We start from the raw sequence: 144,179 nt of genomic DNA, 5'->3' as shown, positions 1-144,179 counted from the left end.
CTCCTGGCTGTTCCAGGGACTGATTCTGATCTCCGTCAGTCTGGAATAACTCCACTGGCTTCAATCACTGACATCGGCATGACTGAGATTAGAATCTGACCGTTGGGGTTAAAGAAGCAACAACTTGCTCAACATCCAAAGCAACTTGTGATAACAGGTTTAAAACGGCACAGTCAGGGCTGTTGCCCTAAGCAAACTGATCACAGTCATTATGTCTACGGGACAGCTGGCCCAGGGCACCCTTATTTCGAGCTGATGACAGAGCTTGTTAGGAGTCATGAGAGGCTAATATCAGAGACAGGCTCACAATGCACCATTCAGATCCCCAAATCTGAAAGGTCCGGAGTTCACTGGGTTCCAACCCAAGGCTTTGGTTCAAGACTTCCGTTAATTTATTCAGGCCAAGATAGGCCCAGTCTGTCAGGCGCTGGGAACACAGCATTCTTGGCCCTGGGCCCTGCACATAGGATCCTTCATCAGAAAAGAGCCTGAGCCGCCTGGGGCCTAACACTGTTCAGGTGAAGGCTAGATGCTTTCACTGGGTGAAATTCTATGGCGTGTGTGATGCAGGATGTTACAATGGTCCCTCCTGGCTTTAAAATCCATGAAAGGCCTAAAATACCATCTCAGGAAAGCCTTCCCCCAGAGCCAGCAAGGCGCTAAATATTCCACACTCACAATTCTGTGCTCCTCAGCCCCAGAGGGACAGGGAATGATCTTTTTGTTCTGGGCTTTTGTGCACCATTGTTTTGGCCAGCACCTAGATACCACAGTGATAGGCAGACAGACTGACCAGATTAGACTAGACTAGACAGAACCACTGACACCTCGGAACAGGGGAACTGAAAAAAATGTGAGAACCGAGGGGTGTCTACACCAAACAACCTGAACCATTCACAACCTAACTGCACTGATGCGTTCACATTAGCCAGGCTGAGAGCTGGATTAAGGAAACCTGGCGCCTCAGGCACACCAAAACACAGGATGCCCCAGGGCTCCACCCACACAATCCCATGTCCATGCCATTACCTACAGTGGCAGTGGGTGGACCCCTCATCTGCCAGGAGCAGCAGAATTGGCAGCGAAGGTGGGCACCGGTATTTACCTCAGGAGCCATTGCTTGGGTGGGTACACCAAGGTTACTGCCCATCTGCTCTTTCAGCCACACGGAGTCCTCTGCTGGGGTGATGTTCTCAGCTCCCTCCCCACCCGCCCCGAGAGATGTGAGTCTTGGAGATAATCCCCCATTGAAGTAGCTCACACTTCTCAGAGCTATTGTTTCAGGCTATCTGCACCCAAGCAGACGTCCCTGCATTGGTTACACTGGAGTCACATTTGTTCACGTCTACAAGAGCTACAAACTTAATTTTGTTCGCATGAACGCCGAGATTCTGAGGTAATCACATGGCTCAAGAGCCAGGGCCCTAGGCATAGACCTTATGCCTTAATCCAGCCTAGCCAGGTTCTTTCACTTTAAGAAGGTTTGCACTTCTGCTTCACATCCTCACCTGCACTGAGCTACAGTGAATCAGTTGCACTGCCCTTCAGGTAGCCCCCCAAAGCTCCCAGAGCCGCTCTCAGCACCAGTGGCTACTGGGTGATTTTGCAGGGCTTCTGAGATAACTCCAGAGCATCCAGGGGAACTGAGCAGGGAGAGGTCAGTCTCCTATAATCCCATTGGTAACATCAACAATGGCACTTGAACCATTTAAAGCTACTTGGTTAATGGTCATAAGGCCATTTGGTCCACTCTAACTAGTAACCAGAGCTGATAGAAGTATAGACTGTTAGGGGTGGACACAAAGTGTTTGACCAGCATTCAGAAGGCTTAGGCTGATTCTGTGAAAACAAGACTTTCTGTGTTTATCACTGTAGTACCTGAGAGCCTTTCAGTAGTATGTCAAGTCACATGACTAACATCTATCATGTGTTTGTTCTATCATCCTCTCCCCAGGGGAGAAGTGTGTGCAGGGGAGTGTCTTGTTTTGTTTTATATATATATATATATATATACACACACACACACACAGGCACATGATGCTATATGTTAATATTAGAGCAGGCAGATCAGGAAATGCACCTTGCACTTTGAGCGGAAGGCAGAGAGGTTTGGGATGGTCCTTAGCTCCTGGGGGAGTTCATGCCACAGTCTCAGACCGGCTCCCCAGCAAAGTTCAGTCTTGGCACAGATGAGCTTTACTCTTACTGTAAAGAGTTCCATTGTGCCGGAGGAGCCTAGTTGTCTACCACAGCCTGAATCCTGGAGCTTTAGGGGATCTTTTAGATACCCTGAGCCTAGGTCATTGTGAAAGTAAGGATGGAGACCTTGAACTTGATTCAATAGTCTATGGGAAGCCAGAGTGTGGAGGAGAGGTCTGATGTGCTCGCAATAGCCCATGTTGCTGAGGAGATGCACTGCAGCGTTCTGAACTAGTTGGAGTTTTCTAAGTGCTGAAGGTTTCATGGCCAGGTATATCTCATTGCTGCAGTCCAGCCGAGAGGTCGTGTAGGTGTCAGTAATTGAGGTCATCACCTGCTAGGATGGGACAGAGTCTCCTAGCCAACTAGAGAGCATTACTCACAGCTGCTGTTACATGAGTTTTGTGTCAGGAAGGAATCGTGGCGCACTCCTAACTACAGACTGAATTGGCCAGTCATGGGTGTGAACCTTCAACCAAAGGAAACTGCAACATGGCTGCAAGCTCTTCAAAGTGCTTTCCTCTGCCCACCAGCATCACCTCGGTCTTTCTCAGGTTCAGCTTCATCTCATCCAAGCACTGGGCCATCTTGGTGTTAGTAACGTGGTCATATGTGATGAAGGATAGTTAGAGCTGTGTATCCTCTGCATATTGCTGGCACTTAAGAGTCCATGTCATCTGACCAGTTCACCTAGTAGCTGCATGTAGCTGTTGAAAAGGACGGGAGAGAGACTTGATCTTTGTGGGACTCAAGTGAGGAGTCTAAGTGATGAAAGTGCTGTTTCCCATCACCACTCACTGGGTGCATCCTTCCCGGAAGGACTCAAACCATTTTAGATCATTACCCTGCACCCTTGCCACCTTTTTTAAGCAAAAAAGCACTGCTGCTTTCTGCAGCTTGGTCAGGAGGATGAGCACGGATGTCTGCCCTCTGTCCATTGACAGGAGGAGATCCTCCATCGGTACCTGTAAAGTGGTTGCAGTTCCATATCGTGGCTTGAATCCAGATTGTGCTGGTTCTAGAGTCTTGGCTTCAATTAGATGAGCTTGTAGTCACCCTTTTGCTAGCTTCTCTATGAGCGTGCTCGGGAACGGGAGGTTTGACACTGGGCGGTAGCTGGCTAGAACCGATGAATGTAAGATCATTTTCTTCAGTGTCGATTGGCCAATTGTGTGTTTGAAGGAGGAATGAAAGATTCTTTCCCTGAATGATACGCTGGCTATTTTGGTCAGGAGTTTTCACCAGTTACTCATGATTCTCTTTCACAAGCCAGGAAGGAGCCAAGCTGGGTTCATAAATGTTGGACGGAGACTCATTTAGGGTGTTCAGACCTTCTTGATAAGTGAATGTACTGAATTCTGGGAACACAGGCAGACTATGGGGTGGTGGGAGTAGGCAGGGTGGATCCAGGTTGTTCGGGAAGCCTTGCTGAATATCTGTGAACTTTTTAGGCTTTGTCCACACTTAAAATGCTGTGGTGACACAGCTGCAGCTACACCACTGTAGCACTTCAGCATAGACACTCACTACGGCGACTGGGATGGGTTCTCCCATTGCTGTAGTTAATCCACCTCCCCAAGAGGCAGCACATAGATTGACAGAAGAATTCTTCCGATAGCCTAGTACTGTCTACACTGCGGTTAGGTCAGCATAGCTACACCTCTCAGGGATGTGGATTTTTCACACACCCCTGGACAGATGTCACTGTGCCAATGTAACGGTTCAGTTCACTAGGTGCTGGGTTCTGTTGCAGGCTGTAGGCACTTGGCATTGATGGAACAGTTCACCATCCTGATTAGCTCCTTTGGGCAGCATTTGGCAGCTTCAGTGGAGGCTGAGGGGAAGGTTCTCTGGGCCTGTAATATTGCCTCAGCATGGGCTGTGAGGAATTCGTTATGTTTCATCCTCTCTCTATCAGCCTTCCACCAGTGTATCTACCCACTAAGGTCCAGATCCTCAAAGGTATTTAGGCTCCTAATTTTCATTGAAATCAATGGGAGTCAGGTGCCTAAATACCATTGAATCTGGGCCTAAGTGACCAAAGGGAAGGAGGGAGAAATGAACTCATTCCTTTAAGGATTCCAAGTGGCATCAGTTTTACAAAACTTTTGTAGGGCAGGTCACTGGAGCACTTGGGGTACGTCTATCGAGCTAGCGGCTCAACAGACTTGGGGGAGTGAGGCTCACGCTAGCACTTAAAAATAGATGTGTAGACAGTGCTTTGAAGTTGCAGCTTGGGCTGGAGCTTGGGCTCTGAAGCCTGGGTGAGCTTCAGAAACCCTACCTGAGCTGCACCTTCAAAGCTCTGTCTACACAGCTAGGTTTAGAGCACTAGGATGAGCCCCACTACCCCAAGTCTATCCCCCGGGGCTGGGAGGCTCACTGCTGCAGGCTGTGTAGACATACATACCCTTGGAGACCAGGAACCTAGTGAATCTCAGTCAATGCTTTGTCCAGAACAAGTCTTATTTTTAAGCCTGTAAATTCCTCGGGGCAGGGCCTGTCTCTGTTTTCCATTGTCAGAATTGCAGGGCAAACAGCTGAGGCAGGAGCAGATGGAGGCTGGAACAGGGGCTGGCTAGTGTGGAAACGGCCATGGGCTAAAGCAGGAGCAGGCTTTTGAAAGTACTGGCAAGGAGAGTGTTCCTGGCCAGATAGTGATGTTGAACATACTGGAGAGACTCCTTCCCTGAGCAGCCTCTATATGTGCCGTGGGATCACCTGGGTGGATCTTCGCCTGTGGATTTACTGAATCCTGGTTGAATGGCCTATCGCAAGACTTGCAGGTAATTGTCTTTAATGACTCATCACACTCTCTGGCTCAGGGATGACTCATTGGGATGACTCACCATCAACCTCAGCCTAGACCAGTCCACACAAGTGGTCCATTTCCTGGACACTACTGTGCTAATAAGCGATGGTCACATAAACACCATGCTATACCAGAAACCTACTGACCGCTATACTTACCTACATGGCTCCAGCTTCCATCCAGGACACACCACACGATCCATTGTCTACAGCCAAGCTCTAAGATACAACTGCATTTGTTCCAATCCCTCAGATAGAGACAAACACCTACAAGATCTCTATCAAGCATTCTTAAAACTACAATACCCACCTGCTGAAGTGAAGAAACAGATTGACAGAGCCAGAAGGGTACGCAGAAGTCACCTACTACAGGACAGGCCTAACAAGGAAAATAATAGAACGCCACTAGCCATCACCTTCAGCCCCAACTAAAACCTCTCCAGCGCATCAAAGATCTACAGCCTAACCTGAAGAATGATCCCTCACTCTCACAGATCTTGGGAGACAGACCAGTCCTCACTTACAGACAGCCCCCCAAACTGAAGTAAATACTCTCCAGCAATCACACACCACACAACAAAAACACTAACCCAGGAAACTATCCTTGCAACAAAGCCCGATGCCAACTCTGTCCACATATTTATGCAAGTGACACCATCATAGGACCTAGTCACATTAGCCACCCCATCAGGGGCTCGTTCACCAGCACATCTACCAATGTGATACATGCCATCATGTGCCAGCAATGCCCCTCTGCCATGTACATTGGCCAAACTGGACAGTCTCTACGCAAAAGAATAAATGGACACAAATCTGACATCAGGAATCATAACATTCAAAAAACGGTAGGAGAACACTTCAACCTCTCTGGCCACTCAGTAACAGACTTAAAGGTGGCAATTTTGCAACAGAAAAGCTTCCAAAACAGACTCCAACAAGAAACTGCTGAGGTTGAATTAAAATGCAAACTAGATACCATTAAAGTGGGTTTGAATAGAGACTGGGAGTGGCTGGGTTATTACACATATTGAATCTATTTCCCCATGTTAAGTATCCTCACACCTTCTTGTCAACTGTCTAAATGGGCCATCTTGATTATCACTACAAAAGTTTTTTTCTCCTACTGATAATAGCTCATTTTAATTATTAGCCTCTTACAGTTGGTATGGCTACTTCCACCTTTTCGTGTTCTCTGTACGTATATATATATCTTCTTACTATATGTTCCATTCTATGCATCCGATGAAGTGGGCTGTAGCCCATGAAAGCTTATGCTCAAATAAATTTGTTAGTCTCTGTTAGGATATAGATATTCAGGCCTGTCTGAAAAGGCCTATACTCTAAGAATTTAAGTGTATTCTTATTACTTGGCTAGTTATAGAGGTATAAAAGAAACAATCAAAATCACTGTCTGCCGGTGTAAGAGCCTTCTCTTACTGTGACAGTCTGAGGCCCTATTGTTAGGCTAAGGCCTTTGGCTAAGCAACAGAGGCAGCCATAAGCTGGGAAGCGACCGGTCACATCCTCACATTCCAAACTAGTCACATTGAAATAAGGTACTATTGGGCTGTTAGGAATACAATCCTGTCCTGATAGTGCCTATCGCCTCCAGAGAAAGGGAAGTGCCTAGAAAATGTAAAAGGAAACTTAGTTTGATAGCATCCTGTCTGGCAAGAACTCACTTATCAATAGCTGGGATGTGAAATCCTCACTTCTGTATTGTTTTGTCATTATAGTTCCCACTTTGCTATTGTTTGTCTGTATAATCTCTGTCTGGTTCTGTGATTGTTTCTGTCTGCTGTATAATTAATTTTGCTGGGTGTAAACTAATTAAGGTGGTGGGATATAATTGGTTACATAATCATGTTACAATATGTTAGGATTGGTTAGTTAAATTTCAGTAAAATGATAGGTTAAGGTATAGCTAAACAGAACTCAAGTTTTACTATATAGTCTGCAGTCAATCAGGAAGTGTGTGGGTGGGGGGAATGGGGGTTGGGGTGGGGAATTGGAATCCTGTTTTGCTAAGAGGGGGGATGGGAACAGGGACACAGGTAAGGCTCTGTGGTGTCAGAGCTGGGAAGGGGGACACTAAGGAAGGAAACTGGAATCATGCTTGCTGGAAGTTCACCCCAATAAACATCGAATTGTTTGCACCTTTGGACTTTGGGTATTGTTGCTCTCTGTTCATGCGAGAAGGACCAGGGAAGTAAGCGGGTGAAGGAATAAGCCCCCTAACAGTCTCTAAGGTGCCACAAGTACTCCTGTTCTTTTTGCAGATACAGACTAAACATGGCTGCTACTCTGAAACCTGTCATTGGGTTTAAACAAGCTTGAGCTCAGAGGTAACCTGACTCAGGTTTAGGCAGGCTCTGAGGTAACTCATCATACCAATACACCACTGAGCTGTCTGTCAGCACATTAAGAGCTAAACAAATAAACAAGCAGCTAGCACAGAAGCAGAATAACACGCATGCATGTCCCGGACGTGAACAAATGCACAGCTTCCAGGGCTTATGTAAGCCACAACAGCTTCAATGGTAGAGTTCCATCCTGTACCATCCTTTAAGAAAGGAATGGCTCCTGGGAGCTGTAATCCCTTGCTATAGGCAACGGGGACATCTTCCTCATCAGCAACATCTGATTTCCTTTCTATATAGGACAGGCTTTGTGCATGCCACATATCGAGGCTAAGCAGCCTGGCCCATGCTATAGGGCACAAAGTCAGGCTCCAGGGCTAATGCTCTGTACCACATTTAATTATTGAGTAAGTCAAGCCCTTTCTTTTTTTTTTTAACAGTCAAACGGTGTCATGTTACCACTGTGCCATGAATATCCCACCTCTGGTATTCAGGGATCATTTGTCAGATGAACCCTGTAATCCTAAGCATAGCAGGAGTTGTGCAAAGCCCCAGCCTGCCCGTTGCAGCAGGTTGTGATCAGAGCGGAAGTTGACACATTATGGATGTGATATAACAAGGGTCTCTCTGCGGTCAATGGGATGTTGCAGAGATTTGAACAATTAGCTCTGCAGCCCTTTTTAATGAATGTTGTCCCATACCAAGTACTGAGGGCCAGTTTCGAGGGGATGGGTTGGATTTCTGGCTTGTGTGTATCATCTTTCACCAGTGTATCACCAGTCAATCTGGTTTTATCCTGGCAGATCATCTTTTTTAGTGTATACAACGAGAAAACGGTGCACCCAGGATTGTGTTGCATCAGATAGCATGTGGAAATGTATGTCCTTACCAAGGGCAGCCTCTAGGTCGAGTAGCTTGTCTTCCAGCAGCTCTGTTAGTCTTTGTGAAAGGAACATATGATCTACACCCATGATTAGGGGTGTGGTGAATGCACTCACCATATTAGCCGCCACCTATGTAGGCTACCCCGTCGCAGCAGGTGAGAGGAAAAGCGGGCTAGCACTGATGCAGATTGTCCAGGATGACACCAGGCCTGCTGCCCCTTTACAGTACTGCATGTTAATGTGATGCTTAATGGACAGCAGGAGCTCTGCCTCAAGCAATAAACAGGGGCAGCGGGAGAGAATTCTGTTGACTTGCAGGTACCTTCCTTGACTGCCTGATGGTTGCCTTGGTTTCCAGTGAGGTCTCTCAGGACCTGTGCTAACTATTTTGGTGCCCTTGGCTGCTGCTACCCGGGGCAGTAAGGATGCCCTTACAGGGACACTCTCCTTCCCAGAACTTGCTTGGCTGGTGGGAAGGGAGTAGCCAGTCTGGGCAGGAGTCATGCTAATGTGTCAGCTCCTGGCCTGGTCTCTGTAACAACTATCAGCAGTGGGAGGGGAGAGGTGCCCTTAAAGGGACAGACTGGCTTAAACTGTCCTGGCTGACCTGGGGCATGGCCCAACTGGAGAATCACTTGGCCCCGCCACTGCTGCTGTCCCAGCCGTGCATAGGGGATGCTCTTAAAGCTGCTGCCTGTGTAACGTGGCCCTACGTGGACTAGGAAAAGTTTGTTTTAGAGACGCCCAAGTCTCCTCTTCAGCTCATCCGTAGTAGTGACTGACAAAGTGGAGTGGATATGGGACAATAACGATAGCCAGGGGTTAAGAAAGCCCAATAAATGCAGCTCTTCTTCGCGTCCAGGCTTCAGACGATCTTTCCCACTATCCACCACATTGCCTTGGGCATAACAGCTCCACCAGTCAGGCTGAGAACAGGTGGCTTGGTCAACTACCGGGGAAAATAGTTTTCTGCAATTTGGCAAGAAGACTGCCACAATCTGAAGGGAAAGAACAGATGGAGAAAACCAGATCTGCATTCCACAGCATGGCAGTCTGTCAGATGGCAGGACATAACCTTGGATGACCTCACACAACAGAAATGTAGAATGTTTACTGACTTTCCAAGCGGTCAGATACTTATGGAGACAGAGGGCCCCAGCATTGTCATGTCAACACATCACACAGACTCATATATGGCACTGTGGAATTGGTGTCCTACAACCCGACACAGACTCTGCAGGGCCTTCTTTCTCCAGCCCCTGTTATCACGTGCCCTGTCTTGCTCAGGGGGCATGACTTGCATTCACTGTAGATCCACAGTTGCATGCATGCACATTCAGACAGACTTTCCACACGCACTAGCAGACATGTGCAAGCAGATCCCTGCTCTGTGTACATGCATGGGTAGCCGCGCAACTGTCTAGCTAATGCACGCACACAAATCCAAGATTTGCGCATGTAGGGCCACATGAAAAGTAGGCCTGTTTGAACACATGGAAATGGTCTTCTGGAAACTTACTGCGCTCACCCTGAACATCTTCCCACTCTACCTCTCTCTTCACTATAACAATCATTTCCCTTGACATTACAAGGGGCTGGCATGATCAAGGGATCATTGTAAGCCAATGCATATTGATGCCCCCTGACCTAAGCAGCTGGCCAATATTTAGGGTCTTGCTAGGATGTTTTCATTAGGAGGAGAAATTGGTGATGGAGTCAGATATTTCTTTGGTGCAATGCTGTTTATTTACAGAGAATGTACACAAAGTCCTGCTTCCCAGAACACAGCAGGAAGTTGCTCACAATTTTCAAACCTGCCTTTCCAGCCATTTCTGTGCTCCGAGGTGCTCTGTCTGAGCTCGCACTCTGGGCCATGTGCACAACTGCTTCTCTGGCTTTCTGCTGATTTTCTCTTCCCTTTCCGGTTGCTTTCTGCCTTTGACACCGTCACAGACAAAACACAGCTGCAACCAATCAGTTCCTCAGCTCCTGCATTTCCAGTCCTCAGGGAATCCTCTCTTACTTTCCCTGAGTTAGTTCTTACTCAGGATTTCTTACATGGTGCAGCGTCTTGGGAGGTGGCTTCTATTGTTTCAGCTATCTTATTCCAGGAAGGAGCTTAATTGCTTCTTCCATGTAGCTTGAATGAAGGGTGACTAGCATGCTGCCCATCAGCTTTAACCAGGTCTGTGATTTCTTAGATGAAAGACATGCTTGCTGGAAGCTACTAAAACCTTCCAGCATAACCGTATTGTAAACACTGGTCCCTTTTGTGAGAAGCGTAGGAGTTAGAAGAGAGCAGAGAATATGGTGCCTTTAAGATCCTTTCAGTCAGCCTGGAACTGTATGTATCATAGGGTTTGTCTACACTTCACTTTCACAGCATAGCTATGGCGGGAGAGCCCTCTAGTGCAGTGGTTCTCAAAGCTGGTCCGTCACTTTTTCAGGGAAAGCCCCTGGCAGGCTGGATGGGTTTGTTTACCTGCCGCGTCCACAGGTTCGGCCAATCGCGGCTCCCAGTGGCTGCAGTTTGCCGCTCCAGGCCAATGGGGGCTGTGGGAAGCAGCGCGGGCCAAGGGACGTGCTGGCCGCCCTTCCTGCAGCCCCCATTGACCTGGAGCAGCAAACCGCGGCCAGTGGGAGCCGCGATCGGCCGAACCTGTGGACGCGGCAGATTAAACAAACCGGTCCGGCCCACCAGGGGCTTTTCCTGAACATGTGGCAGACCAGCTTTGAGAACCACTGCTCTAGTGGAGACTCAGCATAAGCTGACAAAAGGAATTCCTTCGATAGCATCGCTACACCACCTCCCTGAACTACTTTAGCTAACCATCAGAGGAGTGAAGTTCTGGAACAGCCTTCCAAGGGAAGCAGTGGGGGCAAAAGACCTATCTGGCTTTAAGATTAAACTTGATAAGTTTATGGAGGAGATGGTAAGATGGGATAATATGATTTTGGCAATTTTTTGATCTTTAACTATTCATGGTTAATAGGCCCAATGGCCTGTGATGGGATGTTAGATGGGGTGGGACTTGAGTTCCTACAGAGAATTCTTTCCTGGGTATCTGGCTGGTTAATCTTGCCCACCTGCTCAGGGTTCAGCTGATCGCCATATTTGGGGTCAGGAAGGAATTTTCCTCCAGGGCAGATTGGAAGAGGCCCTGGGGGGTTTTCGCCTTCCTCTGCAGCATGGCGCATGGGTCACTTGCTGGAGGATTCTCTGCACCTTGAAGTCTTCAAACCATGATTTGAGGACTTCAATAGCTCAGACATAGGTGAGAGGTTTATTGCAGGAGTGGGTGGGTGAGATTCTGTGGCCTGCATTGTGCAGGAGGTCATAATGGTCCCTTCTGACCTTAATATCTATGAGTCTATGAGAAGCACTCTTCTGTGTCAGCATAGTTGCACCTACGATGGAGGCTTTGCTGCCCGGGCTACACCTGCTAGCAGGTGTGGGGTTTTTTGCTTGCCTTGCCAACATAGCTATGCCGACAAATCTTAAGTCTCAGAGTCAGCATGTTTGCAATCATCAGAGCCCCTGGAAATTTCAGAGGGCACAACATGGTCAGTGTATTTTTGACAGGTGCCTTAACCATACTTAAGGAGGAGTGAGACCAAAAAATCCCCCTATGACTCAGGAGCTGCAAAGGACTGTGGGATTTGGGTAACAGCAGAATTTTTTGAGCCATTTTGGGGTGAGCTGGTGATACCGCTGGTTGAGGAGCATGTGGTGTGGGAGCTTATGCTGTTGGATGAGGGTGCTTATATGGTGGAGGGCTGGTGTTGCTGTGGGTGGGCTTTGGGGGTGAAGGATTGGTTCTTCTGGGTGGGGTGCTGGTGTTGCCAGGTAGGGCAGTTGTGGGGTGGGGGAGACTGGTGTTGTCAGCTGGTGCTTGTGGGTGTTGGTGGGGGAGACTAGTGATGCCAGATGGGGTACTTGTGGGGTGGGTGACTGGTGTTGCTGGGGATGGACTTGTGGAGGGAGGGTAAGCTATGCAGCTGCAGGTGGGCTTGTGTGATGAGGGTGAGCTGGTGCTGCTAGGTGGGTGCTCATGGGGTGGGGGTGGGGCTGGTGTCACTGGGTAGGAGGGGCCTATATAATTGCTTGTGCAGTGTTGGTGTGAACAGCTGCTGCGTTCCTCACCAGAAGTGGCTGTACATGGTGGGTGAAGACAGTCCTGCAGTTCCCTTCAAATCCTTTTAAAAATCAGAAAATTAAAATGTATTTTTGTAAAGTCAAACATATGGGGAAAACCCCATTGGTTTCCTGATCAAAACAGCAAAACCTGCAGTTTAATACAGTAATGAGTATGACATTTTACCTAGATGTGGACTATAGGAGGCTCTCACCTCTAATCTTTATATTAGAAAGACATACCTGACCAAAAAAATGTACCACGGTGAGTGTGTCTACATGGTAAAAACCCCTGCTGCAGTGAGTCTCGGAGCCCGGGTCGTCAGACTCAGGCTTGTGCTGCAACTCTAAAAATAGCTGTGTAGACATTTGGGCTCCGGCAGGACCTCGGGCTCTGAAACCCACCCCCTCTTCCAGTCTTCAGAGCCCAAGCTCCAGCTGACCCAGAACATCTGCAGGGCTATTTGTAGGGCTGTAATGTGAGCCTGTGAGCCCACGTCTGTAGACATACCCTGTTGCACTCCCGTTCTGGGAACCACCTGAACATATGTTTTATCGCCACTTCCACATCTCCTTTTAACCAGGATGGCTTCTTACCCAGTGTAACTTTCTTCATGTCTGTGGAATTGTAGCTTTTGGGGCATCCAGGAGGATGTCCTTGAACAATTTTCAGGTGCCATTAGCGCTTCCCACTTTAAATTTATATTCCCAGATCGTTATGCCAACAATTACTTTAAGCTTGGGGGGCGGGGGGGAGGGGAGAATGGCCTTTTTAAAGTTCCAAAAATGCTTTTTACTGGTTGGTTCCATATTTGGTTTGCATAAGGCAAACGTAACCAGATCATGAGCACTGATACTCGCTAATTTTTAGATCAGCAAGTACCTCTTCTTTGTCTCTCAGGATGATGTCCAGTACTGAGCTGCCCCAGGTTGGGTGCATGACTCTGTCTTAAGAAATCATCATCTATTGTTTTTGGAAACTCTAAGGAAATTTTGTCACTGGCCACATGACATGTCCAGCAAATGTCCGGAGTTTAAAGTCACTCATCAAAACACAGGTTTTCCTCCTATACATTATGGACAGATGTTTAAGGAGCAGGTTTTCCTGTTCTCTAGTGAGATTTGGTAGTCTGTAACAGACGTCACCAGTGTCCCACTTCTTTAATTTCACCAGTTTGAACTATAATCTATAAGCATTCAATGCCCTGTGATTCTGAATCATCTATAACTCTGTAACAGCTAGCAATATCTTTGGGGTAAAGTGCTCCTCCCCCTGCCCCCAGCCCACTTTTCCCACTTTATCCTTTTGGAACAAGTTGTAAGTGTCAATTTGAATATTCCAATCACAAGACCCTCTCCTACCAAGTTTCAGTAATACCAACCATATCATACTTTCTCCTCATACATAAGCATCTCCAATTCCTCTTGTTTAATGCTAGGCTTCTAGTATTAGTATATAATTGAAAAATGTGTTCCTTACATGCCCCAAAGTGCTTGGATTTATTGCTGTGAGGCTGGTTTATATATTTGAGTGTTTGTACCATGATCGCTCAGTTATCACCTTCCCCTTTCATGGGTAGTTTAAAGTCCTCCTGACTACCCTAGCTAATCTATCACCCAGGAGATTGGTCCCTCAAGACCATACAACCCCCTATTTCCAACGTTCCACAAAACCAAAATATTTCTTCACACCACCTACTTAAGCAATTGTTCACTTTCTGTATCTTCCACCTTCTTTCTTCTCTCACTTGAAAGGACAGGAAAGATTTCTGAGAAGATAGTCTGGATATTCCTCTCCTTCAGTAAATTCCCTTCCGAGATCTCTGAAGTCTTCCAGGATCTGTGGGATGGTGCCTGATCTGCTGCCATTGCCTCCAATGTGGCTCACTGCCAAGGGTGTCTCTCCTGCCAACTTCAGAATATTGTTTATTCTACAGGTGATGTCCTTTGACTTTGCTCCTGGAAGGAAGCAAACTATCTTGCTCTCCTTCTGCCCCTTATGTTAGCTGTTCAGGATACAGAGAAGGGCGATTGCTCAGATGAAGGGCCATAGGACTGTGTTGTACCCCAGCCTGGGGGCGTTGTCTGTGGCTCTCAGTTTGCTTATGTTAACTTGTTTTGATTTCTGATTATGAACCGATTCTTATTAGACTACAAGCTCCTTGGAGCAGGGACCATTTTTATTCCAGTGTTTGGAAGGGGCCTAGCACATAGTGGGTGCTACTGTACATAAAAAGTAATAATAAAAATATAAACATCCCTTGTGGAAAGCCCTTGCCGACTGCATCTATAGTCCATTTCTGCTAATTCAGCCCACCAACTCACACTGCTGTAATTTGCCTGTACGGGCACATATTGGGTCAAATACTCATTTGGCATAGATCAGTGTAGCTCCATGGAAATCAGTGGAGTTACACTGAGTTATGCCTGCTGAGAATCTGAACCACATTACGTTTTTTAAACCATGGCATTATGGAAGAGAGAGCAAGAGATGAAGTGGTGTTGTAGCTGTGTTGGTCCCACAATATTAGAGACAACATGGCTGAGGTAATATCTTTTATTGGACCAACTTTTGTTGGTGAGAGAGATGAGCTTTCGAGCTTACCCAGAGCTCTTTTTCTGGCCAGATTTTTAAAGGTACTTAGATAACTAAAGATGCAGATAAGTATTTAGTGGAATTTACAATGGTGCCCAGGTGCCTAACTCTCTTTAAAAATCTGATCGTGAGACCCTGGGATAGGTGTTTTTTTCAGTTATTATTTAAATCAAAATAAACAAACAGTGGGCCAGTTAATTATAAGGTCACTTTGATCAAATGTTGATCAACTTAACTTTTTAAAGATACCACTCTCCCACTTGGATGACTTTAAAAAAAATCTAGTTCCTTTTGGCATATGCTAAATATTTTGTATTCGATGCTACAGAAAAGAGCATACACTTTATCTTAAAAGGCACAAGAACCGTTATGTAATATTAACGGTCATAAAAGTAAAACAGAATATTTTTTTCCATTCTCAGGAAAGGACTTTTAGTTAATATATGGGAGAACCTAGAAAATATTATCAAGTGCAATCAAATAACTTCATGATTTTAAAATTAAAATCCATCAGTACAGATGCTCTCCAGTGCTCTTGCAAAACTTCTTCACTGCTTCATCTTCATTTGTACTTCCCATAGTATACAAGATTTATCTATTTGCAGATCAGAAATGATCTCTCATTGATAATAATTGTATCTAAAAAGCAGCTCCCTTATATAGCTGTGAGTGAATTAAATGCAGGATATGCATGCACTCTTTCATCATTTAGATCCAAAGTATTTTCTTCGAGATTTGGCCTGTGTATAGTTAAGCAAAAATAAATATTTCTTTGATGTAATGGTGCCCTTCAGTGGCTCGTTTGGTTAATTACAAGTATAAATGCTGTTATACAGTTCCAGATGATTAATGCAGATATTGGGTGGAATACACAAAGGTCCACATCATGCCCTGGGGCTACGCAAGCAGCTATGAGATTGAGGACAGAATAGGAGAGTGCACAAAGAAGTTAATGAGCTGGAATAGAAGTACTGGTAAATTAAACAGCAATTCTGCAGTTTTAAAATGTTCTCCTCCTATACAGCAGAAAGCGATTTGGCTACGGGTGGGTGTGTAGCTTCCCCACATAACTCCAACAAGCTCCACTGCTCATATTGTAATTAATCAGAAAATGAATCTGTTACCTCCAACTCCAGTAACAGGGTTTGAGTGTTTTTTTCTGCTAGTTTCATAAACTCAATATCACCCCTGATTGGTTCTGACTCATCCTTTAAGCTGTTTAAAGCAGTTCACAGAAGTATTGTGTTGGTAAGAATACATATTGTTACACAGCTCCTATTATCGGGGATGGTGAATTCTCACATCCCAACACCTCAGTGTGTATTATTCATTATCACAGGACTGAAACAAGAGCTTCTCTTGCAGCCTTTGCCCTAGGCCTGCCCTCGCCACTCCACCAGCAATTCCAGCCTAGAAGCCATTCGTCTCTCTCTGTCACGCTCACCATGCCCCTCCTGCATGGAACTCCCTCTCCATTCCAGTTCAGCAAGGGCCTGATCCTGCTGACATCAATGACAAAGCTCTCATTGAGTTCAGTGGAGCAGGCTCAGGCCCCAAGCCACCACCTTCTCATTCAAATGCCGCCTAAAATCTGACCTCTTTTGCCCTTTCCACAACAAGTGATTTAATAATGATTTTTTAAAAATCCAAGCTTGGTCTTTCTGCTGGATTTCCCAATGCCAAGTTAGTTTTCTGTGTCTGCCTTTTAAGGCCCAGTCCTGCAACCACTTTACAAGGCACGTAAGCAGGTTGGGGTCAGAGGGATGATGCCGAGATGTAGCGTCGCTCATATGCCAAAGTGTTTGTGGGGTTGGGGATTTAAGCCCCAGTCTTGAAAAGACTTAGGCCACCTCTACACACCCACTTTTTTCAGTATAACATAATGTCACGCCAGAGAGGGAAACAAACCCATAAATTCTACCGACAGAAGCGCCGGAGTGCACTGTGTTATGTTGGCAGGACAGCTTCTCCCACTCTCCTAGCTCCCACCACTCACGGAGGTGGTTTCATTATGGCAACGGGAGAGCTCTTTCCCACTGGCACAGAGTGGCTACACGGGCACTCTTACGGCGGCACAGCTGCATTGGTACAGCTCTGCCACCGTAAGCTTGCTAGTGCAGACAGCCCCTTAAAGACATGCTTAACTTTCCAGGCTGTGAGTAGTCTCCAGTGAGTCCCATGCAATTGTTCCCGGTGCGTCAAGTTAAGTATGTGTGTAAATCTTTGAGTGAAGCGTGTGTGTAAATCTTTGCAGGACTAGGGGCTTGCACTGTAAGCTCGTTGGGGCTGAGACCATTGTCATTTTGTGTCTTGTACAGCCCCAAGCGCACTGTCAGAACTTATAATGAACCTTAATTTGGCTGAAAACCGTACCAAGGACAAATTGATTTATTCTGCATTAGCGTGTGTAACTGAAGTTGCATTCTCAATTCTCAATAATGAACTACATGATGCTAACTCACTAGTTTAAAAAAAATGGTGTTTCTTCTACTGAAGAATTAGCTGGATTTATCTCTGATGTGTCTTTGTCATCAAGAGTCATCCATCTAATGTACTTATATGGTTGCCATTACTGTAGCATGTGAGCACCTCACAATAGTTAATGTATTTAAATGGGGATGGGGAACTAAGGCGCAGAGAGAAGTAATGACTTGTGCAAGGTCACAAATGAAATGTCTTTAGAGCCCCAGACTACTATGCTAGCCATTGGACCCTCCTTCTCTAGAAGAAGATTCCCTTCCTAAAACCTAGAACCACTGAGAAAATTAAACTGCTTGAAATTGTAAGTGAGCATGACATGCCTCCTCGTATCATTCTCCTACACACTTGATTGGGAATAAAGGCGGGGGCAATTCTGTTCTCAGTTATAGTAGCATGATCCCACGGACTGCAGTAGGGAGCCATTCTGCACTGGCAAGGCAATGGAAATTGGTGATGAAAACATCTCGTCTATAAATTGCATGAAAACAGGCACAAACGGCTGGCCAAGGCTACACAAAGTTTTTCTCATCTGCATTATTGTTTCAGAAGTATGAGTACAAAGGGAATCTGTTCCTATCCACAGAGAAACATGAGCGCACGAGATAAGGGGAGAGAAAGGGATCACTTTTCTCCTCTCTAATGGATCCCTATCCCAGCTAAGGGCTTGTCTATACTTACCGGGGGATCGTCACGTGGTGATTGATGCATTGGTGGTCAATTTAGCGGGTCTAGTGAAGTCCCGCTAAATCGACCGCAGATCGCTCCCCCGTCGACTCCCGGACTCCACCTGAACAAGTGCAAGGGGAATCAACGGGAGAGCGTCTCCCGTCGACATAGCGTAGTGTGGACCCCACGGTAAGTAGAACTAAGTGCATCGACTTCAGCTACGTTATTCACGTAGCTGAAGTTGTGTAATTTAGATCGATCTCCCCCATAGTGTAGACAAGGCCTAACTTTCAGAGAGATGAAGGCCAGAAGGGACCGTCATGATCATCTAGGCCGACCTCCTGCCTAACACGTGCCATTGGGCTTCACCCATTGATTTCTGCGTCAAGCCCACAACTACCATTTGTTCTACCAACAACCAACAATGTTTTTAGAAAGACATGAAGTCTTGATTTAAGTTAACACATCGGCCTGACACGGGTTGTGCTGTGCCAGTGCATCAACACCACCAGCAGCAGCCTGTGAACAGCTGCGCGTAGCCAGCACACAGATGTGCTTTCTGGTAGCTTGCCCGCATCTGCTGCTACTGGTTCCATCAGGATGGCAGCGGGCACTGACCCCGTGCTGTTTTCAAGGTGTCTCTTTGATGGATGGAACCTCAGCGATGACACTGAAAAGTGCTCCAGCCTTTGAGGAGGTGGGTAAAATGGTCTGAATTTCAGATTTTCTCCAAGGACAGGGCTTCTCTCACATGTTTGGGTTTCTTGTAAATCTAGCTAAGTGTATGCTAGTTGTAAGTGATCAGGGCCCTAGCCTGGGACTTGGGGGGCCCTAGCCTGGGACTTGGGAGACCCAGGTTCAATGCCCTGCTTCACCACAGTGTGATCTTGGGCAAATCACGTTGTTATTTTGAGCCTCAGGCTAATAGCACTGCCCTACCTCACCGGGGTCTTGTGAGGAGAAATGACCTCGAGATTTTCAGGTGCTCAGATACTCCAGTAATGAGGGTTATAGAAGTACCCAAGACAGAGAACTTTAACTCTGAATTCCCTGGCTTTTTAATGGTGTGTGTTTGTTTTACTAGCTACAGTGTTCTTGTAAGGATTTTTATCTTCATGTCATGTCATGTCAATTTTAACTTCACCTAAATGAAGCTTTTTGTCTGTGGGAATACATAAAGGGAACCATATTCTATCCCAATTCTGCGAACAGAATGTTCTCTAACAGCAGTGGCAGTTTTATGCAGAGTCTGATAGTAAAGCATCACGTGAAGTTTATTCCTACCTACACTCACATGTTTTAATGAATCTCAATGATCACTAAGAAAGGATCAACTGGAAGCTCAGGGAAAATACTCTAAAATGCTCATTTGTTTCTGTCACAGATTTGAGTAGAGTGCCCCCTTGCGGTCTCTCACTAAACTGCTGTGAGGGGAATCCAAGCCCCTGGATGGTGACAGCCTCCTTTGGTCTAAGCAAGCTGTAGCAGTTCTCTCACTTGGTCTTTGGTACATTTCCTAGGCACCAACTCTCAGTCTACTCCTTCACAGAAATGGAGCCCTACAGCCCACATGCCTTAGGCCCCTAGGACCAGTGCTGACCCCCAAGATATCCCAGTTGCTTACACACCCCCTCTGCCAGAATCCCACCGAAAGGTGCAAGCCTTCTATGTTATGAGTTTAACTCTCAGGAGGCACTTAGTAGAGGTGAGGTATATAACACACATGTATCCACAGTGCAACCCCAGTGTAATCTCCTTTGATTGAAGCGTCACATCCACAACTGGTCAGTTCAGTCAGTAGTCTGACAGTGAGCTCTCACATCGTGATGGCCAGGAGTAATGCCTTCTACTATCTCTGGTTGGCTTGGGGACTCCATCCCATCCTGGCAGGCAGGGCCGGCTCTACAGTTTTTGCTGCCCCAAGCAGTGAAAAAACTGCCGCCGCGGACGGCAAAAGGGAGAAGCTGCCGCCGATTTGCCGCCGCAACCAGCAGAACAGAGAAGCTGCCGCCGAATTGCCACCGCGGAAACACTGCCGTCCCTCTAACTGCCACCCCAAGCACCTGCTTGGAACACTGGTGCCTGGAGCCGGCCCTGCTGGCAGGTGATGACTTGGCCACACCTTCATCACCTCTCAGCTGGACTACAGCAATGCAATACACCTGGGCATGAAGCCTTCAGCACCTAGGAAACTCCACTTAGTTCAAAACATTGCAGTGCACCTCCTCAGCAACACGGGCTACACATCAAACCTGTCCGCCATGCTCTGGCTTCCCACAGAATGTCAAATCAAGTTTCAGGTCTCGGCCCTTATCTTCAAAGCACTCAATGGCCTCTGCTCAGGGTATCTAGAAGATCATCTCAAGCTCTGGGACGAAGATTGTGGTCAACAACTTCACTCCTCTGGCACAATGGAACTCAATAACGAGAGTAAAGCTTGTATGTGTAGGCGACAGAACCTTCTTTGGGGGGCGATCTGCGACTGTGGAATGAACTTCGCTGGCAACTAAGAACCATCACAAACTTCACCATTTTCCGCCCCAAGTGCAAGGCTCATTTCTTTGACCGTGCCTTCTCTAAATGGTATATTTAACACACACAAAAAACACACCCCTCAAAACCCTACCAAAGTGGGACACGCCACTCCACACGCTTCTCCTTCTGGGCAGAGGTAGAAAGAACAAACAACATGTGACAGTTGTATAGCCACATTGCTTAATGCAGTACTGGAAGACGCTCAGATACTACGGTGATGAGCATGGTAAGAAAAGCCCACATAGAACAGAACAGATTCTTTGCAAGGAAGTCTAACACATTTTCTCCTTTGCTTAATCATATAAAGCACAAGAGAGTATAGATCATTTAACAAACAACAAGCTGCTCTGCCCCTCACTAGCTCACCCTCTCCTTGGGAATCCTTGGAGGGTCCATCTGTGTTCAGGAAAGCAGGCAGGTTCCTCTGCCTCATGAGGCTGCTACATGGTCGTAGGGTTGCTAAGTTTCTACTTGCACAAAACCAAATATTCCCACCCCCGCCCCACCCGCCGCCCTGGCCCTCCTCCAAGGCCCTGTCCATGCCCCACCCCTTCTCCAAGGCCCCACCCCCCCGCTCACTCCATCCCACCTCCCTCTGTCACTCACTCTCCCCACCCTCACTCACTCACTCATTTTCACCAGGCTGGCTCAGAGGGGGCTCGGGTGCGGGGGCTGGTGAGGGCTCCAGCTATGGGTGCGGGCTCCAGGGTGGGGCAAGAAATGAGGAGTTCAGAGTGGGGGATGGGGCTCCAGGCTGAGGCAGTGGGTTGGGATGCCAGGGGAGGTGAGGACTCCAGCTGGGGGTGTGGGCTCTGGGGTGGTGCCAGGGATGAGGGGTTTGGGGTGCAGGAGGGGGTTCCGGGCTGGGAGGTGGAGCTGAGGGGTTCGGCGTATGGGAGGGGGCTCTGGACTGGGGCAGGGGGTTGCGGTGGGGGGGTGTGAGGGCTCTGGCTGGGAGTACAGACTCTGGCGTGGAGCTGGGTATGAGGGGTTTGGGATGCAGGAGGGTGCTCTGGGCTGGGAACAAGGGGTTCAGAGGGTGGGAGGGGGAATCAGGGCTGGGGCAGGGGGTAGGGGCGCAGGGCTCAGGGGTGCAGGCTTCATCTGGTGCTTACCTCAAGCAGCTCCTGGAAGCAGTGTCATGTTTCCCCTCCAGCTCCAGGTTGAGATAACACATAGAACAGATTCATAACATGGCATGTCTCCTCACTCTCGTGTGACTCAAAGCCTCTCTCACACACACGCATGGTGCACTTGCCTGTTGATAGGCAGACAGCTGCTGTATTTTCAACAGTTTTGATCTGTTATCACTTAAATTGCGGAAGTGGGAACACTGCAGGATCTTTAGCTGGACACAGGAACTTTTAACATTAGATATCCCAGTGTATTGTGATAATAATGCAAATCTTTACACCCACATAAAAAAAAAAAACCTGGCAGATTAAATTATTTTTCTGGCAAATCCATAAAAAGCCCAGCCAGGCCGAGGAAATACCGGCCAGGTGGTAACCCTACTTGGGTGGCTAGCCTGGGCCAAAGTCCATGCTGCCGTAGCTTCAATGCTATTGGTACCCGAGCTAGCTAGATTAAAGCTAGCTTGAGTATATTTACATGAGCTGCAATCACACCTCCAATTGCAGTGTAGACATACCCTGAGACCCTCTCTACACATGGGCAGCAAAGCCTGCCCAAAAGTGGGGGCCATGTCCACCCCTGCCCCACCCCATCTCCAAGGCCCGCCCCTCACTCCATCCCCCCTCCCTCCCTCCGTCACTCGCTCTCCCCCACCCCACTGATTTTCACTGGGCTGGGGCACGGGGTTAGGGTGGGGGAGGGGGGTGATGGCTCTGGCAGGGGGTGAGGGTTCTGGGGTGGGGCCAAGGATGAGGGGTTTGGGGTGCGGGAGGGGGTACAGGCTGCTGGGTCCTGGCAGTGCTTACTGCGGCTCCCTGAAGCGGCCACCAGGTGCGTGCAGCCTCTAGCGCGTGGGCGGTCAGGGAGGCTCTGTGAGCTGCAGCAGGCACAGCCCCTGCAGCTCCCATTTGTGGCAGTTCACGGCCAGTGGGAGCTGCAGAGCCAGCACTTAGGGCGGGGGCAGCACGGAGAGCTACTCTGGCTGCCCATGTACTTAGGGGCCGCAAGGATCTGGCGGCTGCTTCCGGGAGCCGCGCAGAGCTAGGCCTGGCAGGGAGCCTGCCTTAGCCCCAGGCCCTATCCTCCTTACTCCGACAGTCCCAGGAACCATCCAGTGTCTCTAAGCTATGAGTATTCCTAATAAAGCACTAGTATGTATGTCTAGTTATGTGACATCCATGTGACAAGTACAACAGCTACCCTATCCCATTCCATATGCATTATTTTGGGTTTCACTAGATATAGATGTAAGCAGAGTCAGAATGAGCTCTACCCTGACATCTGGTGGTGAGCTGTGGAAAAGGACTTCAGGGGCTGATCTTGTTTGCATCGGCACTCTCATTTGCATGGGCACACCCACACTGCCTAGCATGGTGGACTGCTTGCCCAAATGGTCACTTTCGCTGCTGTGGGATCCCCAGTCTCTCTGTTATTGGGGCAGGAGTAATAAAGGTTTTTATCCTGGTTATGTGAATCAAGGACAGTAGAACTGTACTTGGCATTTTATGACAGAGAGACTTGCCCTCAACTAAGTAGCACTTGCTTGACAAGGAACATGGGTTCCAAAACCTAGAGAATTGAGAGAGGTTAGGTATGTGGGTCTCTTATGCTACTGTCTTGCTCTGTTGTAATAATAGAGCTAATTTTGGCTCTATTAGAAGCCTTGTTACATGCTGCAGAGCTGAAATCATTGATACCTAGGTCTAAACATTAGACCTACTTTGGGCTAGTGGTGCATCAGCACTGAGGCTCCTCCTACTATCAGCTAAAAATCATTGACTTGGTGAGTAGACAGCAGGATGGCTAGAGCAGTGTGGGTGGCTGGTGGAGAGTAGCATGGAGCGGATAGCCGGGCAGCTGATGGAGAGGTGAGGCTTCTGGTGAAGACTGCAGCAGAACCCCATGGAGAGGCATGGCACTTGGCCGTCGACCCGAGCAGTGGAGCATGTAAGATGCCCCCCATATCTCCCTCCACTTCCACCCAGGCTGGGAGGTAAACTGTGCAGATGAACTTCTGAACTCTGGGGGGCTGCACTGACCAAGGACAGAAATTGTGGGTGGGCTGTGTGTGTGACTATTGGGTTGTTGGACTTAAGACCCTGAGTGGAAAAGGACACTGCCAAACTTACTTTTGCTCATGCTTGGTGTTATGAATCCTGTTTGTGGTGTTTTCCCAACATAATGCCGCATTATTTCCCTCCTTTATTAAAAGGCTTGTGCTACACTCAGACTCTGTGCTTGCGAGAGGGGAAGTACTGCCTCTTGGAGGCGCCCAGGGGGGTGGTATCTAATTGTCCTAGATCACTGGGTGGGGGCTCGAGCCGGTTTTGCATTGTGTTATTGAAACAGAACCCCTAGATACTGAACCTGGCCCTTGTTGCTGCCAACTCTGACCGGAAGAAGGGTTACATTTGGACATAAGAGCATAAGACTATAAGAATGGCCATACTGGGTCAGACCAAAGGTCCATCTAGCCCAGTATCCTGTCTTCTGAAAGTGGACAATGTCAGGTGCCCCGGAGGGAATGAACAGAACAGGTAATCATCAAGTGATCCATCCCGTCACCCATTTCCAGCTTCTGGCAAACAGGGACACCATCCCTGCTCATCCTGGCTAATAGCCATTGATGGACCTATCCTCTATGAATTTATCTAGTTCTTTATTGAACACTGTTATAGTCTTGGCCTTCACAACATCCTCTGGCAAGGAGTTCCACAGGTTGACTGTGTGTTGTGTGAAAAAATACTTCCTTTTGTTTATTTTAAACCTTCTGACTATTAATTTCATTTGGTGGCCCCTAGTTCTTGTGTTATGAGAGGGAGTAAATAACAGTTCCTTATTTAGTTTCTCCACACCAGTCATGATTTTATAGACCTCTATCATATCCCCCCTTAGTCGTCTCTTTTCCAAGATGAAAAGGCCCAGTTTTATTAATCTCTCTTCATATGGCAGCTGTTCCATACCCCTAATAATTTTTGTTGCCCTTTTCTGAATCTTTTCCAATTCCAATATATCTTTTTTGAGATGGGACAACCACATCTGCACGCAGTATTCAAGATGTGGGCATACCATGGATTTAAATAGAGGCAATATGATATTTTCTGTCTTATTATCTATCCCTTTCTTAATGATTCCCAACATGCTGTTAGCTTTTTTGACTGTCGCTGTAGATTGAGTGGATGTTTTCAGAGAACTAGCCGCAATGACTCCAAGATCCCTTTCTTGAATGGTAACAGCTAGTTTTATTTGTATAGTTGGAATTATGTTCTCCAATGTGCATTACTTTGCATTTATCAACATTGAATATGGAATGCACAGTACTACAAGTTTTTAGTTCATTGTTGCCTTATTATTATTGCAGCCAACCCATTCTATTACCATAGAATGGGTTGTGACCATAAGAGAGAGAGAAATGTAATTAACAGGCATATCTTTTCATTCAAACAGTAGTTCATATTCATGTGCAAACTGATCCTTCCTTAATATCCACCATTATTCTCTATAATCTGAAAAACAGAGAAATGGATTCAGTACAGAATATATTCAGTTTTGATCTTACATTATTTTTAAATGACTGAATAGGCCAATCCTCAGCTGTGCCAGACCTCCATTCAGCACAGCTCCGGAGAGTAGGGAACAAATGAGGCTATATTCCATGCCTGGGCTCTCCCCATACAGAGCTGATGGGGCTGGTTCAACTCCTGGTGCAAATTAGAGCAGTTTTAGGGCTGTTCCACCTGCTGGGAATTGCCTCAGTACAGCAGCACTTCAGCCATGCTCTCTTCACCACAGTTATGTCTTTGGCACGTCCTCTGTGCCAGAGGGTTGAGGGAGGCCAGAAGATGGCTAGCTATGCTAGCTTTATACCAGCAAGGGGTTCTCCCATACTTGGGGAATTCCCAGCTGGCTGGATCCACCAGGCTTCCAACTGCAGCTGAAGTGGGGCTAAAAATCTGATAATAAGACAACAACTTTCCAAATATAGAGAGTTCAGGTTAGTCATGGGCACTTTCCAACTAAAGGGTAAGTTACTTCAGATGAATCCATTGGGTTTTGTCTTATTTCCTGTTGACTGTAATTGGTGTAGTGCACATAAAACTCCATTAAACCCTTTGAAAGTTGGCTCCCCAGGGCCTATTTTTACTAGGTGAGGGATGCATTGCAGAGATGACTATCTCATGGAAGAAATGGTTATCCTGTTTTTATTCATAATGGTTTAGAACATCTAGCTTGTTTCTATGGAAGTCTGGTACGCAGCACATCTTACAGACTTGATTGTACTACAGCATTTTCCTGTGACCCCCGAAGCAGATGCCTCGTTGTGGTGCACAATGTTGCTGGGAGCAAGGGCTCTTTGGACATTTCCATACCCCGGGCATTGACTGCATTGTGGGAATCAGCTGAACTGGGACAGCTACCGCACTTGTGCATTTGTAGATACAGTCTACAACTGTATTGCCCCAGATTGGATTCAGAGATGCAATAGTAGACTGCATGGATTCCTGAGGGACATGAGTTAAAGACATCGTCCCAGATATTATAACCAACTGGTACAACCATGTTTGTCATAATCACCTGGGACGGCTGCTGTATGTGTGCACAAAGCATGTACAGGTGTCAGTCTCAAAATATACCAGGTAATTCATAGATCTTAAGGCAAAAAAGGACCAGTATGATCAGCTAATCTAACCTCCTGTATGACACAGGCCATAGAATTACACCAATGGTTTGTTGCAGTGTCTTTTTGCCTTATGTGGGAAAAGTCGAACTGATCAGATTTCATACCTATGGCCAAGTCGGATTTGTCAGACTTACGCGTTGTACAGTAACTCCCCACTTAACATTGTAGTTATGTTCCTGAAAAATGCTACTTTAAGTGAAACTGTTAAGCGAATCCAATTTCCCCATAAGAATTAATGTAAATGGGAGGGTTAGGTTCCAGGGAAATTTTTTTCACCACACAAAAGACTATATTTTATATATATATACACACACACACACACACACACACAGTATGTGTTAAACAAACAAATTAATACTGTACACAGCAATGATGATTGTGAAGCTTGGTTGAGGTGGTGAAGTCAGAGGGTGGGATATTTCCCAGGGAAATGCCTTACTGCTAAATGATGAACTAGCACTCGACTGAGCCCCCAAGGGTTAACACATTGTTGTTAGTGTAGCCTCACACTCTACAAGGAAGCGGGAATGGAGGGAGCGGAGACACACACACTGTGTGTGAGACGCTCATAGGCCCTTTAAGTACGCTGACCCCACTCTAAGTACACTGCCTTTTTAAGTAGATCAGCAAGTTGAGACAGCAGCTGCTGCCAGCAAGCTCCCTCCGTCCTGAGCCATGTTGTGTCCCCCCCGCTCTGTGGAAATGGGGTACAGGAGCTGGAGGCAGGAGCGGGATGAGGGGGCACCCTGACACTAGCACCCCTCTTCCCCCCCTCCCTTGCACAGCAAGCAGGAGGCTCCCGGGAGCAGCTCCAAGGCAGAGGGCGGGAGCAGCACACGGCAGTGGGGGGAGGGACACCTAAATGCCAGGCAATTGATATCCTGCTGGTCGGCTGCCACATAGGGAACTTAGGGGAGCCGGGAACCGATAAGGGGGCTGCTGGTCCACCCTGGTTCCCAGCCCCCACCAGCTAGCTCCAACGAGCTGCTCTTCCTGCAAGCAGTGGACAAAGCAGGTGGCTGCCAAACAACGTTATAAGGGTGCATTGCATAACTTTAAACGAGCATGTTCTCTAATTGATCAGCAGCATAACAATGAAACAACATTAACTGGGACAACTTTAAGTGAGGAGTTACTGTACTTCAATCCTAGTATTTCCAGACAGTGACTGTATTCATTCTCCTTCATTAGATTTATTTGAATGTGCCAAAAATAAGGCCAAAGCATTTTGGATTTTAAACTCTCAACGTTTCTTAATTCTGTTCTTAATGTAATAAGTGTAATAATAAATGAATGTACTGGGTCAAACTTATCTCTGATATAACTCCATTAATTGTATGGGAGTACATCCAAGATGAATTTAAACCATTAACTTTGGAGGAACTTACATTGTAGATCCAGTTGATGTACGCAGATACCCGTGTGAAGACTGTAGGCTTCTGATAGGTGTTGCAGTAGGGGACAATCCCAAAACTAACAATCCCATGAATTTGCCAGAAACCATACCTGTTACACTGCAAAGGGCCCCCTGAATCGCCCTGCAATCAGAATGGGGAGAAGTGACACACAGTTACACCCAAATTTTCTTAGCAGTTTGGAAAAAGTGGTGACAGCTGATTAATTCATGAACATTCCAATCAATGGGCCCGATACTGTGACGTGCTGAGGACCTTTTGAGAGATGCTGAGTACTCCCAATGCCTACTGAAATCAATGGGAGCAAAGAGTGCTCAGCACCTCCCAGAAGGTACGTGATCTCTGAACTATTCCCAGGGGGATTCTGCACCAAAAAATTAAACATTTTCCACATAAAAAATTAAAACAGACTGAGAATGGGAATTAAAACAGACTGAGAATGGCTACATTTCTGCTTCAGAGAATGAAATCAATTAACCAGCAACAGCAACATTAACAAAATGTGTTTTGTTTTGTACAAAAGCTATTTTCTTTAACTGGAAAACAAAAAATTTTCAGTAACATGATACTAATATTTAATTGTGTTTTTTACAATTCTCAAGAAATTAGACATTTTACTAGGCAGGCAGGCTGCTACATTTCTGCCTCGGGGACAGAGCCTTCCTCCTGCATAACGAAAAGACCTACCCTCCTCAAGCCACAGTATCAAGCCAGAGTATCTCTTGCTTGTTGGCCAGCACCGCCCCCTGATGGTGATCAATGTCTCCCCCACAAGCATGTACACCCAGCCTCTCTCCCCCTGCAGTGATTTGCGTCTCTGAGGCTGCTCCAGGCATGCTGGAACAGATGCACTGCCTGGGCTGCTGGGGAAGAGACACGTCCCCCCAAAGATTTCTTTTGCATTTTTGGGGGGGGGGGCACAGAAATATGCAGGCCATATGAATTCTGTGCCCTCGCAGGGGTGCAGAATACTGTCAGGAGTACTGAACACACTTTCTTTCTGCCCCCTCCCATTCAATATAATTGATGTTTAAGGCACTTATCCACTGCCTATTGAAGTCCATCAAAAGACTCCTAGTGAGTTCAATTCAAAGATTAGGCTCTAAATAAATCAGAACACTCTTCAGGTATTTGGACCCTGCAGGAAGCTTCAGCTTCTAGCAGCTCCCATATTCAACCAGGAATGTTCTAATTCTTCCCAAGATGAGACAAATTCAAAGGATCACTGAAAGCTACAGCTTAAATTTAAAGAGATAGCAGCACAAGAGAGGCTCTAACTAAAACAACAGAAGTGAAAGATAAACAGACTATGGGCTCCTGCTGGGAGCCCTGGGTTTTTTCAGGTTCCTTTATAATGAATTAATACTGAAAATATAGTCAAAACCAAATGTATTGCCCCTTGTTTTTAGGGTTTTGCACCGTTTCCTTGACTTGACTGCATAGCTGCAATGGTGGCCTGGGGCCCTGGCCTAGCACTAATTCCCAGGATCTGATCAATGGGGCTGCTGGTGGGACAGCAAACCTTGCCCACCCTGATAACAGCTGGGGAGAAATATGTGCAATGAGAAGAGAAGGTTACTCACCATGTGCAGTAATTGAGGTTCTTCGATGTGTGTCCCTGTGGGTGCTCCACTTCAGGTGTGTGCGCAGTTGGTGCCTTGACTAGTGTGCACACAACCCAACCCCCTCAGTTCCTTCTCTACCATAGAGTCCTTACTGCAAACTCTGAAGTAGAGGGGAGGAGGGTGGGTAGCGGAGCACGTCCAGGGACACACATCTCGAAGAACCTCAGTTACTGCACAAGGTGAGTAACCTTCTCTTCTTTGAGTGCTATCTCTGTGAGTGCTCCACTTCAGATGATTGTAGAGCAGTGCCCTTGTGTGGATGGAAGGGGCTTTGGAGTTGCATTCGTAATGGAGGTTAGCACTGTTAGACCTAGCACTGTGTCTGAGCTCAAACCTTGAGTAATTGCGTAATGGTTCGTAAATGTGTGTTCAGAGGCCCTGGTGGCCGCTCTGCATATGTCTATTATTGGTACATTATTTAAGAAGGCTATTGAGGTAGATACTAATGTTGTTGAATGGGCCCTGATCCCTGATGGGGATGCTGTTTTGAGTTGTTCATAACACATCTGGATACAGTTGGAGATCCATTTCTACAGTTTCTGTGTGGATATTGCAGACCCCTTGGAAAGCTCTGTCATTGAAATAAAAAGCCTTGGGGATTTTCGGAAAGGTCTTGTTCTGTCCAGGTAGAATGCTAACACGCGTTGGACATCCAATGTATGTCGGGCAGTCTCTTGTGTATTCACATGAGGTTTGGGGTAGAATGTAGGCAGGTGAATCAATTGATTGAGGTGGAAAGAGGATGATATTTTTGGTATGAATTTTGGATGTAGTCTCAATGTGACTTTGTCCTTGAAGAATATGGTGTACGGGGGATGAGCCACAAGAGCACCTAGTTCGCTTACTCATCATGTGGATGTAATGGCGACCACGAACGCCACCTTCATTGATAAGTGAAGAAGGGAGCAGGTGTCTAGTGGCTTGAATGGGGCTCTGGTAAGGCTTTTGAGCAGTCGGCGATTACTGGCAGGAGGGGTGCGTATCTCAGGGTCAGATGCCTGGCAAAGAGATTTCTCCATGAGGAGAAGTTTTAGTTGGAGATCTCTTGCCTTTCTGGTGCGGGCTTTCAAGTTGTGACAGTGCGAGCACTTCTCAGGTATATGTGCCTCAGCAAGACAGAAGACGCACTGAGAATGCCTATCGGAAAGGGGTATCGACAGCTTGAAGATTGTGCAGCGTTTGAACCCTGGGGAGCCAGGCATGCCCCTTAGGGAGCATACACTCTCTGTAAGATGGAGAGAGGTACGGATACCATGCTGCTGCGATAGAACAGAATGGAAACTTACAGTTCTAGGAGGAGAATTAAAATAATTTTTTTAAAGGGATGGGGATAAGTAGGAAGGTTATGTATTTGAATCTGTTCTTACTAAAAACTATAGCCTAAGACGAATCGAAGAAAGGGTATTCCTAAGCTGCAAGGCACTGCTGAGTGCTCCAACTTGAGCCAACAGTGGTAGAGAAGGAACTGGGGGGGGGGGGGGGGGTTGGTCGCACAGCACCAGTTAAACACCTGAAACAGCACGAGATGGGGACCAGGTATGAGACCCCCAACCGGGCACTGATACCATAAATCTCCGGCTACGAGCGCAGGGGCGCATCGATACCTAAAGTGGAGAACCCACAGGGACAGCACTCAAAGAAGAACTGAGGGGTTCAGGTCGTGCACGCACTAGTCAAGGTGCCACCAGTGCCGTGAGACAACTACTGCGCACACGCATCCCTGATGGACACTGCTACTGAAAAGCTTTGATCAACGGCACAAGGATGCACTGACACCTGAAGTGGAGCACCCAAAGGAACAGCACTTGAAGAACTTTGGAGCTTTTCCTCTCCTTTACCCCCTTCCCATGGGTTCTCTTGTGGGAGGGGGCAAGCAGGAACAATAATAATTAAGAGGATGGTGCTCAAGAAGAAGTAGTTGACTTGTCAGGAAGGCCTGAACTCCTGAGATGTTGCAAGCATTGGGGGAGTGTGTTGTAAGTAATTCACAATTCCTGTAGGAACAGGGTTGTATAAGAAAGAAAGAGTTAAGGGGGAAAAGAGAAAATATGGCACTTACACTGCACCCGGCCCTCACGCCATCTCCACCAGCACACACCATGTTCTCCTTTGCTTGAGAGCCCCACCAGTGATTCTGAGAGCAGATGGCATGGTCAACCACTGGGAGTATCGCTTCTTGAAGTCTAGCAGGAATGCTGCCACCAGCTAAAGGAGAAAGGGCAATATTCTGCTCAAAGAGACACTAGAATTAAAAATAAAGGCCTACCTCTGCCACCCTTATTCACGTTGAATAGTACTGTACTATGCATGACTAGTTCCATCGGGATCAGCAGTACTACTCACTGAGCAAAGTACAGCCCAATGGAACCGTAGTGGGATTGGGCCCAGGATGAGGGTAATATGTCCCCTGCTCACTCGTGGGATCTCCTCCGTGTCTAGTCAGTCATATCTGCTGAGTTTAGTGGTTAAAATAAGTGTTTACCACTTAAATCATGATAGCTGGTCATGGTCAACCCTCGGGTGGATCCCAGGATGAACCACTATCACTGACATGTTAAACACGACAGTGCTTGTCCACACTAAGTGCTAAATGGTGCCAAACATCATGCTATTTAAGAAATGTTTACTCTGGGAAAATGCATCATGTGATTACAAGAGCTTATCCCGGCATTCACCCCCCTGCAGAGAGCCATTAGAAGACCCAGGCACCACTTACATCCTGCGTGAGCTGTCAAAGATGTTGCATAGCCACAGGTTTTATTTACAAAAAGAGTTGTGCTGGGTCTCTGATCTGGGTCAGTCTTTCTGGAATGAGGAGCAACTTTTTCCCACTTACCACTAGCCAGTCCCCATCCAGTAATATAACATGGATAATCATTAGGCAAAATGTCTCCTTCAGACGGAAGCATGGCTACCTCAACAAAGCCATTAGCATAGGCAGGTGTAGAGAGATACAGCAGGGCAATGTCATTTCTGAAACAGGACACAAAGATTAGCCCTTCGGATGCCACAAGGCAAAATTCTTGAGTTAGTCATGACCAAATCCCGAACACCCTTGCTCACTTTTTACTTACCTATCTAGGCACTTATATAGCCTCCACTGCCATAGTATCTGAGACCTCACAAAGATTAATAATGTACCCTTAAAATGCCCCTGTGAGGTAGGGAAGTGTTGTTAACTCCATTTTACAGATGGGGAACTGAAGGTGCAGAGGGATTAAGTGATTTGCTCTAGTCATACGGAAAGTCTACAGACTAGAAACTGAACCCAGATGTCCTGAGTCCCAGTCCAGTATTTTCTACAAGGCCATCCTTAACCTCAATGGGTGATGGGTAGAATATGTACATAAACATCTGCAGGACTGGCCCCTAAGTAAGGACATCAGGATTCATTCCCATGCCAAGGTCGTATTCAAAAACAAATTACCCATTTGCAATATCATAGGGGTTCCAGTCTTCATGAATAAATATTTTGTTCACACCAACAAAATATTCAGTGCCATCCAACTCAAAGAGATTGTGCTCGCCCAGAGCCACTCGGTAAGTTGCTCCTATTGGCCTGAAAATGAATTGAAAAATAATTACCATAAAGCATCCCCTTTGCTCCACATTGGTGCCTTTGTATGATAGCTTCTGCAGCAGTAGGATCTTTCTCCTGTTATAGTCATTTCTACAGTGCCTTTCATCTGAGGACCTTCAAAGTGCTTTAACAGACATACTGTGAGCTCGGGAAGTATTATCCGCATTTTACTATGTGGAAAACTGCACCTGTTGTATCTGACCTCCTTGTTCAGCTGCTCATAACCTTTTCAAACCAGAATCTGGAATTGTTCATGTTCCATCTATACTTAAAGTTTAATATATAAAATTATGGAATATATATGTGGAATGTTAAGGATGTGTTTATTGTGGATACTTTATTTAAGGATACGTTTGCTAAGGGCATCTGTAGCTAAAGATATGTTTCTTCTTAATATTATAATGTATTGTTTATATGGTGTCAAAAATGTGTGAGTATCAGAGGGGTAGCCATGTTAGTCTGGATCTGTAAAAGCGGCAAAAAGTCCTGTGGCACCTTATAGACTAACAGACGTATTGGAGCATAAGCTTTCGTGGGTGAATACCCACTTCAGATGCATGTCAAAAATGTGCGAGGAGCTTTGTGGATCATATAAGCAGATATGGCATGCAGAGGGGGTAGGCAGGGTTTCCTTCCTCACTCTGTCTTTGTGCAGGTTTATGCATATTTAAATTTATTTTAAATAGCTACATGTATGCACATTTATATGCATTTATGTAAATCTGCAATCCGCTGTTTTTTGCTTCCAGGAAGTTGGCAGAAATGGGTAAATATGGATCAGTCTTATAATATTTACCATAGGTCACAAACTAACTGTGGGTTAGTCACACTTGCTTGTCTCACAGAGAATGAATGTGTTGAGGGCTGTGAGTGTTTGAATGGCCCGGTAGCAGTCCAAAGTGAGAAGCAGATTGGGATTTGTAGCAAGAGTTAGAAGTCTCATATTATTTTACTTACATTTGAATGCAGTGGGCAGCAGTCATGACCCAGCTGGGATGAATAAGGGTGCCACCACAGATATGAGAAAAATATTCAGGATAATTTGCATCGGATATTTGGAGGGACACCTGTATCAAATGGCAAAATATTTAACCTCAGTGTTCCATTCCAGACTCTGCAGCAGTTCACAAGTGCTATTTCGATCAGTTACATACCCCGCAACCCACCCACCCCCTCACTGGAGCTTGCTTTCTGTGTCTGCTTAATTGTCTGCTGCCCTTAGTCCAGCGGTAGACAGTAAGTCTTCGCCAAGGCCTTGTCTACACTAGGAAGAATAGGAACTTCTTTGAATTGAGTCAGATCAATCAAGATGGCTTAACTCAATTGTTTACTTACCACCAATGTAGACCAAGTTTAACACCTTTAGGAGCTAACTTGATTGAAAGAAACACTTTACCTTGTGGAAGCAAGGCCTGATTGAGGGTTCAGATTACCAGAGCAATACACCACCACCATTAACTCTTTAGCGTCTGAACACTTGACAGTAGTATGCTACAGAAAGCCACTCTTTAGGATTAGTGTGCAGGTGAAATGTTGGGATGTGGAACATCTTTATCATTAATGTATTCAGGATCTATACGCTTGTGTATAATTAACAGGGGTGAATAAACTTTATGGGGTTGGAAAAACATTATTTGGCATGAAAGTTCAAAGAAAAATGACACATGGGAGGACAACAGTTTCCATGGGAGGATTGTAATGGGAATCCCTCACATGGGTCTGCAGAGAACCATCCATGACTTTAACCTCTTTGTCTCATTTTGTCCAGCAATAAAATAAGGATATCACCTAGATGTAGACACCCTTAATCTAAAGATGTGTCTAAATAGGCTTAGCTGTACTTAATTAACTCCTAGGTAGCAGTGTCTCCCTGAGCTCGCTCTGAAACCTGGCTGCAAGTTAACCCATGAAACCCCAGATTGTTGGCTAGCTCAGCCAGGTCTCCTACAGGGGATTCCACTGGACAGGGTAGAGTTTTCAGAGTCACTACAGAAGGCGTGCATCACAATAACCCCATCACAATAACCTTTAAACCAGAGATGGTCAACTGGGTTAGTCATTCACAAAGATGGATTACCAACAATTGTGGTTTTCCAGGGCAGGTTTAAAATACGTAATTTCAACAGTACCCCTTTAAATAATTTCAGTAGGATTAGGCTTTATATTAACTCATATCAAACTTGCAAACTGTTTTTGTTGTACTACAGGACAAATAACTAAGGTCCAGAGTACAAAAATATCAAAAGATATTATGTAGAACATGTACAAAATAGCCCAATAAAGTGAATCATCAATAACTTGAGAGTGCAGTTTCCATTTAAAATTCATCCGTTTATTTAATATTTATGTTAGAATAGTATCTTGAGTGAAATCATAAGCCATAACATCATTTAGTAAGTGCTTATATCTTGCTTCATATTTTCTTTGTATTTTTAAGGGAAGCTATTTGCCCGAATTTACTCTAATAATGGGGATAATTTTTCTGTAACTATATTTCTCAAATGTAGAATAATCCATGCTGTATCAATGCCTAATTCAGAACACACTTTAACCATTTAACATTCACAGATTGTATTTTTATTTAAAATGAGACTGAAAATTACTGCTTGCTGACACTTTTTGTTCCTAATTGTGTTATTTTTACTGTGGAAGTGTGGGATGGTGTTCCAAGAAGGAGGAATGCTAGGCAGAGACGGGCTCCACTTAACGAAGAGAGGGAAGAGCATCTTCACGAGCAGGCTGGCTAACCTAGTGAGGAGGGCTTTAAACTAGGTTCACCGGGGGAAGGAGACCAAAGCCCTGAGGTAAGTGGGGAAGCGGGATACTGGGAGGAAGCACGAGCAGGAGCATGTGAGAGGGGAGGGCTCCTGTCTCGTACTGAGAACAAGGGGCGATCAGCAGGTTATCTCAAGTGCCTATATACAATTGCACAAAGCCTGGGAAACAAGCAGGGAGAACTGGAGGTCCTGGCAAAGTCAGGGAATTATGATGTGATTGGAATAACGGAGACTTGGTGGGATAACTCGCATGACTGGAGTACTGTCATGGATGGGTATAAACTGTTCAGGAAGGACAGGGAGGCCAGAAAAGGTGGGGGAGTTGCACTGTATGTAAGGGAGCAGTATGACTGCTCAGAGCTTAAGGATGAAACTGCAGAAAAACCTGAGAGTCTCTGGATTAAGTTTAGAAGCCTGAGCAACAAGGGTGATGTCGTGGTGGGAGTCTGCTATAGACCACCGGACCAGGGGGATGAGGTGGATGAGGCTTTCTTCCGGCAAGTCGCAGAAGCTACTAGATCGCATGCCCTGGTTCTCATGGGCGACTTCAATCATCCTGATATCTGCTGGGAGAGCAATACAGCGGTGCACAGACAGACAATCCAGGAAGTTTTTGGAAACTGTAGGAGACAATTTCCTGGTGCAAGTGCTGGAGGAACCAACTAGGGGTAGAGCTCTTCTTGACCTGCTGCTCACAAATCGGGAAGAACTAGTAGGGGAAGCAAAAGTGGATGGGAACCTGGGAGGCAGTGACCATGAGATGGTCGAGTTCAGGATCCTGACACAAGGAAGAAAGGAAAGCAGCAGAATATGGACCCTGGACTTCAGAAAAGCAGACTTTGACTCCCTCAGGGAACTGACGGGCAAGATCCCCTGGGAGAATAACATGAGGGGGAAAGGAGTCCAGGAGAGCTGGCTGTATTTTAAAGAATCCTTATTGAGGTTACAGGGACAAACCATCCCGATGTGTAGAAAGAATAGTAAATATGGCAGGCGACCAGCTTGGCTTAACAGTGAAATCCTTGCTGATCTTAAACACAAAAAAGAGGCTTACAAGAAGTGGAAGATTGGACAAATGACCACGGATGAGTATATAAATATTGCTCGGGCATGTAGGAATGGAATCAGGAAGGCTAAATCACACCTGGAGTTGCAGCTAGCGAGGGATGTTAAGAGTAACAAGAAGGGTTTCTTCAGGTATGTTGGCAATAAGAAGAAAGCCAAGGAAAGCGTGGGCCCCTTACTAAATGAGGGAGGCAACCTAGTGACAGAGGATGTGGAAAAAGCTAATGTACTCAATGCTTTTTTTGCCTCTGTCTTCACGAACAAGGTCAGCTCCCAGACTACTGCACTGGGCAGCACAGCATGGGGACAAGGTGGCCAGCCCTCTGTGAATGTAGAAGTGGTTCGGGACTATTTAGAAAAACTGGATGTGCACAAGTCCATGGAGCCGGATGCATTGCATCCGAGAGTGCTAAAGGAATTGGCGGTTGTGATTGCAGAGCCATTGGCCATTATCTTTGAAAACTCATGGCGATCGGGGGAAGTCCCGGAAGATTGGAAAAGGTAGTGCCCATCTTTAAAAAAGGGAAGAAGGATGATCCTGGGAACTACAGGCCGGTCAGCCTCACCTCAGTCCCCGGAAAAATCATGGAGCATGTCCTCAAGGAATCAATTCTGAAGCACTAAGAGGAGAGGAAAGTGATCAGGAACAGTCAGCATGGATTCATCAAGGGAAAGTCATGCCTGACTAATCTAATTGCCTTCTATGATGAGATAACTGGTTCTGTGGATGAAGGGAAAGCAGTGGACGTGTTATTCCTTGACTTTAGCAAAGCTTTTGACACGGTCTCCCACAGTATTCTTGTCAGCAAGTTAAAGAAGTATGGGCTGGATGGATGCACTACAAGGTGGGTAGAAAGTTGGCTAGATTGTCGGGCTCAACGGGTAGTGATCAATGGCTCCATGTCTAGTTGGCAACCGGTATCTAGCGGAGTGCCCCAAGGGTCGTCCTGGGGCCGGTTTTGTTCAATATCTTCATTAATGATCTGGAGGATGGTGTGGATTGCACCCTCAGCAAGTTTGCGGATGACACTAAACTGGGAGGAGTGGTAGATATGCTGGAGGGTAGGGATAGGATACAGAGGGCCGTAGACAAATTGGAGGATTGGGCCAAAAGAAATCTGATGAGGTTCAACAAGGACAAGTGCAGAGTCCTGCACTTAGGACGGAAGAATCCAATGCACCGCTACAGACTAGGGACCGAACGGCTAGGCAGCAGTTCTGCAGAGGAGGACCTAGGGGTGACAGTGGACGAGAAGCTGGATCTGAGTCAACAGTGTGCCCTTGTTACCAAGAAGGCCAATGGCATTTTGGGGTGTATAAGTAGGGGCATTGCCAGCAGATCGAGGGACGTGATCATTCCCCTCTATTCGACATTGGTGAGGCCTCATCTGGAGTACTGTGTCCAGTTTTGGGCCCCGCACTACAAGAAGGATGTGGAGAAATTGGAAAGAGTCCAGCGGAGGGCAACAAAAATGATTAGGGGACTGGAACACATGACTTATGAGGAGAGGCTGAGGGAACTGGGATTGTTTAGTCTACGGAAGAGAAGAATGAGCGGGGATTTGATAGCTGCTTTTAACTACCTGAAAGGTGGATCCAAAGAGGATGGATCTAGACTATTCTCAGCGATAGCAGATGACAGGACAAGGAGTAATGGTCTCAAGTTGCAGTGGGGGAAGTTTAGGTTGGATATTAGGAAAAACTTTTTCACTAGGAGGGTGGTGAAACACTGGAATGCGTTACCTAGGGAGGTGGTGGAATCCCCTTCCTTAGAAGTTTTTAAGGTCAGGCTTGACAAAGCCCTGGCGGGGATGATTTAGTTGGGATTGGTCCTGCTCTGGGCAGGGGGTTGGACTAAATGGCCTCCAGAGGTCCCTTCCAACTCTGTTATTCTATGATTCTATGATAAAATGGGGATTTTTGGCTTCTACAGTGCATTACAAATTTCCCATTGTGGTTTTATCTTAGGACTAAATATTGTCAGTGACACCTGGGTATGAGATATCAGTGGTAGCAACCTAATCACTTCATATACTAGACACATTTGTACACAATGCCTATTATCTTTTGTGTGAATATGCAGTGCTACAGCCTCACAATACCAGAAGTTCTATTTCATCTGTATTTCTGTGATGATATTCTAAAATGGCTAGTTATGTTAGTTACTGGATTAAGATAATAGACATAAGGTAGTTTTAAATAGATTTCAGTATGTCCACACAGGGGTTTGTAGTAGTTTAACTAAATTGATTTAAAAACACATTGTAGTAATGCAGCTTATGCATGTAGACAAAGGTTGGGAGTCGCAGCCTTCTACTGAACACAAATGTTTGTTAAAGAGAAATTAAGTTTGTTAAAATGCAGCTATATTCTGAAAACGTGACTCTGTAAAAATGGCATCAAAAGATTCTTATTGTCTCTCGGTGGTTTTCATATTAAATAACTTAGTTGACAAAGAACAAGATTTTCTTCTATATGCTGGGCCTGTGAATTCAAGTGGGATCTTAAAGTCACGCTGGTTTTCATTGATTAATAGATTCCAAGGCCAGAAGGGATCATTGTGATTATCTAGTCTGACTTCCTGTGTAATACAGGCCAGAGAACTTCCCAAAAACAGTCCCTAGAGCAGACCTTTTAGGAAAACATCCAATCTTGATTTAAAAATGGTCAGTGATGGAGACTCCACCACAACCCTTGTGAATTGTTCCAATGGTTAATTGCCCTCCTTGTCAAAAATTTACACCTTATTTCCACTCTGAATTTATCCAGCTTCAACAGATGACTGGTGCCTCCCCATATGACCTCCCCACGTGACTCCTCACCGCACCGCCCAACCCTCATTCTCCCTGTCCCCTCCCCACCTCACGTTACCAGGCTCGACTTCTGGGGACCGGAACTGACTGTGAGCATGCTGGAGGGGTATGGGGGAGGGTGGGGGCACTCCAGCTCGCTCGGCCACTGTCCCCAGAAGCTGAGCCGGGGTGGGGGGGCAGCCTGCTGCTGCCGCAGCCAGGCACTCTCCCAGTCAGCCGCTGCACTGCACTGGACAGTGTCCCAGGCAGCGTGGCTGGAAGAGCTTCTGGCCCTGCCCCTTCCCTTCCTGCTCTGGCCCCGCCCCTTCTGTTCCCCACCTGGGCTGGCTGCTGGAGGGGATACTTATAGAATGTAATCGAGTCACCCCTTAACCTTCTCTTTGTTAAGATAAATATATAGCGCTCTTTGAGTCTATCACAGGAAAACATGTTTTCTAATCCTGTAATCATTCTTGGGGCTCCTCTCTGAACCCTCTCCAAATGTACTAACATCTTTCTTGAATTGCAGCCATGTCCACACTAGGAAAAGAAGGTGCCTTTTAACATGTGTTAGAACCCTAGTATAGACAAGACAGTAATAGTTTAATATGTGTTTGTTGATTGAGGTAAATTAGTGGAGCCTAGGGTTTAGGCTATTCTTGGATTTTAACGTGTTTATTAACATGAGTTAAAAATACATCTTTTCCCTAGTGGAGACAAAGCCTGCGAGTAATCAAAGATATTGGAACGTAGCTAACAATTACGATGGCACATAAATCCAGAATAGAATCCAGCTAACTCTTTCATATCTTTATTAATTCTCTGGTGCTAACTGGAATCAATTTTTTTATCAAAAAAGTATTTTTGACAATGAAGCAAGCAGAAATTATTTTGGAGATATACAAGACGCAGACACGTCAGTAGGGAGATGCCATTTTTAATCTACTCACTCTTCTAATCAGAATCATATATTTTTTAAAAAGAACAAGAAGAAAATATCCCCTCCAAGGAAATGCACCCTAGTCAAAGCAAAGCTCCATTATTTTAGTTTAATATTATGGGATCTTGGAGATACGGTTTTTCTAAATTCTTGGTACCAAACTACCTCAAGCAAAGAAGCTCCCTGATGGTGTGGTCAAGGGATAGTTTGTGAACCACAGCTTGTATTCCTTATTAATGTGCTGGACTGACAGATTTAAATAAAGTTGTATGTTTGCTTTGACTACCACTAGAGAAAATTCATCCATACCTGATATCCCATATTTCTGCTTTGCTGTCATGTTCTCAAACCTTCCTCTTTTCTCTTTTTTTTCCTAAGCAAAAGATTTCAAATACAAATTTTACCTGCCACTTCCAGCTGTTTCGTACAGCCTCCTGTCCTCCAATTACTCGCTCCATTAGCATATCATTGTGAACCGCATAGTTCAGAGGGCTTCCAGAAATTGCCCCTAAGCACAAAGAAATGAATGCAGTTCGTCATATGGATCCTTAACCAGGATCAGTCAGTTTGGCTTAATGTCAGCTACAAACCTGTGCTGTGCATTGCAGTCACGTTAGCAAGACTGACGCTCAGGTAACTTTTTCAGTTATGAAATGTGAACAGATATACTGAGATTTCTCACACACTGAAAGTGTCTTCGTGTGGTACATCCCACTTGAATTCAATTCTATCATATAAACATCCTGTACAAGAGACCTGGTTTGATTCCCAGTCTCTCCCTCCCACAGTCCTCTGCAGCATAATGCTACAGCAGCAACATGCTCATCCCTTGGGATGCAAGACTCCCTTTGCTTAAAGACAGATTTTCTGGTAGATAACCAGTCTGACAGATTCTGAGGAGATCCTTGTCTAGCCCAGGTCAGTTAAAATGTGACACTGATAGCTTTCATCCGGACCATACCACACGATCCATTGTCTACAGCCAAGCTCTGCGATACAACCGCATTTGCTCCAACCCCTCAGACAGAGACAAACACCTATAAGATCTCTATCAAGCGTTCTTACAATAGAATACCCACCTGCTGAAGTGAAGAAACAGACTGACAGAGCCAGAAGAGGACCCAGAAGTTACCTACTATGGGACAGGCCCAACAAAGAAAATAACTGAACGCCACTAGCCGTCACCTTCAGCCCCCAACTAAAACCTCTCCAACGCACCATCAAGGATCTACGACCTATTCTGAAGGACGACCCATCACTCTCACAGATCTTGGGAGACAGGCCAGCCCTTGCTTACAGACAGCCCCCCAACCTGAAGCAAATACTCACCAGCTACCACACACCACACAACAGAACCACTAACCCAGGAACCTATCCTTGCAACAAAGCCTGTTGCCAACTGTGTCCACATATCTATTCAGGGGACACCATCATAGGGCCTAATAACATCAGCCACACTATCAGAGGCTCGTTCACCTGCACATCTACCAATGTGATATATGCCATCATGTGCCAGCAATGCCCCTCTGCCGTGTACATTGGCCAAACTGGACAGTCTCTATGTAAAAGAATAAATGGACACAAATCAGACGTCAAAAATTATAACATTCAAAAACCAATCGGAGAACACTTCAATCTCTCTGGTCACTCGATTACAGACCTAAAAGTGGCAATTCTTCAACAAAAAAACTTCAGAAACAGACTCCAACAAGAGACTGCTAAATTGGAATTAATTTGCAAACTGGATACAATTAACTTAGGCTTGAATAAAGACTGGGACTGAATATGTCATTCCACAAAGTAAAACTATTTCCCCGTGTTTATCCCCCCCACTGTTACTCACACATTCTTCTCAACTGCTGGAAATGGCCCACCTTGATTATCACTACAAAAGGTTTCCCCCTCTTCCCCGCTGGTAATAGCTCACCTTACCTGATCGCTCTCATTACAGTGTGTACAGTAACACCCATTGTTTCATGTTCTCTGTGTATATAAAATCTCCCCACTGTATTTTCCACTACATGCACCCGATGAAGTGAGCTGTAGCTCACGAAAGCTTGTGCTCAAATAAATTTGTTAGTCTCTAAGGTGTCACAAGTACTCCTGTTCTTTTTGTGGATACACACTAACACAGCTGCTAGTCTGAAACCTGATAGGATAGTTGTAAATTATGAAGAAAAAACAAGATGCTCTAAGGCTCCAGCAGCTGTTCAGAAAATCCAGCCACCCTCCCTCTCCCAGCTCAAATCCTCTAATTATAACTTACCCAGGCAACTAAGAAGGATCAAATAGTGAATCATTTTTTAAAATGCAGTGACAACACTTTCCCAATGAGATACATTTTTATACTGAACCATTTGATAAGAAGCTCTGTTTGAACTAGTAATTAATATTATTTATCTGCACTGTCTCATGATAACCCACTAGGAATAAAAATGAAAATGGTCTTTGTACAGATGGAAAAAATGATAACCAGTTAATGACACAGCACAAGGTTACATAAACTCTTCCACACCTGCAAAATTCCCATGGATTCAAAAAAAAACAATGATATATTTAGTGGATACTCAAGTTATCAGCACAGGGGAAAACTATGTCAACTTGTGCTAAACATTCCAGCACTGCATAATATTAACTGTTAATACCTTACCTGTATATACTGCATTTAATCCCAAAATTCTTTGGAAATTAGCAGCCACATTCTTCTCCCAGTTACACCTGTGCAACATTAATTAAACCAGTGGGTTTGCATTCACGTAAATGAGAGAACTTGGCCCTTTCACTGATAATGGCATTTCACCCACTATTGAGATGCAGCCACCAACAGGGTGAATCATAACAATTGTCTAACAGCATGCATAAAAAAACCAGTTACTTACTTTCTTGTAACTGTTGTTCTTCGAGATGTGTTGTTCATGTCCATGCCACATTAGGTGTGCGCGCGCTGCGTGCACGAGTATCGGAAACTTTTTCCCTTAGCGGCTCCTGGCGGGGCCGGCAAGCCCCCTGAGTGGCGCCACTGCGCTGTGCATATATACCCCTGCCGGCCCGACCCCCGCGAGTTCCTTCTTGCAGGCGACACTGACAGAGGGGTAGGAGGGTGAGTGGTGGAATGGACGTGAACAACACATCTCGAAGAACAACAGTTATGAGAAAGTAAGTAATCGTTTTTTCTTCTTTGAGTGCTTGTTCCCGTCCATTCCACATCAGGTGAATCACAAGCTTACCTCTGAAGGAGGGTAGGAGTGAAGGAACAACTGCTCAGAGGACAGCTCTGCCAACTGCCGCATCCTCTCTGGCCTGCTGGTTGACCGCATAGTGGGTTGTGAAGGTGTGCACCAAGGACCAGGTGGCTGCTCTACAGATCTCCTGGATTGGGACCTGCGACAGGAACGCCGGGGAAGTTGCCTGCGTCCTGGTCGAGTGGGCCGTGACCGCTGGGACCGGAACACCTGCGAGCGCATAGCACGCCCGGATGCATCTTGTAATCCAAGACAAAATCCACTGCGCCGACACCGGGAGGCCTTTCATCCTCTCAGCTACAGCCACAAACAGCTGCACGGATTTGCGAAAGGGCTTGGTGCGCTCCAAATAGAATGCCAGTGCTCAACGCACATCCAGGGTGTGCAAGCTGTGGTGACTCGGGTCCGTATGGGGTTTCAGGAAGAACACCAGCAGACAAATGTCCTGGCCCAGATGGAATTGGGAGACCACCTTAGGGAGGAACTTGGGGTGGCTGGAGCTGCACCTTGTCCTTGTGAAATACTGTGTATGGTAGTTTAGAGGTGAGGGCCCTCACTTCTGACACCCTTCTGGCCGAGGTAACGGCAACCAGAAATGCCATCTTCCAGGAAAGGCGGAGGAGAGAACAGGTAGCGAGGGGCTCAAAAGGGGGTCCCATGAGCTTAGAAAGGACCAGGTTAAGGTTCCATGGAGGGACCGGGGGGTGGGAGTACGAGAACACCCTCTCCAATCCCTTAAGGAACAGTCCCACCATTGGGTGGGAAAACACCGAGCCCCCCAAGAACCCTGGATAGAAGGCGGATATGGCCGCCAGGTGCACTCTGAGCAATGACCGGGCTAGCCCTTGCTGCTTGAGGTGCAGGAGGTACTCCAGAATGGCCTGCACTGGGGCCTGGCCCGGCTGCACCTGTCGGGGTTCACACCAACACAAGAACCTTTTCCACTTGGCCATATAGGCCGCCCTGGTAGAGGGCTTTCTACTGCCAAGCAGAATCTGCTGCACAGGAAGGGAGCACTGGCTCTCCAGGGCATTTAGCCACAGAGCCTCCACACCATCAGGTGCAGCGACTGCAGGTCAGGGTGGAGAAGCCGCCTGCCGTCCTGTGTAATGAGGCCCTGGTGTAGGGGCAGGACTACTGGGGCCTCCACCGACAGCTCTAGGAGCGATGTGTACCAGTGTTGGCGGGCCCAGGCTAGGGCGATGAGGATCACCGCTGCCCTGTCCCTGCACACCTTGAGCAGGACCTTGTGCACCAAGGGGAGCGGGGAGAAGGCATACATCAAGCCCCCTCTCCACAGGATCGCAAACGCATCTGCCAGTGAGCCCAGGCTGTGGCCCTGGAATGAGCAGAACTGTGGGCACTGTGCGTTGTCCCTGGCGACAAACAGGTCTGCCCGGGGAAACCCCCATCTGTGGAAGAGTGAAAGCACAACATCCGCTCTGAGCATCCACTCGTGCATGCAATACGACCTGCTGAAGGAGTCCGCCAGCTTGTTCCGCACCTCTGGGAGATAGGACACCTCGAGGTGAATTGCATGGGCTATGCAAAGGTCCCAGAGGAGGAGAGTCTCGTGACAGAGTGGCGAGGAACGAGCCCCGCCCTAATTGTTTATATAAAACATGGCAGTAGTGTTGTCTGTCAGAACTGTCACGCTATGATCACTCAGAGTGGCGTGAAAGGTCTGGCAGGCGAGATGAACCACCCTGAGCTCCTTCACATTTATATGGAGTGACCGCTCTGCCTTGGACCACAACCCCTGCAACATGAGGTCCCCCAGGTGAGCCCACCATCCATGGTCTGACACATCTGTTACCAGCGTCAGGTCCGGAAGTGGGGCGGCAAAGGAGATGCCTTGGCAAACAACAGGCTGGCACTGCCACCACAGCAGGGAGTCTGGCATATCCCTTGGGGCTGTCACTACCAAGTCCAGGGGGTCGCTGCCTGGCCGGTACACCTGAGCGAGCCACGCCTGCAGAGTCCTGAGTCTCAGTCTGGCATGCCTGACCACGTGCGTGCATGCTGCCATGTGGCCCAGCACCTGCAGGCAGCACCTGGCCGTTGTCATTGGAAACTGGTGCAGGGAGGCCACTGCTTGTTGGATAGCCTGGAATCGGGATACTGGAAGGCTTGCCCTGGTTTGCACCGAGTCCAGGACCGCCCCTATGAATTCTACTCTCTGCTTGGGTACAAAAGTGTAGACTTGGGGACGTTGACCAGGAGCCCCAGTTTGTGGAACAATGTCAGGGCCACCTCCACATGGCCCAGCACCTCCGCCTCGGATGAGCCCACCAGGAGCCAGTCGTCAAGGTACGGGTACACCCGGATTCTCTGCCTCCGTAAGGAGGTCGCCACCACCGCCATGCACTTCATGAACACCCTTGGGGCTGTGGCTAGACTGAACGGGAGAACCACAAACTGGTAATGTTCTTGGCCCACGGTGAAGCATAGGAACCGTCTGTGTGCTGGGAAGATGGCGATATGAAAGTACACGTCCTTCATGTCGAGGACGGCGTACCAGTCCCCTGGATCCAAGGAAGGGATGATGGTGCCCAGAGAGACCATGAAGAACCGGACCTTGACCAGGAACTTGATGAGCCCGCGCAGGTCTAGGATGGGGCGAAGGCCCCCTTTGGCCTTGGGGATGAGGAAGTATCTTATCTTTGAAAACTCGTGGCGAACGGGGGAAGTCCCGGATGACTGGAAAAAGGCTAATGTAGTGCCAATCTTTAAAAAAAGGGAAGAAGGAGGATCCTGGGAACTACAGGCCAGTCAGCCTCACCTCAGTCCCCGGAAAAATCATGGAGCATGTCCTCAAAGAATCAATCCTGAAGCACTTACATGAGAGGAAAGTGATCAGGAACAGTCAGCATGGATTCACCAAGGGAAGGTCATGCCTGACTAATCTAATCGCCTTCTATGATGAGATTACTGGTTCTGTGGATGAAGGGAAAGCAGTGGATGTATTGTTTCTTGACTTTAGCAAAGCTTTTGACACTGTCTCCCACAGTATTCTTGTCAGCAAGTTAAAGAAGTATGGGCTGGATGAATGCACTATAAGGTGGGTAGAAAGTTGGCTAGATTGTCGGGCTCAACGGGTAGTGATCTATGGCTCCATGTCTAGTTGGCAGCCGGTGTCAAGTGGAGTGCCCCAGGGGTCGGTCCTGGGGCCGGTTTTTTTCAATATCTTCATAAATGATCTGGAGGATGGTGTGGATTGCACTCTCAACAAATTTGCGGATGATACTAAACTAGGAGGATTGGTAGATACGCTGGAGGGTAGGGATAGGATACAGAGGGCCGTAGACAAATTGGAGGATTGGGCCAAAAGAAATCTGATGAGGTTCAATAAGGATAAGTGCAGGGTCCTGCACTTAGGATGGAAGAACCCAATGCACCGCTACAGACTAGGGACCGAATGGCTAGGCAGCAGTTCTGCGGAAAAGGACCTGGGGGGACAGTGGACGAGAAGCTGGATATGAGTCAGCAGTGTGCCCTTGTTGCCAAGAAGGCCAATGGCATTTTGGGGTGTATAAGTAGGGGCATAGCGAGCAGATCGAGGGACGTGATCGTTCCCCTCTATTCGACATTGGAGAGGCCTCATCTGGAGTACTGTGTCCAGTTTTGGGCCCCACACTACAAGAAGGATGTGGAGAAATTGGAGAGAGTCCAGCAAAGGGCAACAAAAATGATTAGGGGTCTGGAACACATGACTTATGAGGAGAGGCTGAGGGAACTGGGATTGTTTAGTCTGCAGAAGAGAAGAATGAGGGGGGATTTGATAGCTACTTTCAACTACCTGAGAGGTGGTTCCAGAGAGGATGGTTCTAGACTATTCTCAGTGGTAGAAGAGGACAGGACAAGGAGTAATGGTCTCAGGTTGCAGTGGGGGAGGTTTAGGTTGGATATTAGGAAAAACTTTTTCACTAGGAGGGTGGTGAAACACTGGAATGTGTTACCTAGGGAGGTGGTGGAATCTCCTTCCTTAGAAGTTTTTAAGGTCAGGCTTGACAAAGCCCTGGCTGGGATGATTTAATTGGGGATTGGTCCTGCTTTGAGCGGGGGGTTGGACTAGATGACCTCCTGAGGTCCCTTCCAACCCTGATATTCTATGATTCTATTATTCTAAGTACCGGGAGTAGAACCGCTTTCCCCTTAGGCCATAAGGCACCGCCTCTACCGCCCCTGCCTCTAGCAGCGAGCGAACTTCCTGCTCTAGGAGATGCTCATGAGAGGGGTTCCTGAAGAGGGACAGAAAAGGGGGGTGGGAAGGGGGGAGGGAGGCGAACTGCAGCGAGTACCTGTTCCACACCGTGCTTAAGACCCAACGGTCTGATGTAATGGTAGACCACGCACGGGAGAAACGGGACAGGCAGTTCAGGAACAAAGGGACGGATCCAGTGACTGGTCTAGTACGCTGTTCAAAAGCCTGGCTTAGTGCCCAGCTGGGGTTTGTGCTGACCTTGGTTCTGGCCCGGTGCATTATTATTATCGCGCCATTGCCTGTTATCCCTGCCTCGCCTATGGTAAGGCTCATGCCCATGATGAGGCTGGTACTGGCCTTGCGGGGGAGGCTGCAGCTTAAAGGGCTTCCTCTGAGTCGCCGGGGTGTGCATACCCAGCAACTTGAGCGTAGCTCCCGAGTCCTTGAGACTATGCAGCCTTGCGTCTGTCTGGTCCAAGAAGAACCCGGACTCTTTGAAGGGGAGGTCCTGGAGTGTATTCTGGACCTCCGGGGGCAGACCTGACTCCTGGAGCCACGCCAGGTGCCTCATGACCACCCCTGATGTGATTGTTCTAGCCAACGCATCTGCCGAATCCAGGGAGGCCTTGAGAGAGGTCTTGGCCACTGCCTTGCCCTCATCCACCAGGGCCGTGAACTCCTGTTGGGAACCTTGCAGGAGGTTGTTCTTAAACTTCCGCACCACCGCACAGGAGCTAAAATTGTGCCTGTTGAGGATGGCCTGCTGGTTAGCAATCCTCAACTGAAGGCCCCCAGATGAGTACACCTTTCTACCAAAAAGGTCCAGGCGTTTCACCTCCTTGGTCTTAGGGGCCGGAGCCTGCTGATGATGGCGCTCCCTTTCATTCACCAATAGGGAGTATGGACTCGGGTGGCAGAACAGGAACTCATAGGCCTTAGATGGGGCAAAATATTTACGCTACACTCCTTTAGCCGTTGGAGCGCTGGAGGCCGGGGTCTGCCATATAGTCTTATAGTTAGACTGGATGGTCTTAATGAGCGGGAGCGCTATTCTGGATGGACCTTCGGGGCTCAAAATGTCCACGATGGGGTCCTCCTGCTCAACTGTCTCCTCGGCCTGCAACCCCAAATTTTGGGACTCTGCACAACAGTTCCTGGTGGGCTTCCGCCTCATCGGGGGAATACAAGGAGGTTAGCTGCTGCTCGACCCCCTCTGGTTGTTCCTCCTGCTCCCCATATCCCATGGTAGGGGCAGGAGTCCATTGGACAGCACCGGGCTCGGTGCTGGACTCTCTGGTCTATGCTGGGGGGATGCTGGAGGCCTGGATACTGTTGCCTCTGGCACCGTCTGGCATCAGTGCGGGGACTGGGACCGCTGCACCGAGTAACTTGCCCTGGGTGGGGCCCCTTGGCGCTTCTGATAGACCCGGGGGTCCAGAAGGGCCAATGGCCTGGCGGCCCCTATTGAGGTTGCCAGCTCCCTTGAGGGTCCCTGCTTTCTGGGCCCCAGTGTGGGTAGCTATAGCGGCCGGAGCCTGCGCCGGACTGCAGCAACGCCGATCGAGACCGGGAGCTGTACTGGTATCCCCGGGATCGGGACTGGTGCTGGCGTTCCCTGGACCAGGACTGTCTGCAGGAGACTGCTGGTGAGGTCCGTCTCGACTCCTCCCAGTGCTGGTCTCTGGGCAGTGCTGGAGAGCGGCATGCCCTTTCTGGTGCTTCTTTGCGTCGACCCGCTGCCGGTGCCACAACCTCCTTCTGGGCTGCTGGCAAGTGCGAGTCTGCAGAGTGGGAGCTCAACCGGGACCAACTCCGGGAGCGGTGCCAGGACAGCGTCCTCGAGCGGCACACCATTGCCGGCTTACCCCTCAACAGCACCCGAGGCATGGGCGCCGGAGGGTTCTCCCCATACTGGAGAGGGCTCACCGCTGACAGCTCAACGAGGTCCTTTGCAGCCTCAAAGGTGCCAGGCGTGGAGGGCTGATCCGTTATGCCCTCGAGCCCATCATCCGCACTGAGCTCACTTAGGTCTGGGCTCGGTGGGGCTTGTGCAGCCGGGACCGCCCGTGTCAGCGCCAGTACTGCGGCCTTCCCGCTCTTGTCGGCGCTCGGGGCCTTGGGAGGTGCCAACCTCCTTGGGGGAATGACCACACCTTCCTTTAGGCTGCGCCGAGGGCCGCACTGGGGAGGACGATCGGTGCCAGGGCCTAGCCTGGCGCTCCGGGGCCGACAGTTTATGGTGCTTAGCCGGTGCTGGGTCTCTCGATAGCTCCAGGGCACTACGCAGTGAGGAAGCCTGAGCCGGCGTCGGGTGCTCCGGGCCCGGCTGCTGCAATGCAGCCTCCATCAACTGTTGCTTTAGGTGAAAGTCTCTTTCTTTCCTTGTCCTTGGGCTTAAATGCCTTGCAAATCCTGTACCTTTCAGTTTGATGTCCATCCCCCAGGCAACGTAGACACGAGTCATGGGGGTCACTAACTGGCATAGGTTTGTGGCACGTGGCGTAAGCCTTGAAGCCATGGGCCTGCGGCATGCCCCGTGGCCTGGGGCAGGTGGTGGAGGCCTCCAAGCACCTAATGACTTAAGTGTCCACAATCTATATGTAAACTAACTGATAACAGCTACTCTAAGGCTAAGGGACTGCTGTTCTACTCGCACTGTTGAACAATAGAATACCAATTGAAACTCATTCAATATTTTGGATGTTTTTCTACGTTTTCATATATATTGTATTCTGTGTTGTAATTGAAATCCAAGGGTATATTATTTTTATTACAAATATTTGCAATGTAAAATGATAAACAAAAGAAATAGTATTTTGCAATTCACCTATACGAGTACCGTAGTGCAATACAAGTACCCTAGTGCAATCTCTTTGTCGTGAACGTGCAACTTACAAATGTAGATTTCTTTTTTGTTACATAACTGCACTCAAAAACAAAATAATGTGCATTATTTTATTGTTGAATGCAGGTTTTTTTGTACTTAATTCTACATTTGTAAATTCAACTTTCATGATAAAGAGATTGCATTACAGTACTTTATTAGGTGAATTGAAAAATACTATTTCTTTGGGGTTTTTTACGTTGCAAATATTTGTAATCAAAAATAAATATAAAGTGAGCACAGTGCACTTTGTATTCTGTGTTGTAATTGAAATTAATATATTTGAAAATGTAGAAAACATCCAAAATATTTAAATAAATGGTATTCTATTATTAACAGTGTGATTAATCACAATTAATTTTTTAAATCACGCGATTAATCACAATTTTTTTAATCGCTTGACAGCCCTAATAATTACATTATCATGAAGTACAGTATATTAAAATCATTGCAATCACCTACAAACTGTCTTCATTAGTGTCCCAGTTTAAAGACATTATGTTTCATCGTAGCTTTCTGGATGAAACTGTCAGCAATCTTATTTACATCTAGGTTCCCTGGTATTGTTTTGATGCACGTTAAGAACAGCTACATTATTCAGTATCTACATTATTCAGTTGCTTCTGTCCCATTGATTGGAGGTAATTTTTAAGCCTTCTGAAGCTGGAGAATGAGTTCAGGATAATACAGGGACAGTGAGAAGGATCCTTATGAATTTGCAGTACTCTGGAAACATAGTGCTTCCAGAGTACTACAAATGACTCCAAGATCTCTTTCTTGATGGGTAACAGCTAATTTAGACACCATCATTTTATATGTATAGTTGGGATTGTATTTTGCCAAGTGCGTTACTTTGCATTTAACATTGAATTTCATCTGCCATTTTGTTGCCAAGTCACCCAGATTTGTGAAATCCTTTGTAACTCTTTGCAGTCTGTTTTGGACTTAACTATCTAGAGTAATTTTGTATCATCTGCAACCTTTGCCACCTCCCTGTTCACCCCTTTTTGCAGATCATTTACGAATATGTTGAACAAGCACTGGTCCCAGACCAGTACAAGCCCCTCAGGGGACACCACTATTTACTTCTCTCCATTCTGAAAATGGACCATTTATTCCTATCTTTTAACTGGAGTGCCAGGGAATGCTTTCAGGATCATCTAATGATTCTTAGTTTAATTTAATGACAAGCTTTTTGTTATCACCCTGCCTCTGTTTATAAACAAACTCCCTGCCCCAAGGGCAGAAGTTGTTAGCAGCACAGAACTCATCACATTCCACATGCAAGCTCTGGCTCCTGGGTGTTGAGCACCCACTATTCATCCGTCCGTGTCCCCCCCACCCCACCCCGCCGCATGGGTGCTTGAGCCCAAGAGCACCACAGAGTCAGCGTCTATTTTTGTTAGGCCTGGCAAACTCACTTCGTTTCTGTTGCTAATTTGTTATTCAAAAGGGTAGTGCTTGTTCCCAGGGTTGAAAAATACTGTTGTTTGTATATTTTGCTTTTGAATATCATGTTGTTTAGCTTGTTTGTCCATAATCTGTACTTTACAGTAATACACAGAGTATCATATGCATTTTTCAGCTGAATTGCTTTGATGTAATGTCATGTTGTAATACCAAAGGAGAAATAAATTACACTGCTGATGAACTACAGCTGTTTGCAGCATTCCTCTGCTTTAGCTGTGTTAGGGTGGAGCTCTTGAAGGACTGTCTGATTTCTGTTCTGTGCTATACCTACTGGACTTGTGAAAAAAATGAATCTTGAGGAGGTATCTGAATGAAGAGAGGAAGTGGAACTAATGCACTAGGAAATTTGCTCCATGCACAGGTGGTTTGTGACACATGGCTAGAAAGGGTTAAACATCCTGCAAAATAAATAACCCTCAAAAGACCTGTGGGGAGATAATGTTTGTGTTTTTGTGTATTTACATATGTATGAGTAGGTGGACAAAATGTAATCAACAGTCCCTGTCTATGCTGTATTCTGATAATTCAGAGGTCAAAAGAACATCCTATCATGTAAATTAATTGTAAACATGGGATATCTCAGTATTCATCTCTCTTTGAAATGTACTGCGAATGGTGGAGGAACAAGCAAATGGCCTTACGTTAATTCGTATAGCTAAGTACCGGTGATGGACCTTCTTCAAAGTTATCCTAATTACCTTTTGTTCTCTGAGGAATTCCAACTTGTCAAAAGACATGAAATTGCATAAAAGATCCTTGGGTCCTGATTCTGTCATCTCATATCTGCTTAGACTTCATCAGGGGAAGTTTGAGTCACAAGACTGATGTCCCATTTATGCTGGTATGCCCTGAATATGAGATCTGGACATTGGACTATGACCTATGAACTGAATTCTAAAGGAACTCTTTGCAACTACAAAGCTCACCGTCTCTGCTGTGAATCTGAAGCTCAATGAATTGAACTAATTTCTGTATGTATATTGATCTTTTAACCATACTCTCTCTCTCTTGTTTTTAAATAAATTTTAGTTTAGTTCATAAGAATTGGCTGTAGCGTGTCTTTGGGTAAGATCTGAAACATTCATTAACCTGGGAGGTGATGTGTCTGATCCTTTGGGATTGGTAGAAGCTTTTCTTTTATATGATGAAATAAGATTTACAGAAATTTTCATTATATTTGACAAGGGTACCTGGATGGAGGCCTGAGGGTGGATCACTTTAAGGGAACTGTGGTGTTTGGACTTCTGAGTAACCAGTGAAGTAATAAAGAAGCTACTTTATGCTGGCTTGGTAAATCTAAGTATTGGAATATCCACCAGCCTTTTTGGAGTTTGGCTGCCCCATTCTTTGCAGTTCACCCTGAGTGACCATAGCTGACTCCCCACTAGGACCCCGGTCACAGGGTTGCATGGAAGAAGTTATAAAGTCAATAATGGGGGAAGCAAAAAAAGCCTGGAGACTGGTGTCACTGGCAGAATGAAGGCACTGAAGGGGAATGTGAAAAACTGTTTATTTGTATTGTAGTAAAGCCTATGGGCTCCAAACAGAGACCAGAGCCCCATGGGACTAACTGCTGTAAAAACAAGTAGTAAGAACCCAATCCTGGCCCCAAAAGAATTCACAATCTAGATGGAGCAAGTGGGTGAAACTCCAAACAGGATGAGTGTGGCTGGAAAAGAGAAGTAAAACAAGAACCTTTTGCATTGGAAGTGGTAGCCTTAGCTTGCCACTTGCCTCGCCGTTATGAGATACAAGATGTAGGCTCAGGAAGAGGATTTTTCACTGAATAATTAAGGGGAAGAACTAGCAGCTTTCCCAGACATCTACAGAGAGCTAAGCAATCTCACAGTGTTCTGTTCCATCACGCATCATCAACGATCTGCAACCTATCCTGGAGAACGACCCCTCACTCTCCCAGACCTTGGGAGACAGGCCAGTCCTCACTTAGACAGCCCCCCAACCTGAAGCAAATACTCACCAGCAACTACACACCACACCACAGAAACACTAACCCAGGAACCAATCCCTGTAGCAAACCTCGTTGCCTACTCTGTCCCCATATCTACTCTAGCGACACCATCAGAGGACCCAACCACTTCAGCCACACCATCAGAGGCTCATTCACCTGCACATCTATTAACGAGATATATGCCATCATGTGCCAGCAATGCCCCTCTGCCATGTACATTGGCCAAACCGGACAGTCCCTACATAAAAGAATAAATGGACGCAAATCGGACATCAGGAATGGTAACATACAAAAGCCAGTAGGAGAACACTTTAATCTTCCTGGGCATTCTGTAACAGATTTGAAAGTAGCTATACTTGAACAAAAAAAATTCAGAAACAGACTTCAAAGAGAAACAGCAGAACTAAAATTCATTTGTAAATTTAACACCATTAATCTGGGCTTGAATAGGGACTGGGAGTGGCTGGCTCATTACAAAAGCAGCTTTGCCTCTCCTGGAATTGACACCTCCTCATCTATTATTGGGAGTGGACTACATCCACCCTGATCGAATTGGTCCTGTCAACACTGGTTCTCCACTTTTGAGGTAACTCCCTTCTCTTCATGTGTCAGTATATTTATGTCTGCATCTGTAATTTTCACACCATGCATATGAAGAAGTGGAGTTTTTACCCACCAAAGCTTATGCCCAAATAAATCCGTTAGTCTTTAAGGTGCCACCGGACTCCTTGTTGTTTTTGTGGATACAGACTAACACAGCTACCCCCTGATACTTATCACACACCAAGGCTCCAATAAAACCTGCAATTGAGTTTCTGGGGCATGTCTCTACTTCACTAGTGCCAAATTCATGGCCAGGAATATGGAAAGGATATTTCCAGGGCATCACAAGTTCCATGCTGTCAAATTCTACTCATCAAAATATAGAACATAACTTATGCAATACTGTAAATACTAGCCTGGGGTGAACACAATAGAGTTTGAGATTTTGTAAGTCTTGAACAATTTGTTTACAAAGATTCAGAAAACCAAAGTTGAAGTTCATTCATCTAATATACTGTAGATATATTAATTTCATAACTATACTGTAGTTTTGATATTTGTATGTGCCACAAAGTCCTATACATTTACTAGACTATATTTACAGTACAGTTACAATGTGCATGAAAAATAACTTCATTGTAGTTACTGTGTATAATTCAATACATAATTCTTAGTTGAAGTTTACCAACATTATGAACCATTTTTTGTCAATTACATGAATTTCTTAGTAGATATATTTCAGAGTAGCAGCCGTGTTAGTCTGTATTCGCAAAAAGAAAAGGAGTACTAGTGGCACCTTAGAGACTAACCAATTTATTTGAGCATAAACTTTCGTGAGCTCATGCTCAAATAAATTGGTTAGTCTCTAAGGTGCCACAAGTACGCCTTTTCTTTTTTAGTAGATATAGTGTATTGGTACATAATCTACAATTAGAGATAAGTTCAAATCAAAACCTTGGATCCAAATACCCCCAGACTTTGGGAAACCTCACATCCAACTCCAATAATCACAGAAAACCTCTCAATATAAAATAGACAGAAAAAAAAGTCTGAATTTGAACTTTGCAGTTCAGACTCTTTTCTATGTTGCAGTAAAAGCTTTGTTTCCTCTCCTTTATGGCCCCAACTCAGTAAAGCGTCTCTATTCAAGATAGCACTTAAAACACATAACTTTAATCGTGCTAAAATTAAACATGTGCTTAAGTGTTGTCCTGATAGGGATGAACTTAAACACATGTTTACCTGCTTTCCTAAATCAGATCCAGAATTATGTATTAGTGAGAGAAGATCCCTGCCAAAAGCTAGAGTTACATAAGTACCCTACTTTTGGCATTTCATTTTTCATTCAAGTTTCTTTCTCTATACCCTCTTCTCACAGGCTCATCTAAGTGGAATGCAAACTCACAATCAATCAAGCTTGATTTGAACTTTCAAACTCAATATTCAAACTGTAGCATGGGGCACGGGTCACTTGCTGGAGGATTCTCTGCTCCTTGAAGTCTTTAAACTACGATTTGAGGACTTCAATAGCACAGATATAGGTGTGAGGTTTTTTTTGTAGGGGTGGTGGGTGAAATTCTGTGGCCTGCGTTGTGCAGGAGGTCAGACTAGATGATCATAATGGTCCCTTCTGACCTAAATATCTATGAATCTATGAAAGTTGGATCCAAATTAGGCAAGATGAGTTTATCCACCTCCTAACAGAACCCTATAACTACATAAGCAAAAAGTTTGTTGATACATAATAATGAAGACAGACAAAACTTTAATCAGTTTAATTTACTTTATATATTGGTCTCAATCATCAATAAACCAAGGAAAAGGGACAAATTACTTTTCCTTGTCCCGCCTTCTGCTTTTGTTGTTGGAGGATGAATTATTTATTTCAATATAACTGATCTGAATTGTTTGATTATTTGAAGAAGCTGTGAATAAAAATGACATTTCTCTCTCTTGCAGCCAGTGCTCCTCCTGAATTAGAGTAAGTTGTGGAGAAAAATTACATTATATCTAAAAATATATATATTTAAAATGAATTCTCATTAAGTGACTAAAAAAAGTAAAATAAAATAAATGAATGAAGAAGCTTTAAAATAAAGTTCAAAAACTAGTTCATTTATTAAAAGCATAGATTAATAGATTTTTTTTTCAAAAGGATGGCTTAGTCTTATTAATATAAATGTCTAAACCATATTTGCTGATAAAACACTAAAGTGGTGTCTGATCTGAATAACCAGTCATTGGGTAAACACTATAGAGTTAATACATACAGAGATACACACTTCTTTGAAAAGAACTTTAAATATTACATTCACTAGGCAAGTGAGTCCCACAGGCATGCCATAATGGGAACCTTCAAAACTTTCCTAACCTCTGTACTTAAAAAATATTTTAAAGTACTTGGATATATTGTAAATTAAATATATTGAGCCTGAATCCCATTTACAGTAAAGCCTCTTTACACCACTCTGACAGGGTAAAGGGGCCTTAAAGTATATGTAAACATAGTTTAACTCTCACTTTAAGACTCCTTCACTCTGAAAGAACGATAGAAAGGGGCCTTATTAAAAATGAGAATCAGGCCCACTCTATTTTCTTTTAAACTGAATCCAGTAAATAATGTAGATAAGATAAAGAGGATACACTCTTCTGCTGAATTTACAATTCTCCTTTGTCAGTCCATATACAAAGTCTAATGGCCATGCCTGAGTCTTAATAGCTGTTCATTTCCACAAGTTTCAGCAGCGTACTCTCTGCAAAGAGGCAAGGCTGAGTTTTGTACTAATTGGAACATCTCAAATGCATAATAATCTTTACTTTCAATATGTTTTTATTTCTAGTGCTTATTGACATATTTCTGATATCAAAGCATTTCATATTATCAAGACTTTTATTTCTAGGGTTTGAGAGCTGCTTGAGCCTTTTCCAAAATCTCTTCTCTAATTTTTGGGTAACTTGGGCATATCCTCAAAACCTAATGAAAAAGAAAAGATGGAAAATCAATAAATTAGGCACAATCTATTTCACTATCTAATTAAAAGTTTTCTGTAGAACTTACATCATGACAAACTTCTATTGCCTCCACATATTTCTTATCTTTCAGGTAATTGAAAGCAAGTTTGAAACCTGCAGAAGGGATGGAAAAGTTGTGATTTCATTGGATTTGAATACAAAAACTACAGATTTAAGTCTTAAGACTTAACATTTATTAAATAGCACTTCAGGCAAATAACTCTGATGAACTCATGTTAAAATATGATATAATAGAATTGCATCAAAATAATTTACTTAACTTGTGGTGCAAATATTTTCTACAAGGGCATTTTAACTGGATTAATTTATGCATTATGTTAGCAAAATGAAAAGTCAGAAGTCCTTAAAAGAAATGTCCCTGGTAAGTAGACAGGGTTTATACACACTTTGAACCTAACTCAGCTTGCAGTAAAAAACAGTTACCTTTTCCATAACTGGTGTTCTTCAGGATGTGTTGCTCATGTCCATTCCATGTTAGGTGTGTGTGCTCGCCACATGCACTGGTGTTGGAAGTTTTTCCCTCAGTGGTATCCGTAGGGGACCAGCTCTGGCGCCCTCTAGAGTGGCGCGCATATGCTGAAGTATAAGGAGCGCTGCCAGCTCCCCCCACCCTCAGCTCCTTCTTGTCAGAACTCCGACAGCAGGGAAGAAGGGCGAGTCATGGAATGGACATGAGCAACAGATCTCAAAGAACACCAGTTATGGAAAAGGTAACTGGCTTTTCTTCTTTGAGTGCTTGCTCATGTCCCATTCCACGTTAGGTGATTCCCAAGCAGTACCAACGGAAGCGGGTAGGAGTTCGTGGACGTGTAGCTTGTAACACAGCTCTGCTGAACCCAGCATCATCTTTGGCCTGCTGGGTGATGGCGTAGTGTGCCGTAAACATGTGAACCAAAGACCACGTCGTGGCTCTGCAAATGTCCTGGATGGGGACATGCACCAGGAAGGTCACCGAGGACGCTTGCACTCTCTTTGAGTGGGCCTTCACCAGAGGAAGAGGTTGGACCTGCGCCAACTCATAACAGGTCCGGATGCAGGAGGTGATCCAGTTGGAAATACTCTGAGAAGACATGGAAAGGCTCTTCATCCTGTCTGCTGTCGCGATGAAGAGCTGCGTTGACGTATGAAAGGGCTTAGCGCGCTCCAGGTAAAACGCCAAGGTACGATGAACGTCCAAGGTGTGCTGTCACCTCTCCTCTCTGGGCTTGTGAGGCTTAGGATAGAACACCGTGAGGAAGATGTCGTGGTTGATATGGAAGGAAGACACCACCTTCAGCAGGAATGCTGGATGGGGTCTCAGCTGTACTTGTCCTTGCAGAAGACCATATACGGCAGTTCCGAGGTCAGGGCTTTAATCTCCAACACTCGTCTAGCCAACGTCACTGCCACAAGGAAGGCAACTTTCCGCGAGAGGTGGGAAAGGGAACAAGAGCCTAAGGGTTCAAAGGGCGGACCCGTGAGTCTGGAGAGAATCAGATTGAGGTCCCATTGTGGGACAGGATCCCTAACGGAGGGAAGAGCCTTTCAAGGCCCTTCAAGAACCTGACTGACATCTCATGCGAGAACACCGATTTACCCTGGATTGGCGGCTGAAAAGTCAAGATGGCAGCTAGATGAACCTTGATAGAAGAGAGGGCCAGGCCCCGATTCTTCAGAAGGAGCAGCTATTCCAAAATGGACTGCAGAGAAGAGTGCGTCGGGGACACACTATGCTCAGACGCCCAGTGGGAGAACCTTGTCCACTTCGCCAGGTAAGTCGCGTTAGTGGAGGGTTTTCTACTTTCAAAAAAGATGAAGTTGGGGTGCAGGAGGTGACCATGATCTTGCGAGAGAAGGTCCAGGCGGTTGGGCAGCGGCCATGGGGGGTCTACTGCCATATCCAACAGCGTGCTGAACCAATGCTGGTGTGCCCATGCCAGGGCGATCATGACTCGAGCCTTGTCCCTTTTGATTTTTGACAGGACTCTGTTGACGAGCAGGAACGCGTACATCAGGAATCCTGACCAGGACAGGAGAAAGGCGTCCGAGAGAGCACCCTTGCTGAGGCCCTGCAGGGAGTAAACGTTGTTCTGCCTGGTGGCAAACGGGTCTACTCGGGGAGTTCTCCACCTCTGGAAAAGTATCTGGACCACTTCTGAGTGGCGCGACCACTTGTGGTGAAAAAAGAAGGATCTGCTAAGGTGATCTGACAGCATGTTCCTGATGCTGGGAAGGTGACAGGCTTCCAGGTGGATCGCATGCCGAACGCAGAAATCCCATAGGCAGAGTGCCTCTTGACAAAGGGCCGATGAGCGCACCCCCTCTTACCTCTAGATGTAAAACATTGAGGCCGTCAGCACTCAAACCACTCGGCAGGGAGAAAAACCGCGCAGGCTTGGCAAACTGCCTTGAGCTCTTTGACATTTATATGCAACGTCATCTCCTCTGCGGATCACATGCCTTGTGTCCACAACGCGCCGAGGTGCGCTCCCCAGCCGAGGTCTGAGTCATTGGATATCAGTGATACCGAAGGTCACGGGCTATTGAACAGGACGCCATTGAGGTCCGCTCCGGGGTTGGTTCACCACTGCAATGAGTACTTCCGGTGGGATGGTGATGACCTTGTCCAGGTGATCCCTGGACGGGGCATAGACCGTAGCCAGCCACTGCTGGTGAGGTCGCATCCAGAGCCTTGCACGGTGGATGGCGGATGTGCATGCCATCATGTGGCCCAGCAGCAATAGGCATATCCGGGCCATCATGAGAGGAAACGCAGAGACACCGGCAATGAGGTCCCCCATCATCTGGAACCTGTCGTGTGGTAGAAACGCCTTTGCCCTGGTGGAGTCAAGGACCGCTCCGATAAACTCTATTCTTTGTACAGGGACTAATGTTGATTTTCCTCATTTATCAACAGGCCTAGCCTCCCGCATGTGGTCAGCAGCATCTCGACGGTGTCCTGGATTTGGACCTGGTACCTGGAGTGACCCTTGACCAGTCAGTTGTTGATGTACAGGTAGATCAGGATACCCCAATGCCTGAGGTAAGCCGCCACCATTGACATGCATTTTGTAAACACCCTTGGTGCCATTGCCAGGCCAAAGGGAAGCACTGCGAACTGGAAGTGTGTGAATCCCACCGTGAAGTGGAGGAAGTGTCTGTGTCCTTGAAAGATCGCTATATGAAAATATGCATCCTTCAAGTCAAGCGCAGCGTACCAGTCTCCTGGATCCAGGGAGGGGATGATGGAGGCCAGGGAGACCATGCGGAACTTCAACCTCTTGAGATACTTGTTGGGGTTTTGCAGCTTCAGGATGGGCCTTAGGCCCCCTTTAGCCTTCGGGATCAGAAAGTATTGTAACAGGAGTAGAATCCCTTGCCCCTGAGGTCTAGGAGGACTTCTTCCATGGCTCCCACCTGCAGCAGGCCCTGCACCTCCTGATGCAGTAAACTCTTGTGAGGGGGTAGCTGAAGAGGGACAGGGAGGGAGGAGGGGGTAGAAACAAATTGGAGGGTATAGCCGTGCACCACAGTATTGAGGACCCAATAGTCTGAAGTTATAGAGGCCCAGGCTGGGAGGAAAAAATAAAGGTGGTTGGAGAAGTGGAGAGGGGCAGGATCCAGGACAATGGCTGGAATGTCGCCCTTGGGTGCACCCTCAAAATACCCACTTTGACCCCTGCTGGGAGCAGGAAGAGCCAGCCTGTGCCGAGGTAGAGAGCTGCTGGCCCTGACGGTGTTTGTAGCCCTGGCCCTTTTTCTGGAAGGAATCCTGCCTAGGCTGGCTACGCTGCTGGTGGGGAGGTTGCAGCTTAAACTGCTTCCTCTGCTGCCCTGGGGTGTACAGGCCCAGGGTCTTGAGTGTGTTGCGCGAGTCCCTTAGCCCATGCAGCTTGTCATCTGTTTGTTCCGCAAACAGAGCTTGGCCATTGAAGGGGAGGTCCTGGATGGACTGTTGGACCTCTAATGACAAGCCTGAGGACTGCAGCCATGCTGCCCTCCTCATTGTTATGGCTGATGATTCGCCACCCTCAGCTGAAGGCTTGATGATGAATAAACCTTTCTCCCAAAAAGATCCAGTTTCTTTACCTCCTTTATTTTTGGGAGTAGCCCCTGGTTGTCCCTGCCTTTCCCGCTCTTTGACTGCAGACGCCACTAATGAGTTCGGGGCAGGGTGGGTATAAAGGTATTCGTACCCTCTTGCAGGCACATAGTACTTGCGCTCCACCCGCTTGGAAATTGGGGTTAGCGATGAGGGGGTCAGAGGACTTTGGTAATCTTGGCCACCCCCTCATGTATTGGCAGTGCGAGTCTAGCCAGGGCTGCCAAGTTGAGGATGTTGAAGAGGGTGTCTGAGGGCTCCTCCAGCTTCTTGGTTTCTAGCCCCAAGTTCGAGGCTACCCTCCTTTGGCATCGTCCTAGGGGACCGTAGGTGGAGGCCCCATGATGTCCTCATCAGGGGATGAGGAGGACGATGCAGGTGCATCAGGCATCACGACCTCTGTGACCTGCTCAGCCAGGCCTTTGTCCCCCAGTTGTTGCATATGGGGTGTCCCAGGCATAGTGGCCTCTGTCTCAGGCAGGCAGTAGACCATAGCAGAGGGCTTGTCGGAGCCTCCTGACACCAATTGATGCCCTTGGGATGGCTGCAGGAACCCGCACGGGTTTCAAGGGTGCCATGGCATAGGCCATTGGCCCTGGGGCCATGATAGTCCAGCCAGTGCCGCAGGGAGGACCGGTGCCGCCAGTGGAGGACCTTGACCCACCTGCAGGGGTTCCTGGTCCAACTCTGAGCCCAGGGATGGAGGGGCATGTTCTGGAGACCAGGACCTTACCAAGGCCAACCAGCTGTCTCGGTTCCAGCTGTGCCCACTGTCATGCTCCGAGTGGGATCTTTACGCGGGTGACAACCTACTGTGTCGAGATCCCAATGACTGGCATTGGCGTTCAGCGGATCCACAACAGTACCCCGGCGATCTACGCTGAACACTTCCTGACCAGTGCTGAATTATAGAGCAGGAGCAAGAGCATGACCGATGCCATGATGATGAGTGTTGACACAGGCATGGCGACCTATGTCGGTAGGCTGGTGACCGGTACTGAGAATCCCGATGGAGGATTTCGCAGAAGCAGCATTGATCTGAAGAGGAGCTGCTACAACGCTCCCAGTACCGAGAATCCCGATGGAGGCTTTTGAAGGGGAGCTGCTACAATGCTCCCGGTACTGGGGTCGCAGGGTTGTGCATGCCTTGGTAGGTCTACACCACCTTGCCGGCCTCAGATCCTTAGAGCCCGCAGAACAATAGCCAGAATCCGGAGACCGGCGCTGAGGGCTCTGATTAGTAGGCAGCCCTACATCCAAGGCGCAGTGGCTCTGTGTGGGTGAGCGCTGGCGGGATGCTCCCTGGGGTGACGAGCAGTGCCACACTGACAGGGACCGAGGGGGTGGTCCAAAGGCAGACTTACCCCTTGATTTGGGAGCTGCTGTCACCGGGTGTTAGCAGCACCAGGAGGGACAAGATATCCTGTGCCACCTGCAGGGCCTCTGGGGTCAACGGCATCGCCAGGTGCCAGACTCCCATGCTGCTATCCGGGATGGTGGGCACGTCCCAGGATGGGCTAACCCGCTCAACCGAACCTGGGGCCTGACTCCCACTTGGAGGTGATGAGCCGCACTTTGTGGGTCTAGGCTTGCCTCCTGCCCTCTCCTTGTCCTTGCGAGCAGGAGACCGACCTCTCCCAGTCTTCCTCTTCTTACTAGCCGGTGCTGGGGAGGTGGATGACGGAACCAGCAGGGCGCTCCGCCCAAAGCCACGGTGCTGAGCACGGAGTCCGATTTCGGCTGCTCCGGTGCCGGTGTCAGCGCCGACTCCATAAGGAGCGCTTTAAGTTGGATGTCCCACTCTTTCTTCATGCCAGGCTTAAAGCTCCTGCAGATATGACACCTGACACTGATAGGAGACTCCCCTAAATACCTTAAATAACTAATGTGTGGATCACTGACCAGTATAGTTTTCCTATAATGGTCACAGTTCTTAAAACCCAGGGACTGGGTCATGCCCCATCCCAAGGCTATGTCCCATCTGGGACACTCTAACTAAAAACACACTAAGGGAACTAATACTAAATGATATAACTATTTATGATAGAAAGTTCGCAACAAACAGTTTCTAGAGAAGGAAAGGTTTGCCGAAGCAAAGGAACTTTCCAGCACTGGCACTAGAGGTAAGAAGGAACTGAGGGTAGGGGGCACCAGAGCCGGTCCCCTACAGATACCACTGAGGGGAAAACTTCCGGCACCGGTGCATGTGGTGAGCACACACCTAACATGGAATGGACATGAGCAAGCACTCGAAGAAGAAGGACCGGATCCTGCAAGATTTGGAGAACTTTGCAGTCTCAAGCCATGTCCTATAGTGTGCAAAACAGCCTTAAATTCATCTTAAAGAGCTAGTAGGGAATCCTCTAGTGGTGAGAACCCAGCATAGTGGCCCCAACATCACCAGCTTCTCAGCCCCTGGAATAGAGTGTGTGGCCAGGGAAAAAGGGGCATGGCTGATATGTCCCTATGCTTTAGTGATTTCAGCTGCTGGAACAACTCAATGGGGCTGTGAGCTACTGGTATAATATACATTGTATTGGGGGACTGAGCCATTATATGGTGACTTGTGGAATGAGAGAGAGAAAAGATGTCTTAAAGCTACCTTTTCACTCACCTCATGAGCAGCCCAGGATCTGGCCCAAAGTGTATAACTTTTATTAGTCATATGCAGTAGGTCTGGAAACCAAGAGGGATTCTTCCTTTCAGTCTTTCAGCTTATAAGAAATCTTTTCCAAATATGCTAATACCTCCATCTCTACATGGATCTCTTTTGCACTCCTCTACATGCAACTATTTTGTACTTGGCCCTTCTGCAGATTTTCACTGTTCTTACACTATTATGCAATATTAAAACTAGCTGTCAATAAACTCTTAGCAGCATTCTAGATCAAATGCTGCCCTTAGTTATACCTCTGTAACACCACTATCTTCAGTTTGGTTGCATAGATGTAACTGGGGGCAGAAGCATCTATAACATCATCACAATTTGTTACACTTTCAGGAATAAATGTGCTGGATGATATTCAGGTGGAACCTGAGCTAGAACAGTACTTTCTCAACTCACCAACAGCAGGATTTGCTTGATTACTGTATTTCCAAGCTAATTCATAATTAGTTGCAGCATCCTTATAGGCCTGTTCTTTCTCCATGATAAAACCCATATATTCATAAGCTTTTGAACAAGACTAAAAAAACCAAAACCACAAAATGTTACATCATTATTGAGAATACTTAGCATACCCAAATGTCATAACAGCATTGATTTTTCATATCTTAGTGAATTTAAATTGTGATCAAGATTGTAAATACAGGGCTCAAATTATATTTTCCATTGAAATATAAATGTAAAATTGCACTGTTTCCTATGTCTGGTTTTCGTGTTAAATGTATAGCTTGATGTTTTATTCTTAAGATAATAATAAGATGTGTACTAAAACACAGAATGTGCAACATGACCAAGTTAACATTACCATTGTGAGCTTAACTTTTGCATTTCCTGGCTTTTTGTGATTTAAAATGTGCAACCTTAATGTTGCATTAACTGTGTGTGTGTGTGTGTGTGTGTTTAGGGTCACAATAGTAAAATCAATAATGAAACTCTCACCAATTTCAATGTGATGAAGATTTTGCCATTAACTATCATTAAATTAATTATTATCCATTACCTACTTTTATTGTAGATCAGTTTCTAAATTACAGCTGTTACTTTTGGGGTTATTGTAAATGGCTATTAATGAAAACTCTATTTGCGTTCAAATCCCTAACTGGTCACAATGTTTTCTGACCTTTCAAGATCTCCTTTTCCTCTCACCTTATTATATTGTAAGCAGCGTTTCAGTTGTTCAGTTGCAAGATCATACTTTCCGCTTTTGCAGTATATATCAGACAATAACATCCAACTTTTTTCTAACTCTTCAGCATCAGACAAAGTCCAGTTAGCTTTGGCTAACCGTTTTAGCTGGGTTCTGGCCTTGGGAGTCTGTTTTAGAATCATATAGGCTTGGGCCATTGCCAAAATGGCTGGAACATTTTCCCTCTAAGAAATAAAAGCAGAAATACTATTGTTTAAACATTAAGCTCTTTCCAAGGTCTAGAAACATTACTGGTTTTATTGTCTTACTTTAAAAGTTAACAGCTTTCATTGTTAAACCAAATTTCATTTGGATTATTAAAAACAACATGGTTGTCAACAGACTGTTAAATAAACTTTAGTATTTCCCTTATGTTATCTAGTCTGCCATAAACAATGAGAGACGACAATCTAATACCCCAATCTTGCAGCTGAATCCATTCAGACAGACCATTCTGATCATACAGTGTAGATGGATCTACAGATGAAAGCATTATATGAGAGTTAAGTATTTTATGATGATGATGATTAAGAATGAGAAGTCAATGGGACTCCAAGCACACTCAAGATCCATGTGTGGATCCTATTGTAAAACTGAGGTCCTAGGGGTATTGGTATTTGGGGTGACAAGGTAATTGTTAAAAACAAACTACCTCAAATTTAACTATGACATTCTAATATGTTTACAAAGAATGTCCCCTCTTTGTCCCCATGAAAGCACCTAGGATGGGTGTGTACAATAACAAAGCACAGTACAAAACAGAACCCCCCACACACACTAATATAATGGTAAACTCAAAAACAGAAAGCTAGGAAGGTAAAAGGAAAATGTTCTACATATGAAGGCCAACAGTGGTCACAATAAAAAACAACCTTTGAAAAAGAAGAGTTTTCAGTTTTTTCTTAAAAGTGAGTATAGAAAATACCAAGGGGAAAAACACTCCATATCCTAGGAGGCCATGGCAGCAAACACACAACTGCAATGATGCAGTCCCTTGGAGCTGGGTGTTGTCAGAGTGTGCTAGCACAGTTGTGCAATGCAGTACAGCACAACTTTGACTATCCAACCCTCAACTATCCAAAGCGCTTTGTTAACCAAACCAGGGTCTGGGGCTCAATTCTGCAAAGTGCTGAGCATTTTACCTCCTATTTAGCGAATTTTAAGCATGCATGGGAAGTCAATAAAAGAGTACTTATTTGTTTACAATTAAGCATGTCATAAATAATTCACTTGATTAGGACCAAAGTGCTCAGCAACATGTAGGATCAAACTCCTGTTCCCAACATTTAGTTGACTACAATGAAAATTCCCTTAATTAGCCAAAACCTCAATAATCCAAATTTAATCATGCACTTCATATAATTAAAGCATTCATCAATGAAAATGAAAAAATCTTAGCTATATTCTTTTCATAATATTAAGAATAACTTGATCTGACTTATCTCCAGACTATGTTGAAAGTACAATATATATCCTACTACCACTTATTTCCATTCTGGCTGTAGCAGCTTTGCTACTGAGTACCAGTTGTTGAAAAGCCTGTACAATTGTACATCTATTAAGAGTGGCTAGCTATTTTTCCACAATTTGCAAATAAAACATATCCTTTTGAAAATTTAGTCCATTAAGTTTTCAAAACTTTGGGTAAAATCCTGCCTCTATTGAAGTCAATGGGAAAAACTCTGTTACATCAGTGAGGCTAGGATTTCAACCACTGACTTTATAGAAACGGTTCCTTCTGAGATCAAAGTACAGTGATGCTGGCAGAATGACAACAAAAAGAAAGTTAAGCGGACATTCTACAGCTTCATCTCTATCCTGCTGATGTTGCAGCTTGCAGTTTTCTCTCTCTTACCGATCCTTTAACAAGGAAATAACAAAACACACATTAAATAGTAACACCTTATTATGCCTATTAAATTAATTTCAAAGCTCTTATCGTTTTAAAATTATGGAGAAAATGGGTGGCCACTCAATTGAAAATACTCCTAGTAAAAACCAAAATGTTATCTATTAGCATTTTACAACAGAAGGAAACCTAAGATGAATTGAAGAATTTTCTTACCTCATTTTGGGCCATTTCTACAAATACACTGAGGGCTTTTTCCACATTAACTTTGTCTTTTGTGGCCACCAGACAGCAGTTCTGTAACATCTTCATCTGATTTTGTCCCTTTTGTGAGTGAGGATAAAACTCTTTAAGCAGTTTCTCAGCTGTGCGTATCCCATGTTGCTCAGATTCTCTCTTCTCTTTTAAGTTACTGTTAAAATTATCATTGAACATCATACATGATCATTCCTAGTCTGTCAAATCCTGTCTAATGATAAAGCAATATCTTTTAATTCTAATAGCACCATTTTTAACAGAGCAGATTTGCATTTCTTCTTCTAAATACCTCATAATTCACACATATTAGATTACAGACTATTGTCCCTTCCAGACCAGAGCTAAAGCACCTTAAACTGCCACTCCCCATGTATCTGTTCTGTGTCTAAATACAGGCCTTCAGCCTCCAGGTCTCTCAGTCCAGTACTTTCCACGAACATTAAATTCATCTCCTTTCTTTTAAACCCACAAATATGGCAAAATGTTTCTATTTTCTGTTAGTGACTATAGCATAGAGTGCACAGCTGAACTGAAATACTGTGTTTAGCCTCTCTTTACACATGTAGTGGGGAAAGAAATTACCAGAGCTTTATGCTAGTCTTAGACATATAATGGAAAATGAATTTGATATTCTATTACATTTCTCTATTACAAACTGTTTCCGTAAGTGTTGGGTTTCTCTTTTACCTGTTCTCTTCATTGAGGCTTTCAAACACTTCTCCTCCTATTATCTCATTATCAGGATTTAGGCAGATCTGAATCATATTGTTGATGGCTCTCTGGCCCCAGTCACTATCCTTTCGAGCTTTGTTGAAATATTTCAGTGCCTGATTGGGCTGTCCCATGTGCCTGTTTGGAGAGAATACGTAATATGCAGTTGCAAGAGTGTAGGGTGATCATCAATCTTAACAATAATATTTCCATATTTATATATATAAAAGCACTAATGAAAAAGGCCTTTGTCAGTGTGGAAAAATCTTGTAATATTTGTTATAAGTACAGAACATTTCTACATATGGATTCTATGAAAAATAGAAAAAAAGTGCATAATCTGCACCAGATACTTGTTTAGTTTACTTTATATTGTACTGATATTCTTGTGTGTGTTGATTCTTTTACTGTAATGTATACTGATTCTTATTACTTATTGTTCTATGGATGATATTCCTGTTTTCCTGTATGTGTTTGTCTTTTTTTGATATATTAATGTAAAATCAAACTAACGGTACAGAAAGCCACATAAATATAAAATGTTATATGAATATATTATTTAAATGTGGTTGTGGTTCTGTTCTTTGCTAATATTATCAGAGTCTGGCAAAGGCCTCAATTATATAGCAACCGTACCAGACCTAACATGAAGGAAAAGGAAAGTGAAGGAAAGGGAAGTTAAAAGATACTCAGTTCAAGAAAGCACTTAAAGTGCTTAAATTAATTCGTTTTCAGGAAACCACTTGAGTATATGCTTAACTTTAAGCATATATTTAATCTCATTGACTTCAGTGGGATTTAAGCATGTGTTTAAATTCTTTCCTGAATAGGGGTGCATACTTGAATTGGGGCCTCAGTGAGCATTGCTGGAATCTTGGAATGCTAGAGGTTGCACAGACCATGTACACTTAAAAAATGAACAAACAAAAATACCAGAAACAAAATCCTAATGAAACAAAACACTCCACTGAGCTCAAAATTCTCCCCCTAGGGAGAGAATGAACTATACATGACAGATGTTAGTCAATTTTTTCACAATTTTTTCATGGAGGTCACAGAAGTCACAGAATCCGTGACTTCCAGTGACCTCGGTGACCTCAGCCTGCAGCAGACGGGAGCTGCAGGGTCCCCCTGCCGACTGCAGTGGGAGGACCCCAGAGCTCCCAGCTGCTGTGGGGTTACCCTGGAGCTTGTGGGTGGCAGGGGTACCTTGTAGCTCCCAGCTGCCACAGGCAGTGGGGGACCCCAGAGCTCCAAGCCACCCAAGGTGGTGGGGGCCCCGGAGCTCCAAGCAGGCCCCTGCAGCTGCCTTGCTGCTGCGGGGTGGTGTGGGGACCCCACAGCTGAGCTCCCCATTTTGTCACGGATATTTTTAGTAAAAGTCACAGACAGGTCACAGGCTTCCATTAATTTTTCTTTATTGCCTGTGACCTGTCCATGACTTTACTAAAAATATCTGTGACAAAATCTTAACCTTATTTATGCACTACTGGAAGGTGGTCAGATACTACCATGATGAGTGTGGAATATGAATCTATACAGAATAAAGAATAGGACCTCCTTTGCTGACTGCTGACTGGAATAACTGGTGGGCAGCATTTTTACTTGGGAAGGAATAGCGCACAACAGTTAGTAGGAGGCCTGGCTCATGCCCTACCCTGTTACTGCTGTCCATGATGGTCAAAAAATCTTGAGAGGTAGGTAAATTCCACCACAATCATGTTAAGAAGCCAAGACCCAGGAACTGAAAATCCTGCACAGATGATATCTACAGATAAGTATTTTTATTGCCTTTTTCCTTTTAGCACTACAAAGCCATTACAGCTAAGAGTAAGTCAGTTTTCCATTGTATTCCAACTTGTGCATCATCAAACACATTTGTTAAGTTCCAATCAATTACAACTGTGGAATGCCCTTCTGATAATCAGGATGCACAGATATTACTGAGGGTATAATTTGACTACAGTACATTTTCACAGATGTGAACAAAGAGCATTTCGGCCTATGGAACCTTTATTATTCATGAGAAGGAAAGAACCCAGCTTGATCGGTCAGATCCCAGATTAAGTCTGCAGGGCTAACAGTTAGTAGAAAAACGTCTTTTGACTTGTGCTAGTTTGATACTTGAATCACTGAAACACAGTATATATGGAACCCTGCAATGCCATTTTTAGAGTCACATTTTCAAGTAGAGACAGACTTCGAGGTTTCATTAAGGTAGGCTAACTGCTGCTTTGATTTATCAACCTGTGAAACAGGTAAAATATCTATCTGAAGTGCTTTGTGGGGCTCACGTGTTTGGAAAGTGCTTTGAGATCCCCAAATGAAAAGGTGTTATATAAAGCAGAAACTATTCTTCATTATTTGACCCTCATAACATGAAGTTTAATATATTATATCCAAATATCTTGGGTGAAATCCTGGCCTCACTGAAGTCTATGCAACTTCTGCCATTGACATCAAAGGGGCCAGATTTCACTCCTTGGTTTTAGAGCCATGTAAAATATTTACAATCAAACCTCAACTCTCTTGTACTGAGTTTGATATATTCAAGTCAACTGACTTTGTTCTATTCTATTCAGGTTCTTACATACAACCAACTACTTTCCTATGTTCAGCTGAGTTTCTTTTTCTATTCCAACATTGCCCTCTCCCACAAAAAGCCTTGAGCCCAGTAGAAAATTGAATTTGTATTAGAACTTTAACTTCCCAGCAAACCTGAGATGCTGGTTCACTTCCAGTTCTTCCAAACCAAATTGCAGGGCGCAGTTCTCAAAATGAACCTGAAACAGCACACATAAGCTATACAGGGGTTGCATAGCCTTACTCATCAGGTATCTATAACATTGCTAAAGACTACTCAGTACAAATTACCAGCAGTAAAGTCCTTTGCAGTAGTTATAACCAGGCTCCAAAAGTACTCGAGTTGACTTTTTCTTAGCCATTTCAAAGAAATATGTAGCTTTATCAAGCTTACCACTTCTTCTTAGCAAATCTATTAACCTTTCCATGACTGAGAAGTTATCTAAAATGACATAATAATGTAACAAAGTAAACTTTACCTTTGTATTGAAAAAACTCAGGCTATCTGAATTCATGTTAAGCTTACACTTTAGTTTAAAATGTGAAAAAAGGCCATGTTTTGCTGTAGGCAACTATCAGTAGGGTACTGCAATGATGCCTGGAGGATTCAAAGCTGGGAAGAGACTAAGGCTTTCAAAAGGGAAAATGGCAGAGCTTCAAAGACACACAAGAGAACCCAGTCCCCACCAACTTTTCCTGTTCTTCTGATGTGCCAAGGCATAGTCTCCATCCCAAAGCTTCAGACCCATTCATCTTGTTCCTTTAAGTGTTGTGGGACTATAGAAGCTCCTTTTAATGAACAGAACATGCTACTTGGAAGTCTTGTAGATGAAATTAAGACAGAGTTGTCACATATTTTCATTAGTTAACCTTTTAAAAATAGGGTGAATCTAAAAAAACTCCACCTTATTTAAAAGTAGATACCTGGTGCTTTATCCAGAACATTTTGGTGAAGATTTATAGCTTGTTCATACTTCTGTTTTCTAAACATGAGGTCTGCCATCATCTAACAGAGCAGAAAAAAACTGCATTAAAAGTGACTGAGTTGAATTCCTTGAAAAGAACCAGAAATGTAAAAGTTATTTTATCCTTCTGAAAATAGTCCTGACAACGAAAAAAGGATATGTTTTAAAAATAGCTGAGCATGAACTAGCATTAAACAATGTACCAAATGAAAATATGAAATATGCAATAAAATAACTATGCACTATTCAGATAGACACTTGAATGTAAAGACCAGATGTTGCCTCTTGTTGGATTTGGGCCCAATTCTCTCATTTGTACTTCTAGGGCCCTGGGTATTCTCTGATTCTGCAGCTGTGCAATTTGCCATAGAATTCACCCCTTGCTAAAGAATTACATTCCAAAAATCAAAGCTTTCAGTTAAAAAAAATATTTCTAATAATTATGGTTGCTGAAATAATCTAGAAAACAAACTAAGTGTAAACTGATGTGGTGCTGCCTTTTTAGTTGCAGACAAACATGAAACAGTAGTTTTGAGAGATGTGAACAGCCCCCTTCATTTAAATAGGTTGTTTTAACTCTGAAATATAAATAAGATCATTTCATTGTCAAGGCTATTAGCTATTTTGCTGCTGGTCATTTTAGCAGAAATATGTACTGACATGCTTATGAAAAATGAAATTTCAGAACTGTTTAAATCAGCCTCTGTACCAGATGATTGAAAGAGAGCTAATGTAATGCTGATTTTTAAAAAAAGGCTCCAGAGGCGATCCTGGCAATTACAGGTCAGTGAGCCTAACTTAAGTACCAGGCAAACTGGTTGAAACTACAGTAAAGAACAAAATGATCAGACACATAGATGAACACAATATATTGGAGAAGAGTCAACACAGTTTTTGTAAATGGTAACCATGCATCAGCAATCTATTACAAGGATGTGAACAAGGGTGATACAGTTGAGATAGTCTACTTGGACATTCAGAAAGCCTTTGACAAGGTCCCTCACCTAAGGCTCTTAAGAAAACTAAGCAGTCATAGTTAAGAGCAAAGATCCTCTCATGGATCAGCAGCTGGTTAAAAGATAGGAAGCAAAGGGTAGGAATAAACGGTCAGTCTTCACAGTGGAGAGAGAGGTAAATATCAGGTGTAGAGATATGTTTGTAGAAGATTATAATTTAGAAATTCTCCGGAATTTAGAGATGTGCCCTGAAGGTGGGGATTGGGAACATCGTATGACTGCGTGCAGCAGTTCACCAGAGACGCTCTCCCGTTTGTTCTATTAAAGTTTTATTCCTTTCTCATTCATTTGTTTGCTATTTAATGAACCCAAAGATCATTAGAGCAGGGTCCCCCAAGGATCTGTACTGGGACCTGTGTTGTTCAACATATTCATAAATTATCTGGAAAAGGAGGTGAACAGTTTGGTGGCAAAATTTGCAGATGATACAAAACTACTCAAGACAGTTAAATCCAAAGCTAAATGTGAAGAGCTATAGAGGGAGTTCATTAAACTGGGTGGCTGGGCAATAAAATGGCAGATGAAATTCATTGTTCATAAGTGCAAAGTAACGCACATGGGGAAAATATCCCAACTAAACATACAAAATGATGGGGTCTAAATTAGCTGTTACTACTCAAGAAAGACATATTGGAGTCATCGTGGACAGTTCTCTGAAAACATCTGTTCAATATGCAACGGCAGTAAAAAAACAACAACAAACAACAACAGAATGTTAGGAACTATAAGGAAAGGAATAGATAATAAAACAGAAAATATCATAATGCCACTATATAAATCCATGGCATGCCCACACCTTGAATTCTGAATGCAGTTCTGGTTGCCCCATCTCTAAAAAGATATATTAGAATTGGAAAAGGTACAGAGAAGGGCAAAAAAAAATGATTAGGGGTATGGAACAACTTCCATATGAGGAGAAATTAAAAAGACTGGAACTGTTCAGTTTAGAAAAGAGACAAGTAAGGGGAGATATGACAGAGATCTATAAAATCATGAATGGTATGGAGAAAGTGAATGGAGAAGTGTTATTTATCACTTCATATAACACAAGAACCAGGGGTCACCCAATGAAATTAATAAGCAGCAGATTTAAAACAAACAAAAGGAAGCACTTCTTCACACAGTACATATTCAATCTGCGGAACTTGTGCAATGAGATGTTGTGAAGGCCAAAAATATAACTGCATACAAAAAATAATTAGATAAATTCATCGAGGATAAGTCCGTCAATGGCTATTAGCCAAGATGGTCAGGGACATAACCCTATGCTCCGGGTGTCCCTAAACCTCTGAATTCCACAAGCTGGGACTCGCTGACAGGGGATGGATCACCTGAAATTGCCCTGTTCTGTTTATCCTTTTTGAAGCGCCTAGCACTGGCCGCTGTCAGAAGACAGGATACTGGGCTAGATGGAACCATTGGTCTGACTCAGTATGACCATTCTTATGTTCTTATCCCACTGCCCCAAGCTGCCTCTCCAGGAGCCCAAATGCCCAGCTGTCCCCTCCCAAGCTGCCAAAATCTCTAGCTTCATCAGAGACAGCTTCCACCATGCAGTTCGGTATTGCCACAGTGAAAATCTTCAGCATACTAAATGAAGTGTAATAAATGTAATGGAGCCAATATAAAAAAAACCTGAATTGAATATTGAAATAAATAACACAATGGCTACTTTACTACTGAATTATTCATTATTATACTTAATTCAAAGAAAACTTCCATTAAGGTAACTCACATGTGTATGTGTTTACGGGATCAGTGTCTGTGTTGGGACTGAATTCTTCAAGCAAGTTATTCCTGGTACAAGTAGTTACTGCACTGATTGACCCATCACATGGCTAAAACATGCACTTCAGTAATAATGTATACTCTGCTATTTCCTAGATTGAATCCCACATGGAAGTGTTTTGAGATTCAGAGAGAACCTATAAAGCTGGCAGAGTTGAAGAAGGCTGAAAATGAATGAGATGGGGAAAGGTAGAAAGAAAAAGAGTAGAAGAAGAGTGAATGTTTACCTGAGTGTTTTCTGCTGGCTTTGTTTTTCTTGAACTGTTATTTTGAATAATATCAAAGGGTATCTTTCAACATAACAAATTAAAAGACATAATGAAACAAGTAATAATAATCATACAGACTTATCATGCAGTGAACTGCATTTTTGGAGGGGATCCAAACTCATTTTCAGCTGTCCCATTTCATCTAATGACTCAGGGCTTGTCTACCTGGTGTGGAAATGGGCTCTACAGGGGTGTGGTATCTCAACCACACTAATGTGCTCACATTAATTGGTCGTGTGGACCCTGCTGGTGCACAGTAACGTAGTGCTGTTTGAAACAGTTAAAGCACACTAGGGAACCTTTAGTTTGCACCAGCAGGGTATATACATGGACCACTTAATGCACAACACATTTGTGCACTTTAGAAATCACAACTGCTATAGCACATTCTTCCACAATGTAAACAAGCCTTGTATCTCACTTATATGCAATTCAACACTGACATGACACTTAGTGCCATGTGAAACATGGACTGAACTGCCAATCAGAGAAACTGTGCCCTGTGCTAAATTGATAGAAGTACACGATTACCCTCAAAAAAGCAAACACTTTTCCATTACTCATCGGTAAGTATATGTTTAATATTTTTTCTGCTCTTATGCAGATTGCTTTTTGGGAGGTACACATTTGCCTTTTACTTTCCCCTTACCTCCCTTTCCTCTGATTCTTCATGGAAAAAGTTTCATTAGTAGATGCAACCTATTTTGCTACCAATTGCAGTGTAGCTTCTTGGACATAAGACATATGCCAATACACAGAGGAATGTCTTTAGAATAGCCTAAAACTTGAAAACAATTCTTTAATCTGATCTGTAGATGATTAACTATTACCCATTTATACCATTGTTGCAATTTCGTTGCAATTGTCATCTTGAAGAAGCAGAGCACAATGATGTTCACATGACTCGATATCGCCTTGTGTCAAATAAAGACGAGCCAACTGCAGTAGTACCTGGGAGAATAAGGACAAGTAATTAAAGAAGGGAAATATTTCAATGATCAGTGTAATTGATATCGAGAGTCATATATATGTTTTTCTTTCTTGATTGAGAATCCTATCTCAGAGGCTAGAGATGGAAAAGATTTCAGTGAAGTGACCTCAGGGATAAATTTGTCCCATAACATTTACATCATCCTCCTGATAAAGCGGAATGCTCCATACACTAGTATGCTCTTCAGTGCTTTGTCTTGTCTAATTTTAATTGTCCCAAATGAGGGGAATAGCATTATTTCTCTTAGAAATAAACAGCTCCAGTTGATGTGGGGCAAAACAGTTACAGAAAAGTCACAGTACATGCCATGTAACCTTTGGAAATGAGTGTGATTTACTCCAGGAAAACATGCATAGGTTAATGTTGTTCTCATTTAAATGGAAGTTGCAGATGCTTGATCCTGTGACATGCCTGAGTGCCATCAGCTCTCAGTGAAGTCCATTGAAGGGGTGACAAAGAGAAGAAGGCTAAGAGGTGACTTGATTACAGTTTATAAGAACCTAAATGGGGAACAAATATTTGACAATTGTCTTTTAAATCTAGCAGATAAAGCTCTAACTTGATCCAATGGCTGGAAGCTGAAGCTGAAACTAGGCAAATTCAGACTGGAAATAAGGCATACATTTTTAAAAATGAGAGTAATTAATCACTGGAATAATTCACCAAGGGTCATGGTAGATTCGCTATCACTGGCAATTTTTAAACAAGATTGGATGTTTTTCCTAAGAGATCTGCTATAAGAATTATTTTGGGGAAGTTCTATGGTCTGTGTTGTAGAAGAGGTCAAACTAGATGACAACAGTGGTCCATTAGTGGTCCCCTAGCCTCTGTTTGCCAGAAGCTGGGAATGAGCGACAGGGGATGGATCACTTGATGATTACCTGTTCTGTTCATTCCCCCTGGGGCACCTGGCATTGGTCACTGTCAGAAGACAGGATACTGGGCTAGATGGACCTTTGGTCTGACCCAGTAGGGCCATTCTTATGTTCTTATTCTGGCCCTTGAATCTATGAAACTATAAAGTTGAGAGTGTACAGCATCCCAAAGTTGTGCTCATTACTGCACCCTTCTTGCAGAAAGGGAACATTGGCATCTAACTTGGCAAAATTCCCAAGGACTTCAATTGAGGTTCTGCCTGCACAGAGGGAATTTATCATCATATTCAAGACCATGTTACAATGCTTAGTGGACCTGAGACTCTAACCCCCAAAACTGTAACGGGAGTTTTGCACATATAAACTTTATAGGGCTGGGCCCTCTCTTTGTTGCTAATAGAAATATGTGCTTCAGAAGTTTAAGAAAAATGTATAATAGGAAAGGGCTTTTTTTCCTGGAGGTAGGGGTTGGTATTTAATTTCTCTTAAAAAACCACTTTTTTTTTTAATTGTACATATGTTCCATGTTTTTTTGTAACTGGATGAATTTGATAAAATAAATAAATGAAAAAGTGCTAATAAGAGCCTGGACCAATATTTCCTTCTTACATGTGATTTGTTTTCTTCTGGCTGCTGTTCTGCTGAAATGCAAGTTTAAGAATTCACTCATGGTACTTTTTATAGTCTAAATATTCAAACATATTTTCATCATACCCTTCAAACAACAAAGTGGCTAACATAACTATTTTTCCAACTTAACGTGCACTTAAAGTATTATTGAATAGATACTGACTTGGATTTAAGACAATACTTACTTTACTATCTGTCTGAGTATAAGATAGTGCATCTTTATACCATTTAACAGCTTGTACATACTCTTTCTCGATTAGGTATTGCTCAGCAAACTGTACACAGATCAATGATGTCAACTGCTTCTGAGAAGGGATCAATTCAGGTTGTTCCAGAGGGATACGTTTCAGTATTCTCAACTGTATGTCAATGGCCTTATTGAATAAACAAATATACAAAGAGAGATTATAACTCAAACAGTAATGGAGTAACTATTTTAAAAGTTTTTCATGCAGCAGGAGGTCTAAAATTTATAGTTGCTAAATTACTTAAGATATTTCAAAAAGATTTTTGTTATATTGTAAGTCCAATTTCCATTTCATTCTCTGCAGCTACTTTCTTTTTTAAAAATAATGAGGTTATCTTAATATTTTGCAATATTGGATTTTAGGTTAGTTGGTTAAATTACTCCTGTTTCTTATAACCTTTTCATATTCTGGTGCATACAATTAGCTACTGTAGGCAATGGCTTGGTGCATCTGCTCTTTTACCATGCAACAGGTGAATATTCTCAAGGCCAAATTGACAATACCAGAAGGTTGGAGAATCAACATTTCTTCAGCCACGCTGGAGCAATGAAGATGACCTTGGCATGGGTCAGCTTGAGGATTACTTGCAAGATGATTGGAATCAGAGGGAAAGCATACAGGAGTGCACATTCACAACTCGGGTGAAAGGAGTCAGTCAGGGAGCCTGGACTGAGGCCTCCTCAGGAGCAAAACAGACAGCATTTCTTGATGTTTCTCATAGTGAACAGATGTATTGCAGGGATGCCCCAAATTGCAAAGATGGACCGCAAGACACTGGGCTTCAGAGTCCACTTGCAACTCAGGGCAAAATTCCCACTGAGGTGATCTGTGTGTTGATTCTCGGCCCCAAGTGAGTGATCAGCCACCAGATTAAATGTTCTCTTGGGGGGGAGAGGAGAAGAAGCAGCCTGATTGCTTCCTGACACAGCACTTTTGAGTGTGCTCTTCTCTGTCTGTTCACACAGACTATTAGGGTTCCAAGAGACCTCAGGAGGTCATCTAGTCCAATCCCCTGCTCAAAGCAGGACCAACACCAACTAAATCATCCCAGCCAAGGCTTTGTCATAATATATTGTGGTGGTATGGTCCATAAGAATGTGAACCATGGAGCCCCAATGTGATCTCAAAAGGCATGAAGTGTTGTAAGTGGCCCAAAGCTCCATATGAAATGTAGTTTCCTGTTCTGACCCTGAACTCTCAGTGACCCCAGATGTGCTCCCCAGCCTACCAAGGAGGCATCAGTGACAATGGCTCTGGTCGGTGGGGACCAAACAAAGGGAACACCTTGGCATTAATTGCATTGAGCTATCCACCACTGTAAGGAATCCAGGATAGGCACAGGGAGCTGGACCAAACTGTCCAAGGGATGATGGGTGGATGATAAACTGTCCTCAGCCACATTTGGAAAGGGTGAAGATGTAACTTGGCAAATTGGACTACCTGCATGCAAGCAGCCATGTGACCCAACAGCCTTAGGCACCCTCAAGCCGTAGTTTACTCCTGGGGGTATTCTGTGTGACTGCATACATGACAAAAACGCCCCTCCTCTGCAGAATTCCTGTGATTCCCTGCAGAAAATGGCAGGGAAGCAAAGGGATGCCGTCTTGGGGGGAAGGCCCAACGATGGTCACATTTAGGGGGGGATTGCCCCCCACAAACAGAGGTGAGGCATAGGGGAGCACACAGGGCTATGTGCCACTGCTCCCTCATTTCTGCAAGTACAGAGCTGCCCAGCTGAAGGAGGCTGCATCTGGGCTCCGCTGACTCTGCAGCTGAATGCGGCCTCCTAGGTCCTAGTGTCAGTCGTGCTGCACTTGTGTGTGCTGGGAGCCTTCCTTTTTTCTCAAAAAGAAAAGGAGTACTTGTGCACCTTAGAGACTAACCAATTTATTTGAGCATAGGTTTTCATGAGCTACAGCTCACGAAAGCTTATGCTCAAATAAATTTGTTAGTCTCTAAGGTGCCACAAAGTACTCCTTTTCTTTTTGTGAATACAGACTAACACGGCTGCTACTCTGAAACCTATTCCTTTTTTCTGTGGAACAGTGAGTGCCCGCGATGGGGCTGGGTAAGGTGGGGGTGGGGGAAATGAGGGAAGGGGGTGAGGGGAGAGGCAGTGGGGAGGGGAATGTGGGAGTGAGAGGGGGATGGAGAAGAAAAGGGGATCGGGGAATCCCAGGGGGGAAGCGGGAGCCTGGCATGCAGTGTCCCCTCGGCAGCAGCTGGGGCTCCCCGTTAAGCAGGCCCATTGAACCCTGACAAGCCGTATCCCCCTACACCTGGGCCCCTCTGATGGGACTTCCACACCCAGACCCCCACCCCACTGATCACCAGGCAGCTGCACTGGACTCTTACCCTATCAAGCCCCACTCCCCCAGCACCTGGACCCCTTACTGATCCCCCACACCCAGACCCCCCCCCGTTGAGCCCCATCTCCCCACACCCAGACCCCAACCCCATCCACTTTCACCTGGATCCCCTGAAAAGTCCCACTGCCCCCACACCTGGAAACCTGGAACCCTGCAACGAGCTCCTGTGGATCAAGATCTCCCATTGAGCTGCCCGCACCGATTGTCCCACCCTGAAACCTCTCACCCCACACATGGATCGCCCCACATTAAGCCCCTCCACACTTGGATCCTGCTGTGCTGAGCCTGCCCACCCACACCTGGTGTACTTGGTGTAGAGGGGCAGGGCCCCAGGGCATTTCTGGAGCAGGCTCAGCCCTTGCACTGTATCAGGGTCAGGTGCAGACTCACTGCCGAGTCCCTGTACTGGGGGAAGTGGGGACTTCAGGGTGATCTCCCACCTCAATGCAGCCAGTGGCCTGTGCTCCCACTGGCATGCTGGAGCCACATTTATTCACTGACAAATAAAATTTGCAGAATTTTAAAATACCATGCGCATAATTTTTATTTGGTGCAGAATTTTAATTTTTTTGGTGCAGAATTTCCTCAGTAGTAGTAGTAGTTAAAGGCTGAGAGTGCAGCTCCAGAGACAGATGATGAATCACCTGAAAATGGTCCATTGGCAGAAGCGCACTCAGACTTGTAGCTCTATTAAGGCCCCAACCAATTCATTCTTTGAGTGGGGACCAACGGTGACCTGTCTCCATTGAGAATGAGATCCAGGCAATCGAGTAAGCATAGTGTGACATGTATGTGGGACAGAAATTCTTCCCTCAATTTGCCCCTCAATAACCAATCATCTTGGTATGGGAAGATACGAATTCCCCTCTTCCTGAGGTACACTGTCACTACAACCATGCATTTGGTAAAAACCCAGGGAGCAGAGGACAGACCAAAGTAGAGTATGGTATACTGATAATGGTCATGTGCCACAACGAATTGGAGAATCTCTCTGTGGCTTAGAAGAATTGTCACATGAAAATAATCATCCTGACAGGCCAGAGCAGCAAACCAGTCATTCTGATTTAACACGGGAGGATAGTCGATAGAGTGATCATCTGGAATCTCACATATCTGATATATTTGTTGACGTTGTGGAGGTCAAGAATTGGTTTCACCCTGCCTTTGGATTTGTGAACCAGAAAATACTGGAAATAAAATCAGTGGCCCCAGAGTTGCAGAGGGACCTCCTCCACAGCTCCCAATTCTAGTAATGACTGAATCTGCCCAAGGAGTAGTGCCTTGTGAGAGGGGTCTCTGAAGAGGGACAGGGTAGGAGGGTGGAGAGGTGGGATGGAAAGGAACTGGATGGCATAACACAACCTGATGGTGCTTAGGACCTAGCTGCCAGGGCAGTTGAGCCCCAAACATCTTGAAAATGAGCCAGTCTGTCCCCAGATGTGGGGGACGGGTATATAGAGGTCACGACTGGATTACTGCCCTTGACAAAGAAGTCAAAACAGACTCTTGGTAGACACCGGGGGAGAACAAGTTGACTGGCCGAACCAAGGACCCAAAGGCCTCTGCTTCTGGGATCTATGACCCGTTCTGGAGTAGTCTTTCTGCCTCAAGGGAGGGAAGGACTGCCCGAAGGAGCATTGCAAGTGGTACTGTTGGTGCTGCTGCTAACTATTGAAATGGCATCTTTGCACTGCTGGAGTATACACCCACAGAGTGCATAGGGTAGAACTTGAGTCTTTAAATGAGTTCAAGTTTTCATCAGTGAGTGAACTGATCAATCATCAAAGGACAGGTCCTCAGTAACCTGCTGCACACTGGGTGCAATGCCTGAATTTTGCAGCCAAGATGCCCTTTGCATGGTTACTGCTGAAGCCATAACTCTGGCCAATGTAACTGCCACATCCAAAGCAGTTTGCAAGGATGTCTTGACCACCAAACAGCCCTCAGCTACAAACACTCAAAGTTTCTCCCTGAAGGCTTCAGGTAACTGATCTACAAACTTAGACATAGCTGTCCAATTAATGAAATCATATTTTGACAGTAATGCCTGCTGGTTTGCAATATGCATTTGTAGGGAAGAGGAGGTTGAGATTTTTCTACCCATTAAGTCAGTCCTCTTGGACTCCTTGTCCTTGGGGGTAGACTTATACCTATCCTGCTGGGTCCTATCATTCACCACAGTCACAACCAGGGAATTGGGGACCATGTGGGAATAGAAGCCCCCCAAATCCTGCATAGGTACCAAATAACATTTCTATGAACCCTTCACCGCAGGGAGCACAAAAACCGGATTACTCCAAAGAACCTTTACAGGCTTCATAAATATATCTTTAATAGGAAGGGCTACTGTCCCCAGGGCAGACAGCTGGAGAATATCCAATAGTTTGTGAATATTCTCCTGCAGGAACTCTGCCTGGATGCCCAACATAGCAGCCACATGACACAAAAGGTCCTGGTAGGCCCTGAAGTCCTCAGGCACTGAGGGAAAAGGGGAGCCTGGTACCATCAAATCATCGGGGGACAATGATAGAACAGTCACTTGCACTAGGGATGGATTCTGCCCCTGAACTGTCAGACCTGGATGGGACAACTGGAGGCCACAAGGAGTGAGCACTGCACTCCTACAGGTACTGCTAGGCAAAATTCTGTGGCTTCAGCACCCTACATAGGATACACAGCTGCATCTACTCAAAGAAGTAGTTAAGCTATTTCTACTGATAAATTATTAGGGAATATCTCTAGCATTGTATATGGCTTGTATAACCTCATGAATTACCTTGTTCAAAGTTCCCATCACTTCTTCTTTTTTATTGTTTTTGTAAACCTTTGCTAGTAAAATCAGGCTCTTGACATCCTTCATCATGGAAGGCAAGTCATTAACTGAAAGATTAAAAATGGTAATATGTTATCTTTCTAGTCTGACATTTTTCTGGATATCAGAAACAAGAATTGATGTTTGGAGTACACAATGAAATATTTTTGTGTCACCCACAAATGTGTAAAACGAGGCCTGGGAGAGTGCCCTCATGCAAGGCAATTTAAATATTTATTGAAAGCTCACGTAAGTGTACTCAGTCTAGAAATATAATTAACTAGAATAATTATTTATGAAGAAATTAATGTTGTATATTTTAAATGATTCACAGGCTTTGATACTACACAGAGCAAACTTAATAGAAAGGATGAATAATGCTACCAGAGTCATGGTCCATAGCTTGATTCAGAACTCTTTCTGCCTTGTTAAACTTCTTGAGTTTGAGGAGGAGTTCAGCAAGATCATGGCACAAGAAGTCCTGCTCACTCATCTTTAAAGCTACTTCATAATAATTAATAGCCTGCAAGGAAATTTAAAGAGGTCAATATAATATCCCAAATACAGAATTACATACAGTAGGTCAAAATGAAACATTCATATATAACTTCTGTCATCTATTTGATTATTTCTCTTTGTTTCTTTGTTCTTATGATTTAAATGCTCAATGAATAAAATAAATCCTTTGTTTTCAAGACCTTGCTATATTGATGAGTTTTCACATATGCTTGTCCAATTTTTCTGGCCAGTGTTGCATCTAAAGGATTCTTTCTTTGAGCTGCTTCGTATACTTCCACAGCTTTCTCTGGCTAAAAGTAAGTGACAGAAGTGGGAGTTATTTTCATGTGTAATATTAGAAGTTAGGAATATTTTTGCCAATGATTCAGCAACCTTTATTGTATGCTATATAAGTGCTAGTTATTAATTGATTAGTATTTAAATCCAGCTTTTCAGTTAAATGTATTTTTGTTTGAATTACTACAGATTTATTAAACAAATTTATACTCACCTCTTGAACATTCATGTAGGCATCTCCCAAGAGAAGGCTAGTATGAGGACTTGGCAACTGTTCACACAGTTCGCTACAAAAAAGTAAGAACAACCTTTAGAATCAAGACAATAAGAAACAAATTTTGAAATCTAATGCATGAAATGTAAAAAAAAAAATACATGAATCCTCAAGAAAATAAAGTCAGTTCTGTCATTTAAAAAAACAGAGCTAGAACTTCAGCCGGTGTAAGTCAGAGTAGCTCCAATTACTTCAACAGCCACTGCCCCAAAATGCTTGCACAATCTGAATGAAGACAAGATGCAATACACTGGTGCAGCAAACAAACTGAGAGAATTGGGATGGAAAGTTGAAGATAACAGTGATAGGAACTCATGGTTACATAAAATAGTTAGAAGACGTTTGCACGTTTTGAATTTAAAAAATATACTTTTTAACAAGTTTCCACCACCACAGTGATTCTAGCCCCTCTTCACACACACACACAAAAGTAACTAATAGAAAAAGGCAACCTCTCCCCAGCTGTATCTACTGTGAGGTTTTTGCCAAATTCTCTCATCAATGCACTACCACTGGGGCAAGTTCACAGGGGTTAGCAAGGATGGCAGCATAGTATGCACCAAATGCGGGTCTTTTTGTTACTAAATCACCTAGCCCTAAACAGAACAGATCTAGACTACATGGTAGTAAAAAAACCACCTGTGCTCAGACTACATTAGTACTCCTACCATTCATAGCACTGGTGAAGCTGCACTGCTACTATACTGCAGTAATGGGAGAATTTGACAAAACTTCAGAGTGGGTAAATTCAAGCAGTTTATCCCCCAGAGATTAATCTAAGGGCTTGCCTACACTTGGAAATATACTGAAATAGTTATTCCAGAATAATTATTCTTCAGGCTAGACCACACTACTGTGGAGGACAGTCTATTATATCTAGTTGAGAAAATTAAATAAACTCAGCACAAAAGAGCAAGGCAAGGCAGGAAAAAAGCAAAGTGGGTAAATGGAGGGTAAATCTCTGTTTTTCACTTTGCCCTAGATAGGGATTTACTGACTTGACAATCTCTGGTAAACTCAAAAGCCTTTTGGGGAGCTGAAAATAGTGGCGATAGTCCAAGGAGGATATGAATAAAGCATACACTAGCTGTACATAATGGCTCTTTATCAGGTATGTTGTCCTTCTGGCTAGGATTAAGTGTGTTAGATGATTTTAATATCAGATATTGTCCTTTAGAGGCAGAACAATATCATGCACTTGAAGGGGGGGGTGGACTTTTCTCCTCTAACTTCTATGATCTTATATTCTTTTCCCTCACCAGAGCAGACATCTACATCAAATATTAGGAGATACTGTGACTTAGCAAGGGACTGGGAGTGGGGAGGTCTGGGTTCTCATTCTCACTGTGTCATACACTTGCAGTGTAACCTTGAGTGAAATCACTTTACTTCTCTGTGCCTTGGTATAAAATAGACATAACATTTCTATGCTTTTAAGGACTTGATCCTGTTTGCATTCAAGTCAATGGGAAAACTTCCATTACCCCGAATGATGCAGGCCCAAGCCCTAGAGAAGTTTGAGCTCCTCAAAGCAAAGGTGCTGTTATTACCAAACAAAAGAATTCTCCCCACTCTTTTTCATACAGGAAATCTTACACACAAAAGTAATTTCAGTTCTGCTTGTCTGAACATTGTTGCACACTCAAAAATAGCCAAAAGACCATAAACAAAGGAAAATGATAAAAAGCAATATATCAAATATGTAATGGGCGGAGGAGGTGCCTGGGAACATACTGCACAGGAATTTTATTAGGTTCTATCTTATTTAATATTCTGATGGGGATCTGGAAGAGGGAAAAAATGTAAATGGCACCAAACTTGGAGGCATTGTCAATACCAGTGAGAAATTATTACTACTTAATAATATGCATATTGCTATAGTGCCTAGAAGCCAAGCAGGTTGGGACCCCATTGGGTTAGGCACTGTATAAATATAGAAAATGATATTCCATGCTCCACAGAGCTTACAATTCAAAAGACAGACATGACAGGTGGATGAGACAAACAAGCAGGTTAGATTGAGGGGAGTGGAGAGAGAAAATAGAGCACAAGTTTTAGCAAGTAAAGAGCAGTAATCCCAACTATCCCCTTTCCTTCCTGTATAAGGGCTTTTCTGTATAAACAGTTATTGTGCAGTAAGATGGGATATAAATCTACCCCACACCAGCCTGCTGCATACTAACTGTGTGGAGCTCACTGCCACACCCTAAAAGTTCCCTAGTGCACACTGATCTATCCCGCTTTGAAGCAGTGTATCAAAGTGCACTACTGAACTGTTAGTCCACAGCAGCAGGGTCCACATGGACAGTTAATGCGCAGCAATCTAGAGTGAAGCAGATTTATATCCCATCTTGACCTGCACCAACTGTTCATATAGACAAGCCCCCCCCAAAAATAATACCAGAATTCCAGCATATTTCGAATCTGAGGAAGAAATAACAAAAAGAGTTAAAACTTGGAAAATATAAGCTAGTGCATCTGGGCAAACATATTATGTGGCCTGTTTACATGTGTTACTTAGATTATCAGTGAAAAACCACATGCCAACGTTCAGTTATCAATAGAGAAAAAAATAATATTCTGAACATCATTAAGTGCATATCTCTAATGCTTTTAATGTGTATGGAAATTCATTACAATGATTATGTAAAATCTCTTTCGGTTATAGAGGTGCTGGACTGAAGATTTTGCCACTTGTGTGACAGTAGAAAGCTTTTAAATGAATATATATCCCGAGTGATAAATCAATCATTTAATCATAGAATCATGACGTCTACTTCTATTTCTGTAGGTCCAGATTCTGTAGGTCTGTCCCCTTTTCTCATTTTGAGTAGTATCTTACTCAAAACTGTGACCCAGGCAATGGGGTGGCATGAGGGAGTGCAAGATGCTCCTCTTGCCATTTACCTTAATCATCATTATTAGCATGGGAGGGGATGCAGGCTAACCGTACAGGTGAGCCAGAGGGAGCAGAGAGAGGTCAGAGCCTTAGCTCTGATCTCTCAGCACGCCAAACACTGTGGGTGAACTTGATGCTTCAGGGAGCGTATGCTGCATCGGGTACAGCCTCCACACAGAATGCTCTCTCTGCGAATCACTGTTTCCTGCTCCCTGCTCAAGCTACTCTTAGGGCAACACAGCAAAGCACTGCCCATAACACAGGGCTAATGGCAAAGACATAATTGAGCTCTCCGTCAGCAGTCCTATTGACTGAACGGTCTAATTTTGGAGGAAGGCCATACTCAGTGAGAGAGTGACAGAATCTGGCATTTAGTCTTCCCCACTTCAGTTCTTTTCCCCATAAAACCGATGTTATCCAATAGTCAAAATCAGTATGTATTTTATGTTTCTGATGCCAGAAAAGCTTTTTTGTCTTCTTTAGCTGAAGATGAAAGCTTCTTCCAATAAAAAAAATGCTAGTTCTGAAATAGAAATATCTGACCCTTAATGCCAGTTTTGCGGGAAATATATACCCTTGGCTAGTGATTAAATGGCAAATTCTGCCATCCGTACTCCCACTGAGTACTAATTTATTCCAAAAACTGACCTTTTGTTTTCAATAGTACCTGAAAAAGGTGGCACAATCTGACCCCAACTGTTTAGCATAATATTTTATGTCATAACAATGTTTGTTGTGGTATTTTTAAATATTAATGTATTTCCTTAAGATTCTCAACTGTTTCTAATTTTTTCTCTTTCCCCCAAGATTCTTAGAGGTCTTGTTATCTTAACAAAAATATGAATGGATTATGACAAACAACACTGAAATTAAAACATGACTTGTAGAAATGGACCTTGTTCTCTGGATTCACAGTTCTGTACTTTCACTCCTAGACTATGCTTCCAAAAGGCTCTGAAATTGGTTTTGCCCTATATTGTCAGCTTTTTTTCTGTACATAAAGCCATTGTCTTTTTAAAATAAAATATTTGAAAATGTAAACATTTTTAACATATTTAATCTTAAACAATATTACCAATAACATCCAATGTATAGTCTCTTATCCTTCCGTATCTGAAGGTATATCTGAGCCATCTTTTCTTTAACCTCAGTATAATATGGCTGGCTTGGGGTGATATTTCTCAGCATGCTTAGCGCTATTTCCACTTCCCCTTTACTGAGAGCCAAATCTACATTAGCAACAGTGATGCGGATTTCCTCTGGAGTTCCACTAAATTCATTAATGGCATCCTGCATAATTTTAGTAGCTTCATGCTGGAATATTAAAAAATAAGTAAACTTTTAACTAAATTACTCTATTACCATCAAAGGATTAGCTGGTGCAAAATGTATTTCTTTTTAAAAGCCCCAAACCCATTTTCATTTCATATTAAACTGGAGGTTCAATTGAATCCAAAACCCTAATATTGCAAACAGTGGGACCATTGCTTTTCTTTTTGTGCTAACCAGTTTTGTCTCATTGTTACCTTCACAGTTCCCTTGTGTTTCCCCTGTCTGTTTGTTGTATCCATATGTTCAGTCTTATACTTAGATTGTAAGCTCCTCAGGGCATGTACTGTCTTTTGGTTGTGTGTTTGTACAGTGCTTACTACAGTGGGATTCTGGTCTATGACTGGTGTCTCTAGGCACTTCTGCAATGCAAATAAAGAATAGTGTGATGCTTTAAAGTCTGACAGCATGCAGTGTTATATCTGGCATTGAATAAAAGTGTTTCCTTAAGCAAAAAAGAGAACTATTGATAAAGTTAAGGCTTTATTCAGCTAATCTATAACTGAGTAACTTGCATGTTTGTGATATAGTCTATTTTTAAAATTTACTATATATAAGCAATAGTTATCTCTTTGTAAATTATGTAAATATTTCAGACAATATGTGCTATCTAACTTTGAATAGCAGACAGCAATTTGAAAGTAGGTTATTTGGGGAAAATATTCAACCTAATACCCTTTTGTTTGGAGATGCTTTATTTCAATTAACCAATTTGTCCCAACTCTAATGACAAACTTTCTCATGAGCAATATATATTTTAATTGGCAAGAGAGGGAATGTTCAGCACTTCAGAACAGCATAGACTAATTCTCCATGAAGAGACAAGAATGACACTGGAAGCTGTTGATGCTATTATTACCAAAGGAAAAAAGGCACCAATAAATCATGAGAGTTTCTTCATTGTCTATTCTCCTGATTTTTTTAAGTGTGTCAGAAGGCACTTCATTTTGGATTTATTGCAGTTGCCACATATCTCAGTTAAATGACTGATGACAAGTTTTACTACATATAATTTAATGAGCACTACAGAGGACACTATGGACTGTGCCCAAAGCACATTCTAATCACTTGATTCCAAGAAATACTGAGTGCCTACAGCTCACACTACAGTGAAAGGCACGGCTCAGGATCAGGTTCTAGACTAAGTTGAGGACAATGTATACACACATAATACACAAGATGACAGCTATACTACTGTTTCCAAATAGTATAGGTATTTTAAATTTGAAATTAGGAATTAAAATGTACCTATTAGGTCATGCAATTTTTGTTTCTAGTTAGAACTACAAATGGCCTTTTTTGAATGACTACTTACTGTGGGAATATTTAAATAGCTTTTTGAGGGTGAGATGGAAAGTTTTAGTCACACAACTTCTCAGCTATTAGTTGTAGGATCCATATATAAAACTTGCTTGCATATATATAAAACCCCTTGTTATTCTATACTGTCTGTTCTATGTAGTGAAGTACTTAGCATGTATGGTACACTACACCCCATGTGGGTGAAATCCTGGCGCCATTGCAGTCAATGGCAAAACTCCCATTAATTTCACCCAGTATTGTTAGGGGAAACCACTAAAATGTTGGCATATTCTGTATAAACATATGCTTTCAGATTAATTGCCATCAAGTACCTCACAGGTATATAGAGGACAATATTATTACATACAATAATAACATAATATATAGTGGATAATTGATAAAGTGAATGTTAACTATCCCCTCCGTGACATTTGGAATCATCTTCATTGCATTGCTAAGAAACAGGGCAATTTTCATAGCCCAGTGAAGTTATGAGCCTAATGAGACACTTGGACTAACTCTACAATTCCTAAAATTTACAGAGTATAGTCACATCATATAAAATATATGCGGAGCTTGCTATAACAAATGGACTGTATACCAAAAGGACTTCCTCTTTGGAGAGTATTTACAACTGTGCTGTTGGATTCAAAATCCCTATAGTTTGAAAAATTAAGACTCTTTTACTGTGTAAGAAAAGTATAGTTTCTGTGTGACTGCCCCCTCAAAACTGCTTAGGGAGGCCCAAGAAGATTGATTCTGTACCTTCTTCTAGATGTCTCCTTTTCCTACAAGGTCAGACACAGACCGGACATAGAAAAAGACTCCTATGGGTCAATTTACAATCATAAAATATCATATCTGCCTAATGAATTTCACAACATCTTTCAAGAGATATTTTAGCAACTAATCTAGATTACAAACATCATTCTTGTTGTGCTCTATTAATGTATGGCCTGTTTCGTTTTCCTTACCGAATTCCATTACTCTAGATTTACCTAATCAGAATGGCTCCTGACTTTTTAATTAAAATTTATGACCCATTTTCCTTACTGAAAATGTAGTTTACATTCAATTTCTTACCAGTTCCCCATTGAGTCGAAGAGCTTCTGCAAGTTCCAGATATATGGACACCCGTTCATTGGTTGTTATACTGGTACCAAAGATTCTTTTACTTTCACCTTTCTTCATATAAGGTAAATTGATAATCATTTTTAAAATTTTTATGGCTTCTGGATAATCTCCTACTTTATTCAGTGCTCTGGCCTTGATGAAGTGATACAGTGGATAATCACGAACCTGAAAAAAGTATTAAGTGTATGCTGTATGTTCATGACAAAAATTCAGTTACTTTGCAACCAGAGCCTGATCCTGCAATGATTACTTATGCAAGTACTCAAAAGTCTATTCTCAATTGCTGGTTGTCGAGAAACCATAACTGTGGAATTGTCAAGTGCACTGAAACCACTTTGACTTGGAATGCTGAATAGATGTCCTTCTGATATAGATAAATTGCTCTCAACTCAAGAATGTTCATTCAAAAATAAAACTAAGAAAATATCTCAACATCATAAACGTTGTAACCCTTTCTGTTAGGAAGGCATCTGTTACTACAGATAGGGGGAATAAAAGTGACCAATCTCAGGACATTAGACCACACCCTTTACTGTAGCTCCTCCCATACATTTGATATGGTGATAAGGAGACAGCCATGAAAGATCACTGGTTGGGGAGTACCGACTCTTCTGAAAGCACTAACATACAAAAGTGAACAAATGGGGTATGGTGGTGTATGCCACTGCTGAAGCTGGTATCAGTATATCTGCATTTCTCACTTCTGTGGAGTGTAAGTTAGTTAAGGATATTTCCTAAGAGGAAAATGTTTAGTACAACATATAAGGGATTAACTCACACAGTGTATTGTATATTGTGAACAAATACTTCCAGTAAAAAGATTTTTTGAAGTCAGTACTAGCTCTTACCTGAAAATTATGACTGACCCCCAACTCCAATGAATGAGAACACTCTCTGAAATTTCCTTGAGACAGATAGATCTGGGCCATTAGAAGATGGACATCCGCTGATGTAGGGTCCAAATCTAGACAACGTTGCAGAGTACCCTGTGCATTTTCCAACTCACCTGAAAAACAACTGACCATTTTCTTTTGTTTTTGACCTGCTTTTCTTATTAACTGTCTTAAATAAGCAACGTGAATATACTGCAAATGTAATGTCTGATATGTGCCATGATGCTGTCAGTATGTCAGTATGAGAAAAGAGCCAGAGCCTTTAACCTACGAAGAATGAGAGCATAACATAAATAAAACATGATGTACAGAGCATGTACAAAGTGCCAGTTTGTCAAATATATTCTACAGCTGGGTGGTATTCTTTACAGTCTTACATGTAGTTCTTACTGACTTTGCAGATCTGACGAAAACTCACTTGCTCTGCTTGGATCTCTGGCAGTTAAAGGAGCATCAATCAGAGAAGCCCTGCTTTGTGATGCAGGGAAATAGCATTCTGACTCCTGGAGTAAGAATCACCAGAATATTACTGTACTTCTCTCCCAGCAACCAAGAACGGGAGAGACGACAAAGGAGAGAAGAAACAACCTTCTGTTTTTTCCCCAGATGAGAAGACTGGAAATACGATGTTTAATGAGTAGGAGAGAACCACAAAATAGTTCTGGTATGATGTCTTGGCATTGTTATGACTTTTGCCTCATGCTTTTACATTATTATTTTTACTTCAAAACATTCATCACTGTAGTGTCTTGGCATCAATTTAGAAATGATAATAAATCCCTTGAGAGGGGAACTCTGACTATTGCCTATACAAATATAAACCCCATACTTTGGAGGAATATATGAGTATGTTGAGTCTCAGTGACAACACATAGGTGCAAAATCTCATTTCAGTTTACAGTGTGAAATAAAGATGTCCCACCGTGATTATATGGTGGTGTCACAACTTGGACTTCAACAATGAAGTAGCTCTCCAGTTCTTCTGTTCTCCAGTACTGCTTTGGAATCATTTTAAATAAAGGGGCATTTTTCCAGATAATTTAATTAAAGGATGGTGTAGTTCCAGCCAGGCTAGTAATGGCTCCCACAGAGACCCACCTCATTCAGTGCAGACACTCAATGGCACAAATGTCTTATATAGCTGTTGGCAGTCATTTACATTTTTTGCTCTTTCATTACAACCTCTGGAGACCGGATCTGTGCCCATAAGGCCAAGGGAATATTTAGTTGGAAATGAAACAGGAGTAGTATTTTCATCAGATCCTAGCATTTTTTTCCCACTTTTGAGAAATAGTGATAATGGCTGGTTTAATCCCAATAATTAATATATTCCTAATGATCATATTTTCTTCTCTCTCCGTTTCATTATCAGAGACCAACTAATGACAAATTTCTAAATATTTTACTACTCCTACCCTTGAAAACTGCCACTTGCATAAGCCAGTGTCAAAATCCACCTACGTTTCAAATTTTGTGGTGTAATGTAATTTCATTGGACAAACTGAGGGACACAAAGAAGCATAATACATCAAAAGGTACTAAGAGACAAGGTGGGCAAGGTAATATCTTTTATTGAACCAAATTCTGTTGGTGGGATTGTCCCAGACCTGAAGAAGAAGTCTGTAAGCTCTAAAGCTTGTCTCTCTCACCAACAGAAGCTGGGCCAATAAAAGATATTACCTCACCCATCTTTTCTCTCTAATGTCCTGGGACCAACATGGATACAACAACACTGCATACATCAAAAGGTACTAACTCAGTTTAACCCAAATTTTCAGAATGTGTTCTAGCAGTCAATGAGTCTTAAGCTTAATCATTTCTTAGCATGTAAATTTTTATTTTTATTTGGATTTAACAACATGGTCTTGTCTTACCTGATAAATATTTAACTTGTGCCATTAGATAAAGAGGCTCCAGCATACCAGGAGCAGCTTTAACCACTGGATTCAAAATTACAGCTGCTTGTTTAAGAAAAGGAGATACAATTTGACCGGGTGACCTAGGCTATGAAAAATTAAGAATTAGACTGGCCTTACTACATATTTTCCAGAAGTGTAGTATACAGAGTACCATTTCAAAAGAAAATATATTGGTGTCTAGTCTCTCCTCCATTTCTACATATATCGCCTCATAAGATCAATGAAAGTTATGGGCATGTATTCTGCAGAAATTAAACATCTAGATTTCTAAATTACAATATCAAAGTTAAATATAAACAGATAATAAATCAATACTAAATATTTAATCTAGAATAATTCCCACCTGTTTGGGACAGAAGATTAAATATTCCTTCACGATTTCAATCAGGAACATGGGGTTTAGTTTTTCATAGTATTCCATGCTCAGAGGAAGGCCATGCAAAGCAGAAAAATGAAGTTCTGCAGCTTCATTCAGAAGGGCAGTTGCAACTGGTTCATTCTTGTTTTTCTTTGAAGCAATAACTGCCTGAAGATAAACTAGAACCTGTGAAAAGGAAAATTCCCATATTTTACTATATTAGGACAAATGCTGTCTTTAGATAAGTGCACATAACTCCAGTGGATTTCAGGGCAAACACAGAGTGATCATCTGAAGGTAGTTTAGGCTACTTATATCCGTTTACATCAAATTGTGTGTTTTATTTTGGGAACTATCCCATCCCTTGTCTAAATGTTGGATCTTTAGGGCTTTGTATAATCATTTACGTCCACGCAAATAAGTAACAAATGAGTGTAAAACACTACTAAATCATAAGATAAGCATGTGCTTTAAGTGCTTTGCTAGACTGGGGGTAAAGTACTCAGCATCTTGCATGACTGAACCACAGATGGTGTTGCACCTTAGAAGCATTCAGAAACTACAGCTAGAGCAGAATGTGGTCCACTTGTTAAGAAGCATCCCCCAATGGGTGCACATTACATGTGTATTCCAGGGTCTGCACATCCATTTCCAGATGAACACTGACATTGATTTTGACCTATAAATTCCTAAATGGCAGGGACTATCTGCTTAAAAGACTGTCTCTTTCCCCATGTGATACAAAAGCAATTGCAATCATAGCTGCAGCTAACAACCCTGATTAAATGAAAGGAGGCTGGCAGTAGTGTTTTCTGTGCAGGATCCTTGATTCTGGAACATTTTTCTCACCTTGATCTTCTAGAGCCCAGATTTGGTAGCCTTCAGAACATCCTTCAAGACTTAGCAGTCCCTTCCTGCTTTTCCCAAGGAGGACGAATTGTGGGGGGGAATGGAGTTGAGAAAGTTTTTAGACAGTCTAGTTCTGAAGATTGATTGAATATATTTTGTTAATGTTTGTGGGACAGATTCTGTCAGTCAATGAAGTTAATCTGGATTTACACCAGCATAACTGCACAGAATTTTAAAGGTGTTCAATGTGCCTGGAACATGTGTAGAAATGAAGAACAAAAATAAAGAAAACAATTGTATTTCTATATCTAACCGCAGATTTTCCAATGGACTGCTGAACTTCCTTTAAGAATTCCAGCTGGTGCTCTGCTTCATCCAGCTTCCCTTCCAGCACCTGGCACCAAATAATACCTGTAATACAACATTAATACAACAACATGTCAAGTGCTTAGAAATACAATAAAAAGGACATTTAACCACAACAATAAAAAAGGTACACAAGCACCCTGTGTGCATGAGATTGGATTCTTTGGACCAGCAATGTTCATTGGGCTGTTCGTGCACCCTGCGTATCCATGAGCCCTTCATTCAAGGGCATAAAGGGTAGCGAAGCCCCAGCTTCCACTCAGTTCCTTCACCAATACAGAATCCCAAGTTTAAAGAGCTCTGCATTAGCAAGAAGGGCAGGTTATGGGATCCATGTGGACAAAACATCTTGAAGAACCACAGTTACTCTAAGGTAAGTAACCGTTTTTTCTTCAGGTATTTTTTCATACAGATCTCATTCTGATTGGCACCGTAGCAGACATTTAGTGGATCCTTCCACCAGAGTAGTGGTGATAGGATATTCTCAGTAATGACTACTTGCAGATTCACGCCATCTGTTTAGCTGATAGACTAACTTTAGTAATCGCTGGAGTGGACAGAGACATAACACGGCGGTGTCATGTCTGTACAAGAGGTCACATGACCCAGAAGTCTGAGAGAGACTTTCACTGATGTCCTTGGCTGAATCTTAAGATCTGATATCAGATGACTCGTGGTGTCAAACCACTCTTGAGGGAGACAAACCCTTGCTGACTTTGAATCAAGAAGCAACTCTATAAACTGGTGACAGTGATTGGTGCCAGGACACAGTCTTAGAGCAGTACTCTTTCCTACCATGGGCAGGAGGAGCAACTGACTGACCCAAGGGGATCTGTGTGACGATGTCAGTAGACTTTGTTGAGGTGCTAGGTGTCTTCGAGTCCAAGGAAACTCAGGATCCAGGACCACTGGCTAAATAGAGTTTTGAAGCAACAGGACCTTCTTTTCACAAAGGGGTCTCAGAACCAGGCACACCTTTTATTTAGCACTTTAACAAAAATAATTTCAATCAGACGTCTCTAGCCTGTTAGGTGACATTTGAAAAAAATCTACAGAGCAAATATTTTTCAGGGACGTGTCCCTCTAAGGCCAGAAACACACTTAACATACCCATCATTTAAGGGGATAGCTGCCACACAGGCTAGAAGGATTTTAAAATCTGGAGACTTAGCTTCCATCACAGGGATGGTGCCTAAGTATAGTACCAAGGTAATGTGAGGAAACTAAAATTCCTCCCACCTTTGTTAAAAGAGCCAATGGCCTAACTAGGTACTAATAACTATAAGAACTAACACTAACGGTCAGAAGAATGAGAAAGATACAGCTACAGGGTAAACAGGACACAAAGGAAGTTCCATCTTGCCGCCACAGGTTGTAAGAAGGAACTGAGTGGCAGATGGTCCCTTTCCATCCTTTATGCCCTTACGTGAGGGGCTTGAGGACATGTAGGGCACAAGTGCAGACTTACAGGCCACTGCTGAACAAATCTGATCTGATGTGCATGGAGCATATGCACACCTATAGTACAGTCCGTGTTGGCAAATACTAAAAAAGTTCTTTCTAAATTGATAAAAAAAAAAAAAGTTAAATTGATCTGTACTCCACATTATTATCCAAACTGAACAATCTATCACTAATCACCAAAACACTTTTGCATGTCCTTAACTTTAGGCATGTGCTTGAGTCTTAGCTTCAGTGGAATTTTAAAATGTGTTTAAAGTAGGGCTGTCAAGCAATTAAAAAATTAATCACGATTAATAATGCGATTTAAAAAATTAATCGCAATGAATAGTGCAATTAATTGCACTGTTAAAGAATTATACAATACCATTTATTTAAATATTTTGGATGTTTTCTAGATTTTCAAATATATTGATTTCAATTACAACACAGAATACAAAGTGTACAGTGCTCACTTAATATTTATTTTTGATTACAAGTATTTGCACTGTAAAAAACCAAAAGAAATCGTATTTTGCAATTCACCTAATACAGGTACTGTAGTACAATCTCTATCATGAAAGTTGAACCTACAAAAGTAGAATTACGTACAAAATAAACTGCATTCAAAAATAAAACAATGTAAAATTTTAGAGCCTGCAAGTCCACTCAGTCCTACTTCTTGTACAGCCAATCACTCAAACAAAACAAGTTTGTTTACATTTGCAGGAGATAATGCTGCCCGCTTCTTGTTTACAATGTCACCTGAAAGTGAGAACAGGCGTTCTCATGGCACAGTCATAGCTGACGTCGCAAGATATTTACGTGCCATATGCACTAAAGATTCATAAGTCCCTTCATGCTTCAACCACCACTCCAGGGCACATGCTTCCATGCTGATGATGGGTTCTACTTGAGAACAATCCAAAGCAGTGTGGACCATGTTCATTTTCATTATCTGAGTCAGATGCCACCACCAGAAGGTTGATTTTTTTTTTGGTGGTTCGGATTCTGTAGTTTCCGCATCGGAGTGTGGAATATGCTCCACACCCCCTCCCGATCAGATTTTGGAAGGCACTTGAGATTCTTAAATCTTGGGTCAAATGCTGTAGTTATCTTTAGAAATCTCACATTGGTACCTTTTTTGCATTTCGTCAAATCTGCAGTGAAAGTGTTCTTAAAATGAACCACATGTGCTGGGTCACCATCCAAGATTGCTACAACATGAAATATATGGCAGAATGCACGTAAAACAGAGCAGGGGACATACAATTCTCCCCGAAGGAGTTCAGACACAAATTTAATTAATGCTTTTTTTTTTTTAAACGAGTGTCATCAGCATGTCCTCTGGAATGGTGGCCAAAGCACAAAGGGACAAATGAATATTTAGCATATCTGGCACGTAAATACCTTGCAATGTCGGCTACAAAAGTAGGAGCATTGTCAGCAGATCGAGAGAAGTGATTATTCCCCTCTATTCGGCACTGATGAGGCCACATCTGGAGTATTGCGTCCAGTTTTGGGCCCCCCACTACAGAAAGTATGTGGACAAATTGGAGAGAGTCCAGCGGAGGGCAAGGAAAATGATTAGGGGGCTGGGGCACATGAATTATGAGGAGAGGCTGAGGGAATTGGGCTTATTTAGTCTGCATAAGAGAAAAATGAGGTAGGATTTGATAGCAGCCTTCAATTACCTGAAGGGGGGTTCCAAAGAGGATGGAGCTAAGCTGCTCTCAGTGGTGGCAGGTAACAGAACAAGGAGCAGTGGTCTCAAGTTGCAGTGTGGGAGGTCTAGGTTGGACATTAGGAAAAACTATTTTACTAGGAGCGTGCTGAAGCACTGGAATAGGTTACCTACACAGGTAGTGGAATCTCCATCCTTAGAGGTTTTTAAGGTCAGGCTTGACAAAGCCCCAGTTGGGATGATTTAGTTGGCGTTGGTCCTGCTTTGAACAGGGGGTTGGACTAGATGACCTCCTGAGGTCTCTTCCAACCCTAATCTTCTATGATTCTAAGAAGAGGACAGCATTATCTCCTGTAAATGTAAAAAAACTTGTTTGTCTTAGTGATTGGCTGAACGAGGAGGACTGAGTGGACTTGTAGGCTCTGAAGTTTTACATTGTTTTGTTTTAGTACACTTTTTATGTCAGTTACAAAACAGAATACAATTTATATGAAAATGTAGAAAAGCATCCAAAATATTTAATAAATTTCAATTGATATTCTATTTTTTAACAGTGCGATTAAAACTACGATTAATTGCGATTAATTTTTTTGAGTTAATCGCGTGAGTTAGCTGCAATTAACAGCTCTAGTTTAAAGTTAAATAACTGTTTAAGTGCTTTGCTGAACTGGGGCCTATCTTGCAAGGTACTAAGTGTTACGTGCCCTCAACTGACGTTGATTTCAGTGATAAAGGAGCTATTACTACATTGCAAGATTGGGCCCTAGGCATGCTTTTCTTTTTGAGATTTGCAGCACTTACAAGACTGCAGCTCTAACAAAAGAGCATTATAAGTCAGACTGCTAGCTCCGCCCGTTATTAAGGCTGTCCAAACACTTCCCAATTTAAGACTCTTGTTTTCAGTTGCTTATAACTTTGCCAAATTTAACTATTTGGGCTGAAATTTTCCACTCTGGGTGTTTACTTCAAGTTGAATTTTTTCAAAATTTAAATGTCAACAATTTTTAAGAGCAAAACTAGGAAAAATATGCTGTTTTCTCAATGTTAAAAAAACATAGCAACCTTTTCTTTAAGAAGCTCTTGCCTGTGCTTTGGAACAGGGACTTGAAATCGGCAAGGGGCAGTCTTTGTGTCTGGGATGTGTCTTTTGCTGTTCCTGTTAAAATCTGCCCAATTTTGGTTAAATTATAAGCCTTTGAAAAATTGTAGTTCGCACCTGCGCAGTAGTGACTTACTAGAACTTTGCAGCTAAATTCCCAAAGATTCCATCTGCCCTGGGCATGTGTGACATACCAGGGTACAATCCAGACTAATGAGTATCTGTACCACCCCTGCCCGGTAACCGTTTGCCCTTTACAATGCCTTGCTGCTGTAGCCTCCAACCTGGACTGCTCACAAACAGCCTCCAGCATGTAAGTCACTCCCAGCTCTGTGTGTGTGTGTGTGTGTGTGTGTGTGTGTGTGTGTGTGTGTGTGTGTGTGTGTGTGTGTGTGTGTGTGTGTGTGTGTGTGCGTGCGTGTGTGTGCGCGCGCGCGCTGCAGCCAGCCAGCCACCCCTTGGCTCTTACCAGCCTGGGTTATGCTGCAGAGTGACCCAACACACTCCCAGTCCCAGATCTTTCCCCAGAAATGTACATTCTGTACGGCCCAGCCCTCTCCTGGACAGTACAAATATGTCATATCCATTATTCCTTTAAGGGAATAATATGCACACAACTTGTTACCTCAAAAGGAGTTACCCAGACACTTCAACTTGAACACACCGTATTATATCTACAAGTTTATTAACTACAAAGATATAGATTTTAAGTGAGTACATGTAATGAGGTAGAAAGGTTAGAAATGGTTAGAGGAAAAATAAAGATAAAACACTTACTGGTGCCTAACTTAACCAACTATATTAGATTCAAAGCAAAGTTTTCTCACCACATGTTTTAACAGCAGTCTTACTGACCAAGCTCTTTAGGTCAGCAACCCTCCCCCAAAGTCCAAAGGCTGCTTCCTTTGTCTCTTCAGGTACAGTGAATGCAAAGGGGAGGGAGAGAGAGGAATGTTTTGGGGTGTTTGCCCCAGATTTTATAGTTTCAGTCCCCCTTTTGAGAGGGACTGGATACTGCATGGAAACATTGCTGGGGAACTTGGGGACAGGAAAGCGCAAGGCAAGATTTTAGACTGGCATAGTCTTGAAGAGTTTGCTTGCAAGGCAGACAAGCTGGTGAGTCAGGAGGCTGATACACAGCTTAGCAGCCGCATAGCTCTTACTTGCTGAGGCACTGGGGTAACACATCTGGGTGCCTTGAGGAAGATGCCACAAGGACAAAACTAGAAAAGCTCTCAGGTTAAGGTAAAGCTGTTCAGGAGTATGGAAGGTAGTGCCCAGATGCAGGAATGCATGAGCGACAATGGCACCAATAGAGTTGGAACTGAAAAGGTTGCACTTAGAAATGCAGAAGCTGCAGATACTGTACAGCTACCAGGAGAAGGAGAAACACTGTGAGAAGCATAATAAACAGAGACTTCATGAGGAGATTCAGTGGATGTGAACACAAGCTGTGATTGAAGTGATGAGTAAAGGCCTTCATAGACTGTAAGTTCATAGAACTCCTGCACATTTGAAAACTTTATTGCAGTTAGTAGATAGGGATGACTTGTTTTCAGATTTTTCTGGTGTGGATGACATTAGTATCTATGCAAACACACAAAAGACCTTATGGGCTTGTAATATCAAATTTTCCCCTTTGGTAGAAGAATCCCCCACCTGCCCTTTTTGGGGCAGTTATAAACCCCTTTTGCACCACTGAAGCAGTGCAAAAGGGACTTAGCCCAGCCCAAGGATCTGGCCCACATACTCCATATATATGAGTGTATGTAAAAATACAAATGTTAATGCAAAAAAGGAAAACCAAGAACATTGATCAAACCCAGTTGCATTCAGATATTATATCTGTTAATAAAAAAAAAAAAAAAAGCTGAAGTAGCTGGTGTCTTGAAATATTATTATTGTTTCCAATAGCATCCACAATGTGCTAACGCTTTCCAAACATAAAGGAAGGCAAATTCTCTGTCCCAAAGAGCTTAAAATTATCAGAGTCCTCTTAAAAATACCAAACCAACCCTACCTGTTAGGGCATCTACACTGCTTTCATCCAGCTCCATGGCTCTTCTATACCACACAGAAGCATCTTTCCACTTCCCCTGAAGAATCAGTTGATATCCCAGCTCATTAGCAAAACATGCATCTGAAGACTTTAATTTTGTATACAAGCGTTCAATAAATCCATATATTAGCTGCAAGATTTGCTGATTTTTCCCACACTGAAAGTAACAAAATTCACATGGACTACTGAACAATGTACAGAATATAAAGAAACAATTTCACAAGAAATTCCAATTCAGTCCAGATAAAATAGAGGGAAAATAAGTACTTAAATATAGCAAATCTACAAAATAGTTAACAATAAAATAGGCCCACTGGCTTGGAATACCAAGCGGCAAATGGAATATTTGGAGTGAAATCATGGCTCTACTGAAGTCAATGGGGTTGGGATTTCATTTCTGAGGAATATCCAATGGGTGGCCAAACATATTATGTATTATTCATAGAGCTTGTCTCCAATATTAAGGGTGAATCCACTTCACCCATAACAAAGCCAGAATCATTGAGTTCTAGGTAGAAGTTGTCAAGGAAAAACTATTTCCTGTGAAATTGTCTGAGTATGTGACTGACATATTCTAGAGAATAGCTATGCCAGATAACACTGTGCTAACTAATGAATCTTGGTCTTCTGCTTGCAACATTTCTTCAAACAATTCTGCAAACTTCTTAGCATTGTAGATTTTATGAACTCTGCAGAAAAGTCAGACCCTTAAGTTTGTAAGTTCTCTGGGGGAAAGGACTGTCATTTTCTCTATGTTTAGACAGTGCCCAGCACAATGTGGCTACAACCTGGTTGAGGTCTTCAGACACTACAGCAATATAAATGTTTAAACAAACATAATAATGGACAGGTTCTAAAATCCATAGGCCAGATACTGTCACAATTACTCCTGTTGAGCATTACCTTTGTCTGTGAGTATGCACCACTGAGGCAAAAAGGACTATTTGTGGAGTAAGGTTCTAACCAATGTGAGTTAGAGTGGCATGATAATGCCCATATCAAATAATTCTAATACTAACCGTAACAGCCGTGTTAGTCTGTATTCGTAAAAAGAAAAGGAGTACTTGTGGCACCTTAGAGACTAACCAGTTTATTTGAGCATGAGCTTTCGTGAGGAGTGAGGTGGGAGGAAGTTTTGTTTCATGGTCTCTGTGTGTATATAATGTCTTCTGCAGTTTCCACGATATGCTATGCATCCGATGAAGTGAGCTGTAGCTCACGAAAGCTCATGCTCAAATAAACTGGTTAGTCTCTAAGGTGCCACAAGTACTCCTTTTCTTTTTACGAATACTAACTGTGTAATGTTCCCCAAAGCACTCAAAGAAAGTAGCTCTTACCGAGCGCAGATGAATAAAACAAACTAATTTAATAGACAGACATTTGGAGGTGATTTTTTAAAAAAAGCTAAGACTTTTGCCAAAGGTGAAAACCTACATTTTCAAAACTCTCATCTCTCTCAGATGTTTTGAGCAATTGCACCAAAACTTTACAGGAAAAAAAAAAAAAAGTACTTTCATCAGATGCCACAAAGGACATTTAAGCTGGAAAGGATTTTTTCTTTTTCGGAGACTGAATCAGAGAGGTCCAGAATAGACCTATAATGGAAAACTAGTTACAACTGCAACTATGTAGTTGCTTCCACAGATGCATAATTACTATCAGTTTTTAAACAAATATGCTTACCAATCTACTGACCACAAGGATTTTTCGAAGATGTAAGTCTGCATTTTGAGGTTCCTTAGTCTCCAAAGAATGAATAAAATCTCTAAGTTGAAATGATGCCTGCAGAAAAAAATATTTAATGAACTAATGAATTTATTTCAAAATTAGAGACAATAATTCAGATAATACTACCATTCTTTACACAAGAGTCCTTTGAATGTTACATAGGGTAAAATTCATGACCACCAAACGAAGTCTGAGTAGACTGGTTTTGTGTAGGGGACTGTGTTGGGATGGAGTATAGAATCCATCATCAAGTCAGCAGGCAAGATACAGGGCTCAGTGGCTGCTACTCAAGCCCACGGGCTTCATAATCATGAACCCACTGACCTCTCCTCTGTCTCTTCATCAGCCTTCTCCAACCCCTACTCCACAAAAGCCTACATCAGCTATGTCACAGGACAACATTGTGAACTCTCCCTGTACTTCTGTTCTACAGCAGAATTACGAATGTTCTGTTGCAGCCTTCCATCACCATTGTGCTGCTGGATGAATTCTATTCTAACTGCAGAAATCACTTGGCCAAGTAAATTAACATTGTGATTTACAGAGAACATTTATAACAGTTTAGGATACTAACAATAAACTGGCTCACATGCCTTCCCACCAACTACATTTCATCTTATTGCTCTTAAAAATCACAGAACCACTTGAGCTAAAAAGCACCTCTAGAAGGCCATCTAATCCATCCCTTGCACTTCAGAAACCTGGAAGGAGTCTAAAGATGGGATTGATGCAGGTCAGCTTTGAAGACTTCATTCCAGCATCAAGTGTGAATGAAAGTATAATATTGATATTGGAAATATAGGGATATGCTCTTACGGTGACAGAGGATGGTTTGGGATTCATGGAGTATTGGGGTGTCTTCTAGGATTAGAACCTCTTCATACCACTTCTCTTGAAAAAATACCATGAGTCTTTAAGGATCACAAAAAAATCAAGGCCTCAACTTTATACTTCAAATACTTGTAAATATAGAATACTCACTGCATTCAAGTTTCCAGTTCTTGAAAGCTCATTTACAATACTAGCTTGAAGTCCATCTATATTGGTCCCATCTTTACTCAGGATTCTTAAACAATAATTATTATATATGTATATGTATTATATGTAAGTTGCAAGTTTTACAAAGCAAAACAGAATACAGTACATACAGTTATTTTTAATAGATTCAGCTTGTTCTCTGATGTTGAAAGATAATCTAGTCATTGAGTTAAAGCTTCATAAATGATACATTTCTAACTGTGGTAAATAGAAAGTAGGAAAAACGGTGGCTCTAGAGTATCGAAGGGTACATCTACACAGCAAAGAAAACTCCATGACAGTGAGTTTCAGAGCCCAGATCAAAAATTGACTTGGGCTCACACGGCTCACACCACGGGGCTAAAAATAGCTGAATAGACATTCGGGCTCAGGCTGGAGCCCAGGCTCTGAGATCTGTTGGGGGGGGGGGGGATCTCAGAGCCCATGGCTGCAGCCTGAGCGTGAATGTCTACATGGCTATTTTCAGCCCCATATCACAAGCCCTACAAGCCTAAGACAGTTGACCTGAGCTCTGAGACACTGCTGGATAGGCTTTTTTGCTATTATACATAATCTGAGAATTTACACTCTGATATAAATAACAAATGCTGTCCCAGGGACACACACTTCAGTTACCATGAAACTGTGCTTAATATCAGGAAAAATTAGTCTGGGACCTCATGGAAGAAAATTGCTTAAAATATTTTAAGTTGTTAAATGTATTTTGAGTAAATGAATTTGAAGAAGAAATATACTCTTACTTTACAAATATATGTGTTACAACTTTATAGAGGCATGTAATAGAATTTAGAAAGGAAATCACATATCTTAGTCTGTACTGGGTTTGTTTGGTTTTTATTATCCCCTACCTTAGTGCAGTTTCTAAAGTTTGCTCCCAGTCTTGCTGAGCTAAAAATAGCCTCATCTTGAGGATAAATGCTGGTATGAAACCAGAAAAATTGACTATTATTTGGTTAACTACTTCCAGAGCACCTGAATAGTTCTGTTGCATCATGAAATATCTTGCCTATGGAGGAAAAAAAAAAGAAAAACAAACAAACAATCTCATTGATTCAGAAAAGTGGCAGATTGTACTGATATGCTAAATGAATATCATTAAATTGGTAGCTAATTACCATCTGCTTCATTACTTGAACCAGCAAAAGATCCAGATCACTTATTGTTGTGGCAACTGGAGCCAAGAAGAAGGGGGATTAAATTCAGGGCCTCCAAGCCGTCCCCACACAGACATCACAAGACTCACCAGTAACCATTTTAGAGAACTGCATACCAGCATCTTCCATTCCCTACCCACTTTCATGGCCAGGACTAGCAAGGGAGGAGCTGGAAGTTAATGGGGGTTAGGCACTGAACCTGCTTAGGCACTTTTGAAAATCTCACAAGGCACCTATCTGCATTTTAGGTGCCTAAATCACTTTGAAAACAGGCTGCATATTTCTGGAAAGCAACCTAGGGGTCAACAATGCTATGTGTGGGCACAGGAAAAGGAAGTTGTCTTGTGTCCTCTCTGTCAAAAGTGAAGTCCAATCACAATGAGTGAAGTAAGAAGGAAAGTATAAAATAGAGTTAAAACCCCCCCAAGAATTAACAATCATACCTTTCCCATCATCCCAAATATATCGGTGGTGTCTTGGATCCCTTCTTCAAGGTATTTGATAGATTTCTTAACAGCATGCTGTTTGTCAGATGTACAGTACACCCATCCTTTAAGCACAAGACCCTGTGAAGGTAAAAAAAAAATCCATATATTTTAAGTTACACAATAGGCAAATCGCAATATGCAGTGAAAAGTCCTAATTTCTTGTCTCAAGTACATTTATTTTTGTTTAAATATTTAAATGCATAAAAATAATAAAAAGATACCTCTCACAATCTCTAACCACCTTTGAAAATTATTTTAAGCCACAAGAGGTATAACATCAGAAAGCAGCATCACTTTCAGCCATACATAGCAATAACTGATGCAGCCTAATAACAATACACCTGTCTTTAAAATTACAAAAGCATCCTCCTCACTAAAATTCAATGAGCATTATGGCCAACTGCCTAGCCAACCAAGAGGTGCCATTTAAGCACAATGAAGCACACCCTTCAGCGCCTTACCTTGATTATAAAATGGATTTTTGTTATTACTGACAGAAGAGAAATGACAGACCAAGACTCAAACATTCTCAAAGTCAGTATTCGGGCAAATATTTGAATTAGCCATTGCACACAATCTTTGTTAAAAGGGTCATCCTCCACTGGCAATGTATATGGATAAAACCAGAACACACTCCCCGCCCCCCCGCAATTGTTGTCTTATCCATTTAATTAGGATTCAAAACTATCAAATTCTCAGTATGTAACACATCAACAGATGGATGAGAATTTTCAGAAAAAAACCTCAACTATTATATTTATTGAGAAATTTGTCTGGATTTGTCATCCACCTGTTGTTGCGTATCCATCAAAACTTCAATATATAAATATCCACAACCTGTGGCATGTGTTAACATGTGACAGATGTGACCAGCCTGTCTAATTTTTTGCATGTTCAATATTGCTTCTGTGGCCAGTCTGCTTTCTTCTGTAATGAAATCCATGGGAGGGAATTCAAGAGAAGGAAAAATCTTGAGTCTTCCCTGGCTGAATTCCTCCAAAAAAAATTTCATCGAAGTATGGGGTTTGCCTCTCTATAGCACAGGCTGTTAGGCCTTCCCAGAAATTGCACACATTCCAAGGTAATCTGCATGAAGGCTGTGTAATTATGGACAGAATCTGTGCCCAGTTACATCAATTAACTCCACTGATGTCAGTGGAGCGACCTCACATTTACAATAGAAGATGGCCCATCATGGCATACTTATGTGATAGTTGTCCTACTCCACAGCACCGCGATGAAACAATTTGCTTCATTCATTTCAAGTCAGTAGCATCACACACACACTAGTGTTTTGATCATCTGTGTACCGTGAAAACTGTTTCATCAGTTTTTACAACAAATAATATATTTGCACACAGTAGTAATGTTTTTGTTCACAGTGTACACAAATGTATTTGTACACAGTGAGTAAAGCCAGTGCCATTTTTCACGGTGGAAACTCAGCATGTAGTTATTTTCCTTTGCAAAAAAATATTGATTTGGATTGAGGTGGAGACATCCACTTCAAACTGTTTTAAAAACAGCATCAAACAGCTCACACCTCAGCTTGTGTATGAGACAAGATATTTACATCTAGGTAAATCTAAGTTTAGGGATAGTAGACTATGTTTTGCCAGTTTATTTTTTACCATCTAATTAAAACTGTGATTACATTTAATTTTAAATATTAAGAACTTCAGGCAGACATTTGTCTTATGGGTGAAAAACCTTTATATACACATTACCTCTCTAGATCCATTAGACATTTTCAGCATTCTGTCAATGTATTCATTTGCTTTATCATTTTTACCCATCAGCCACAGAAACATTCCTGCATAATATAATGCATTAATTCCTGCGGTCTTCCGGGTTTCCTTTAATTTGTTTTCCAGCTCCAAAACAGCATCACGATCTGAAAGCAAATATCCCAACCAAAAATGTTTAAAACATATATAGAACTTATATAATGGTATATATGGTATTTGGTAGTCAAATGAACCAAAGGCCCCAATCCTGCAAACACTTATACACGTGGATAACTTTTCACATGGGTAGTTCCATTGAACTCAAAGCTAATCATGCAAGTAAGGGTTTGCAGAATCGGGGCAAAAAATAGCAGGCTGTTTTCCTTTTAGAACAGGTATATTTTAACTGGAGTTATTGTTTTGCATACAGACAAATTGAAAAAAGTAGCACACCATTCTCTATTACTGTAGGCTCTATTCTCCCCTCAACATGTGTGAGATTTGGGCCCAATCCTGGAAGTACTGAGCACAGTACACGCCCATCCCATTCACTTTAACATGAATAGAAGGTGCTCAATATCTTGCAATATCTTTCTGCAAATAACTTCAATTAGATTTAATATTAGCTCTCTGCCTTTCTCTCCCTGGTATTATGAAATAATCTTGCACATTGCTTGGAGATACCAAATACAATAAAACAGATTAATGACTCCTGGAACTGTCCAAACAATTAGTGAAATTATTTTATAATCTAAGCCTATTTGCCTTCTCTTGGCTTTCTCATGCCACTCTATTTTCTCCTCTTATCTTTCTATAAACAGTCCTCTTTCCCTCTCCATATTTTCTTTCTTTCCCTACTCCTTTCCTTCTAGTTGTTCCATCTACTTTGTGTTCTTGTTCTTTAACAATTATGTAAATATGTTAACAATTAACAACAAATAGTGCTCTGAATGATGCACTAACATTGTGGAATGCTCCCACTCATTTTTGTGTTTGATGTTAACAGTAATAGAATAGAACCTTGCTAATGTGTACTAATGACTGGGCTACCCATTGTGGATTACAGAATTTTACAAATGAGCAAATAAGAGAGTAATCAATTTTAATAACATCAAGGCTACTGCATAATAAAATAAAATTTACCCATTTATTTTAATTTGTGTAGTTTAATTCTTCATAGTACAATATCTTTTCCCCACTGATATCATTGCTGATTCACTCCATTCCTCACTCCCCTCCACTCTTGCATCTTTTGTCCCCCTCTCCCATTGAAAGGTCCGCCTTGCCAGCCCCCAGCCCTGGCTCACCCCCAACAACCACTTCCTACACTCCTGCTGTGGAGAGTCTCTGGCAAAAATGCAGTGACCAGGCCCACTTCCTCCATTACAGATTTGTTCTCTCCTTTTTCAGTTCTACCATCTTCCAGGCTAATCAACTCTACTTCACTGAATCTCACACCTGCTATCCCAGCTGCCATTTCACAACCTTTAACTCACTCCTCAAACCTTTCCCTCTTCCTAATTCCACTTCTCCCTCTGCACAGACTGATTTCTTTTAAGGGAAAACTGACAAAATATGCCTCTCCCCTTGGCTTGCCTTTCTTTCCCCATTGCCCCCTACAACTCTCTCCTCCTTCTCCCTGGTCACAGATTCAGAAGTTTCTCATCTGCTCTCTTCCTATAACCCCACCACTTACCCCAGTGGCCCCATCTCCTGACCTCCCTTGCACACATTCTCATACCCTACATCTCAACCAAGGGTCTGCAAGACCTTTCAGGGGGGCCACAGGCCCGCCGTCTGAAACCCAGTGCCCCAAGCCCTGGCACCCGGCCCTCTCCGAAGCCTGCAGTGACGCAGTGAAGAGCTGAAGCCAGCAGCAGTGCAGGGCAGAAGCTGGGACCCCCTGTGTCCCCCCGGTCTGAAGCTGGGAGTGGCGTGGGGTTGAAGCTGGGAGCACCAGTGCCCCTCCCCCAAGGCTGAAGACGGGAGTAGCAAGGTAGCCCCAGTGCCCCCCGCCCCATCAGAAGCTGGCTGCGGTGCAGGACAAAAGTCAGGAGCCCTGGCACCCCCCCCCAACTGAAGCTGGGATCACCCTATCACCCCCCTCAGGGTGCACCCCCAGAATGAAGCCAGCAGCAGCGCATGGCTAAAGCCCCGAGCCCCAGCGCTCCCCGTGGGCAGAAGCCCTGAGCCCATGGGCAGGGTGTTGCCCCCCCCCAAGCTGCAGTGTTTTACCCAGAGTGGGGTAGTCCCGGGGGCAGCTCCGGCTTCTCCTCTCCCTCCTCATCTCCCCCAGTTCCCCTCAGGCCCTGCCCTCTGGCCAGGTTGTAGGTGAGAAGCCAGAGCTAGGCAGTGCGGAGCAGCTGCTCCTCTGGCTGGTGGTGCCATGGAGCGGACAGCTGTGGCATTCCCACGTTTGCTGCTGGTGCCCAGGGTTGCGGCTGCTCCTCAGCTCCCACCCCCCTTTGACTACTCATGCAGCCAGTAAGAGTTGCCTGAGCGGGGGGACCCGGCTTCAGGGCTGCAGAGCCCTTGGAGAGCAGCCACTGCAGAGGGAGCCCTCCCAGCACAGAGCCTCTAGCTACCCCCTCCCTGCACCCTGAGCTATCCCCTACTGACACAGAGCTACCCCTCTCCCTGCACCCTGAATGGTTTTCAAACTTTTTGAACTGAGTCCACCCTCTGAGTTATATTTTTTGGTTGTGTCCCCCCTGGGTGGCCTGCTGAGGTGAGTCAGGGAGTGGAGGTGACACTCCCTCCCTGGACCACATGTGTAGAGCTGGCCCAAGCCCCGCCGGCCCTTGCCCCCTCAAAATAAAAGTCAAACTACGCCTATGAAGGACCGCCCCGCCGGCCCGGAGCCCCAAGTCCTCCCTGCCCCCACTGAGCCCTGGAGTTTTTATAGCATGTTGAGGGGGGCCCCCAAGAGAAAAAGATTAAGAACCCCTGCCCTACACTACTCTTCTCCTTAATCTCCCTCACTCTCCTCTGGCTTCTTCCCCACACAATACAAACATGCTTAGTCAATCTCATTTTAAAAGAGTCACTCTTGACCCTACTTGCCTCTCCATTACTGTCCCATCTCCTTTTCACCTTTCAGTTAACTGAACACACTCTTTACAACAGCTGTCCAGAGTTGCATCTAAGAGCGTCTCCAATAGAGCTTCCACCCCTTGCACTCAACTGAAACCACTCTTGCCAAAATCGCTAATGTCTTTCTTAGCCAAATCTTAGAACCAGTACTCTAGCCTCATGTTCCTTGACCTGTCAGCTGCCTTTGATGCTGTTGATCCTGTACTTCATGAAATCTTGTCCTCCCTCAGCTTCCATCACTCATCCTCTCCTGGTTGTCTCCTACTTCACAGCTTGTTCTTTGGAGGACATCCCCCACCTTTCAGCTTTCCTGGGGGCATTCCACAAATTCTGTTCTTTGTCCCATCCTTCTCTCTCTCTACATCTTTTCTTCGGGTAATCTCATCTGCGAACACACATTCAACTACCATCTCTATGCAGTCTATTCAAAGATCTACCTCTCTACTCCAGACCTATCTGCTTGCATCCAAATAAAAATCTCAGCGTGTCTCTCTAACATCTCCTTGTGGATGTCTAGCCATCAGCTCAACATAGCTAAAACAGAGCTCTTAATCTCCCCCTGGAAGCCCTTTTCACTACGTTCTATCTTGATCACTGTGGACAATACCATGATTCTACCTGTCACTCAAGCCTATAACCTGGATGTCATCTTCCACTTAGATCTCTCTCTAGGTCCTCACGTCCAAGCTATGTCAAAATATTGATGATTCTTTCTGCATAGCATGGCCCTTCCTATCCATCCATGCAGCTACAACTCTTATCCAGGCTCTCATCATCTCACGTCTCAATTACTACAGCACCTTTTTCTCTGGCCTTGACAAATGCAGTCTTACCCACTGATATACATTCAGAAGGTTGATGCAAAGATCTTTATCACATTGATTTGACCATGTCTCCCCTCTCATAGAATATCAGGGTTGGAAGGGACCTCAGGAGGTCATCTAGTCCAACCCCCTGCTCAAAGCAGGACCAATCCCCAATCAAATCATCCCAGCCAAGGCTTTGTCAAGCCTGACCTTAAAAACTCTCTTTGCATCCCATCACTGGCTGCCTCTTCTCTATCATATCAAACATAAAATAATCTGTCTCATTTTCAAGGCCCTTCATGACCTATTCCCCACCCTACCTATCATCTCTCATTCAGTATCGAAAGGGCAACTCCCGCCTTCAGTCAGCCTCAATCACCCATTTGCTACACTTTCAAACAAATACCTTTGTGCTTTCTCCCACGCTGTTGCTCATGCTTGGGGGAAGCTCCCCATAAACATCTACAAAGCTACCTCATTCAAACCCCTCCTCTCCTTTCCTGTGAGACCTATAAAAACTTGACAGCGGTTAGGTTGCTGGTGTGCTAAGATCACTGCCCATGATGCTGACCAATATTGTCTCATTGTTTCTTTGAACTCCCCTGTCTGTCTGTCCATCTGTTGTTTCTTGTCTTATATTTAGACAGTAAACTCTTAGGGGTAGGGACTGTATTTTGTTCTGTGTTTGTACAGCACCTAGCACAATGGGGTCTTGGTCCATGACTGGGACTCCCAGGCATTGCAATAATGCAAATAATCAATATTAAAATATTCAGCAATGTGCTTTATAAAGTAATATAGCTATAGTAATAATAGCTATAGTAATATGAGGTCACCTTACTGCATTCTGCTATGAAATCTCTGCTGAGATGTCAGATGAAAATTATGATTTGGGGGATAATTATTAGTTTTGCATATTAATAAACTGCGAATTAGTGGGGTTCTACTATAAGATTGATATAGCACTTTTTATCCCCAAGGATCCCAACGTGCATTATTAACTACATTCATATGGCAATTATATAGCCTATTTCTAAGGTCAGAGGTCAGCTACTAGTCAGATAATGAGTGTACAATATGCTGCACAGAAGCTGGGATGTGTGTGTGGAGAGAAGGGAGGGATTATTCTGGCAAATAAAAGAAAGGCAACTACCCACTCTTGCAAAGGTACTATGGGACTGGTAATGTCCACAAGAGCAGACAGAATATAGGTTTTAAGATCTCATCCGAAAGATCCACACCTCACAAACTGCAAGTACTCTCTTAATTTGCAAGGATGAAAGGTATAGTCAAACTAGGCAGGATTTAATGTAGGGAACTTCTAGGTGTTTCTTGGAGAGTCTAATTACTTCCAGCCTAATGCTTAAACAACCAGACCACCCTGAACTCAGAAGACCAGTCCTGAAGGATGTGTTGTCAATAGTAAAAAAAGATGTGTTGTTCACAATAAGATAGCTAATTCAAGGTAAGTAACTGGTCAAGGCATACCATAGGAGGTTTGTCTAGGGCAGGGGTGGGCAAACTATGGCCCGGGAGCCGAATCCAGCCCTTCAGACGTTTTAATCTGGCCCTCGAACTCCCTCCAGGGAGCAGGATCCGGGGCTTGCCCTGCTCTGGTGCTCCAGCCAGAGAGCAGGGTTGGGGGCTTGCCCAGCTCCGCGCGTTCCGTGGCTCCATGCGGCTCCCGGAAGCAACAACATGTCCCCCTCTGGCTCCTACATGTAGGGGCAGCCAGGGGGCTCTGCATGATGCCCATGCCCCAAGTGCCGCCCCCACAACTCCCAGTGGCCGGGAACCACGGCCAATCGTAGCTGCAGGGGTGGCACCTGCAGACGGGTCTGCCTGCACCTCCACGTAGGAGCCAGAGAGGGGACATGACACTGTTTCTGGGAGCTGCTTGAGGTAAGTGCCGCCCGGAGCCTGCACCCTTGACCCCCTCCCTGGGCCCCAACCCCCTACCCTAGCCCTGATCCCCCTCCTGCCCTCCATCATGGTAAAACTATTGTTTGCCTTGTCTTCATGAGGATTTTATAATGAGATAGTTATCTCATAAAAGACACACCTTGTTCGGTTGTGAAATCCCCAAGTTCTCTAATACCTAGCACATATAAAACGCTTTACAAGTTCGAAGTGCTGTAAAAACTAACTAATTAATTCTCAAAACAGCCTGTCAGGCAGATAATGAGTGGCTGGGGACAGGTTGCCCTTGTCAGTCAGTTTAGCAATTAATGCAGCAATATTTCTTTTTGGTGCTATTCCATTTAACAATCAGTTAGAATCCTTTTAATAGACATCAGTTAGAGTGCATATATTTCCATAAAAATACTCTCAGGCTACTTTCCCCCTGTGGTCTTCATTTGACCTAAATATGTGAATGCAGCACAAGACCACTGATTTGGTCAACTTTCTGATTTTTGTAAGTTTGTGATGAATGACATTTAACAGATAAGAAAAACTCACCAACATTTTCACATATTTTGTGTGCATAAATGAGTGCTAAAAGACAGCATAATGAAACATCAGAGTGGCATTTCCTGGCATTCTCGAGCTGTAAGATAGCATCTTGTATTTGACCTGAAAAGACAATGCAGATAGCAGATTCACTAATTTTCACATTTTAATGATCACTCAAAGAATTCACTGTATACCCAGCTCAGAGACTCAGGCTAACTGAGAAGTACATTTCAATTACATGTCCTTGGCACTGGAGCTACCTTGTTTATATCTGTATATTTAGTATGTATACTAGCTTTGGGAACATTGGAACACTGAGGAATAATGTACTATGGAGATACATTTTGTGATCCAGGTTCAGGTGTCTCATTACTAGCCTGATTTGCTGTTTACTCCTGGGGGAATTCTGCGCCACTGTGCAATGCAGAATTTGCGGAAATTAACATTTTATGCACCAAATTTCCTTTCCCCTATAGAAACGGGCTGCAGTGCTGCTAGCTGCCATTATGGGCCACTGGACCTGGCAGAGCTTAGCTTACACATACTATAGAAGACACTGCTGGGGGGAGGGAGAAGAAGCTAGATGGTTTGTGGCAGCTGCAGTTCCCAGCATGCCCAGAGGGAAGGTGAGAGCAGCTCACAGGAAACTTTGTGAAAGCCTGGGACCCAGCCTCAAGCTGTTTCTCTGGGTAGGAAGGGGGATGGGGGTCTGGGCAAGGGGTGGCGGAGGCTCACACCTGGGCTCTTGGGGAGAAGGGGTGTGGGTATCTAGGTCGGGGAGACCCCATGGTTGGGCGCTGGGAAGGATATGTTTAATATTGATTGGGGATAGTATCTCTCTTTTCTATCTGCTCTTTATTATGTACCCTATGAAACAGTAGGAGCCATATGGACAAACTGGTATTCAAACCACGCATATATGAAACCACAGACCCTTGTTCAGCCATAAAGCTGAAGTAGCAACTGCAGACTGACTGCCTTGGGAGGAGATGTTCTCTCTCCTTACCCCACTGACATGCCCAGCCCAGTGACACCAGCTTGGGACTGTGCTGGAAACAGAATTTGAGATTTAGGGATTGTCTACACAGGAAGACAATATAAGGCAATGTGTGAATTTAAGCCACTAGAGTTATACTTCTATAACTCCCTGTGTGGACACTCTTATTCCAGTATAAATAGTACCTTTTTCTAGTTTACTTTATCACTTTGGAAGTGGTTTAAGCTAAACCCAGTGGGCCATCTATCTCTTCCTGAACATATCTGTTATTGAAAAGTAAAAGTAAAAGGCAGAAGTAAAATAATCCATTTTAAACAAGAGAATAAAAAACACAGGTGGAAAGTAAAGTAAATTCAATTGTTGCTTTTCCTTACCAATATAACAATCATCTCTTCTTTGTATTTACCTAAATGTAAGGTTCCATATGCCTTGAAAAACTGAAACACTGGATCATTGATGTATTTGTCCAGTTCTAAATTTGCAAATTGCCTTACATGGTTGAAATATTTTTCTTGAGCATAATATATAATATAAGCCTGGAGGGAGGAAGAGAGCAGGAAAATTAATTTTTATTTAAGTAATTGTACTCTTTTGAATTTGACAAATATGTGAAATAAGGAAATTCTTTCACTAAAGAAAGGGAGTTGCTGCTGATTGTTGATCATATTATGATCCTTATTTCATAAACTGAAAACCAGATATTAAGATATCAGTATGACAGCAGAGAGATGGCTACAAAGGGCACAGAATATTTGTAAAAGTCATACTTTACATAATTTGTTAACACAAGAAACTCTAAATGCTAACCCAAAAAACACTTATTGCTCTGTGTTTTTTTCTTCCAGTTTGTGGGCTTAAAGCCTGATCTAGCTCTGCTGAAGCCAACATGAGTCCTTCCATCTACTTTAGTGGATGCTGGATCAGGCTCTCAGATTATAAACCTTCTCCAGGATGAGGATATATTTGAGTCTCCAGGCCCATTTAATCCCTGATGTTTCTGATCAGATTGACAAAAAAGGAGCCTAACAGTGTAAATGGGTTTTCATGACACCTGTCAATTGGAAGCCAGACAGAAACCACTGAATTTGTTTCTACTGAAGTCATCAGTTTCCTCTGTTGGCTAGCTAATCAGCTCTCAGTGTGTAAATGGAATTACTTATTAATTCTTCCACTCTACTCCACACTGATAAATCCACAACGGGAGTAGTGTGTCCAGTTCTGGGCACCACATTTCAGGAAAGATGTGGACAAATTGGAGAAAGTCCAGAGAAGAGCAACAAAAATGACTGAAGGTCTAGAAAACATGACCTATGAGGAGAGATGGAAAAAACTGGGTTTGTTTAATCTGGAGAAAAGAAGACTGAGGGGGGTTTTAACAACAGTTTTCAACTATTTAAAAGGTTGTTACAAAGAGAAGGGTGCAAAATTGTTCTCCCTCACCTCTGAGGATAGGACAAGAAGCAACGGGTTTGAATTGAAACAAGGGACGTTTAGGTGGGATATTAGGAAAATCTTCAAAAAAAAAGTCTGGGTAGCTAAGCCCTGGAACAAATTACCTAAGTAAGTTGTGGAATCTCCATCACTGGAAGCTTTTCCAAGAACAGGTTGGACACCTGCCAGCGATGGTCTGTTATTACATAGTCCTGCCTTGGTTGCAGGGGATTGGACTAGATGACCTGTTGATGTCCCTTCCAGTCCTACACTTCTATGATTACATACACCGGGCTAAGCGGAGAAGAATCCGGCTGAAGCGCACACTCGGAAGGGGTTTGGAAGAGAAGACAGCAGCATTTCGCCGGCAGGAACAGAGCCACTCTCTCCGGCCCTGGGGGCAGCGGGGTGGAAAGGCTGCAGCGGCGGGCTGGCAGCGGGAGGGAAGAGAAGAGCCCCGCGGAAGCAGGATGGAGGAGTGGGGCGGGGCGGGGCAGGACGCAGCGCTATGCCAGTTTAGAGGTGGGGGTGAGGAACGTGAATGTGAGGGGGAGTTTGCCAGGGAGGGGAGTCAAGGCCGGCGTGACACGGGTGCGGAGCACACACCAGCAGGGCCGGGCCGGTCAGGTGAGACGGGGGGAGGAAGAAGCTAGGATGGGGGAGGGAGGAAGAGCCCGGCGGGGGCGAGAGCCCGGAGATCACATACCCATGAGCCCCCGCCCGATGCCCCACGTACCACACCCGCCCCGTCACCGGGCTCAGCACCACCCGCGCCCCTGCCTGTCTCCCGTTCTCAGCCGCGCCTCGCTCGTGCCCCAGAGCAAGCGCTGCCCCCCCGGTTGCCGGCCCACCCTCGGGCCCCCTCCCGTGTCCCCATCGCTCGCGGCTCAGTGCGCCCCCCGCCCCCCGTACCCCCTGCCGCGCCCTGTACCATGGGCTGGGGGTCGCGCTCGGTCATGGCGGCGGCTCGGGCGCCTCACTGCCGGGGGCGGGGCCGCTCGGGCTCCTGGCTGGGGCAGCCGCGGGGGGCAGCGGGGCGCATGAGACTAGTTGAACCTCAACGGCTCCAACTGGCACCCGCCGCGTCCTGAGTTACGAGGAGCCCCGCCCCGTTACTAAGCGCGTCTCCTGTCACGTGACGAGCGCGTAGCCTATCAACTACCAGAACATAGCCCCACCCCTGACCCAGGCTTGAGCAGCCGCTGAGATCGGTCGGTTCGGCGCTCGTTTGATCGGGTCTGTGGTGCTGGCAGAGCGGAGGTGGCGGCCCCGGAGCCTTGAGCGACCCCCGCTCCCGGAGTGCGGCGATGGGGCTGGGCTCTAGCTCTGAGATCCCCGCCGGGGGCGCTGAGGGCTTCCATGTGCACGGGGTAAGGATCGGGGGATCTGCCCTGGGGACCTGGGAGGGGGCCGGGATCTAGTCCCCCGGGATCTCGCACCGGGGAGGGGCCGGGGGGACCCGGGATCTGGCCCCGGGGAGGGGCTAAGGGGGGGACTGGGACGGGACCCATCCCAAGGCGAGGGGGGTGAGACCCAGAGGAGCACGGTTCCGCCCTGGGGGTGACGGGAGGGGGACACAGCCCCATCGAGGGGAGGGAGATCAGCGCTGTGACACGTCCCTCCTATTGTGCAGCTCCTGGGGCAGGGGTGAAGGAGATGAGGAGTCTCCCTGGCTTCGATGGTCGGGATCTTTGGGAAATGTCCCCGCATCACCGCCCCCGAGGTTCAGGGTCCGACCGCCCTGCCATGCAGTGCCCTTTTGGACATACGTTCTGTATCAGGAAGGCTCAGCCCCACATTAAGGGTTCATGGGGAATAAGCCCTGCCCCTGCGGGGGGACGATGGAAATACCCCAGGCAGGTTCCACCCCAAAATGCTACTGAGCATTAAACGTTGTCAGACTTTGCATACGTGTTAAATATTTGCCATGCTGGCTTGTGCTGGTGTCTCCCCCTCATCTTCCAACCCTCCACCTGTTCTCTTCTTCCTCTGGAAGTGCCAGGACACAGAGGAAGAGGAAGAACAGCATGGCAATCATTTAACTCAATTTTAAGGCATCAGCTGGATGCCAGTAAGGTTTGTACACCTTAAATTTATTGGAGTTAAAGGGGGGTTTGGTCTGATCTTCCTATTTAACTCTCCTGGCAAAGTTAGGACATCTTAATTGTTTTGTGAAGCACCATACACATCTGTTGCTCTACATACCAAGGGGCAGTAACATCTCCCCATTATCCTTGCAATCAACTTTAATTATAAAAGGCTGGTTTTGCTTCCCTATAACTATGGATTGGAAAATAGGCTTGGCCTGAAATTTGTTGGATTTACACTGAAAGCGAAGGAGAATGTTTACGTAAATTTTGATGAATTTTCTTCAAATGGTTTCTGAGTTATGGTAATCGTAAAAATTACCTTGATATGAGCTTTGACTTTTGTCTGGTGATTTTTAACATTACAAAGATGCATCATTCTAGACAGGAATTAATCTCTGCTCAGACCATAAGATAATACATTTGAGGAGATTGGTGTCTCCCGGCAGTCCTTAACAATTATTTTGTATGGCATGTTTCAGAGTAACAGCCATGTTAGTCTGTATTCGCAAAAAGAAAAGGAGTACTTGTGGCACCTTAGAGACTAACCAATTTATTGTATGCATCCGATGAAGTGAGCTGTAGCTCACGAAAGCTTATGCTCAAATAAATTGGTTAGTCTCTAAGGTGCCACAAGTACTCCTTTTCTTTTTGTATGGCATGATGCCGGCACATGGGTTGTTTTGAATGTGTGTCTTGGAGCATAGATGTCAGGCAAAGATGTTTTTGATAGGCTAATTTGCATAACAATGCACCTGTCTTTTAACCATTGGTATATGGCAACCTCACAATATAAGAGTTCACATATTATTGCTACATGCTTCTTTACAGTTAATCAGCTGTTCATGTGTCTCAGTAAAGAAGCTGTACAGTATCAACAGGAATAGAGTACAATTTTAGGCCAGTGCATCAATTATCTGTATGTAATCTGCTTTGCCTTTGTTCTCTGCTGTGTTTATGAAGTCTGGAGAGGCCTTGGCTCCTGAAGCACATTTCTGGATGGAATAACACAAATGTATATTTATTCAACCCCTCCTTATATGAGGAATAACGTGATTCTTATCCTCCTAATCTCAAACGTATTTATCATTTATTAATCGTTAACAAAGTGCTGTCCCCTGTAGAGGAGACGAAAGCAGTCCCTACACCAAGAAACAAACAGAGCAGAACTTTCAATGTTGTTTTACCATCAAGAGCAGGTAAAGGGGAGGGCTCCTTACTGTGAATAGTCTGTGTCAGTGGCAACTGGTGTGTAGAGTGTTATGGCACTGCCCCCAACAAAGTAGGCAAGTACACACTTTGTATTTTTTAATTTATATATACATGGATGTGTGTGTGTATATGTGAATCACAGCGTTTTTAGTGACACACACATTCTCTCATACAAATTTTATCTATAGAGTGACAGCGCACGACTAAGTATGCTGCAATTCATATTTAACAGCAGGACGTTCTTGTGGCACAGGCAGAATTCCTCACCCCAAGCTGCAGGCTGTGGTGAATGTAGCACATGCTAAAGTGTCCCCACGCAGGGCTGGGGATGTCTAGGCCAGTGGTTCCTATCCTGCGCCGGACTCAACTGCTAGTCCTGGCTGGACTGGGGTTGGTGAAGGAGTGCACTTCCCTGCACGGAGGGGCTGGGTTTGCATCAGAGCACCCCCCAGAAACCTTCCCTGGCTCTGCACCCCCCTCCTTCTTGCCCCATCACTCCTCAGCCACAGGAGGGAGGGGTCACTATGGGAAGCTGCTCCCCCATCTGCCCAAACCCTGTGGATCTGGACCCCCCATTCCTAAATACACATACCCCTGCCAAGCCCCACCTCACACCTCCAGCCCCCCCTCCCTTTTGAGCCCTACCACCGTGCACCAGGCCCCCTTGTACCCAGACCACCCCCTGCTGAGTCCCCCGGCACCCTAATGAGCTACAACCAGCTGCACTCAGACCCCCACCCCACCAAGCCCCACTTCCCCAGCACCCAGACCCCTTGTAGAGCCCAATCCCCCCATACCTAGACCCCCTCCTACTGAGCTACAGTCACCTACACTCCCCCGCCCCGCAGAGTCCCATTGTCCGTGCACCTGGAACCCCACACTGAGCTTCCCATACCCAGATTGCCCCACACAGAACCCTCTCACCCCACACGTTGGTCCCCCCACACTAAGCCGCTCTACACTTGGATCCTGCTGGGCTAAGCCTGCTAGCTCACACGTAGTATTCCTGGCGCAGAGGGATAGGGCCCTGGGGTGTTTCTGAGGCAGGGCTGGCCTTTGCGCTGTGTCAGGATTGGGTACAGCTTCACTACCGAGTCCATGTCCCAAGGGTACAGGGTGATCTCCCACCTCAGTGCAACCAGTGGCCTGTGCTACCTACTGCCATGCTGGAGCCTCCACAGTTATTTATTGACAAATAAAATTTGCAGAATTTTAAAATATTGTGTGCAGAATTTTTATTTTTTTGGTGCAGAATTCCCTCAAGAGTAAATAATGTACACAGTCCAATCACCAGCACAGACTTCATGGCCCGGGTGCGTCTAGTGGTACAACAAAGGGAGCGAGGCAGACCCCTCCTTGGCTATAGCAGGCATGGGGGCGGGGTGGAGGTCTCATCCAATCCTGGTCTTTCTGATGGGAAAGGACCCAGATGGGACTTCACCCTCCCCTCTCCTCTCTCCTTCCACTGGAGAGGCTTGGGCTGACTGGGAACTCCCCCAGGCCCTGGTGCTGGGCCTGGCAGAGGGCGCTCAATGGAGGGTCAGTGCAGAGGGAGCCCAGACTAGGAAGGGGAATATGGGGGCCAAAGCTGCTGGTGTGGAGCTGAAGCCAGATAGTGGGCCCCCCACAGGGAGGAGGGAATGGGAATAGGATGGGCTCTGTAGGGTGGCCCCTGCTCTTCTGGGCCTCCCCCAGCTCCTCTACTGCCTAGATCTTCCTCCCAGCTCCTCCTGTTATCCCCCCAGCTCCTCCCTGCTGATCTGATAAATCACCCCACTGGCCCCAAAGTTCACCAGCCGCCACTGGTCTGTGTACTGATGTGACTGCTACTAGCTGGACATACAGAACTTTAGCAAAAAGACAGGCACGTATTTTAAAATGGCACCTTCCTGACCCATAAATATTGTAGAGTTTTGTCATTGTGACAGGCTGAACAGTGCATCTTGAAATGTGTAAATTTCCATTTACGCACTTCTGTGCACATCTTAACATTTACTGTACTGTTAAATAGCTAGCATATGACACCAGCTGAATGGGCCTTAATTGAAAGACTCCTTATACTGTATTTACAACTGAAACCCCTCATGCCCACTTCAGCAGAAAACAAACCCTGCCATTATTGTGAAGGCTGCTAGTTCCTCTGCTGTCATGGTGGCTAAAAGTGACATACCTTGGCTAATTATTGCATATTTGTAAGGCTGGGAACTACGCTTACAAAGTTTTACTGCATAATTGTGTTGCTGCTGCTTCTGGTATATGGCTACTGACAGCACGAGCAATGAATTAGATGCCAGGGAAATGATGTAGCCAGTCTACCACAGCAGCATCCACCGGAAACATCAAGCATATACATCCACCATCAAGACGTTAAAGAGGACGATCCAGAACCAGATAGCTCGCTGTTTGTTCTTGAGCACCTCAGAGGCAGGATTGGGAGCCCAAAAAGCCCCAATGGTAAAACTGTAAGTTAAACTGCCTGTGACCACAACATATCCTGTTGTAACTGATGGATCTTTTGGTTCATGTGGGTGTTCTCAGAGGCATGAGAGAGCTGATCCACAGAGACTAGGGGATGCAGCCCTGAGTTGTCTATCTGCCAACAAATGTGCCATTAATTCAAAATATATGTTTCTAATGGCTTGCTTTTTTTAGTGACACTTATGCCAGTAAAAGCCCTGGTGTAGACTCACTTATCCCAGTTACATAAGGCGCTTTTATATCAGTACAGCTTATTTTGTTATACCGAACCGGAATAAGCTGTACCTTCTGTAGTGGTATCACTGCATCTACTATGCTAGCATAATTAAAGCTGAAAAACTTTTAAGTGTAGACTAGAGCAGTGGTTCTCAAACTTTTTTTTCACAGACCACTTGAAAATTGCTGAGGGTCTCGGCGGACCACTTAATGATCTTTCCAAATGTTGTTTGTACCGTTAGCTAACTATTGTAAAGCACTTTGGATAAAAGCGCTATATAAAAAAAACCCTTAATAATAATAATAAACTTTTTTGTTCTACAAATAAAAGCACACGATTCATATTTTAATATCAGTTTTCTTGCCTTTGTAATGCGATGGATGTGCCCTCTCTCCCCAACCGCGGCAGCTCCCGAGCTGGGGCTGGGAAGGAGGGCCGTCTCTCCCCGGCAGCCGCAGCCCTGGAGCTGGGGAAATTCGCCTCTTTCTCCGGCCACTGCAGCCCTGCTCATCCCAAATTCCCCCCACCCCCTCCTCGCAACACTGCCCCCTCCCACCTACTCCCTATTCCCCCCAAGGCCACCACCTCACCTTACATGTGCACCTTCTCCAGGGTCCAGGCACCTAATTAGTGGAGCCATGCCTGCGCGGCTCCACTAATTAGGTGGGTGGCCCTTCATTCACTCTCGCGTGTGGCCGCCCAGGCGTGCACCTTAGAGGGAACTATCCTTGGACCACTTGAATGGAGCTCACGGACCACAGTTTGAGAACCTCTGGACTAGAGCTAAGTTTTACCTTAAGCAGCCTGGTAGTGTTTGTTTTAGGGAGGAAATAGAGCTATCATGGTTTCACAGGCCTTCGATGTAATGTAAAGTAAGGAGGGTGGCAGTTATTTTTGTTCCAGGGGAATTGTGACCTCAGAATCAACGGGGCATGTGACTTATCTGTTTACTTTTCTGTTCACTTATAAGCAATGTTGGCATGGCAACCTTGATATGGCACTGCATTTTTACCTTGAACTAATCATACATCTAAGTAGAAACATTTTTCAGTCTGATGTACCTATATATTCTGGGTTTTGATGCTGTGTTTAATGTCAATTTGTGCTCTTTTGTATCCTTGTCTGAACTGCATTTTGATAAATATTCTATACCGTTTTTGTTTTATATTATACATTTGTTCTCTCACATGTACAGCTGTTGAAAATCAACACGCTGTGACTTCTTTCATGCTTTCATTAATATAGCTTACAGCAATTCATTAACTTCTGTGGGTCAGAACTTATAAGCACTTATGTATCCATGATAACCTCTTTAACCATAAAAGCGGCAAAGAGTCCTGTGGCACCTTATAGACTAACAGACGTCTGTTAGTCTATAAGGTGCCGCAGGACTCTTTGCCGCTTTTACAGATCCAGACTAACATGGCTACCCCTCTGATCTTTATCCATATGTTTCTAATCTAAAGCTGAATGAACATCATCTAATGACTTTCTTACTTTTTAATATGCACAAGCTATTAATTGCAAAAAAACTACTGAACATCAGCTTATTCTGTGAAGTGTTCAGTGACCATGTACCACTCGTTCCCCTTTGCGGCACTTCTGTATACTATACTGTTAGCCCTTAAGGGGCCTGCTCTTGGTATCTGTAGAGGCTGGAGGAGTGGCTCTTAGGTGCTGATCCTGCAACCTGCTCCATGCAGACAAACCCCTGTTGAGAGCTCCCTTGCCTTCAGTGGGTCCCTGCAGGGATCCAGGGATCCAGCTGCAGAATCAGGGCCTTAGTTTGTAAGTTTCTTAAGGCAGGGTTTCTGTCATTTGTATGACATGTTACCCAACTGGAAAGCACCACACACAGCTAACAGTACTTAAACATATTGATGTCGGTTATGCAGTTCTTAACGTGTAGTTGTCCTAAGCACTGAGTGAGTGGAGATATCAATACTACAACAAGATTATTTCATTCATAGATGTTAAGACCAAAAGGAATGTAGATCATCTTGTCTGACCTGCTCAACACAAGCTAAAGAACTGGATTCATTTAGTAGTGTGTACACCACTGTATTCAGCACTTTGTTAACCATTTCACAGCAAACAGCAGATACACCAGGTACTTTCCAGCACTGGATAAGGTTTCCTGAATGTACCTGGTACTATCTTCTCATTCCCTTGGTTTAAAGCAGAGGTGGGCAAACTATGGCCCCGGGGGCCGCATCTTGCCCTTCAGGCATTTTAATATTGCCCCTGAGCTCCAGCTGGGGAGTGGGGTCAAGGGTTTGCCCCGCTCCAGCCAGGGAGTGGGGTCAGGGGCTTGCCCCACTCTGCACATGCCGGGGCTCCGCTTGGCTCCCAGAAGCAGTAGCTCGTGTCCCCCACCCCCACACACCTCCTACATGTAGGGGCAGCCAGGGGGACTCCGCACACTGTCCCTGCTGCTCCCATTAGCTGGCAACCACGGCCAATGGGAGCTGATGGGGCAGCACCTGCAGACGGGGCAGCACGCACAGCCGCCTGGCTGCGCCTCCACATAGGAGCTGGAGGGACGACATGCCGTTGCTTCTGGGAGCTGCTTGAGATAAGTGCCGCCTGGAGCCTACATCCTTGACCTCCTCCTACACCACTGCCCCAGTCCTGATCCCCCTCCCGCCCTCCAAACCCCTCGGTCCCAGCCCAGAGTACCCTCCTGCACCCCCAACCCCTCATCCCCAGCCCCACCCCAGAGCCCGCACCCCCAGTCGAAGCCTGCACCCCCTCCCACACCCCAACCCCCAATTTCGTGAGCATTCATGGCCTGCCATACAATTTTCGTATCCAGATGTGGCCCTCGGGCCAAAAAGTTTGCCCACCCCTGGTTTAAAGTGTGCACCGTAGAAGAATGCTGGCCAGAATATACCTGCACTTTGTCAGCTGCAATGCCATTAAAGTTGCAGAAAATACAATGTTTCAGTTTCACCTGCTGAAGTTTAATTGACACCTGTTGTCTAGTAGGACTATTCCACAGATGGCCCATATGGATGTCATGGCTCAGAAAACTGAGGAAAGGGAATTCAAATTTTTGAGAACGCTTCCAAGGTCTCTTAAGTGGTGTCCCACATTTCGTTCAATCCTGAATGTATTTATTCGTGAATCCAGTATTTATAACACTGTCACTTGATGATATTTATTATAGATTTTTCTTATTGTAATTTAAAATGTGTAATTTTGCAGGTTCAAGAAAACTCTCCTGCTCAGCAGGCCGGGTTGGAACCTTTCTTTGACTTTATCATCACAATAGGACACACCAGGCTAGTAAGTGGCTAAAGACAAGTCATTTTCAAAGAAGTAATTAATTGTTTTATTTTAATTTTGTGCTCTTGAAAGGTGCTGGCCTACTTGGCTCTGGGAGATTGATACTGTCTTTAGTCAGAATGGCAGCCATGCAAGCTTCCCTACACTTTCTTGCCAGTGTGCCAAAACCCTGACCCAGAGAGATCAGCTGTGGGTGAAGTTATTTTGTGGTCTGAAGGCTCATTCCATCCTTGGCCTTCATGCTGAGAGTGCCAACTGATGCAAATATGTTTGCTTTTCACAGTGTGGACACATGTCCATGGGAAGCTAGATTGAGACCATCCAGCTCATTTCTTCTGAATTCATTAGTCTCTTCTTGACTAGCAAATCTGATCTAAGACTGTAACACTGATGTGAATATCTCATACAGCCTGAATCGCAGGGTGAAAATATTGTAAGAAATCTATGATCACCTTGGACTTCCCACTTCCCTCCAGGCTACATATTTTATGGCTGCTTGAAACTTGATGTCAGCAATAGGGATAGAACCAAAAAACTCCTGTTTTGAAAGAACAGATCTCTGTTGCTTTTTCTAACAGAGTGGTTTTGAGGTACAGCGTAGTGATAGGTGTGAAATCTTTCTTGCACTGGGAAGTAAATGAATGTGCTGATGCTGGAGGAGTTATCACTGTTCCTCCACTGAGCAATCCTCACTCAAGCAGAAGAGAAACCAGCGAAAATGTTTGTGTATTTTTGCTAAAGTTGCGAACAGGAGAGGAACTGGGTGGTTTTGCCTGAATTATTTTGTCATGCTGTTTTTTATAGAAACCTCTATTTTTCCTAGTGACTGTCAGAAGAACTACATGAGGCAAACCCAGGCCTTAGTTAAGGCCTGATCAAACTCCTGTTGAAATCAGGGGAGCCTTTCCTTTGACTTTAATGGGACTTGGATCAGGCTGTCAGATATTTCTAAAACAATGAAGAAAAATAAATTCTCAGGAGAGCCTCCTACTCTTGTTCCCTTCCCTATTTTATAGGATTCTGACTCCATGGTGTGCGTATTTGGAATCTATTGAGTCCTTCCACCCTGGGGTCTTTATGAGATGGAGTTGTGGTTCATTGTACTATAAGCCCCATAAGTCACTAATGCTAACTGCCTCTGTAGTAAACTGTTTAACAAAGTCCCTACATTGTAAACCTGAGCCTACATAAAAGTTAAAATAACATTTAAAAATCTTCCCCATGTGACATTCTAGCTGTCCCCTTGGATCCTGTGTCGTCCAACTTCTATGCCGCTTGACTCCCTGAAGGACTGGTAGAGTATCCTCTGGCATTTCCTCTAGCGTTTTTCTGGCACGAGATGAAAGTCCCGGTTTTTAGGTTGTTAGAACTCGACGCTTGTTTGAACAAATGTAAACACTTGGTTACATATGAACATGAAAATGAATCATTAACAAGTGGGAAGCTGCCATGTGGCCAGTCTCATGCAGGGAATGCAGTTCCTGTTTGAATGCCTGAGGAAAGAGGAGACTTTCAAAGCTGTTGTGGGGACAATTCTATTTTTAAAATCAGTTTTACCATTAAAATCAACAAATAAGTTTAAATAAATCCCTCACAATTTTGAAGATCCTTTGCTTTCTTGTATTCAGATAGAAGCTGAGGGGTTTTTTAAGTCTGTCTTACCTATATCAGACTGGATCTTCTATTGGAAACTGTCAGTACAATGGCTGTTTCCAGTGAGGGGCAAGTACTGCATTAACCATGTGGAAATAGTGAAATTGTGGTAGATATTTCTAAAAACTGTTCTTAAAAAGCCCATCTGTTGTTCTGTTGTAAACGTTTAGCTAAGTTATAACTAGTCACTACTAATTTGTTTTAAGAATTCTACTTCAAGACTTGCAAAATGGTTGCATTAGTGAGGTAAGGAAAAAGATCAAGGTCACCATATAAAGTATTGCTATTTATTGTAATGTAGACATAGTTCAGAACTAGTATAATTGACCAAAATTGTTATAACAGCATAATAAAAGAAGGGGGTGGCGGGAGTGATACTGATGGATGTGAGTAGTGAATAGAATCATAGAATCATAGAATATCAGGGTTGGAAGGGACCCCAGAAGGTCATCTAGTCCAACCCCCTGCTCGAAGCAGGACCAAGTCCCAGTTAAATCATCCCAGCCAGGGCTTTGTCAAGCCTGACCTTAAAAACCTCTAAGGAAGGAGATTCTACCACCTCCCTAGGTAACGCATTCCAGTGTTTCACCACCCTCTTAGTGAAAAAGTTTTTCCTAATATCCAATCTAAACCTCCCCCATTGCAACTTGAGACCATTACTCCTCGTTCTGTCATCTGCTACCATTGAGAACAGTCTAGAGCCATCCTCTTTGGAACCCCCTTTCAGGTAGTTGAAAGCAGCTATCAAATCCCCCCTCATTCTTCTCTTCTGCAGACTAAACAATCCCAGCTCCCTCAGCCTCTCCTCATAAGTCATGTGCTCTAGACCCCTAATCATTTTTGTTGCCCTTCGCTGGACTCTCTCCAATTTATCCACATCCTTCTTGTAGTGTGGGGCCCAAAACTGGACACAGTACTCCAGATGAGGCCTCACCAGTGTCGAATAGAGCGGAACGATCACGTCCCTCGATCTGCTGGCTATGCCCCTACTTATACATCCCCAAATGCCATTGGCCTTCTTGGCAACAAGGGCACACTGCTGACTCATATCCAGCTTCTCGTCCACTGTCACCCCTAGGTCCTTTTCCGCAGAATAACCTTACCCAGGATTAGAATTGGTTACACTAGTTCATGCATCCAAACGAAGTAGTGCTGGTGGGGTTGTTATGGAGGGTAGAAGTTAGGTCCCCACCTTTGTTGGTTCTAGATATTGAAATTCTGCCTCTTCATTGATGTTTTTGCATTCCAGATCCAGCTACACACTGTCAGAAACAAATCTTTCCTTTCCTGTGTTTCACAGAATAAAGAAAACACCATGTTGAAAGATCTGCTGAAGGCAAATGCCGAGAAGGCAGTGAAGCTGGAGGTGTACAACATCAAAACGATGAAAGTGCGCGAGGTGGAGGTGATCCCTAGCAACATGTGGGGAGGGCAGGGGCTTCTCGGAGCCAGTGTGAGGTTCTGCACTTTCCAAGGAGCCAATGAACACGTGTGGCATGTCCTGGTGAGCAAGAGAAACATCTGTGTACTCAGGCTGTGTGCTTTAGCTTAGTAAAAATGGTTACTAACCTGTTCTGTCACTTGTTCTTTGAGATGTGTTGTGCATGTCCATTCCACTTCAGGTGTGCGCATGCCCAGTGCACCAGTGTAGGCCAGCACAGGTACACTGGGCACACACATGCTTGAAGTGGAATGGATATGTGCACTCATTTGAAAAACTTTATGAAAACAATTCAGCATATAAACTTGGTACCTTAATGCAGCAGTTCCCAGATGCTATTAATGTTTGAAGTACCCCATGCATATTTCTCTTTTTTGTGCATATTTATTTTAGGCCTTAATAGACTTAAGTATTTATGGACTCAGAATAAAATAAGTTTTGAATTTGGCTGGGGGAGTTTTGCCCTGGGGGAGTTAGAAGAGAAGGGAATCTGGTTGGGAAAATCTTGGTGGGAAGGTTAGAGGACATGATATTTAAAGCAGGGTGAGAATTTTTCAACTAAACTGGTTTTCATCAGAAAATACTGATTTGAAACTGGAACATGCCAGCTTTAAGAGACATGGATTCAAGTCCTTGCTGTGCCTGCTTCGGAACGAACGAACGCACACACACACACACCCCTTTTCCCCAGTTGGAAAAATTTACGTCTCCATTTTGTCCTGATGCAGAAGTTTCATGAGACATAAAAACCATTTCCTGCATGGGGGTGGGGATTAACTTGTGCACCAGGCAGCTCCAATTCGTAGTCTCATAGAAGATTAGGATTGGAAGAGACCTCAGGAGGTCATCTAGTCCAACCTCCTGCTCAAAGCAGGACCAACTCACCCTTGTTGCCAGTGCCCTTCCTGTTTCCTCTGAGCCAGGGGACTACTCCCACTGCAACCCCCTTGCCTCTGGAGAGTCTTTCCCACAGGACTCTTCCTGCCTCGGCCCCTGGACTCACAACTCTTTCCTCTTGATTAAGGGATTCCGCAGCCCTTTCATGGTCTGTGCCACGATTCAAGCAGGTTTCGCCAGCCCAGACCACCAGAATCCAAGTTCTTGCTGCATTCTCTTTCACACAGTGCACAATTAACTTGTGGAACTCATTGCCATGAGATGTTGTGATGGACAAAAGTATAACTGGGTTCAAAAAAGTTCTCCATAAAATTACCTAGTACAGGTCCATTAATGGCTATTAGGATGGTCAGGGATGCAACCCCATGCTTCCAGATGACCCTAAATCTGTCTGCTAGAAGCCAGGAGGGGAAGACAGGGGTGGATCACTCTTAACTGCCCTGTGTGTACACTCTCCCTGAAACTCTTGTACTGGCTACTGTCAGAAGGCAGGATACTATGCTAGATGGACCATTGGTCTGACCCAGTATAGCAATTCTTATGTTCTGATTCCATGGAGCCTCCCTTGATCCTTGGACTCACACACTTCTTCTCCTTGGTTCCAGGGCTCCTCAGCCCTCCTTCCTGGGGCTGGACTGTAATTCAGGCAGGCTTCCCCAGCCCACCAGTCTCTGTTCTAGTTTACACCGCAGGGAACCTCTCTCCTGACTTGATACTCCCTCTCCAGTCTGTCTTTTTTTCCTGGGAATCACCTATCAGCTGGGTTTTATCCTTTTAAGGAGGTAGCTACCTGATTAACACCAGCTAGCCTACTGCTCCATTGAATTCCGATTTCCTTAAAGGGGGCCACGCTATAGAACACAGATTGGTCAGCTCTAGGTCCCAGAGCCCCTTAAAGGAGACACACTGTAAGAGGGCAGTCTATCAGTTCCTACAAGTTCATGTACCAAAGTTTAAAGAACCTTTGCCTTAAAGTTTTCTGCAAGACACTGACATAGTCAGTTTCCCTCCTCACATCAATGGAGTTAATTTCCTGATGGCAAATCCCTGGAATTGCTTTAAAGCAGTGATATCATTTCTCATTTATTTTCAGATAAAATGTGCCACTTTGATTTCTAGGGGCCTAGTGAATGCTTGTTCTGATAAATGTTAGGAGCTTCTTCATGAGCATTCTCTGGATGGGAATGTGAGTGTCATTGTCAACCTGAAAGATGCAGTAAAATATGCTCACGACCATAGGACTATCATTAGGAGAGTGAAGCCTCGAGATGCTGGAGTTGCCAGTTAGTGTCTTAGTACTCCCGCTACATGGAGCATTTAATTTTCTGTTCATTTTTGCATGCCAAAGCACTAACACCATTGAAGTCAGCTAAGAGAAGAACAGGAACTGTCCTAAGGATTTGCCTATGCAAATATAATTTTTCAGTAAGAGGGACTTCTTTTGAGCTAGGGATCACGAATGCAGGCAGTTATTAATGTCTTAGCCCAAGATCCTCTTTCTGGATGCTGAACATTCCCCCCCCCACCTTGTTTGTCACTTTATTGGCAGGTAAAGAATTCCTGGCAAAGTAAATGCATTCCAGTTGGATTGGTCTCTTTAGCTTGACTGATCTTCATTAAAATAATATGGAGATGGAAGAGCACAGAAAAGCTTTATTTTTAAAGTAAATGTTAATATGGGTTTAGGGAGTAGGCCAAAAGAGACTCGGAAGGGTCCCCAGCAAAAGCTAGTTTCATCTCGTAATCTTTGACTTCTCTTGCTGAGATGTCTGTTGAGGGTTAGCAAGAGATTACACTTGGATTAAAACAAGGATTGGGTTGTGAACTGGTGAAATTTAAGTTTGGTCTTTATTTATGAATCTTGAATACTCAAGAGTACAAAGAACTGTACTCAAATGCAGCGTTCTCAGATATTTTTCTAATCTAAACACAAATCATTTTACCTTGCATTTTTCTTGAGTTAAATTTTTCACTCTCTAATTGTTGGACAGTTTATTCAGCTGTGAATGCAGGTGACCTGAATCATTCCTTTACAGGACGTGGAACCCGCTTCCCCTGCAGCTCTAGCTGGTCTGCAGCCCCACACGGACTACATTGTTGGATCAGATCAGATACTTCAGGAGGTAGAACATAGTTTTCCTTTTTTTTTTTTATTTAACTATTGCAGTTTTTTGTGTATGCTGTGAAGTGTGAATTGCAACTGCTTTAATTGGTTATACATCCCCCAAATTTACGTAGCTCCGGGAGGAGGCAATGATAACCACCTCTTTATGACCAACTTAGTCATTACCTCTTTATACCAGACAATGAAATTAGCTGCCTTTCAAGATCAAATGTCACCAGCAATTTAGTAGTCTTCTTTAATCCTTTGGAGTAGTGAGTGTGATCTTTCTCTTCATTGAAAGCTGCTTATATCTGTAAAGTGGGGAGCTGGGGATAAAACAACATATTTTAAGGGCTAACACACTATCTTTGTTTGATCAGTCAGAGGATTTCTTCTCACTGATTGAATCCCATGAGGGGAAGCCATTGAAGCTGATGGTGTATAACACGGAAACCGATTCCTGCCGAGAGGTATTCGTCACTCCCAATGGAGCCTGGGGTGGAGAAGGAAGGTATTGATTTGTGATTAGTCTTTGCCTGATTATAGGGTATGTTTTGTAAATAAATTCTTCTGTAAAATAACATCACCAGTTATTATAGCTTTCCACTTTTCAGTTGAGTCTTATTTTCCTCAACATTCTCACATAAAATTTCTCTGCTCTGAGGTTTTAAATAATGGAGAGCAGCTGTGGAGTGTGAATTTGGCATAATGTAGGTCTAATCCTGCTCCCATAGAAGCCAATGATAAAATTCCCATTGACTTCAGTAGTAGCAGGAGTGGACCCTTTATACCCTGCAACAGTGTCTCTCATTTGGAATTAATTTGGGGTTTTTCCTGCATTTTGTAAGGATGGTGGAAATGAAGCTCTTGAAGTTTTTGAGTCACACAAGGCTAAAGCTGAACTGCGAAGTACTTCGTGGCCTCAGTATTGCTACAGTTAGGTTTGGTCTACACTACATACTGACATAGCTACTGCCTCTTGCGGAGGTGGAGTTATTAATCCGACAAGAGACCTCTCTCCCATCTGCTTAGAGTGTCTTTGTTACCCGGGGTTCTTTCAACCCAAAGCTCTTGGTAACGTTTACTCTGCGAGGTGGTGTCAGAAAATAAATCAGGGGAGACATGGCTGTCCGACCGATAGATGGCTGGCACAAACAGGACAACACAAGAGTGCCTTCACTTAAAGCTAAACTTTACTTAGTCTCAAGCACTTACACACCTCCCCAAACGGTTAGTAAAACACCCCAACCCTTGATAATTACCAAAGCTGAGTGTGGCTCTCAAGTGACACAGCGGCAGGCTTCCGTCTGCCAAATCTTCCATCTGATGATGGGGACTGCAAAATGTCTCCAGAAGGAGAGTCCAAAAAGAATCCAACTACCTCAAACTTTTCCCCCTTATTTATACATTAGTAATAGAATGACATGTCCCTTAAAGAAAACTTGTTAAGTAAGCAGTTTCAATGGTCAAGCAAGAGGTTCCTTCTGATTATTGATTAACCAGGTGTGGGTTTTTTCCAGAGTTTGCAGCCTTGAGGCCCCAATATACATTCCTGGGGCACATCCTGCTCTTCTAAAATGCATGTATCAGCAATTTCAACACAGTTCTTATCAGGAAGGACGAGGGGTCAAGCTGCCCTTTCTGTGGCACCCAAAGATGCCCTCCCCTCCTGCCTTGGTTAAGCTACGCCTGCTGACTTGGCCAATCTACAGCCTGCTGACTTGGCTGCTTTTAGCAATAAGCCATAGTGGTTTCAGGCACTTTACTGGTTTGCTGACATCTCCCCGTACATCTTCACCAGATGTGCTACAGCAGTGCAGCTGCGCCAATGTAAATTTGTAGTGTGGATCTGGCCTTAATCATGACTACAATTCCTGCAATGCCATGTTTCTTCCCATAGGTCAAGAAAACTAAATTTCTACCAGGCTTCCGCTTAGAGATTCCTAACTTAAAACACTTAGTCAGCTGCAGAAAAGTACACTATAGTCTGTCAGGTTTCTTTTACTTTGCTTTTATTGTGCAGTTTAGGATGTGGTATTGGATATGGCTATTTGCATAGAATTCCAACACAGCCTGTTATGCCAAAGAACCAGCAAGAGGAAATCAAACCACCTTCACCTTTGCCGTCGGAAGACAGATCCCCTGTGCCATCTACAAATGGCTACATAGAGGTATGTAAGAAATTTGTTCCTATCTGCAGGGTACCTTTTGAGGTTATTATGAATGTCTAACAGGTGAGGTTCCATGAGCTAAGGGCTTGAGTAAAAGTGGGCTTGGTGAAGGCCAAGCCAAATGAGAGGTGATACTGCTAGAATGGGGGATATGACAATAGAGGAGATTCCATCGAGCTGTGCCTTTTATCACTCAAGATTGCAAGCTGAGATCCTCTTGGATTCACCGTACTATGAATACTTCATGTTTCATCTGCAGTTGGTGAAGAGGTTGCGAGCTTTCTTTATGGGTATAAACATAACCAGTTATCCATCTAACTGAGGCTAATGTGCTTCACATGGGTCTATGCCTGAAGACCATTCTGTCAGAAATTTCAGCCCACTTAGCAATGCTTCTTGTGTGCTACATATTATACCTGTTCTCCAGAGAATACACTGGCTTCCAGTTGATTTCTAAACCCAATCCAAGGTGCTGATCATGATTATTTAATGCCCTTTATGGTTTTGGGGCATGTTGGAACCCATCTCTCTCCTCTTTTATCACTCAGCAGTTAGAGCTGCTGGGATGCTCAAGCTGGCACCCCCTGAATTTGTATTTTTGGGAACAGCGGGGCAAAGCATTCACAGTGACAAGCCTTTGTCAGATTGACCAGAGACGGTATGAACGGGATACTTCTCTGTTATTTTAGGCTCCATTGTTGGCACCTAATTCCCAAAGGGACAGCTCTGAAGAAGTTATGAACTTGGATGAATCCACAGGTCAAGAAATGAATATGTATTCAATGGAAAACGCACTTCTCCCTCCTCCTCCCCCTCCTGTCCAGAGAGTTATGGATCCAGGTAAGCACTTCAGTTATTCCTCTTCAGAACATACAGTTAAATTTGTGATTGCAGTTTAATTCTCACTTCCCCTAGCCACCAGTCCACCATTTTTTATTTAAATATAGAATAAGTGTGGCTTTTGATGTTCTTACTCGAAATCTGGCAGAACTTTAACACTCAGGTGTTGATTACGGGCCTGATCCAAAATCCACTGAAATCAATGGGAGTTTCTACATTGACTTCAGTGGACTTTGGAGCAAGCCCTATATCAGAATGGTATTTTCTGTGAATTCTTTCTTGGTGCTCTAATAGCTCTATTGCTTGCAATTACTGGGGGGGAGGGGGGGGGCAGCGGGGAGGAGGGAGAGAGGTATGGAGGGGAGAAATCCACTGATTCCAGGAATTTGGGTATCATTTTTCTTGATGGTCTAGAGTTTCACACTGTGTTTAAAGCAACACTGTTGATTCCTCCTTCAGGTTTTCTAGATGAGTCTGGTGTTTCATTTCCTGAAATTGTTGACTTAACGAAAATGCCTAACTTACCTTCCTCTGCCCCCTTCAACATGTCAGCTGCAGACTCTTTAGCGGGGACTGAAAGTTTAATACCTAATGATGGAACTACTACTTATTTTGGTGAGTTTGTTTAAAATTGTTAGCCTGTTGGCTTGGTATTGGTGACAACTCAGTTGATTGTGGGGTTCATGACTGAACTACAGAGTCATGCGTTTGGGGATGTGTGGTATATTATTCGTAGGAAAACCTCCTGCTAGTTGAAAAATCATACAGAAAGCACAGCTAAAATGAGAGGGAGGTAGAATTAGGATTTAAAAGGCAAGGAAAATGGTAGCCAAGAATGAATGGGTTAGCTAAAGCTAGTGGATTCCAAATTTGATAAGGCCAATGTCATAAGGTTTTTTTATTTTTGTTTTTTAATATCCGGAATATGGTTTGCTCTTTGAGATATTTATGTGCAGAATGTGGTAAATGTGAGGATCCCCATTCAAGCGCTTAGGTCCTCCCGATGCAAGAATGAACATACAGATCTTGTAAATTTTGCTGCAAGGAGATTTTCATACTACGCAGCCCAATTTTCACAGAGCTGGAAAACTGATGTTTTAGCAAGGCTGCTGTCTATTTATAATGACAGAAAATGTAACTCAAAATATTCAGGAGTATTTCACTTTTTATTTTAAAGGAAAATTTCTTTGTAGAAAGACACTGTTCCCTTTTTTAAGGTGGGGGGGAACATTCCAAGAATAAAGACAATATTTTAGCTTACAAAAACAAAATTGGGCCCTTTGTAGTGAGGCTGAAATGTCAAAAAAGTAAACTAAAATATTTAATTTAGCACGTCTTCTAATCCTAAAATATTGAGATGTACCTTCTGAGGGTCTGAATTTCAGAAATACCGAGCATTCACAGCTCACTTGTCTTTAATGGGAGTTGTGGGTGCTAAACATCTGAACACAGAAAGCTGTTAATTTGTAAAGGATGATGATAAAGCTTTAGAAGAATCATTAAGCAATCCTTGTATATTACCTTGGTGCCGAGGAGTTCTAGTCATAGATCAGGAACCCAATGTATTGCTCTGTATTAGAGTAGTCCGTCAGCTGCATCACACCCAACCTTATGCTATAGAAATACAGCCACACAATTAGTCTCTGCTAGGTGTCTGACAAGTTTTGGTTTGTTTGTTTAACTTTTTTATTTTCTCAGAGCATGCCACGGCTTCAGTCTCTGCAGATCTAACCACGTATGCTGAGGGCTCAGTTACACAGTCGGACCATTTAATGCCTTCACTGTCCCCTTTACCATCCTTTGCTCTTCCTAATGATATTTCTTCAAAGTCAACACTAAGAACAGATTCTGATTCTCAAGAAACTGAACTACTTGAGGGCTCACCACCCACTAACCCATTGAAACGTGACAGCGATGAAAAGACACATGAACTGAAAGAAGCTATACAAGACTAGCACTAAAAAGGACACTTCCTTATGTCGTCAATCTGCAGTCTGCCATATGCTGTCATGCTACATCTCAAATGTTGACTTTTTGATCTCTAGAGATAATTACAATTATTCTATTTTGTTAGCATAGGCAATGCTGTAAGAGTATACAGGTCCCGTACGCAGCACTTGTTCTCTTGTTATCTCTTCTCAGCATTGTTTGATAGATGGAACTTTATTTAAATGTTATGCAAACTCAGATTAGTCTATTGATCATGCATCTATTTGTCTATTCAATTTTTAAAAATTGATATTTTTTGAAAGATCTGCTGGAGATTGGAAAAACTCACTAATTTTTCTTCTATTAACAAGCATTATTATAATTGTTTTTAATTTGTTGGTCCAAAGGCATAATTGCCTTTATGTAAAGATTAAGCTACATTTTAATGACTATTTCCCTGGTATCTTTTACAGTGTTTAAGAAAAATGCTAGTCATAATTTTGACTTCCCGGAAAACAGTTTTTACATCTTGACCCAATTTTCCTGAACACACACACTGTATTTGTAGATCATATAGTGCCAAAATAAACTGTTTTATACAGACTTCTCAATTAACATGAAAGTAATGCAAACTTTATATATTGGAACTGACTAAGTGTTCCACTGCCTTTCGTTTAGGGAGTCAATGGGAGTAAATTTACTGGTTGCCATAAAGTTATTTTTGCAGGAAATAGTGCACATTAGAAAGTGCAACATATACTGGGTGATACAGAACTGCAAGTGGCTGTGATTGGCATTCAATAGATTGTTCATTGGTCTGGATCGTGGGTCTTTTACAAAGAACTTTTTTAATGAGTTTACAATGAAGAAGTTGTAAGGGAAATGTTTTTGTGGAGTTAAAAATTAACTAAGTTGATTTCTGTTTAATCAGACTATGGTTTTAAGATGAAGCATGTGGTTTGATTCTGGGATGACTAAAATTTTAAATGAATGTTCTGTTAGAGGTAATGGGCTGACAGTGAATAGCCTTGGTACTGGTTTTTATTAATCTGTTGTGTATTTTCCCATTTCTTAACGATTTTGGATATAAATCTATAGGTTTAAAACACTGGAATAGAACATGTAGTGTAATGATCTGTACTGCTTTTATAGATTTGTTTTGTTTTCAAACACTTCCTATACTTTTAAACACTTATTTTACTTTATGAATATTTGTTATTACTGTTCAGCCAATTGTCAAGCTACCAGCATGGGATCCTTCTCATTACTTAGGTGGCAGCTCCTTTGACATTTTTAAGTACAATGCAGTGGTTCCAGTCCTCTTCTCATACAGGTGTTGATCAGGAATAACTTCACTGTGGTCATTTATGCTGATGTAAATCCAATATATATGAAGAGAATGAGGTCCAATGAGGTCTAAAATGCATCCTAGTTGGAAAACGGTTTGTAGCAATGGAAAATGTTAACTGGCATTTTTCCACCATCCTACATAAGATATTGTGTATTTCATAGGCTTCAGTATATTTAGGATAATGTCTTTGAGCCAGGCTGTCTTGGTCAGATGGCTTTGTCTGTAGTCCTCAGATGTAGTAATCAGGATTTAGAAGAGTGTTGTAGATGAAGCCACAACACAAGGAGGCAGATTCTGAGCTGGTGTGGGTTGTCATAGCCACAGTGGAGCTATGACAGCTTGCATCAGCTGAGGGTCCTCTGCAAGGTCCCTTAGATCACTGTGCAATTTCTTATTAAACTCTAGTTTGACAGGACATATGGTATCTGTACAAACAGGATGGCCAACATATTTTTACCCTTTATAGAGAAGAATATATCAAGCATTAAGTACAGGGGATTTGCAATTAAAATATTTGCAGTTACAGTTGATGTGATAGTAATTTGTTTCTCACTACATTATATTAGCAGAATACTGTATTTGCAAAGTGAAAGCTCACGAGTGAATATTCAACGTTCATAAAGTAAAGATCATACAACTTAAGCTACTGGTCAATTTATTTTTCTTGTTCAGTCCTTCTGTTTTCAGAGCATGGTGAAAGAACTAGCCACCCTTATGTAAAGGAGGATCTAGTTAGGCAAGCATCATATTCTCATTAACAGGTGTGGAGTGGAGTTATGGTTGTAGTTGTTTTGGGGGGGGTTTTAAGCTAATGGCAGTTCAGCTAAAGGAGTGGAGGGGATTTAAGGTCCTTCACAAACCTGGAGCTACTGTTTAGCACCCAGATATAGAAAGAGGCCCCTTTTTAAGAATTCCAAAACAGAACAGGAAATATCAACCCCAATCTTAAATTTCAAATGTAACAGTAATAAATAGCTTAGCTACTTATATGGTGTTTTGGGTGTTCACAGCATTTAACATTAGCTAACCTAGGATTGGTTGAAAAACAGAATTTGAACTTTTTTGTGATAATTACAAAGATCTTGTCATTCTTCTCATTTTTGATGAAAAATTATCTAAAATGTGAATTTTGAAAATTTCTGACCTACTCCAAACTTTTCTTTGACTGTAGATGACTGTAGCCCCTAGCATTCTGAATGACTGATTATCTTAGCCCCTGCCTCAGGCACTTCATCTGTAAGAATTTGTGGGTTGAAGCTACATTCACTGTTTGTAAAGCACTTATGCTGAAAGATCTGATGTGAAGTCTTGTTTTTGTGATTTCCTTATAACAGGTAAGCTGTGAATTATGTTCTTGAGAACAGCTGAACACCATTTAGACTGCTAACATTAGTGCAAGATAAATTAAATTGATATTTGTGAATATGACTTCAAAATTTTAACTCTTCCAGCATAGAAGAATTTAATTTGAGAGACAAGAACCTAAGTTCCTCTGACCTTAATACTTGGAAACTTCCTTAAGGTACACAAAGATGGAAGCCTGGCTTAGCAGTCTAAGTATCAAGTTTGAAAAATACTATATTGTTGCTCTATCAAGTCCCAAGGGCGCGTGGTCTGTCAGATAGAAGATGTGTCCACCTGGCTAATACAAATGCTGGTGCTAGTAGGATGTGCTAGCTGGGGGCGTCTCTAGTGCTCTTTTCTGTAACAGTAGAAGAGTTCCTTGCCAAACATTTACTCATCCCACTGCCCTGCCTGGCAGGATTACCATGCTGGAAAACACCTGGACAGGACTTGACATAGAATCATAGGGTTAGCAGAGACCACAAAGGTTGTCTAGCCTAACCCTCTGCCAAGATGCAGGATTTGTTATGTCTAAGCCATCCAAGACAGCTGTTTATCCAGCCTCTTTTTGAAAACCTCCAGTGAAGGAGCTTCCATAACCTCCCTAGGCAGTCTGTTCCATTGTCCTACTGTTCTTACAGTTAGATTAAATCTCAGAAAAAACTTCCTAAATCTGCTATTGTATCTTGTCCTGTCCTCTGTGGCAAAAGAGAACATTTTTTCTCCATCTTTCTTATGGCAGCCTTTCAAGTATTTGAAGACCGATATCATGCCCCCTTAACCTCCTCTTTTTCAAACTAAACATATCCAGTTCCTTCAGCCTTTTCTCATATGGTTCGCATTCCATCCCTTTGATCATCTTGTTGTTCATCTCTGGATCCTTTCCAGTTTCTCTACATCCTTCCTATACAGTGGTGACCAAAATTGAACACAGTACTTCGGCTGAAGCCTAACCAGCGCCAAGTAGAACAGTACTATCACCTCCTCTGACTTGCATGCTCTACCTCTGTTAATGCAACCCAAAATTACATTTGCTTTTTTTGCAATAGCATCGGATAATTGACTCATGTTGAGGCTGTGATCCACCACAACTCCCAGATCCTTCTCAGCACTGCTGCTGCCAAGCCAGTTATCCCCCATTCTGTATTTGTGCATTTGGTTTTTCCTCCCTAAGTTTAGCACCTTTGTCATAAATATAAAGGGAAGGGTAAACACCTTTAAATCCCTCCTGGCCAGAGGAAAAATCCTTTCACTTGTAAAGGGTTAAGAAGCTAGGATAACCTCGCTGGCACCTGACCAAAATGACCAATGAGGAGACAAGATACTTTCAAAGCTGGAGGGGGGCAAGAAACAAACGTTCTCTCTGTCTGTGTGATGCTCTTGCTGGGAACAGAAAAGGAATGGAGTCTTAGAACTTAGTTAAACACACAGTGTACTTACCAATTATGTACACTTTATGTACATATTATGTACATAATTATGTACCAATTAAGTACACTGTGTGCAGTTGTTTAACCAATTGTTTCCACATTTGTGAAATGTCTGGGGAAACCACAGAATCCACATATATAGTGTGAGATGTAACCAAAACACCTCTTTTATTGTACTCCATTACTACTTGCCCAGACTACATGTCATTAGGACGGAAGAATCCAATGCACCGCTACAGACTAGGGACCAAATGGCTAGGCAGCAGTTCTGCAGAAAAGGACCTGGGGTGACAGTGGACAAGAAGCTGGATATGAGTCAACAGTGTGCCCTTGTTGCCAAGAAGGCCAATGGCATTTGGGGATGTATAAGTAGGGGCATAGCCAGCAGATTGAGGGACGTGATCGTTCCCCTCTATTCGACATTGGTGAGGCCTCATCTGGAATACTGTGTCCAGTTTTGGGCCCCGCACTACAAGAAGGATGTGGAAAAACTGGAGAGAGTCCAGCGAAGGGCAACAAAAATGATTAGGGGTCTGGAACACATGACTTATGAGGAGAGGCTGAGGGAACTGGGATTGTTTAGTCTGCAGAAGAGAAGAATGAGGGGGGATTTGATAGCTGCTTTCAACTACCTGAGAGGTGGTTCCAAAGAGCATGGTTCTAGACTATTCTCAGTGGTAGAAGATGACAGGACAAGGAGTAATGGTCTCAAGTTGCAGTGGGGGAGGTTTAGGTTGGATATTAGGAAAAACTTTTTCACTAGGAGGGTGGTGAAACCCTGGAATGCGTTACCTAGGGAGGTGGTGGAATCTCCTTCCTTTGTTTTTAAGGTTTTTAAGGTCAGGCTTGACAAAGCCCTGGCTGGGATGATTTAGTTGGGGTTGGTCCTGCTCTGAGCAGGGGGTTGGACTAGATGACCTCCTGAGGTCCCTTCCAACCCTGATATTCTAGGATTCTATGTCACTTTCCTTCAGACTCTTCAAACAGCAGGGCTAAACCTATTTCTCCTCCCGCTGTATTATATGTCCTAAAGCACTCTGGTCCATCCTCATACAAGCACCAATGTTTCCTACTCCTAGTATTTGCCACCTCTCACACTCATAATTCCCGTCTCCCAACACCTTAGTCCCTGTTTAGCTGTTGGGAGTTTCCATGGCCATCTGCAGCATCAGCAGGACTCTAAGGTGGGGAGGTAAACGGGGCTCTGCAGTGGAATCAGACTTCAGGGAAACCTCAGACATACCTGCTCCAACAGCAACTAACGTAAGGACAACAGCAGTTCCTTCCAGATATTGAATGACACGGATAAGCAAACACCACACATATTCATGAGTGTATTCCCCTACTGTGTGAGCAGGATCAAAGAACAGCAGAATGTTTTAATGCTTCTGAATTTTTTAAGTGTATAGAAGCACTAATGGGGAATGGCTTTCATATGGATGCTAAAAATCGAAGTATGACACCTGGAGTGGTTGGTGGATTAAACTTGCTATAATGCACATTTTAAACAGTCTAAAATATTCACTTATTTTTCTCCTGTTTTGGTTAGAATTTTTTTTCATGTTCTTGTAAAACCTTTATAAATGTCTGTTTCATGTCACTGATTTGTTCAAATGCCTTGTGTTACTAAATTAGTATGGGTAACTCTTTCTGCGTTGCAGTGTTTTAAGAGGAGGTGTGAAACGAAACCAATCTAGGAAGACTGCAGAGAGGTGGGGCTGCAGTTTTGATCATTTGCTTGGAATGCATTTTCAAATTCACAGTACTTCAGGGCAAGCGGTCTGTTTTAAAACTCATTATGAAGGCAGAAAAAGTTGTTACAATAAGTAGTGATTTCAAAGTATAAGTCTGTGTCCTAAGCCTGAAGAATCCAAAACCAGCTTTTTTTTTTTTAAAAGGGGATGGGGAAGACATTCACGTGAATTTGGTTCAGCGTTTAAGTTGTATAAATTTAAACTTCTGAAACATATACCCAGTTATTCTGCTGCAATATCTTGGAACGTGTTGTTGTACAGTGCCAGTGCACAAGAACCAGGAGGCAGGGAATCCAACCGTAATAATCTCTGCTTGTAGAAGCAAAGACAAAGATCTACTTCAGTGGAGAGAAGCATCTTCCTTCCCTCCCCACATTTGCTCTGTGTATTTAATTTGTAGACACTCAAGTAATTTTGTGCTGATGACAGTGAGGTGTGTAAGGAAGTGAAACAGTGACTAGGTGAACTTACCTCATGTAAGATGGAAAGGGCTTAGTGTATTTAGTGGATCATGTATATCACATATTAGCTAGTAATCCATAAACAATATAATTGTTAGCCAGTTTTTAGTGTGGTTAATAAGACCTTTGAATAATGTTTGGGGAAAAGGAGTGCAAACAAAATCTTTTTGGTTTACAAGATACGCTGCTGTTCAGTTTTTGGAATATCCCGGCTTTGGGTACAGGACAAGGATGAAGTTACTGTGACCTGCCAGATACAGTGAGGATAAACAAGGAAAGTCCCTGTCAGATAATGGGATTAGCTTGTTATTGCTAGTAAGTAGATAAATATTTTATATAATCTAACATGTAATGTGGATTTTCATATTTGGTCATAATTTACCATATAATGAATCAGGGTGATAAAAGTAGGGGGTCATCTTGGGTATAAAAAACATTGTACTGAGACTTAAACTTGTTGGAGTACTGTGACAAAGTTCCTCCTCTACCTTGGTGGGTCTTGTGCTTATTGGTGGATTTGCTCGCCTTGGAGCTTCACGGCAGCCCTCAGCTTGGCCATTTTTCTGAACCCACAGTCCAGGTTGACTCCTCCTGTGTCTGACCAGGAGTTGGGAGGATTTGGTGGGAACCTGGGCCTGCCCTCTACTCCGGGTTCCAGCCCAGGGCCCTGTGGAATGCAGCTGTCTAGAGTGCCTCCAGGAACAGCTGTGTGACAGCTACAACTCCTTGGGCTACTTCCCCATGGCCTTCTCCCAACACCTTCTTTATCCTCACCATATGTCCTTCCTCCTGGTGTCCAATAATGCTTGTACTCCTCAGTTCTCCAACAGTATGCATTCTCACTTCTTGCTCCCAGCTCCTTACACATGCACCACAAATTGAAGTGAGC

General features: G+C 43.9%; 3 protein-coding genes across 5 annotated transcripts; 1 reads left to right on the top strand and 2 right to left on the bottom strand.

Moving 5' to 3' along the window:
• Positions 1–25,119: 25,119 nt before the first annotated feature.
• On the bottom strand, positions 25,120–42,976 carry LOC102934019 (elastase-1-like). The gene is made up of 8 exons (XM_037891661.2): positions 42,943–42,976; positions 41,081–41,184; positions 34,060–34,169; positions 32,950–33,081; positions 32,359–32,495; positions 31,582–31,727; positions 27,871–28,020; positions 25,120–25,307 (listed from the first exon to the last, which is right to left on the bottom strand). Exons 1-8 carry the CDS (start codon positions 42,974–42,976, stop codon positions 25,281–25,283), a joined length of 840 nt encoding a protein of 279 aa, XP_037747589.2. The 3' UTR covers positions 25,120–25,280.
• Positions 42,977–57,145: 14,169 nt separating this feature from the next.
• On the bottom strand, positions 57,146–117,695 carry TTC21A (tetratricopeptide repeat domain 21A). 2 transcript variants are annotated; one of them, XM_007059437.4, is made up of 29 exons: positions 117,565–117,679; positions 115,609–115,738; positions 114,212–114,325; positions 107,853–108,019; positions 106,081–106,203; positions 105,332–105,489; positions 104,427–104,511; positions 103,401–103,499; positions 101,679–101,874; positions 95,383–95,480; positions 94,206–94,406; positions 93,818–93,947; positions 91,899–92,056; positions 91,000–91,215; positions 88,361–88,599; positions 84,327–84,399; positions 84,016–84,126; positions 83,702–83,840; positions 83,282–83,385; positions 78,074–78,262; positions 76,233–76,343; positions 72,279–72,360; positions 71,646–71,796; positions 68,748–68,909; positions 68,019–68,214; positions 65,914–66,138; positions 65,167–65,287; positions 58,047–58,114; positions 57,146–57,962 (listed from the first exon to the last, which is right to left on the bottom strand). In XM_007059437.4, exons 1-29 carry the CDS (start codon positions 117,589–117,591, stop codon positions 57,885–57,887), a joined length of 3,951 nt encoding a protein of 1,316 aa, XP_007059499.4. In that variant the 5' UTR covers positions 117,592–117,679; the 3' UTR covers positions 57,146–57,884. The 2 variants fall into 2 exon arrangements, with proteins under 2 accessions (XP_007059499.4, XP_043397545.1); XM_043541610.1 differs by lacking the exon at positions 115,609–115,738 and having other exon boundaries at positions 117,565–117,695.
• A 120-nt stretch (positions 117,696–117,815) lies between these two features.
• GORASP1 (golgi reassembly stacking protein 1) lies at positions 117,816–139,724 on the top strand. 2 transcript variants are annotated; one of them, XM_037891153.2, is made up of 9 exons: positions 117,816–118,003; positions 125,835–125,915; positions 128,869–129,072; positions 131,943–132,029; positions 132,391–132,521; positions 134,034–134,181; positions 134,871–135,021; positions 135,481–135,636; positions 136,720–139,724. In XM_037891153.2, exons 1-9 carry the CDS (start codon positions 117,941–117,943, stop codon positions 136,974–136,976), a joined length of 1,278 nt encoding a protein of 425 aa, XP_037747081.1. In that variant the 5' UTR covers positions 117,816–117,940; the 3' UTR covers positions 136,977–139,724. The 2 variants fall into 2 exon arrangements, with proteins under 2 accessions (XP_037747081.1, XP_037747080.1); XM_037891152.2 differs by having other exon boundaries at positions 117,841–118,003; positions 128,818–129,072.
• Positions 139,725–144,179: the final 4,455 nt, after the last annotated feature.

Source organism: Chelonia mydas, chromosome 2 (genome assembly GCF_015237465.2).
Source record: "Chelonia mydas isolate rCheMyd1 chromosome 2, rCheMyd1.pri.v2, whole genome shotgun sequence".
In the NCBI taxonomy this organism is placed as follows: Eukaryota; Metazoa; Chordata; order Testudines; family Cheloniidae; genus Chelonia; species Chelonia mydas.
Note: the sequence above shows the minus strand (reverse complement) of the source record. Positions and strands in the feature narration are given on the sequence as shown.

Excerpts from the sequence above, each read along its gene's own strand:
- LOC102934019 (XM_037891661.2), bottom strand. The coding sequence starts at position 42,976 with ATGATTCACTATTTGATCCTTCTTAGTTGCCTGG. Across the intron at positions 34,170-41,080 it reads GAAACAGCTGGAAGTGGCAG|GTGTCCCTCCAAATATCCGA; the intron begins GTAAAATTTGTA and ends CATTTGATACAG. Across the intron at positions 25,308-27,870 it reads ACATCAACTGGATCTACAAT|ATTATAGAGAATAATGGTGG; the intron begins GTAAGTTCCTCC and ends TCTGTTTTTCAG.
- TTC21A (XM_007059437.4), bottom strand. The coding sequence starts at position 117,591 with ATGACCGAGCGCGACCCCCAGCCCATG. Across the intron at positions 95,481-101,678 it reads CAGTGTAGATGCCCTAACAG|GTATTATTTGGTGCCAGGTG; the intron begins GTAGGGTTGGTT and ends GTTGTATTACAG. Across the intron at positions 93,948-94,205 it reads TAATCTTCTGTCCCAAACAG|CCTAGGTCACCCGGTCAAAT; the intron begins GTGGGAATTATT and ends AATTTTTCATAG.
- GORASP1 (XM_037891152.2), top strand. The coding sequence starts at position 117,941 with ATGGGGCTGGGCTCTAGCTCTGAGATCCCCGCCGGGGGCGCTGAGGGC. Across the intron at positions 134,182-134,870 it reads CTACAAATGGCTACATAGAG|GCTCCATTGTTGGCACCTAA; the intron begins GTATGTAAGAAA and ends CTGTTATTTTAG. Across the intron at positions 135,637-136,719 it reads TGGAACTACTACTTATTTTG|AGCATGCCACGGCTTCAGTC; the intron begins GTGAGTTTGTTT and ends TTATTTTCTCAG.